This window comes from Anser anser (genome assembly GCF_964211835.1).
Source record: "Anser anser genome assembly, chromosome: 1".
Taxonomy (NCBI): domain Eukaryota; kingdom Metazoa; phylum Chordata; class Aves; order Anseriformes; family Anatidae; genus Anser; species Anser anser.
This window is the reverse complement of record NC_139720.1, coordinates 144,149,780-144,293,958: the sequence shown is the minus strand read 5'-3', so window position 1 is coordinate 144,293,958 and position 144,179 is coordinate 144,149,780. Positions and strand designations below refer to the sequence as shown.

Here is a 144,179-nt window from a genome sequence, read left to right as displayed (position 1 = left end):
GCAGGTGCTGAAGCAGAACTGTCCTTCCCCTCTTACCCCACCATCACCAGCCCTGGGCACGCTGACGCCATTTTCTGGGTGCCTGGCAGCAGCGCAGCAGAGGCCACAGGAAAACACTGTCCTGGGGCCCCTGGGGGATTAATAAACAACTCCACAGCCATTCATGAGTAACATATTACACTCGTCAGAGCATACATTCCAAACCCACAATGCTCCAGGTTGCTCCTCTGGTAGCAGCACCCAGGTTAATGGCACATGGTGCGAGCTGCTCTGCCCCCAGCCCTGCTTAGCCCCGCACGTATGCGGTGGCATGCAGCGCCTCGAGCAATTAAATCGCCCCAGTGTGCTGGCCACGGCCGCCCTCCCCTGCTAAGCGTTATTGACAGAGCCATCAGGGAGGGTGACACATTGGCGCCCACCTCAGCCCCAGATAGCTGGGCCGGGGGGTGACATGCAGTTGCCGTGGCAATGGCAGTGCTGGGCCGTCAAGGAGGGGCATGGCGGCTGCCTGGCAGCCATGTTGGTGGGGCCCAGTGGAGAGGCCTCGTGCCCTCCCATTGATCCGCCAGGCTTCAGCTCTATCGACCACTCCAATTTGCAGGAATTTATTGTATCGATGCGGGGCTGATTAACATTTTGCGCCAGAGCGGTTCAATACAGGCTAGTAACAGCTTTTAATGATTAATTGACTTTTATGATTCCGCCTCAGCACTGTCAGCGAGCTGTGAACAGTGGGCACGCGCCTCCCCGAGCTGCTCTCCAGTGGCACAGGGCAGTGATTGAGTGCCTGGGAAATTAGTGTCCTTGCTGTCTAGTTTTATGAAAGATAAATGCTATGACATTTAATGCAGACCTTAATTTAGAACAGAACGAAGCAGATCATTTTGCAATTTAATCGTAAACAGGTAAATATCAAAACTTGTTTAGCATTTCACGAGTTAGGTGGACAGACAGCAGAGGTAAAGCGAAATAGGCAGTGGGGGAAATGGCAGAGGTAAGGTAAGGTAATGAGACTTGCAACCAGCAGTATTTTAATAATAACGGCAGTACAAGTGTAGACAGTATCACATTCACAATTCAGGTATACTCTTCCCACATGGCCATCTTTCTCTCTTTCTTCTTTCTCTTATGATCTCATTCACTATTCCTATGGTATCTGTACAATGAGGGCTTCCGACACATGACATGAGATACAGAAAAAAATGAAAGTCACCTACAGTTAATCTGTTATCTAAAAGAAACATAAACATTGTGGAAAAATTGCAAAGGATAACAAAATTTTATTACACTCCAAAACAGCTGAAAAAAGATTGTCTGGAAGGCTGTATTCTGTCAACTCCTACCTTCCTGTGTTCATATTTATAACCTATTCCTTTGCATTCATTTTAATTAAAAAGATTGTAAGTTTCCTTTTAAATAACTGTCTAAACAAAATGTCATATTATGCATGTTTATACGTACGAAAGCTAAAATGTCATATTTTGATCCTCTTTGAAATTTTGTTCTCTGCCTTCTCACCATTCCATCATCTCCTGTTATATGAGCTGATTTACAGAGGAAATGAGGACACAACGGGCCAGATTCTTAAATCATTTTGACCCACTTTGGAAGAGCTGGAGAGGCGCCGAATCTCCCCATTCGAGGATTCCCTTGGCACGAGGGAGTTCCCAGCTCGTACAAATCTAACAGAGCCAATTCCTATGCCATCTGTTCCCACAGAACCAGTTTAAAGGAGTCTAGTGGGGGCAGAGTAAGGTTGTAATTGAGGTATTTTTGCATTTTCCGTGTTCCTTTCCAAGAGACCCCATAGGGACTATAACTAACCTGTTGAAGTACAGCGTGAATCCCAGAAACAGCCTTGCAATGCTTTCCATCCCTCTGAGCTGCACCCCGTGCTCCTTTTGTAAATTGTGTAGGATGCTGCAAGAACTGTGCAGAAGAGGCCAGCTTCAAAAGCCCTTCTCTTTCAACTTGGATCGCTTTATGGAAGTGGTTGTCAAGGAGCAATCTGACAATGAGTTAAATTGCAAAACTGATTGGGCAGTAAACTCTGGAGAAAGTGAGAGAGGGGACAAACCTCTGGAGATGGCTGAGTGCAGCCACATCTTAACCCCTATCAGCAGAATTCAGGAGAGCTCATCTAATAGCAGCCCTCAGTGCTATGATACCATCTACGTGATACCTGGAAGCCAGTGCTTAGCTCTTGAATCAAAATTCACAGTGTTGTGTAAGACACCTAAAGCTCTATGTACACTGGATATTTGCCTATGGATTTGTCCTGATGAGCTTTGTAGCCCCCCTGGGTGCTGTGATCAAAATGACACGTACTCAGGCATAAATCTCTGCTGGAAAGCACCAACTATCAGCTGAGAGGTAGTAAGGGATGGCTTTTTAAACCACTTCTTAATTGGCCCTGCTTCTTACGCTGCCACCTGACTGTCAGAGCACTCCTCCTCTTCAGGGCAAAGTCAGGCAGGCTGGCAGTAAAGTGTGGTACACTGTCCTCTGGAGTGAAGCAGGGACAGAGGATCCAAGCAGCCAGCCTGTCTCAGCAATGAGGTGCTGACTATATGCTGAGAAGAAGCCTTGAGATGGTATTATTATTATTATTATTATTATTTTTTTTTTTTATAACAACACTATTCAGGTATTTGGTTCTGTCTCCCAGCCTGAGCTTCTGTGCAACTGGTACATTCAGCACGTGACAGTATTCCACACTGTGCATGGGACAGACCCAGAGGTGCCTCGCAACATCCTAGAATCCAGTTTTGTTACCCCAAAGGAGAGAAAGCAGAGCAGGTCCCCATGGCTACTCTGGCCCTCAGAAGTGGGGGGATGCAGTGAAGTGTGGCAGAGAGACAGGCTTGGACATCGCTGGGTGACTGGGGGAAAGACTGCTGATCCTGGGAGGAGAATACTCCGACCTCTCACTCCATGTCATCAAACAGCCTGCCTTTCCAGGACACAGGACACTGGTTAAATGGCTGTTATAATAGCCCATTATAACCTGGGCAAAGGTCAGTCTAAGTCACCACTCTCACTTTGCTTGTGCTAACAGCCGGCCCTCAACAGAGCTTTAATGTGTCCACACAGACTGCCTCTCCACTGACCCAGCAATTTGAAGATTCAGGCTACAGTGCGCACTCTGGCTTTTGTGATCAGCAGTGAATAAAATCCTGAGTTAGGTCACAAGCTTGGGCTAAGGTTTTAGCAAAGTGTGCAAGTAGATAAAGCTCAAATTCCCTGCACATCGACTGAGGAGAGCTAGCACTTAGAAAGCAACCATGCATAGATAAACACAGTGAGACATATGCCTGCTCTTGTCACGTATGGTGACCCAACTCTGGTCCCTCAGCTATGTGCCTATACTACTACCTGAGCTAACACACCTTATCTCCTGGACCAGAGTGCCATATATTCCTGTGGTTTGGATCATGGACAGAGCAGACCATTCATACATGGGTATTACATTCATACCCATGAATGTAAACATACCTCAGAATGGGCTCAGCAAGCTAAATGCCATTTAAGCAAAGAGGAAATCCCAATGAGGGGAATTTTGCTCCCTGAATGAGCTACAGTTAAGGGTGTCTTTGAATGTCAGCTTCTGAACCAGGATGTCCTGGCTTTAGCTACCTTAGTCACACATTTTGAGACAAGTGGCTCATCTCTGTTCTCCCTTGGGATGGGGCTTGTCGTGACACTTTTTGTTAGTAGCCTATTGAACATGTGCCCCAGAAGTGGGACTCCAGACCTATCTCAGCAGACTCTACAGCAGTGTAAAGAAGGAGGTCTCATCAGAAGGATTTAGGTGAGAGTGGGAATGAGAGAGTGCTTCTGTTTTCTCTGCATCAACTGTGTCACTGTGAAGCAGCCCAGAAGTCACAGTTCATAGAGCCAGAGGGAGTAGAAAGGACTACCTTGAGTGGAGCAGGTAATGAGTATTCCCACTGAGAATGGGAAGCTCTGAACCTTGGTTTTCACTCCATGCCTGTCTACACGCGATGCAAAAGCAGTAGCTTGCCTTTGCTCTGTTTAGCTCCACGACTCCTGACTTCTCGTCACTAACTTCACTATGAAGCATGATGTGGTCCTCTCCCCTGCTACCTCTTGTCTCTCAATGAGAGTCCCCTTAACAGACTTGCAAACCTTAGGCTAAAGAGAACTGAAAACTTTTATTTCCCAGAGTGTTCCAGCTGCCAGGCAATCGCACAAAAGGTAGACAGCAGTAGTTGCTTTTGAAAGGAAGTGGCTGCAAATGCTGAAACCAAGAGTGTATGAGACTGTGCTAACATGGTCTTTTGCAGATGGAGGTGAGCCTGTTTCATCCTTTTTCCAAGCCAGCTGGGGAATTGCTTTACTGTAAGCTGATCCTGAGCTAACACAACTATGCAGCTTCAGGTTCAGAAGCTTTTAGTTAGCACGTACCTCAGAAAGCAAGCTGGGTGTCTGGGGTGGGGTGGGGGGTAAACTGTGAAAGGAAATAGGAAAAGGAGGCAGAAGTCTGGGTCTTGGGACAGTAACTGGTGCCTCTCTTTCGTTCTTTCCCTGTCAGGACTAATAGCTTTGTTCCCTGATCCCTCCTGTCCTCCCCTACACTCTGTCCAAGCCTTTTTCCTGTACCCTAGCACTTTCCACAGCAGGGAAAAACAGGCCCCAGCTCCTCTTCGCGCAGAAAAGCTGCACTTCTTTTCACTTCAGCTGGCTGTGGTAGCTGGCTGGCTAGACATGTACAGTGGGACTGTACTGGGCACCTAAGGAAGTCCCACCTAGCCGTGTACCTGCCTGGGAGATGCCTAATCAAGATTGGCAGGATTCTGTCTGTGACCCTCAGTATGCACCTACACTCTCCCTAAGCTGCATTTTAAGCACATGAAAGACCATGCCCAGTTTCATCACATGGTGTCTTGAAGCAATTCTGCCTGCTTACCTGCAAAAATGAGACTCCGTGCTTCCTGCTCCCTAGGTGGAGAAGCCAAGGAAGCAGGAAGCGTCCTGAGTTGTCTGAATAGGACTGCAGAACAAAAGTCAGAGAAGGAAAACACTGTGAGCAATATCTCAGCCCCACTGAAGCCCCTGGCACAATCTCCACTGACTTCAATAGCTTTCTATTGTGTGGCTGCGTGTCCTTGTGTCTGACTACACACCCCTTTCACTCGCACACTGTTAATAAGTTGTGTGACTGCTACAAAGGGCAGAGTGCAACCTTCTCCATTTTTATTAGGGCACAGTACGTGCACTCTGAGCAGAAAGCAGCATCTCTTTACATCAGGTCTTGTGCATCAGGTAATATAGGAAGAGTATTGTTGTTAAGAAAGTGGTTCTCTCACGATGTAGAATGACTGGCATTGTACCCTTTCCTTCTCTATTCTCATTTCTCTCTATTCTCTCGCATTTTGGACCATACATACTCTGCATTCACTGAATATTCTCCTATTCAGCCTCACTGACTTTTGTTTAGGTGCACGGCTAGGGATTCCGAGGGAGGAATCTGGTGGACTGTATTTATAATTACATCTTTGATATTTATCCATTCGAAAACAACAAAACAATTTTTGAGCAAAAATAATATTCAGCACTTTGCCAAGACTGAGCATTGTTTTCCTGCCTCCACATGCCAGCCGTTCCTCAACAAAATTCCACGCATTGTCTTTTTCATGAGTTCAAAGGGCAGTTACCAAGTGTAATTTCCACCTGTAGGCACTGTTTTTGCTTTGTTTTTATGATTCCTCTTCCAGATTTACAACAGAATTTAATTAGGTTTCTTATAGATTTCTTTGGCAATTTTTGAATATATATATATATTTCTCCTTCTTGATTACGATCCCCTTTAACTCACTGGATGTCCCAAATTATAAGCTTTGCATGGAATCAGTTGCCTTTGGCTATGTTTGGTATTATGTTACCTTCTGTTCAGTTAACGGTGTGGAGATAGGCCATAAGCACTGGAAAAACCTCAAAGCTCTTTTCTGCTGTTTTGAAATTGAGAAAGCAGAAACATAATTGCTTTTGTTGGATCACAATCCTGAATAGTGAAAGACTTTTTAAACATCTGCCCTTCCTTTGATTGGCTTTACATCTTCTCTCTTTTTTGTCTACTGTTCATTATTCTGCATTTTATTCACTAATGAAAAATTCTATCCATGACAATATTTTCATATGCCGTAAGAAGACTGGGATTCAGTGCATTTAATCTGATCTAGCCCTACAGAAAACCTTAATAGAATGTGACAATATATGTTAATTCTGTGAGGTTTGTATTTCCTTCTTGCTCATGTAGTATCTGATCTGTCCTGCCTACAATCTCAGTGCAATCTCTTGTAACCCTGACTTTTAACAGAGCCAGAGTCTAACTCCCAGAATGTATTTGCAGCACCCTATTGAAGTCCAACAACACTGCATAGCTGTATGGGAAATAAATTTTGTTTTCTTTGTCACTGGGACCCTGTTCCCATTCAGATCTGTGGCAAATGCAGCGTTGACTTACATTCCACCAAGATGAGGCATCAGAATTGTCCCATTTTACACAGGATTCCCTTTGATGGGAGGACTTGCATGTGTCTCCCTGTGTTGATCTCTCTCTCTCCCTCTTTATCACTAATCAAATGACTTGATATACCTCTTTTCTTTCTTTTCTTTTTTCTTCTTCTTTTTTTTTTTTTAATACCTCTGTCAAATACCTGTTATGATATTAGCATTCATTCCCAGGGAAATGTAGCAGCCAGGAAGAATGCAGATCCCCAAGCGGACCAGAATAATACATTCATTCTGCAGGGAATAGCTATCCTTATTCAATAATAATATTGAAATTAAGAAATAACATTCTGTCTTTTAACATGGGAAGACAATACAAATAATCGGGGAATTTTCTAATGAGTCTGTTATTAAAACAGCATCTAGAGGAAACCTGAGCATTCAGTCAACTGAAATGTGTCTTTTTCTTTTCCCTGGTTTGAGCACAATACTTGACATCAATACCACAAGTATTTTCAGTGCTACCTGGGAATAAGGGGGGATGAAGGCAGGAGGCTTTTGAAAAGTCACTTCTGATTTTGCTCATTTAAGAGCTAAGTATTTCAAAAGCAATGAGGGCCAAATTTTCAAGTGCTGATAGTCCCCAGTTGGATCCAGGTTTTCAGAAAGATTCCGTTCTCATTTACACTTCTCAATAGAGCATTTTTCCACAAGTGCTCAGCAGCCAGCAATTCTTTCTGGCCAGGAAGCCATTGAGAAATCTGGCTTCTTTTTTTTTTCTCAGAGACTAAAAGGGAATGGGGTGTTCTTTTGTGAATCTGGCTCTTCAGACAAGTTATGACTGATGAGCCCAGGTCTGAGGAAAGAAGTTTCCTCTCCGAAGCTCTAAAGGCAGCGGTCGCTAGAAAGACCTGGTGTAGCGCTGGGCAGCGATAGCTCCGAGAGAGCTCACTTGGAGACTGGGAGCAGTGGAGAAATACCCATAGTTCCTCCTGAAGCTTTGCAGTGTATGAGGGAACAAGTATTTCCATGAATACCGGAATTATTCCGGAAGCCTAGTTTCCAATGGAGTTAGTGTTTCGTGGCTGACTGACATTTTAAATGAATTATACTCTTGCTGCAGTGTGAATTCCACCCTTATCAGACACTAGGGAGCCCATGGGGGAGAGAAGCCTTGGCTGTGGAGTGGATTCCCAGATATCTAATAAGCTATAAGCTCTGACTGAAGCTTTCCTTCGCGTGCATCCCCTCTCTCTCCCAGGTGGATTGTCTCCATGTCAGACGAGAACCGAGCGTGGGCTGCAGCCTTTCTGCCAGTAGGAAAACTCTTCAGCTTTCTATTCGCACAAAAACTTACGAACTGGATTATCTCTGAAACCACCACCTTTCTGCCAGGTCTAGCTACAATTGGCCGATGAGTTCAGAAGTTGTTAGACAAACACACGCTCAAGCACATGCACGCCGTGCAATTATACGAGCTGCGCTTCCTTACAGAGCCGGGCTAAAAACACCCACTAAAAGCTCCGAATGACTGCAGCCTGCTGTGTCTACGAGCGAGCTGGGGAGGCTGTAATAAAGGACCGGGTGGAAAGAGAAATAAACGATTCTGCATCTCCTGCCCCGTAGAGCAATCAGCCGCATGCTTCCCCCCCGTCCCCAGCCACAGGGTCTCCCCGGCAGCGGCCACGGCTGCCGAGCCCCTTTGGCGTGGAGCGCGCCTGGGGGGCGGTCAGGGGAGCTGGAAGCGTTCCTGGCCGGTCTGCCAGTGTGAAGGATTGGCAGGGCTTCTTGCAGTTTCCTTTCCCATGAGCAGCTAGCAGCAATCAAACACAATCTAGCCCTCATTATTTGCCGTTCGTTTCTTTGATTGTGATTTGGAAATAACGTTGCTAAGGAAAGCAAAAACCGTGGTTAACTGATTGATAGAAAATAAGAGTCATAGAAAACATCTGGAGAGCCAGATGAGTACAAGCCATTGTTTAGTTTAATACCCTTATAATATTTGCTGCAAACAGCCAAGCTGAAGGGTGGATTCTTCATCATTTTTATTATGTGCTTATTCCAAAATATTAATGAATGGGCTTTGACAGCAACGTTTGATCCATGCCCTTTTGCCCAGACGTTACCATGCCTTGGCATCCTGAAGCTGCATAAGGCAAAATTATCAGAACATAATATCAAAATGGAAGAACGGTCATACTGGATCATACCAATGTCCCTCTAGACTCTTGCCTCTGATGGTGACTAATAACAGATGTTTAGGGAAAAATACACAGCCAAAAAATGCAGCCGCTGTTCCCTGGTGCGCCCTCCTCGCGCCTAGTGATTAGCAGCCCAAGAACAAGCTGAGCCAGAGGTGGTGTCTTTGTGTTTCACGTGCCCAGATGGATTTTGTTCTTCTCGGATTCTCCGTCTCAGCCTTTAAAGGTAGAAGCAATGAAGAGCTTATGTTTCACCTAGGGACAGAAAAATGCAGAGGAGGAAAATCCTACAACTGGAAACATTAGGGCTCATCCCTAGGAAATGGGCTCCATCAGGCTGCAGGGGCACGTCTAATCCTAATTTAGATAATAAGATAATCTGCCTCTGACTTCAACTTTTGGTGTTCACTCTTCAGTTTACCAGTCAGCAGCTGGTACTAGCTTACCCAGCTGCAGCCCTGGGAGGGAACTCCATGGTTGAAATCTGCACCTCAGCTTTAAGCAGGGTGGTGCCTGGGTGCATATGGACAGTAGACAGAAATAATGTTGATGGCCAGCTTGCCATCAACCCACTCCTGTGCTGATCATAGTTATTCAACAATGTGCTTTACACCTACATCAGTGTTGCAGCTTTGTTAAAGAACCCTCTATGGGCCCAGAGGGACAGATAAATGTGAGCATGTTTCCAATTCTACAGATACTGAAAATGAGAGAAAGAGTTGAAATCACATGCCTGAAGTCCACAGAGTGAATCAGGAACTGAACCAGGTGTAGAAACTACCACACACACTCCTAATACTGTTTTCAATGGCTAGCCAGCCAGCATTTCCTTTCACCTAATTTACTCTTAAACCTAGATGCATAACGCAGAAATATGTACAAGGGGGCTGTTCCTTCACAGAAGTTTATTATTTGATATTTATAGTATGTGCTTATGATGATCATCATCAACAAAATTACATTGTTTTAACTCCGTGAGTGATATGCCACCACCACCACCAACAAAGAATTTTTGCATTAAAAATGGGCTGGTGTTTCCAGAAATACCATATTTTTTTCCTAATTCACACATCAGTCTGAATTCATTACAATACAAAGCTGTTCCTAGTGCCAATACATTTTTGCATTTCATTCAATCAAATTTTACTGTGAGTTTAGATGAGACGTCATCTCACATTTCACAGAAATACGAGCTTTTAAGGCAAAAAGAAGGAGAGGAGAGAAGAAGAGAGGAGAGGAGAGGAGAGGAGAGGAGAGGAGAGGAGAGGAGAGGAGAGGAGAGGAGAGGAGAGGAGAGGAGAGGAGAGGAGAGGACAGGACAGGACAGGACAGGACAGGACAGGACAGGACAGGACAGGAGAAAGTGAACACTGGATGTATTTTGCCTGCCCAAGTGAAGTCATTACCATACATTTGCAAGTCTACTTGCAATTAAGTCTTCTTTTTTCTTAAGTATTTGCCAGTGTTCTGATGTCAGTCATATTCTAAGTGTTTGTTTGTATGTTTGTTTGTTTTTAATAGCTTAACATATTTAGAATATTAGCTTTCCAGAAGAGGCTGATGAACTTTTGTTAGCCCTCAGTTCAGAAATACTGACTCCTGAGGAAGTTTTGTGAGCAGAGGACATTCACTAGGGCATCCACCGTAGCCTTTTGCAATTCAACCGTGGGCTGTTCCTGCCCTTTCTCACATCACATTCATTTTCACCCCAAACTGGTGTGGTAGAACGGACACGGTGTAGTCCCTGCTGCCTGCTATTCCATTAGACTTTGTTTGCTACACGTGAAACGGCTTGCCAGCAAAGCTACACTAATAAAATACCAACAGAGTCACCTCAGTGGAACCGTTTTGATGAACAAAATAATATACCAGCAAAAAGACTTTTTTTTTTTTTTTCCACACGATATTGTTCTGTCTACCTCGGGCAATTGTTTTCATGCTTCTGACTGACACAGCAAGGATGGCAAAGCTCTCTGCGTAGACAAGAAGTCCTGAGGGGGGAACAGAATATTCACTGCTGGTTCCGGTTGCGTCTCCGTTGTCTCTCTGGGCTGGCTGCTTGCATGAGGGAGTTTGCTTTCAGAACTGTCTTGCTGGAGATTTGGGGCAGGTGTCATTTTTATTTTTCGAATTCTTTTTTAATATTGCTTACTTCAAAAGAGCGCTGGGGTCTAGCATTTCCCGATGCTGTAGGAAATAAAAATTGGGCCAAAAAAAAAAAAAAGTGCTTTGAGGAAGATCAACAGATAGCCAAAGGACTGTCAATGTTTGACCATTGGGATATATTTACTGAAAGAAGACCCTTTTTGAAGGACAGACTCCATCTGAGCAACTGTGGAAATAGCCTTCTGGAAGCAAGTCTGGCAGGACTGATAAGCAGAGCTTTGAACTGAGAAATGAAGGGTACAGAGTCAGAGACTTGAATAATCTCCACGTGCCCGTAGAACACCAGAGGAGAAAGCCCAGGTACATGAGGATATGCCAAAGGACAAAGAAATTTCAGTGATCAGAGTGATGGGGAATAAGAAGAAAGAAAGTGCAAAGTGTGATGAGAGCTCCTTCCAAATCAGCAATACAATGTCAGGAGCAGGTCTTAACAAAGCTGTGGTATGGGGCACAGAAATGTTTAACAACACTCTATGTACCAAAAAAGGGAAGAGCATGAACTAAGCTGACAGGGCATTAAGGAGGACAGGTATACACCGGGAGCACAACAGAATAGCAATCATGGCTGGAACACTGGTCTCGAAGCGCATGCATTATTCAGCAAGGCAGAGATAAAGGTGAAGGTGGTGGCAGCGAGCTGAGCGTTAATGATATGAAACACTGCAAAGAAGGACCTGCAGAAGGGATGGCATGGAAAAAGCAGGATTTTCTCCAGTTAAAATCACTTCAGGGAAAGATGGCAAAAGAGAGTGTTTGGAAAGTGCAAACCCCCTGATTTGGTCTGGTCATGGGTGAAGTCAGCAGTAATGCCATTAGAGAGAAAAGTTCTGTTGGGCAGAGAAAATTTTACCTTCCCAAGTACAGATCGAAGAATAAATGACACTAATCATGATAGGATCCAGATATTTCTGGATGTAGTAGCCAGCAAATTTCTTAATAAAACTCTCAGTAAAAAGTGATACTGTTTCAGACTTGGTTTTGGTAACCAATGATTACAGTGAAAAGAAAAAAAAAAATGGCTCAAGTGATCAGGGATTGACACTCCCTAATAAAATGGAATTAATAAATGAGCCTGTTAATAAGGTTTAATAAGGGCAGTGTTTGGTAAACTCATGGTATCGATTAGTAAACTCAGAGTCCAGGCATTAAAATGTGAAAGAGGCCTGAAACTTCTGCAGGTCTGCACAAATGAAAGTTTCAGCAATCTGAAGAAGAGGCAAAAGTGAAAGCTTGGTTATATAACCACTTCAAGAAAGGTACCAATACACTAGTTTATGCCTTTTAAAAGAAAGGCCAGGTGATAAACAGGGAATGGGATAAAACGTAACAGGAAAGGTCACACCAAAGTCTGTTGGACTTTTCTTGGACAAGATTTATTTAAAAATAAATAAATAAATACAAAGTTAGGACTAACAGTACAATTACTCCTAATTGCTCTGAGCTTGTAAGTAAGCAGAAAGACCTGTCCACACTATCCAAGGTGACTCTCATGCTACAGTGTGACCCAGCCTTCAAAACAGGTAACTAAAACCCAGTGACACAGATACAAAAGTGCTTTAACACACACAAGAAAATGATGAGACCTTGTGGGCAGCTCCGAGCACCTGTGGGCAGGAATGCTCAATACCATCTGGAAGCACTGTAGAAATATGGCTAACATGATCGTGAGGAAATAAGAAGAGTCCTGAATAACTTAGCTTGTAAAGTTTAACAAAGAGTGAGGACTGAGAATAAAGAAGCTCACCACAACACATCAAGGTTGCAAATCAGAAGATATTTTCTAGCTGTCAGAGTCGTCAGTCTTGCTGTGGGGAACAGCGAGCACCAAGAATCTGATGGCATTTCAGATTGAGTCTGATACGTTGGTGAAAGCAAATCTACGACAGTGTTTGACATAAGACGAGTTCTTGCTGGTCAGAGAAGTCTCTTCCAGTCTTGTGGTTCTAACTATAGCTGAATATCTGAGGGAGGGAATAAAGGGAGAGATACGCGTGATGAGAGAAGGCCTCCTTCAGTGTTTGATGGATCTTTTAGCTGTTTCTCAAATCCAAACTTTTGCTGGTTTGCCAAACTTAGATTGAAAGACACGAATCTTGTAAAAACCTTTTTGATTTTGCGTAATATTCAGTAACTTGAATGGTGAAAGAGGAAGAAAATAGGTTTTCTTGTAAAATTTAACACATTCTTTTCCTCAGCCATTTCTGAATACTCAGCTAAACTTTTTGATTTGAAATATGTGAGCTGGTAATGTCTCACATAGAAAATAAGCCCCATTCGTTGCCTGCCCGCCAGCCAAACAACAAAAGAGAAAACAAAGTGATCTAGTACATTTGTTTAAGAGTATCTTGTATATATGCGGTGATGTTTTTTCTCAGTCTGAGGCTAGATCTACTTGCAGAGAGCTAAGGGCTGGGGCATCCTCCTGTGAGAGGCAGTAGGAAATTACCTGTTGGATTCACTGAGATAATATGTATGGAGTTTTTACAGCTGCGCAGGTGGGTGTTTTCTCCTCTGCCTACAGGGTTCATCTGCTCCTGCTGCTTCTCCAGAAAGGTTCTTGGAGTGAAGTTTTCAATGAAGGTGGCAGGCTACCTTGAGATATGTTCTGAAGAAAATGGTGTTTGGTTATTCTGCTGCTTCAGATGGCCATTCCCAGCATCATCATGCTCTTCTCTTGAGACTCACCCGTCTTGTGCCATGGCTCTGTCAACTGGCTCATTTCCAGCCCAGTGCAGTAGGCTGTCTCGGGCTGCTGATCTCCCAGGTTTGGTGTTATTGATCCCACCGCCAGCTGACACATGAAACCTTGGAGCAAAATACTCAAAAAAGGCTTTGGAGTATAAACGTCTCTTCCACCACAGCCCAGCCCAGCAGCTCCCTTGCCTTCATAGCTTCCCAAACCATGGGGTCTCACTAACTGGGTAAAGAGAGAAAAATCTGAGAGTTTATTATAGTGTAAATTTAGCTCTGTACAATCTGTGTGTGCTAGCCCTGAGTAAAGCACCACCGTGCAACCACATGAGAAGGTATTCCTATACACAGTTCTGCCAAGTTTCAATTTGGTTTTTGGAGGTCTTTGTTTTGTTTTGTTTTTATGACCAGTCTCATGCTGCTTGGCATTTCCTTTAATGCCTGGCTCCTAGACTCATGTGATTATGCAGAAAATGTTTGAACAAAAGTGAGGGTCCAGTTTGCCCTGTCTTGGAGAAAAACTAGGAGACCTCATGCCTCAGAGAAGCACCACAAGATGGCAAGCAGAGCGGTGCCAAACTAAACCTTCACCTCAATCAGCATGACTATAAATTGATCAAATGAGCTGAGGGCTGGAGTCCGGTTTCTTGAGCATTGTGGCCACCAGCCACAGTATAAGTCAGACCCATTTTTAAAAGAAAGACCATCCAAGATATTTTGTTTGATATGGGCAAAATACAGTCACATTCAGTAGCAACAGTTCATCTTGACTAGTCCTGAGTCCCTGAGCATCTTCTCCTCGTCTGCTGTGCCCACAGAGAGGTAGGATAGGATCCATCTGCCCTAACTTCAGCCATCTGGTTAGGTGCTCTATAACCAAGCTAGCTGCTTGGGTTTCTACTATAATCGACAGAGCAATGCAGACAGCTTGAAAAGGTGACACATCGCTCCCTTTAATAGGTACCTAGGATGGTGGGCATTAATTGCCCTCCGTTTTTCTCCACTGAATACAGAGGCTGTCCAGACTTGGCCGATACATTACCGGAATGTGCCTAAAGTTAGTGAAGATAAATCCCATCTGCAGTCAGTGCTGGATCTGATAACTCAACTGCTGAAGCCACATTTGAAATGCAGACCTTGCTTTTAGAAAAAGGTATCACAAACTTATTGGTCTCAGATGTTCTCTATACATGGGCACTCCTAAATTGGAAGGGGGGAGGAGGGATAGTAACCCCTTGATTGTGAAATTACATGATTACTAAATGAATATGATTCTCCAGCAGGCTGTTTTTAATGTCTAGGTTGTGTTTCTAATGAAGGAAAACATGTTGTATCACTGATCCATATCGCAGCGCTCATGCTGTCTGCTATCAAGACTAGGCAAGCTCTAAACACAGGATCTCAGATTTTTATTCATACCTGCAGAAATAAAACCAGAAGGTTGTTCTTTTTTAAAATCAAAATAGTCTCTGTGCAGTGTATCTGATTCAAACCATATTGCTAGCAAGGTGGAACCTTGAAATCATTAAGATTTTTCTATGGTAAAAGTTAAAGATTAGAGGGCCCTGAGGAAACAGAACACGTGGGCCAAAAGTTTTAAACCCAAATATTAAAGATAGCCAGCCAAGTCAAAACATTGGCATCTACATGAAGGGGTCGTGAATTACAGAGGAACCGAGCACCCACTGAGTCTATTTATTCCCTAGCACTTCTGAAAACTACTGACTTTAAATATATACCTTCATGGGGATGAAGCCACTTCATTTTTGTACAAAGGAACTCATACACTCTTTGCTTTATTAGAGGAACCCCCAAAGGGTTGGGTCCCTTGTCTTTCTCCACCAGCAAGGGAGGAACTATGAGAGCAGTCTTCGGGGCTGACAGATTATTTTTTTTTCATCTGAATCAGAAGTAATCCACAGAGGAAAAAAATAATAATAATAATAAAGGAAAGTCCCATCACATAATTCACCAATGGTTCAGCAAAATGATTTTGGAGGAACAGATAACTCCCACCACAGCTTAGGGACATGGTTTAGTTGGCGACATTGGTAGTAGGGTGATGGTTGGACCAGATGGTCTTGAAGGTCTTTTCCAACCTTAATGATTCTGTGATTCTGTGACATCAGCAGGTTTGGGATCAAAAGCTGGGCTAGATGGGCTAACCCTTCTGAGTTGCACAGCTGAGTTTCCACAGCTGCTCCTGCCTATGGTCCTCCTGGGGCTGCAGACAGAAATGCGTTGCCTTGAGTTACCTCAAGGAGCTGTACTCACCTTTCAAGTATGAGAAAACTCACAACATTGAAATAATTTCAAAGCCAAAGTTTAACTTCTTTGAATGACAAAACCTTGAATTACTCTAGATTCTATGGTAAAAGAAAATAGCTGTCATATTTTAGCTTGAAATCCAGTCTTTATGTCCCACCTGACAGAAACAAATATCTGCTACTGCAGAGCTAAAAGTGGCTCTCCCTCGCCAAAGTCAGGGGAACCTTTCCTAATCTGAAAGCTGTGACAACAAAACGTGCCATCTGCTGTCCTTCTGGCCTCACACTCCTTGTGGGATGGCGGCATGGGGCAACTGAAGAAGCAGAGTGGAGAATCCTCCACCAAAAGACATCAGGGCAGCCGTCCTTCCACTGCTCTTCGGGTAAGAGTGGAGGAAAAACTTTTCCTTTCTCAGTTTAAAAGATTCTCTCAGCTGAAACCCATAATTCACATTTGCCAACGTAACCACAAGCCAGGGCTTTTCTGCTGTTCCTGTCCTTCACCGAGCAGCATGGCTTTGGACAAGGCACAAAAGATTTGTCTGTAGACACCTTCTCCACTCACAGCGCAGTGAGCCCTGGTGCCAAACACAACATCAGGGATGCCAGCCTCAGGGCAAGGCACTCGAAAGCTAAGTAGTGAGACAACTAACTTTTTAGACATGCAAATCCTTCATTGGATGTATTCAGAAACCTCGCTAGCCCAACTCTTCATAGGTGGTTAATGAACTGGAGTGTGACTGATTTCTTGTGCCTACTCTGAGACACCCCAGCCCGACTGTCAGAGGCTGTCTGTTTTATTGTCCATAGCCCTGAAAATACATTCTTGTTTCAGTGTAGACAGAAATTGCTCTTCCTCCCAATTAGAGAACCAGATGAGCATTCCCAGGCTCAAGAATGAAAATCTATTCCTGTCTGAGGACATACACATTATGAGTTTCCAATTTCTTGCCTATAAAACCAGTTCAGTGGCAGTGCTGTACTTCATTTTAGCCATGTGAAGTTTGGTTTGTTTTCACAACCTGGAATAAGTGTGAGGATGTTATTTTTTTAATTATTAGGCTCAGAAGATATCAGAAGTTTACAAGGGATGGGAATTATAAATCACACTTTCACCTCTGAAAATGCAGAATCCGATACAATCTGACCATGCAGCAGAAAATTGATCAGGCAGTCATTACCACCGCCTAATTGTCTTTTTTATGTAGTGGCCCGTGGCGCAGCACCATCAGAAGGAATACAGCCGTGGTCACCTTGCCCTTCAGATTCCTTCTGGTGTGTAGGATTTTTTTTTTTTTTGCTCTATGTGATAAATAAAGAGAGAGCACCTAAAAACTCTACTTCCAGTTGTCAAGGTACTTCAGAGATGAACTTAAGTTTTTTAGTTTTTTTCTGCATATTTGGTCATTCTTCTCCTCAGAAGGTGTAGGCAAACTAGGTAGCTGGATCCCATTTCCAAACAGTGTGATGCCCATCAAAGATGTTTTGGATATTACATCAAAATAAAAAGGGGGTTAGAAATTAAATATTTTAGGACTTTAAGACCAAGGTCCACATTCAACGAAAGATTTAGACTTATAACTCTTGTTTAGGCTTTTATCTCCCTACTGGAGTCTGGAAGCAGCTGGGACCACACAGGCATTTGTAGCCTAAACCCTTTGTTTGGGCTGGCCTTAAATGCCTTAGCAGGGCTAAACTTAGGAGCCATTGGGTGTCAGTGGCACTCAGGTGCCTCACCATCCAAAAATCTCTTTGGCAAATGTAACCCGTCCATCCAAGTCCCGTGGGATTTGCAGCATGCAGAAGTGATAGCCAAGGGCATTGGAGAACCTGGGCTGAAACATAAATACAGTTTGAGTGGCTGATGCAAATATACCTTTTGCTAGCCAAGGCTACGCTAATATTTTATGACCTGAGACACGGACAGAAAGATTTCTGTGCTGCTTTGGACCTGCCTGCCAACGTGGAAGACGTATGTAAATACAGCAAAACCGGTATGTGTCATTGAAGGTGTAGCTCAGACTCTGCATCTGTAGCAGTAATACAGAAGCAGAGTGAAAGTTAACGTTAAACCTGTTGGAAAACCTCTACCCTGGGTTAGCAGAAACGCCTGATTTTAACACAAGGCACTTAGAGGTGGCAAGAGCTGCAGAGAGGTGGCAGGCGCCTGTAGAAACTGCCTCCGACCTTATGTGAGCCCAGACGTGCCCTGGACAGACAGTCTCTGCTTCTTTTCGCTGCCTCTGCCACGGGACAGGGGTGAGCAAGCTGCTAATCTGGGCAACTCACTTGGGGCCTCAAATTCATTTTGGGAGGTCCGCTGCCTCCCAAAATAAGCATCGCTCTGGCTGTGAGCACAGGCATGGTCACAGTGCCTTGGCAAAAGGGCAGCATCGTAATTTAACCTTAAAAATGAGCATACGCTCCAAAGCTTTGGGATCACAGAGCTCACTGGGATGCCAAAGCAGCAGCAGAAACGGGGACCCTTGCCACTTGCAAGATGCAGCAGCCTGCTGGGGCCCTCCCAGAAGAGGGATATGTCGAATATCTCAAATGTGCTGGGCTGGGAGGGCTCCCTCCCACCCACCCTCTGCTCTGTCCAGCTTGGGATTTATTCATTCCTCTTTTCCCTCCTTTATCCCGCCCCCAAAAAGTACCTTTACCAACTCTTCGCATCTACAACGACACAGAAAAAGGCGAATAAATTAAAAACGCACAGGCTGGGGGTTGCTCGGGGGGGGGATAGCCCACCGGTCGGGTTACAAAGCACAGCCTGGGCAGGTTTTGCGCCCTTCCTCTTGCCACGGGCACCTTTCCACTGCCCCATACCGGGGGCGACGGGGTCCCAGGAGGAGCCGTGCCAACCCGAGCCAAGCCGTGCCGGGCTGCCCCCGCTGCTCCCTGCCCGGGGCGGCGCGGCACAGCTCGGAGCGGCCTCCGCCCCCCGTTAGATGGCGCTACAGACTTTACAACCACGTGTTTTTAAAAAATATAGGGGAAAACTATCAAAAAATAACCGCCTTATTGTCCGAAACGGGGACACCCGGCGGCGCGATGCCGCCTCCTCCTCGGGTCGCCAGGGCAAGGCGGGGACCGGGACCCCCCGGTGCCGGTGCTGCTCCCGGGGAAGTTCCCGCACCGGGTGGGACGGGGGGGGCCCGCGGGCCGGTCCCGGGAGGGGGGAGCTCGGGCAGAGCCGTGTGCGGGTCCCCGTCCCTCCCCAGCATCACTTCGCCTTTCCGAAAAGCCGCTCGGGCGACCTGCGCGGCGAGCCTGGGCTTTGGGGTTCGCTGGCTTCGTCGGTTCCGCGCGTGCCCCCGCTTTTTATTTTATTCTATTGATTTATTTTACTATTTATTGGGGAGTTTCGGGACGCGGCAGTGACAAAAAAATAAATAAAAAAAAAAATCAAGTTTCCAAGAATTCAGCCACCGCCGCGGGGAAGCTCCGGGGCGTTGCGCGCCGCAGCCGCGGGGGATCGGCGCCCGCCCCCCCCTTATCTCCCTGTCCCCCCCTTGTCCCCCTGTCCCCCGCCTTGTCCCCCCTGCCTTGCCCGGCCCCGTCCGGCGGGTGCCGCTCGGTGAAAGCCCCGCAGGCTGCGAGGCAGCCGGTGGCCGGAGTCCGACTTGGGGCCGCCGCTCTTGTGCCAGCGGTGTCCCGAGTGTCCCGGTCCCCGCTGCCTTAGGATGGGGTTAGGGCCGCCGAGGGGGAAAAGCAGAGCAAAGCCCTCCCGCCCCCCCCCCGCCCCCCCCCCCCGAGCTTGGCGCTTGGCTGTGAACTTTCCGCCGGGGTAAGTTCTCCTTTAAGAAAAGGAACTGCTCCTTATGCATATTTAACGCCGGGTGTCTGCAGTGCCCAGATGACGCGGGGCTGGAGGCTCGCAGGCAGGACCTGAGCTGTAGGGGAAGTAAAGGAGCCACCCTTCACCCGCACCCTCTCGCTGGGAGCCCCTTGCTCTGAGCCCATGTAAGTCAGAACCGCGGGGCTGGGGGTGGGGGGGGGGGGCTCCCTGCAGGGCGATAAGGGGGCTCTTTGGTCATCCCCATCGCAAACCTGACAGTGCGCTGGAAGGCAGGACACCTCGGACTTTATTATTATCATTTGTTAGCATCGTTATTCTTATTTTCCTGGGGGCGCGGAGCCGAGCGCAGGAGGGAGGAGCCCCCAGGAGCATCCCCCCCGGAGCATCCCCCCGGGACCGAGAGTGCGGGATGAGGCCGGGCAGCCTCCCCCCGGTGGCCCTGTGCACTCCTGTATCCGTCCGGAATGCCAAAATTGCAGGGGAAGGTCAGCCGGGAGCTCTTCCCCCGCAGATCGAGTGGGATGGTGAAAAACTTCGGGTGCTGCGCTCTCGGCGGTTTCCTGCCTTTTAAAGTGAACTTGTTCGAGTGTGTCGCTCCCAATGCGGTTCAGTAGTTGTGCCTTCAAATTAAGTTGCTTTCTCGGTCCTCACTGGGAAAAGCAGACATGTGTCCTCAATTGTATAGCATAAAAAAAAAAAAAAAAAAAAGCCCTACTAGGTACTTTATGATTCCATCTGGAGAAATTAAAAGCCCAGAGCTGTAATGTTTATTCTTACATAGTTTACAAAAAAAAAAAAAAGGGGGGGGGGGGGAAATGTGTGAGACACATGTCTCCAAATATAACCAAAGTGCTTTCCCTTCTGGTTAAAAAGTTGCATGCGAATGTTTTCATTTTAACACTCCCTGCCACCTGTACTTCGCAGGGAAACTTTTCCTGGCGTTAGCGGCGGAGCACCAATAGTACTTATTAATGGATTAATTATTATTATGGCTGCTGAATTGACTTAAAGTGCTTCGGAGGCCAAACTAATCCATGTTAATCAGTTACAATTAATTGTGTTTCAGCTGCTGTTTTAAACACAGTTTCCCAGAGAGGGGAGAGGAAGCTGCTCGTAGAAGGGGGGATGCTCCTGGGTTCCCCCCTACCCCCGGGGGTCTCTGAGACCGGCGCAGCCCATGCCCGGTGCCCGCATAGGGCTTGCGGGAAGGTGCGGGGACAGCTTTGGTGCCAGGCTCCGGGTGCCGAAATCCGCTCAGAGCAGAGGCTGTGGAGCGAGGGGCACCTCCCGGAGGAGATTCCCCCCACCACCACCCCCCACCCCCCCAAGAGCTCGCATTGTGCAGAGGGCAGCAGAGGTGGGGGCTTGTCGTGCTCTGTTTGCTTGGCCGCTTCGGCCCGGGGCTTTTGCTTTGTCCGCGGAGAAAAGGAGGCAGCGGTGGGCAGGAGAGTCAAGGGGGGGGGAGAGGAGGGAGGGAAAAAAAAAATCCCACAGGGAACAGCGGCGGCTGGGCTGGCCCAGCCGGGCAGGGAGCGAGCCGGGCCGGCTGGTGGCAGAGTTGGGCAAAGTTTGGGAAAGCCCCCCCCGAGGGTAGGGGGGCACGCACCGGTTTCCTGAACCCCGGGGGAACCGGCAAGTGGGGGGGGGCTTCCCCTCCGCTGCCAGGGAACGGGTTTTTCCCTAGGAATAACGCTTCCCCCCCCTCCAAGCTCGCTACCAAACTTTGGGACGGGGGAAGGAGGAGGGATGGAGAGGGGCCGGCGGCACCGGGGGGCCCAGCCCGTCCAGGGGGTACACGAGGGGTCACCGAGGCCAGCTCGCACTCCCTAAAGCAAAATCTGCCCCCCTCCCAGCCCTAGCCGTCAATACGATTGTTTTTTTCTTTCTTTTATGGGAGTCCACAAACTGAGAAACTACACTCCTCCCATCCCTCTCCATTCCCTCCGGAATTAGGTTGTTGGGATTCTTTTTTTTTTTTTTCGGTTTGATTTTTTTTTCATCTCCCACTCCGACTCTTTCTCAGGGATTCGCCCTCTTCTTCTTCTTCTTTTTTATTTTTTTTTTCCCCACCCCGTTGACTCTGCTCAGCTTTTGCATAACACGGGCAAGCAAAGCACCAGCCAGCCCTCCCCTTCTACGTGCAGACGGACCTTTCCTGGAGAGCAGCAGACCAAAGAAGCAAAACAACTTTTACCTGCAAGGGAAAACAGTGTGCACCGCCAGCCCCCGCAGCTGTAATTCAATGGAAATGTGGGGAAGGGATGCATTTCTCCCGGGGAAAGGGGACAGACGAGGTGGCAGCGGGCGGCCGGGTGGGCAGGGCACCTCTCCCCTGCTCGTCACGCGTGGAATCGTTTCGTCCAGCTGGAGCGGCTCTTGGTCTTCTCCCAGGGGTGCAGGAAGCACAAAAGCAGGCTGCTTTTGATGAAGCACGCGTCTTAAGCAACTTTCTCCCTCCCTGTTTTTATTTCTTTCCTTCGGCTGCGGGGACGTTGGCGGCCCGAAAAAAAAAAAAAAAAAAAAAAAAAACCACCCTTTTGCGTTTGTGCAGGCACTTTGTCGTCGGGGCAGCGCACCCGCATTAGATTATCGCCGGGGAATTTATTTGCATGCAGCTGCAAAGCCGCAACCCGGCTGCTGACCGCTGCGCATAAAGGGCTGCCGGGGCCGGCCCCTGCCCCGCCGCCGCGGCTCCCAGCGGGAGGGGGGCAGGATCCGGACCCCCCTCCCTTCACCTCGCCCCGTGCTTTTTTTTTACTCCTGGCACAGCCCCGAGGGGTCCCGAGGCTGCAGGTGCGTGCGCCCCAGGGCCAAAAGGGGAGCTCGGCGGCCTTTTTGGAGGGCACCCCGAGAAAAGCTCCCCCAACGCGTGTATCCCAGGGAAAAGGATCTCCGAGGGCTGTTTACGGTGTCTTGAGACCTCCAGTCGTCCTGCTGGTCTTTTTTCCCCCTTACCCCCTCTCTGATGCTCAGACAAGAAAGCTAGTAACCGTTGGAGCAAGGGCTTTAGGCTCCGGCCACCTCCGCTACCTCCAGCCCCCTGGGGCAGCGTGGCGAGCATCCAGCACCTCTGCGTGTCTCCTCGGGCCTCCATCCACCTCGGGCTAGGTCGCCAAGTCTCCTTCACCTCTTCCTGGAGAGCCAGGAGGTCCCCCGGGCTCGGACCCCAAGGGGGAAAAAAGCCCCGAGAGGGGTCGGGGGGTCCCCTCTCTGCGTTGCAGGATGGGGTCAGGGCAGCCCCCTCTCCATCCCCCTGCCCCGACCACAAGCAGGGGGCTCCAGGGGCGGAGACCCCACTGTCACAGTGGTTTCGGCGGCCGGGAGGCAGCCTCCGGGGCTCGCCCCGTCCCGCAAGGCTCCCGTCCTCGCGTGGGAGCTGCGCGGAGCCCCCCGCGTGGGGCGGCCGCGGCGAGCCCCGGGGGCTGAAGCCGTGGGAGCTGGCAGGGGGGCAGAGAGCAGAGAAATGCGAGCAGGAGTGCGGGAGCGAAGCCTTTTGGCAGCCTCCGTGCGGAGAGGGGTGCGTGGGCATCTCCGCGGAGGGTGCCTGGGTTTGTTTGCCAGGGGGTTTGGGACAGCTGCCGGAGGGGATCGTTCCTTCCCAGGAGATGCTTCCCTGTAGGGGCGTCGGGATGCAGCTGGAGGCCGAGGAACAAAGCGGGCATCTCCCGTCAAGGTGACTGACTGGTCCCCTTCCTTTGTTCCTGCCATTGTTAATGACGGGGCTCGCTCGGCTCCGGCCTCGGCCCTGCTGTACGCGGCGTTAACATCGCCTTGGCAGGGCAATTGAAAACCCCAAACCAAACCCCACCGCAACATCAAGGGCGTCAAGCCCAAGCCTAGCTCTTCAGGTAAAAGCTGCCTCTTCTGGGCCGCTGAGGATGGTGCTGTCACCTCGCCTGGGAGCCACAGAAATCCACCTACCATTCGTAAGATTAGGCACATCCATATCCATCGGTAACACCTACGGGAGACACTAACGCCGTCCTTTAGCCCAAAAGAGCATTATTTGCAAATGCGCACTGCTAGAGCACGAGGAAACTCTCACCACGTTTAAAAAAAAAAAAAAAAAAAAAAAAAACTAACAAAATTATTCCTTTAATTTCGGTCATCTAAACGTAGCAGTAAACCTGAGCGTTTATTGACTCATTTTCTTCTTCTCGAGGTAGCGGATGGTATTTAAAGTTCAACATTTCACACAGCTCCTTGTTTAGTTTAATTTCCCCGACAATCTAGGCGATTTCGGCAAACTGAGTTAAGAATTTTTGTACACATTTGGGTATGGATCTGCATAAAATAGAGAAGGCAGCAGAACTGGGGAGTGGATAATTTATTATTTTAGGAAGAGAAGGAAATGCATGTTTGCATGTGTGTGGGTGTGTGTGTGAGAGAGAGAGGGAGGGAGAAACAAATGGAGAGCCTTGCACCTTACATTTGGTCTGTGGCTTTAGCGTGGTCTCTGGAGCAAATATCTATTATATTTCTTTGAGAAATGTCCCACTCGGGCAGATGGGCCCCTGTTTTGAATGAGAGATCTAGAAGATGAAAGAAATGTATGTTACTCCAGCACAATTCTTCACCGAGCCATTTTTTCCCCCCCTCTTAGAAAGATTAGTTTCAGCTCTGCTTTCCTGGGCCCATTTTCTGTCGGGGCAGGGACATAATAATGATCAATGCCCAGCAGTTCTCATTTCTTTTGTACTTGGTAAATATTCAGGATGCCTTGAGCTTGGCGGGGAGGTGGAGAAGTGGACCCAAACTCAACCTCTGGTGTCCCCATCACCTGGCTTTCACCTGCAGCCACACAGAGGGGGAAAACCCCAAGGAAACAGAGAAAAACAGCCAAAAGAAACCCCAATCTGAAGCCTCCTACCACCAGGCACTTGCTTTTGGTATTTCAGCCTTGTGCTGGGCGAAGTGCTCTACCTGGCTTTATACGAGTAGCCCCGAGTGTACAGCAGCAGTGCTCCAGTTGGAAATGGAGCCTGGAGTTGTTGAGCAAACAGCCCCTGCTCGGCTGTAGCGCGCGCGCTCAATGCTCTACAGTCAGCTCGATGGAGCACTGGCAGGGAAGCATCACCAAGCATTTCCAAAACTAATAACAAAAAGGTTACTATATATAAAACGTTTCTACATCCCACACTGCCTCAAGTTGTTTAAATTTCGGTTTTCTGCACATAAATATAGCAGCCATGCGGTTCCCCATTAGCCAGCCCCTGCTTTTTTAAATCAATTCATTTCAATTTGAAAGGATGGCCCCTAACGCAAGACAGTCAACAATCCTTTGGCTTTCTACACTCAGCATGGACCTGGGGAAGAAATAGCGTCTGTCTTTGTCATTTCACACGCCTATTGCGGTGCCTTGACTTTGGGTTTTAGAGCAGGCCTACTCCCGAGGAGGGCAGCAATCCCCAGCTGTTTTCGCCTTTCTAATCCATTTCCCCCCATCTCATCTTAGGCTCCCTCTGAGGAAAGACCAATTCTGCTGGCATCCCGCGTCTGGACTTTGGAGGGCATGGCAGAGCAGCTGGATCTGAAAGCACCATCCCCATAGGTAGAAATCCTCCTCCACACCACACACCTTTCAAGGAAGGCAACGAGGGGACACGTGGAGAGCCCAAACGTCTGGCATCGAGGAACTGAGATCCACCTTGCACTGCCCTGAAGGGAAGTTTGTTCCCAAACCGATTACGTTGTGGCGTTCAGTGCCGGTGTCAAATCGGTTCAAGCCATCCCAAGTGTAAAATAAAGATCTCCGCCCGGGTACGCCCGTCGTGCCAGTGAGCGTGTCTTGCTAACCTTCCTCTGTTTCCTCTGCCTTGAAGGTATCGAGCTGATGTAGCACTATCTTTTCACCCCACTGATGTACGCAATAGGAACAATTCAGGAAAGTTATGTTTAGCTTTTTTTTTTTTTTTTTTTCCCTTGCAGCTGAAGAAATGCAAGCTATCAGAAACAAGCCTATGTTTGAAGGTACAGTTTTCAACACGTGAGTGGGAAACATATGTACTGGCACAATCCTGCTGCTCTGCAAGGGCTGCGTTCGGATTTTGGCTTTTAATCTCAACTCTGTTAGGGAGAGAGAGATGCAAAATGGAAGGGAGCATGATTATTTGTGCTGTAGCCTCGTGATAGTCATCCTATAACCGTTGGGAAGAGAAGCAAAACACTCTGCTAGAGCTCTGGATGAGCCTGAGGTTCAGGGGGACTCGAGTCTTCGCAGGTTCTCACTTTGCCTTTCTTCCCTGAGTGTTTGTTATATGGGGTTCTTTTTTTTTGTCTGCTGTTCTACGTTTTAAACTGAGTAGAGGCTAAACCCTGCTGAGAGAGCAAGCTCCCTCCATCACAAACTCACGTTTGAAAACCTCTACCCCCCTTGACCACCCCCCTTCAAGCCATCCTCCCCTTTCAGGGGAGAAAAGAAAACCTCAAAAGAGAGCGAGAGAGAAGGGGGTTGGGAGGGGAGAGGGAGGGGAGACCCCCTGATTCCTCGGTGACCTGCACAGCTCGGACAGCCCTCCGAGTTCCCCTTCCCCTCCTGTGGACAAACCCCGTTAGAAAAACACATGCCTGCACCTAAGCAACTTTTAATGTGGTTTGGGTTTTTACAATTCAGGTTATGTTTTAGCACTTTCAAGGGGTAAAAAAAAATATAAAATAAAGGTGGGGATGGGCATGGGGAGGGGAGGGGAGGGGAGAAAGTTTGGATTTAGCCTTTTGCTGCTGAAAAAGCACCATAAAATAAAAGAACACAGCCAAGAAGAAACTAAGCAAGCCCATCCCGAAGCCAGCCTTCGCCACGAGGGAGCTGAAGGCACACAATAGCACACAAAAAACAGCAGCTCCAACTCTTAATACCAGCACCCTGCGCTCACCGCCGTGCCGAAACGCCCCGGCCTGTTCTTGGTGGTGCCCTTCAGAGCGGCCACCTTCCGTCTCCGCGGTGCGGCCTCCGTCCCCCCTGCCTGGGGACTTGAGGCTTGGCAGGAAAGTTTCTGCGCTGCTGCAGGCGTATATACACACACAGGGATCTATGTTATCCACACACATGCACACACAGCTTTATATATAGATACGCATGTAGGTGTAGAGTCTATGTTTAAATACTCCTATATATACACACACAGTCCTCCTAGGATGAGGTCATTCCACAAGATCTGGCTGCATCGAACGCCAAGATCTTATCTCCGCCGATCTAAGGAGCAACACAGACGACACGCTAGCAGAAGTGGAAAGAAATTTGGGAGACAAACATTCAACAAGGTGCCCCCGGAGGCCCCTCTGCCGCCCTCCCCAGCCCAAGCACCCACTCGCTCCTTGCATGAGCTGCACCCCGCAGCGTGGGGCTGAGCCCTCCTGCTGCACCTTGAAGTTTTTCCCCCCCTTTTTCTTTCTTTTTGCACCGATGCTCGCCTCCCTAACGCGCTGGTGGGCTGCAGCTTAATACATATATGCATTTTTTCCCCCGTGGCTCCGAAAGTCTTGATGTTTTTTTGATTTCAGCAAACCGAAAACGGAAGGTGGGGGGAGAGATGATGCTCGGCTGCGGGACTCCGAAAGGTTTCGCTTTCCAGCTATCAGCAGCGCCAGGAGACAGCTCCATTAAAAAAAAAAGTAGTTTTCCACCGCTCTTGAAAAGCCGTTATTTTTTACATCGCTTTTAGGGAGATAGATTAACAAAACATCACATTTCAAGCCACTCTGATCTGTAATTAAACGGGGGAGCCGGTTTGTATTCTCCTATGGCTTTTACAGAAGTTGCAGTGATCCAAAGTCAGGTTGCTGTGTCAGAGTGGCATTTTTATTAATGAGAATACAAAAAGCTTGCATATTCTTAGCCCGGCTTGAATTTAGTTGCTAAGCAACCGCTGTATGGTAATTCATCCGCGAAATTTAAATCGGGGAGAAAGGATCGTGCGGTTTTTTGCTCAATGGGCGCCACGAGGAACACAACTTGTGGGACCCGCAGCAGCCGCCGCCGCCACCGAGCCGCCCGCCCGCCGCACCCCGGCACGGCCCCGGACCCACCGGGGCCTCCCCAGGGTCCTCAGGGGACGAGGACGGGGTTTGGGGTCGGGGTTGGGGTCGGGGCTGGGGCCGGGGAAGGGAGCGGCGGCCGCCCCGTCGGGGCTGCCCACGCGTGGGGCGCCCGCGAGCGGCCCCGGCCCCGAGGGGTCCCGGAGCGCCCCGGTGCCGCTGCTCGTTTGGCGGCGGGGAGGCCGGGAGGGAGGCTAGCCTCCCCTCGCTCAGGCCTTAACCCCTCCGCTTTTTGTCTCGCCAAAGCCTCTGTCGGGCAAAGGAGAAGGAAAAAAAAAAAAATAAAGGAGGAAAAAAAAAAAGAAAAAAGCAAAGCTCCCTACTGCTGTGTCATTGATACCACGGGGTCGCTCGCTCCCTTTCTTTTCGCCTTTCTCAAGCCTCCCATTGAAGGCTGCACCCGCTCAATTATCGCAAACTGCAACTGAAAATCCTGGTGGGCTCGCTGGCCATGTGCCTCCGCTGCCCTGAGCCATCCTCCTCGCCCCAGAAAGAGCGCTCCCCTCGCCCTACCTGGGCTCCTGGGGGCCTCGCCACCGCCTCCTCGCCTTAAATCCTTCCTTCCTCGCCCGCATCCGAGGCCAGGACTTGTTGCATCCCTTTTAGAGTTTGATTAATTACCCTGGAACTTAAGCAAACTACACTGCATGTGGCGAAGGAGCTCATGCCTACAGTGCTGTCCTGCAGCTGCCAGCCCCAGACGTGATTTTACGCTCTCGTGCGAGCTGGAACAAATAGGACTGTGCCTCTAAAGGGCTACCTGTGTAAATATATACAAGTAGCAGCTTGAAGGCGTCGATCATTTATTACAAAAATAAACGAATAAATACTACAACATGTTGTTGCTTTCAACAGGATAAATATTTTACAAATATATAATTAAAAAAATCGAATTGTTAGGATTATTTAAAATGTTACACTCATTGATAATGAAATTATCAGAACCGATTATTCCCTAAGCGTTCCATTTAAACCCGGCCGTACAAAACGAGTTGGGAGCATTGCAATGTGCAAACACGAGTCACTACATTAAAGCAGGAGGATTCTTTAGAGATCACTTCCGAGAGGAACCGCTGCGTTTTTCAACCAAGGCAGAGCTCTTGGCTGAATCCCGGGAAACACGCGGCCCGGCAGCGGTGAGATGACTATTTAAATACACCTGAAAATGATTTATTGTACACAGACGAGACGGGGGAAGGATGGGATGGGAGCGAGAAGACCAGGGCGTAGCAGAGGACCGCAGGAGATGAGAATGTAAACTATAAATAATCACATCTCGGGATTACCCAGACCGAGCAAATATAACTTTGTAAAAGCATTTGGCTTTCCTTTAGGCAGGAAGAAAAAGATAAAAATAAAAAAAGGAAGGAGAAGAAGGAAAATGATGCCGACTCAGTCACCAAGCACAGAACACTGATATTATAAATGAACACAATTACGAAATTCATTAGGAGATCTGGCGATCTATAACAATATTTTCATTATTTACACGTGTAACAATATCACCCTGAACGCCAAACCTCCCCGTGATTATCTACCCCTGGTCATCTCGCAGGCTCACAACCCTGAAATGCCCAAATACATTCAGAGGATTCAGTTTCGAGGGGGGGGGAGGAGGAGGATGGGGGGGTGATGGGGGGGGGAGCGGAGGGGGGACACGAGCGCGGCCTCACTTTTTTTGAGCATGATGAGCAGACGGAACCGGGCACATTTTACAAGTCCCTACAACCGCAAGCTACCAAACCCTTTAAATCCCAGCTCCTCGTACGCAGCAGCAAAACCGCAAAGGTTGCCTTCTAATGGCAACCAGCGCCAAGCCTTGGATGTTAGCTCTTTGTTGCCATCCAAATCCCAGGAACCGAACCCCGCCGAGAAATGCCACCAGCCCTTCGCAGCGCCCCACGGCCCCCTGTGTCCCCCCCACAAGGTGCCAGCACCGAGTCCCTCCTCGCGTGTCCCGAGCGCCCGCAGCCGGGGCCCCGGGGCCGCTCCCCGTAAGCGCGACACCGGCCGGGCTCCTGCTACAGCGAACAAAGAAGCAGCGTCCTTTACCCTTTCAAGCTTTTTTTTTTTTTTTTCCCCTTTGTGTTTTATTTTTTTTTTTTAATCACCATTATCACCGTTATTATTTTTCCTTCCGTGTTAGCAGGGCCTTTCGGGTCTCACGGGCTGAACCGGCGGTGCCGTTCGAGCGGCGTTTGCATACCGCATCCCGGCACGCTCGGCTCGCCCGTGATTTATGGACTGACACCGGGCCTATCTGCGAGGAATAAATGTTTTGTTGTTTCTACGGCGGTTTTCTGGGGTTTTAACCCCTGCGTCCGTAGCACGTAGAGAAGCGAGGGATAAGGGGGGGGAGGGAGGGAGGTGGGGGAGCGGTCGAGGGGGAGGGAGAGGAAGGCGAGGAAGGAGCCACGGACTGGATGGATCATAAAAGCAAACCTTATTCTCCCGTACAGCGTTAGTGGGGGCGGGCTGAGGCGTTAGATGCAGCAGCTATCTGCTTCCCACCACGTCCCCGGCTCAGAATGAAGCGAGCCGAAACGGTCAGTCACTTGTCCGCACATTGCCATAAATTCAGCGGATAAATTTGACAGGCTTACCCACCGCATCCAGCGGCAGCTTCAACGCCACTAACACGCACGCTTGCTCGCGAAGAAGGTACGGCAGCACTACCGCAGAGAGAAAAACAAAAAAAAACCCTCTTGCTACACCACTTCACACCCCATTGAAAAAGCCTAAACCAACCACAAACAACAGCAGCAGCAGCAGCAACAGAAACGGTGAACCGTGCGGAGGATGCTGGAAGCATTATTCTGTATATCCTTCTGGGGAAAAATAATTAAAAAAAGCACCTTCTCCTTCGATAAATTAAATCCCAGTCTTTGCACGGACACGAAATGCGTCAAAGTAATAGATAGCTCGCCCCCCTCCCCTCCCCGAGCCTTAGTTTGAGAAGAGAGAAAACAAGAGTGAACTTTTGGAAACATCCCTGCTTTCAGCATCGGCCATTGATTATCGGCGGATACACTCGGGCATCCCCTGCCCCTGAAGTGCGATCCTAAATCCAAAAGCTACCATCCCCTCTCGGAGAAACGTGGCCCTTTATCACCTCTAATCTCGCCTCACTTTCCCATGCCACGGGGTCCCTGTGCGGGTGGAGGACGATATTAATAATTTTGACTGAGAAAGAGCGAGGATTGTGCTGAGCACCCGGCGGGGATGCTGCCAGGCTGCAGCCCCAGGGACCCCGAGCGGTGTGCGGAGAGCAGGTTGGGCTTGGGGGAGCACCTCACATCAGCTTTTGCAGCATTTGCCTTCCGAGAACTTTTTTTTTTTTTCTTTTTTTTTTCGACACAGTGGTTTATGCATCAGACACAGACTCTTTCATTCTAACAAATTTATTTTCTCAATCAGCTCTTACGGAATCACTACTCAAATTAAATTACAATCAAATTATCACATCAAAAGATACCCTTATTACCTAACAACTGTCCATATTTTCATTTCATTTTGATTTGTGCTCGTCTGAAAAAAACACGTAATACAAGATCTGGGGAAAAAATAAATTACCGTTTTGCAGCAGTTCATAGGTATTCTGAATAAAATATTAAAAGAAGTCATTTAATGAAAATATAAAGCAAATTTTTTTTTTTTAGATCAACAACGGATCTAACAATTCTATATTGCCGTCTTTTTGAAAAGTCTGTTTATTAAAACCTACCAAAAACACTGCTTGGAAATGGCAGTATTATATAATCACATCCACAGCACCCATTCAATCAAAGTTGGCAACGGATTTAGGAGAGGAGAAGTTCAGATAAGTGCAGCTGCAGATGCTCAGTCCTTCTAAATCCCTTTATCTGAATCAGTCCAGAAATAAAAAATAAAAATATTAATAAAAAAAATATTAGCAGTGGATTTTTTTTTTTTTATGACTCTTCCATGGTGATTGGCAGCCGTCAGGAGCAGGACTTTGACAGCCCTGAATTATTTCCCTTTCTCTCGCTGGTTCCCTTAATTCATGCAAAGTCCTTCTACAGAGCTCGAACTTTAGGGACCAACAACCTCTCCTTCTCCCACCCTCCCCCCGGTGTCTGTCCCTCCCCCCTCTCTCCTCGGGGTCAGTTTTCGGTGTGCGGGCATTTATTTCCATATTTTTGTTCTATAGCTATACCTATATATATAGATAAATATATATATATGTATTTGCTTCCCTATGCAGTCTGCTTGTTTTTAGTGCTGTGTGCATATTTTTTTTTTTCCTGGAAAAAGTGGCCCTTTTCATTTTTGCAGAATATATAGCTATATAGATATATATGTTTTCAGAGTGGATGTCTGCCTTGCACCAAAATTCTCCGGTTTGGCCAAGAAAAACAGGGTGCTGGAATGCAGCAGGCCCCCTCTGATTAATCAGATTATTTTGCTTCTGCTTCCCTTTTTTTTTTTTTGGATTGCTCCCATTTAAGAAAAAAAATAAAGGAAAGAAAAGGAAAAAAAAAGGAAAGAAAAAAAAAGGGGGAAGAAAAATAAAGGAGAAAGAAAAATAAAGGGAAAAAAAAAAGAGAGAGGGAGAAAGGGGGGAAAAAAGTTTCTGTGATTCAGAGAAGAGAGCCCTTTTGGGGATAGGGGGGAGAGTGCGGGGGGGAGGAGGGGAGAGAAGAGGTGCAGACATCAGTGGCATTCCTCGCTGCGAGAGAGGGGTAACTGGGGGAGTAAAAAAGCAAAACCCTAAAGAAACCAAACGAAAACCCACCCGGCCAACCCCTGTTCCCACAAGCAACCCCCCGACACATCTGCAGTTTTGGTGCATTACCGCATCTCCGCCCCGTTTTACCCAGCACAGTCTAAACGCTCTCGCTCGGATCCTTCCTCCACCGCTCCCTCTTGGTCTCGCTCTCACATATATATATATATATATAGATGCACGCCTCTATCCATATATATATAAACACAAGCAGTCTGAACGAGCCTGGACCGTGTGTGTGTGTGTGTGTGTACGTGTGTGTGAGTGCGTGCGTGCGGGTGTGAGTGTGTGTGAGTGTGTGTGTGTGTGTGTGAGCGAGCGGGTGTGCGCGGCGCTGCCGCTGCCGGTACCGCTGCCGGGGCCGGTGCCGGTGCTGGGGCCGGGGCCGGTGCGGCGGTGCCCGGCCCGGCCCGGCCCGCGGTGCCCCGAGCTCCCCCCCCCGTCCCCCTCCCCGGCCCTGTCGGTGCCCCTCACTGCACGCTCGTCTGCAGTCCGTGGTGAGGGGGCGGCGTGTCGGAGTTGACGGTGCCGACCTGCGAGTAGACATCGTCGGGGGTCTGCTGCTGGATCCCCGGGGGGGTCATCCGTTTCTCTTTCTGCCTCCGATTGCAAAACCAAACCCTGACCACCTCCTTCTCCAGCTGCAGGCTGTCCGCTAGGTTCGTAATCTCCTGGGCGGAGGGCTTGGGGCATTTCAGAAAGTGGCTCTCCAAGGCCCCCTTGACACTCACCTCGATGGAGGTCCGCTTCTTCCTCTTCCTGCCCTGCGCCGCGATCTTGTCGATGCTGGTGGGGCTGCCCGTGGAGGAGTCGGCTTCCTCCAGCCACTTGTTCAACAAAGGCTTCAGCTTGCACATGTTCTTGAAGCTGAGCTGCAGGGCCTCGAAGCGGCAGATGGTGGTCTGCGAGAAGACGTTGCCGTAGAGGGTGCCCAGCGCCAGCCCCACGTCGGCCTGCGTGAAGCCCAGCTTTATCCGCCGCTGCTTGAACTGCTTGGCGAACTGCTCCAGGTCGTCGGAGGTCGGCGTGTCCTCGTCCGAGTGCGGGTCGTGGCTGTTGACGCCGCCGTGGTGCGCCGGGTGGTGCCCGGGGTGCTGGTGGTGGTGGTGGTGGTGGTGCCCGGGGTGCTCGCCCAGCTCCGGCGTCTCGCCGCGCACCAGCCCGGGGTGCACCAGGCTCTGCCCGCCGGGGGGGGGGCTCAGCATGCCGTTCACCGTGAAGCCCCCGGGCTGCGAGTAGAGGAGCGACTGCTGCTGCTGCTGCCCGCCGGCCATGGAGGGCAGGTGGGCGGCCGCCGCCGCCGCGCCCCAGGCCGCCGGGTGCCCCTGGTGCGGGGGGCCCAGGTGGGGCGCCCGGTGGTGCAGCGCCGCGCCCGAGTGCAGGTCGTCGCGCCCGCCGCCGCCCTTCACGTCGGGCGGCGGCGGCGGCTGCTGGGGGCTGCCCGTCATGCCCACGGGGCTGCCGGACCACGGCGAGCCGGCCTCGGCGGCGGCGGCGGCGGCGGCGGCGGCGGCGGCGGCGGCGTGGGGCAGGGCTGTCACCCACTGGTGGGCATGGCTCAGCATATGGCCGCCGTTGCTGGCGGCCATGGCGCCCGGCATGAAGTCGCTCTGGACCATCTTGGCCGCCGGGTCGCCGCGGTAGCCGCCCGCCGCCACCGAGGTGACGGCCACGCCGCCCGGCTGCATGCCGCCGCCGCCGCCGCCGCCGCCCGAGTCCGCGTGGACGATGGAGCCGGCCGCCAGGATGCCGGTGCCGGGGAGGTAGGGGTTAGACGTGGCCGCGGCCATCCCGCGCCCGCCGCCGCCGCCCGCCGCTCGCCCCCGCCGCGCCGCCGCCGCGCCGCCGGCTGCCGGCCGAGCGCCCTTGCCCGCCGCTGCCGGGGCCGCTGCCGGGGCCGCCGCCCGCGCCGCCGCCGCCGCCGCCGCCGCCGCCTTCCCAGCCTCGCCGGGGCGCCGGGGCGCGGGGTTCACCTGCTAGCGCTCCGCGGCGCGCTGCCGGCCGCCCGTCCGCCGCCCGTCCTGCCTCGGCTCCGCTCTGCCTTCGCCTTGCCTTCTTCTCCTCCTTCCCCTTCTGTGGTCGTGGTTTTTTTTTTTTTTTGGCTTTTTTCTCTCTCTCTCTCTCTTTTTTTTTTTTCTCTCCGGGAAAAAAAGAAAAAAAAAAAAAAACAACACAAATTGTATACAGAACGTGGAGGGGGGGGGGGGTTGTCCTCCGCCGCCTGCTCGCTGCTCGCTGGGAGGAAACCAAACAAAGGCTAAAAAGCGAAAAAGAAGCGGGGGGGGGGGATCGAAAAGCCCCCGTGCCTTCTCCCCTCCGCTCCCCTAGGAGTACATCTCCACCTCGCAGCCTTCCCCTCTCCGAGCGAAACTTTTCCTTTTCTTCTTTCCTTGAAGGCTCGGGGCGGCGGGGGGCTCTTTTCCTCCTCTGTCTCTCTGGCTCTCTCTCCGCCTCTCGCCTCGGCTCCTCGGTCTCCTCTTTGCTCTTTTATCTGCAAGTTTTTGCTCGGTGTCCTACGAAAACTTCCCGTGACGATGATGATGGTGGCGGTGGCGGCGATGATGCATTGCTCAAAGTTGTGCTGCCGCCGGAGCACTTTGTCCCCTTTGAAACAAGAGTCCTGCCGGAGCCTTCTTGCTAGAGTCACAGGCTGGATAAGACATCTTTTTGTTTTATATATATATATTTATATATATATTTCTCTCTACCTTTCCTTTAGGCGGTTGGAAAAAAAAAGAAAAAAGAAGAAGAAAAAGTGGAAAAAAAAATCAGAAAAAGTTGAATTTTCTCGGTACCTCGCGGATTGTTTCTCTCTCTCTCTCTCCCTCTCTCTCTCCTCTCTCTCTCTCTCTCTCCTCTTTTTTTTTTTTTTTTCTGGTGTTTGTTTTGCTTTTTTATTTTAATTCCAGCGGCCGCTCGAGGGAGGAGGCGGAGGAGGAGTGCCTTGCCGGAGAGGTGTGCGTTATGTGCGTGTGCATATATGGTATCCTTTATACACTAACTCCGGCGGGCAACTTGGGCTGCCGGGCTCGCGGCGCGCACTGGCGGGGCCGGAGTCCCGCCGCTCGCCTCTCCCCGCCTCCCTCCCTCCCTCCTCCCTTCCCTCCCTCCCTCCCTCCCTCCCTTCCCTTCCCCTCCCCTCCCTTCCCTCCCTCTCCCGGGCCGTGCCCGCGCCGCCCCCTCCCCTCCGCCCTCCCCGTCCCCTCGCCCGCCGCCGTCTGCCCGCCGCCCCCCCCCCTCCGGACCCCCCCCCCAAGCCCCCCGGTCCCCGTCCCCTCGCCCGCCGCCGCCCCCCATTGGCCGCCGGGCCCCCTTCCGGCCGTTCCGATTGGCTGCCCGTTAATTTAGGCAAAGCGCAGTCGGGGCTGGAAGTCGCCCCCCCCCCCCCCTCCCCGGCCTCCCTCCGCCGGCCTCTTCCCCCCCCCTTCCTCCTCCTCCTCCTCCTCCCCGCCTCCTTCCCTCCAGCCGGCCCTCCCCTCCTCCCCTTAACTCTTCGTGCACAGAGAGAGAGGGGAGGGGGGGGGCGCACACACACCGGGGGGGGGGGATTTTTTTTTTTGGGGGGGGGTCCTCATTAACAACGAGCAGCGCCGAGAACGGCCTCCGCGCAGCCTCCCCTCCCGTCTCTCTACCTCCCCCCCTCCTCCTTTTGTCCTCCCCCCGTGTCCTGAGCCCCCCCCCCTCCAGCCGCCGTCCCGCCGTCGGGGGGGGCGGGGGGGGGAGCCCGGGGGGGCCTCGTTCTCCCGGCGAGCAGCCTCGCTCCGCCGCAGGCAGCCGGCCCGAACCCCCCGGGCCCGCACCCCCCGCGGTTATTTCTCTTTTCCCATCCAGCGGAAAGAGTTAAGGGGGGCGGGGGGAACGGAGATGGGGGGGGGGGGGGGGAGATGCGACCGAGCGGAAATGCTGCCGCACACGGGCAACCTCAGTGAACCGAGGGGGAAAAGAAAAAAAAAAAAAAAAAAAAAAGAGAAAGTGGCAACAAAAACAAGGGCGAATTGAACGCTCCTCGGGGATTTCCAGCGCAATAACACAAGTCGGACGTTCAGGGGACGCGCCGCCGCGCACACGCTCCCGAGGTGCGGGGCATCCCCCCCCCCCCCGACCCCCGCCGTCGTCCCCCCCCCCCCCCCCCCCCCGAGCTCTTGGGGCCGAGCTCCGGGCCCCCCCCGCAGCGCCCCCCCGGCGCGGCGAGCCCCGACGGGCGCCCGCTGGGCTGAGCCCGGCCCCGGCTGGCGAGATCCCATCTTAGGTAGGTCTCGGAAAAGAAAAAAATCCCCATCAGAGCCAAGCTCCGAAGGGCTCTGGGAACTAAAACCCTAAGCAGACCCTTTTTTAAAATTATTTTTTTTTATTATTATTTTTTTTGTTCCCATGCGTCCTCCAAAGGTTTCTTTTTTATATATATATAAAAGATCCAACACAGATTTCATTGAATAAATCTGAGATCTCCAGGTGCAGACGTTTGAATAGTCGGTGCCAGAACCCCATGTTTTCCTTTCCAGCCGATTTTGCTTGGATCAGGCTCAAAAACCGAGCGAGTCTCGTGGTTTTGTTTACACTGAATGGGGAGGATAGGAACGGTGCCATGGGGCCGTCTTTCATTAATATACAGTGAGGATTTTGTCTAAATTACTGCTATGAATTTCACAGTACACGCTTTCAAAAGCCGTCTCAGGTGGCCTGATGAAACGTGATAGCGCCTCTGCAAACAGATCTACTTTCTTAATAAAAAAGGAAGGGGGGGGGGCGAGAAATCCCCCCCCCCAAATAATAATAATAAAAAAATGTACACCCTCATAACAGCGGCAACAACAACAAAAAAATAAAGCTTGAACCGGAGTAATGTCTTTTATTTTAAAAAAACAAAACAAAACACACAAAAAAACTTAGTTCCCCAACTCTTCCCACCCCCTCCCTTGCCGAGTGTGATTGTTTTGTCTGGAAAAAAATCCAAAGTATAACAAGGGGAGAACAGTTAGTGCTGATTTTCATTTGCATAAATTTTCATATATTTTGGTGAAAATAATAGACTAGTGGAGAGCGGGGCTTAGTGGAGTCAGTGCAAAGGAAAATCTTAACATGGATCGTTTCGCTGGAGTTGAGAACATGATTTTCCCCCCTGTCACCTTATTAAAATCAAAAATTAAAAAAAAATCTCTAAATCCTCGAAGTATGATCGGTAAGTGTTTTACATTTTTTTTTTTCTTCTACTTTTGTTTGCTTTAAAGTCTTCTGGATATGGGGTTTCAAAAGCCTAGGACAAGACAGGGAAACCCATGGCAACTGCCTGGAAGGAAACAGGCTTAGGGAAAGGGAAAGGAAAAAGAAAAAGAAAATCCCACCAGCAACAAAAACCACCTTAGTGAAATATTACATAAAAAGCGTGGATTCATTCCAAAGCTCGAGGCAGCAAAGCAATTCTTCAGACTTTTCTGGGTCCCTGCTTCACTTTCCTGGGCACTCTTAATTATCGTAACGCCGGGGCTCGGGGCAGGGGGTGGGTGGGATGGAGGGGGGGGGAGTGGGGGGGGGGGGGGGGAGAAGGCTCTCGAAAACCTTTCGGGGATGGAAAGGGGGCTCGGGGGCAGGGGAGGGGGCCGCTCCTGGAGGGGGGGAGCCGGGTGCGGGGAGCCGGGCACCTGCTGGCGGCGGCGGCGCGGGGGGGGCCGGGCGCGGTGCGGAGCGGTGCGGAGCGGTGCGGAGCGGTGCGGAGCGCGCACAGGGTTAACGCTGTAGCTAGGGAACAGCCGGCTGGGCTCAATATCCCGGGCTGGAGCGGCGCAGGTCCGTCGGAAAGAGGATAATCAATCAAAACTAAGCAGGGCATCCCTCCGGCTTCTCCTCCGAGGGGAGAGGGGCCGGAGGATTTACAGGGCAGGTTGCACTTTGTTTCTCCCTCCTGCCCCCTCGCTCCGCTTTTCCCTCCCCGATTCCGGCTAATTGAGAGGTGGAGGCTAACGAGCCGCAACTCTTTTTTTTTTTTTTCCTTTTTTTTTTCTAGCGGTGGGGTCAGCGCGATAAATAACGTGATAAATAATGTAGGCTGAAATTAGTAGGCCAGCTCCCTCTCCTGCAAAGTTTACCGAGGCTTCAATATCCCATGCCGCGACTTTCATTTATTTTCATTTCGCCGTCCCATTTGCATAATATACATATATATATATATATTTCCCCCCCCCCCCCCCCCCGTCGCTGCTCTTTTGGGCACACAATAGCTGGCGATCATTGTGATTTCCTAGAATTAGTTACTTCTTTGCAAACGGTCGATCGTCGAATCAATAAAACGGCTTGTAAAACTAGGGAGGGATAGGTTTCAATTTGGGGGGGGGAGAAGAATCGCTCATTTTCCACTTCTTGTTGACGTGCCCGGCGTCTCTTTTGACTGGGGTTAACTCTGTGTGCTCCATTGGAACAGATGCCGTATAGAGCTGCTCCCTCAAGATCATTTGTTTCCTTGATGGGGGAACATTTCTGAGCAGAACATATTGGTTGCCATAGAGAAAGAAATAAAAGGAAGAACACTAGTCACATTAAGCTATATGTTTGTGCACTGGGCTTTAGATAAAAGGGCCCTAGTTCAGCCAAAGAGAGCGCGGCCAAAGCCGAGCTCCTTAGCCTCACCAAAACTAGCTTTATTTTGTTTTGGACTTTTACAGTTGAAACATGTAAGCTAATTTTATTGGCTCTCGTTAATTTTATACGAGGCGGCTTGCTGAACAAAATAAACTTTTCAGAGGCTGCCGGAGGACGGCAGGGGGCGCCCGGGTGCCCTTCCCGGCACGGCTCGGCCCGGCACGGCCCGGCGGGGGATGCTCGGGACCCCCGGGCACCGCCGCCCCCTCCCGCAGCGGGCACAGCCCCGTGGCCGGGAACCCCGGGCCGGGGGAGCCCCAGATCTTCAGGGGGGGATGCTGGAGGCTGGAGGGCAGGGGTCCGACGGGGCGGGAGGGGGGCGGCGGGGAAAGGGGTGCGGGCTCCCGGGCCGCCCCCAAAGTGTCCCGGGCGGTGCGGTGCCTCCAGCGGAGCCGAGGCCTGCGGGGGAGCCAAATCAGCTAATTAAACTCAGGGCATCCTGAGGTACCACGCAGGTTTTTTTTTATTATTTTCTTTTATTTTCTTTCCTCTTTTTTTTTTTTTTTTTCCAAACAACGCGCTTAAGCCTCTGGAGGTGCAATAAAACGACTCTTTTATTTTATTTTTTTTAGATCATTTAATATTTAATTGCTGTGTTAAAGCTGGAAAAGTAGCTTTTTTTTTTCCTTTTTTTTTTCTTTCTTTTTTTTTTTTTTTTTTTCCCCCGCTGGCCCCTCCCTCCCTCCCCTCACGCCTTTTCCCCACTGGCGAAGCCCCCGCAGCCCCCCTTCTATCTAGCCCCCCCATCCCGGCCACAAGTTGTCGCCAGCCGGGACGGGACACTGGCAGGAGTTAACCCGAGCTAAAACCAAGCACATCGACGGCCGGCACGGCTTAGCCCAGCACAGCTCGGCCCTCCGGCCCTTTGCAAAGGCGCAGTGTCAGCTTTCTGCCCCAAATCCCCTCCGTCTCCCCCCACGCCCCCCCAGCTGTCGCGATAGGGGACAGCAGCGACAACCGCGTCGCTGTCGCTCCCCCCCCGTCGGGGAGCAGCCTGGCCAGCGGGGCTGCAGCAGCAGCAGAGACACCTGCGAGGGGATGTCCCCACGGTCCCGGGGGGGGACACACACGAGGGCACTTTGTTCCCCCCCTCCGGGCTGCAGCCCCAGCGGTTTCCGTGTGGCTGGGAAAGTTTGATTCCTCGCCTCCATAAAGGAAAGACCAATTGGAGCCCTGGAAATCACACAGCCCATAAATATGATAGATGCTGGCAAGATGAACTCCCCGCCTAAAAACCTAACGCATACCCAAACAGAAAAAAGAAAAAAAAAAAAAAGCAGAGAGAAAGAAAAGTAGGCAAAGAGGGAAAACGACCTACGAGAATACATCCACTTTTGATTTAAAGTGGTGCTGGGTCTTCCTTGGGAAAACGGAGTCAAGCCTCGGCGTGCGTTGACCGTGCGGGAAAATGCTCGAGATATTTGCGTGGACAAAACTTTCCACCTACCGCATTTGGCCAAACAAGCAAGAGCAATATTCCAGCCCAGCGAAACACATTTCCAGAGCGCAATTCCCACCAGAAAGGCGGTCGCTTGCTGGAGCTTTGCCGCACTTTTAGTGAACATTTCCCTCGCCTCCGAGCGGGACGGTTGGAGTTTGAGGAGCCCAGCAAAGTTCAGAGCCCCGGGCTCGGGGTTCAGAGGCTTCCCCCTCCCAAAAATCTCCTCTTCCTCCCGCTTGCCCCAAACCTTCCCTGTGTACGAAGCAAACCCCGAGTTAGCAGCCGAGCTCCTCTGTTTTCTGCCCGCGGTGGGCAGCAGCAGCAAGACTTCGGGGCAATGCAAGCAGCAAAGCCACCGCTAAAACGAGCAACAAGTTAGCTCGGCGACAACTTGCTGTCCCGACTGCGATTCTGGGGCTTGTGCCACAAGTGGCCCCGATAAGCGCCTATTCGGGACTCCTTTGTAAAGTGGGTGTGTAAACGGAACGGGCACCGAAGTGGGGAAAAGAAAGTGCGTGGCGACTGTCTTGAGTAGTCATTTACTCAGAGTGGGAAACGCTTAGGTATCTCCTAATGTAACGGCGGAGACCGACTGCCTCATTAGCATTTACAAATGAAAATGTTAAACATCGAGACATATTCCGTATACAGCGTGCTATATGTAAAACACAGCCGTGCATAATCCAGCAGTCAGCTGAAAACGCCGAGTTGACTGGGTTCCAGCTATGTGGCATTCTTGGCTAATGTGATTTGCTCTGTGTTTTTCAAGCTTACCCATGCTGTAGTTCAGAGTTCTTATGACCACGTTGATAGCTGCACTAGGGATATTAGACTAACCAATCTGGAGAAAACAGGAAAATACACATATTACTTTTAAAGGCTTACAATAATAACGATAAACACAATAGGCAGGCGGCTCATTTATCCATACCTTTTATTATGAAGGCTTCGCTCCCAACCCTATTTATTGTTTTGAGCATAACAAAGCGTTTCTGGTTCTGTAATAAATTAGAACAATAACACAGGACCGCACATGCAAAGCTGGATAGGTTTTAAAATAGAGGTCCTTTCTCTCCCAGCTGCATAATTCCGATATTACCCAATGTGTCGTGCTTAGGGCTCACCTCGCACGCACTGTAATGAAAGTTGCCAAATGAATGGAACAATCTATCTGTTGACTTGAGCTCAACGCAGACGCATTACATATGATAGAAACCTAATGCTCCCACCGACGTTAAAATCATAGGGATGTATAGTTACAATCCGGCTCCTTGAACATGTAGATTTTTATTTATAAGAATAATCGTGCATGTAGCAACATAAAAAGGGGATTTACAAGTTGGAGTCCTTTGTAAAAGACTGTGAAAACCTTAGCCCCGCTTTTATTAGACATGATATCATTCTGATTTGCGTGCTTGCCATCTCAATAGCGTTTCACACGTGAAAAAAAAAAGAGAATGAAAGAAAGAAAGAAAAAAGAAAGAAAGAAAGATCCATATGCATTACATAGATTTTCTTTTACGCGCATAAGGACTGGCAGTCTCTTAGTGGATAAGAGGGTGAATAATTGTGCTACACCAGAAAACAGTTCGTGCAGTTTGGCAGCTCTGTTTTTTATTATTAGATTTTTTGACATTTGAACTTGTCTATTGTCTGAGGAGCTCAGTGCAGATTGCAGCAGGTCAACCTTAAGGCTGCTCTTTTTGGCATTGCACACAAACATGCACTCGCTGTCTGTTCTCCTTGCGTGAATGCAGCAGCTACAGTTTTACCGTGCATTTGTTTTTTTTTTAATGCACATGTATTTATATTTATATTTATTTAATCGGCTTGGGGTTTTCACGGTCGTGCGGTTAGTTTGTCCATGCGATCATTTTACACCAGTTCCTCCCCATCTATGAGTTTTTTCCCCGGTGCTGGATACTTTTAAGCACTCAGCCGCTTTTACAGCAGGGTAATTCCAGCATCACGATGCTTGATAAAAGGGACTTCAGTAGCCTCGGGATTAAATGACATATTTCCCCGCAGCTTCGCTCAACTCTATCATGACTCCTACAGTCAAAAGTTAACATTATTCATCATGTCCTCGCCTTTCTTCCCTCCTCCCCCCTCCGCATCCAGCCCCGGTCCGGCTCCCCGAGCCTTTGCGAGGGCTGGGGGCGGCCGGGGGAAGGGGGGGGGGGGGGGGGATGCAGAGGAGGGGACCTGGTGGGGCGAGGGAGATGCGAAATGGGGGTCGTTGCCCCCCGAGGCCGCAGGGGGAAAGGGAAAGGGAGTGGGATGGGGGTGGAAATAACTTTTCCCGGCAGCGATTTGCGCCCCGGTGTGCTGGGGGTCGGGCTGGTTTTAAAGCGGGACTCTTCCCTGGGTGCGGGAGGGGGGGGTCAGGCCGAAGAGCCGACCTCTTCCTCTAGCAGGCTTTCACTGGAGCATATACCTTCAGACATATAGACGTGGACACGCTGTGCGCCCACCGGCAGGGGCACGAACCCCCGGGCACGGCCACGCACCGCGAGGCTGGGTTCGCCCCCCCCTTATCTTCACCCCCCCACCCCCCCTCCATCCTTCCCCTTAACAAGCGCCTGATAACGCGTTTAAGGCTTGTTATTTGAACTCTCCCGACCAGCATGCAGAAAAGTAATTGCATCGTTTTTCATCAGGAGAGAAAAGAGGGGAGGAAGGGGGGGACCCCCCCCCAGCTCTCCGTAACCGCTGAGTCACCGCACCGGGGGGCAGCGGGGACGCGCAGGAGGCAGCGGCATCTCATTGCCCACCCCGGCTCAAAACGCATCCCTCCTCATCTCCAGCCCCGCAGGTCCCTCCCTCCTCCTGGATTTAGCAAGACAGACTTGGAAGAAAGTGGCCCAAGTGCGGCCAGGGCCCTCCTTTGTCACTGGGTGTCCTCCTCCGGTGCACTGGGACCTGCATCATTGAGGCGGGGAAGAAAATAAGCCTTAAAATAGTGTTTTGGGGGGATTTGGGGAGGAGGAGGGATGGATAAGCACCGGCCACTTCACCTGGTGGACAGAGGACAGGCAAAGCATCTGGGCACCTTTATCCCTACAGACTCCTTTAAAGGTTACTCTTGCTGCCAGGCTTTGGCACAAGCAAAAATGGGGGTGCTGGTGGTTGGGAACAAAGCTGGTGGCAACCAAGCGACCCCCCAAAAGGGGGAGGAATAGTCCCTTCAATTCCCTGTCGAAAAGCATACGGCATTGCTTTCTGCTGGGGGCTGTTTCCCGGGGTCCCTGCACCCCCAGGGTACTGAGCGGGGTGTCTGTCCAGCACCCCCTTACCGGGCCCACTCAGGGAGGGGTGCGGACCCCCAGGTACATGCCAAAGGGCCTCATGGACAGCTTCTGGGAGTTGGTGGGTTGCACGAGCAGCCTTGAAATCAGTTTGCAGCAAGGCCTGCAGTGGGAAACAAAGAGGCAGAAAATGTTGGGAGCCCAAGAAGAGCCTGAAATACAGAGAGAGGCATTGAGCTTCCCGGAGATGCTTCAGCTCCTCAGTGGGGAACAGAGCGGTATCCTTTTTGGGCTGGCTCCGTGCAGCTGAGGGCTGGACTGTACAGCCCACACTGAATCAGAGGCATTGTGTGCAAATGAATAAGCGCACATTGTTTTGAAATGCTGCTATTGTGTTTGGGCTAGGGGGAGGAGGTGGCTGCATTTTGCGTGCGTGCGTGTCTATGGGCTTTCTAAAGGTGAGTGCAGATTGCAAGAGTTGCGGCTCTGTTTTTGTTTGTCAAACAGGGCCCTTCTCTTGGGAGAGGGGCATGTGGCGGATCCCAGCCCAGGATTACATTAATCAAAGCATTATTTCCCCAGGGATGCGCAGCACAAATGATAGTAAATCCTAATAAAATTGGATCGCTGAGAAATTGAACGCTTAAAGTAATCTGCTCTGCCTGATAAAAACTTCAAATTTATAAGATATTATGCATCCCCACCCCCAAACACCTCAGGTATCACCACTGTGTGTGTGCATTACGCATCTATCTGGAGGAGAGACAACACTGCTCGGCTTAACAGGCCCCCCACTATTGAATATATATATATACACAGATGTGTGCACGTGTGCTTGCGTGCACACATTTCACGCATGCACACACACGTGCAGAGCTGTAAGCTAAGCTAAAACCTATACGCACGTAGCAGTAATGAGGATGGTCAATATTTGGCTATTCCACCCTCGCTGTGTACGAGGCTGGGACATGGTACTGTGCCGGTGCCGTAACACGGCCTGGGCACTCCTTGCTCTTGCTCTTTAGCGATGCTCACCACGGGCCTCCATAACAGCACCTGCGATCTCAGCCCTGCTCAGAGCAGCTTGGCTTCTCACGGGGGTGGTGGGGAAATAAATAATAATAAAATAAAACACTACATGGACATGAATGTCCAAAGCTGACCTTAGAAAGCCTGTGGGAGGATGAGTGTCAGAGCGAAACTGCCTTGGACCAGGGGCACAGGTGAAAGAAGGGGAGAGGTTGCCCGTTTTTCCCTGGGGTGCGCAGCACGCGGCACCCGCAGCCCCCGCGCCCACGGCCGTGCCACCACGGCCCCTGTCCTTCGGCGAGGGTCAGCTGAGGCCTGGGTAGCCGCTGGCAACTCGCTCAGCTTCAGATCCTCAGTCTCAGCTACTTCCTCTCTGCAGAAGGAAAGTTTGTTTGTAATTGCGGGACATTACAGTACGCTCAAAGAGCCCCACTGTCCGGCATGGAAAAAAAAAAAAAAAAGGGAAAAAGAAGGAAAAAATCTGTTTTTTTCCCCCTCCTCCCCCTTACTGAGCTTCCAAACGTGGAAGGGGCAGAAGGCGTTGCCACTCGCCCAGCTGAAACTCTTTGAAGGGCTGCGCGTTTCAGACATGCCGATCATTCCTCCTCGCCCCTACCCTCCCGGGGACCCCTGAAATGTGGCACTGCGACCCCCCCTCCCCCCCCGTGAAATGCCCCCACGCGTGACCGTGGCCGCTCCTGCTCCCTGCCCTGCGCCCCCCGTGCGCCCCCCGCTGCCCCTTCCTCCCCTGGCACCGCTCGGCACCGGTCCTGCCCCTTGCGGGGGGGTTTCCTGCCCCGTCCCGGCTCCGGGGGCTTGCAGGGGGGTGTGCGTGTAAGTGTGTGTGTGGGGGGGGGGCGGCCTCGCAGCGCCCCGCCGGAGCGGGGGGGGCTCGCCCTCTCCCAGCCCCGAAATGACGCAGCCCCTGCTCCAGCATCGGCTCCCGTTCGGGCTGGCTCCATTTCAGGAGCTCCGTCTCCCCCCCACCCTCTTCTTCCCAGCCTTCCTCCTTCCTCCTCCTCCTCGCCCCACCGTCACTCTCAAACACCCCCCTCCCCCCCCAAGCCCCCAACCCCCCCAACCTTCCCCCCCCCCCCCCCCCGCCTCCCCGCCGCCCCAAACTCCTTCCTCAGGACCGTGGGATGCTGGCGAGCCCTGGCGAGAGTTGCCGGTCTCCATTTCCAAGCGGGGAGCCGCCGGGAGCGGTGAGGCAGCCGGCAGGGCTTGGGGCGGGGGAGGACGCGGAGGGGCTGCGCGGGCCCGGGGAGGGATGTTGGGGGGGGGGGGGAATGAAGGATGGGGGGGCAGCACCCCGAAACAACCCCCTCGCTCCCGGGATAGGGGCAGCGCCTTCCCCTGCCCGCCGCCGGCACCGCACAGTGGCCCCTCCGCGCCCCTCCAGGGCTGTCCGGTGCCCCCACAACCCCCCCCCCCCCTTTTTTTTTTGGAGGGGGGATTGGGCTCCCCTCCGCCCTCCTCCGCGCCAGCAGCAGGGGGACCCGCTCACCCCGCCGCTGCCTCCCCTCCCTCTCCCCTTCCCTAAAAAATAGTAATAATAAAAAAATCACCGTTCCCTTGCGCACCACGAGGCACCCTCTCTCGATCCCCCCTCCCTCCCCCTTTTCATTCCGCCCCCTCCCGGACCGACCCTCTGCCACCCCCCACGCCCCCCGCCGCCCCGCATCCCGGGTGCAAGCGGATCACCAAAATCCAAGCTGGTTCCAATTTCCCCCAGTTGCCTGCCTTTGAAACACTCAGAAGGTAGGGATGGCTCATCGTGGGATAATGCGCTCCCACTCCCCATGTGTTCAGGAAGGTGGCTGCCTCCCCACCCTCCCCTCCCCGCTTTCTTCGCCTTAATTGGCTCTATCTTGATGTGCACTTGTTTTGTTTAGCCTATTTTAACATTGCGGACGAGATAGGCAGAAAAAGGAGCGTTTGACTCGGTATGTCTCTCTGATTTTTTTTTTTTCTCCCCCTTCGGAGGTTAATTTGCATTTGAGGTCTAATTCATATTGCAAAATCCTGGCGTTTGAGGACTGCAGAGGAACAGGGCATTCTTTTCTGCTTCTGAGCAGGAGGCTCTCCTGTCGTTCACTCTTCTGAGTATAATTTCATTGTATTCACAAGTGACAAGGATTTGCATCAGTCATTTTTCAAGCTATTTTTTAAAGAGTTGGGTTAATTTTGTTTTTTTTTTTTTTAAATTGCAAAGGGAACAAATATCAGCATGAAAACAGAGGATGCCTTACTAACAACGTTACAAACTTAAAGTTTAAGGCACAGGCTATATATTAATATAAGTATTAATCTGCATTCCTTGGAGTTGGATTTCTAACTCCTGAACATCTGATTTTGATGGAAGTCAGGGAAAGTCGACTATACAAATATCGAAGTATATTTATAGCTTCTTACATCTATTCACAGGTGATTTTACTGCTGTTTGCCACTCTTGCTCCAGCGTTTTGTAATTATTTCACTCCTGAAAAGCATTTCATAGGATTATATGCTGCTTTACTTATTAAAGGTTTTCAGCCTGTCCAGCTATAACTTCCATTCACATCTCTGGAAATAGTTAAGTAGCCATGTGGACTTTATGGAGAGATTATAAAAGATACATGGTCATATAAAAAGATTCTGTTTTATATCCCCGGTCTTTTCGTTCTTTGGATGTGATGAAGAATCCACCTACATTTAGGCCTTTATAGCTCCTTTAAGGAATACCTTCACATATTTTATTTATGTATATAAAATGAATTTTATTTATATATATATAAATATAAAGTGATTACATGAATGGCATATGTTGTATAATATGCATATGAGACATTTCAAGCATCTCTACGCGCACACCAATTTATTTTTCATAAATGTATATGTGTGTGTATGTGCGTGTATATACACGTGTGTGATGATACACATGCTGGAAGATAAAACTACACAAAGTAAAAAAATATTCATAAAGGAAAAACCTGTAAAGGTTGTTCACTGGGAGTTCGCATTTAGTCCCTCGTAAAAAATCACCTAAGTTACAGACTTTACTGTAAATACCTACTTACACCCCCACCTCAGCATAAAAATATTTGTGCATATATATTTGTCATAGAACAAACTAAACAGGGCTATGAATTATACCTAAAAGACAATACTGAGATTAAAAAAAAAAAAAGCAAAAAACAAAAACAAACATAAAATAATAATGGAAAATGGAATTTTATATAATGCCAACAACTTTAGCTTGATTCTTGGCATAAGCAATTTAGTGCAATTTCATTTGTCTGAACTAGAGTGATATTACAAAGTGAATTAATAGAACATTAGTACTGAAAAAAAAAAGAAACAGTTCTTCCTTTGAAATATGAAGTGCCTCTAACTTGAGATGAAACCTGAAAGTCAGTGAATAATATATGGGAAATATTAATATTTTAAATGTATCATATTTAAAATTGCTATGAACTTAAACAAGGTTTCATAGCAAGAAAAAACAAGTAATTCATTTTAGATTCCAATTTTATATGCACCATTTTACAAATGAAGCAATTCACTAAAGAAGTGAAGTCAGGTATGTAAGCATATTTTGTTATTTTGCACATGAAATACAGTCATTATGGAATATAAATTTAATTTGGGAAATGATAAAAAAGAACATTTGTTTCATTTTCTACTGCACTGCAAGGAAAACATTTTTAAGTAGCTGATTAATGAGATGAAATGAAGTGATACAGCCCATAATACCTGCATGTGTTTTTATACGTAGTGAAACTGTACCACAACGGGACATTTATGAAAAGTATGAACTCAAGTAATGCAGTAAGACTTTAAATTTAGAATGGGAGTTTATACAATTCAGCCTGATGTTGTAAAAAGTGAGCCCTGTGGCATTTGACTTTGCATTACTGAAAAATTACTCCTGCAAGAGAAGTTAGTAGAGTGTAGCAGAGTTGAATCCTGCACTTCAGCGCGGGCAAAACTGAGGTGCCACTGGCTGCCTTGCCGCTGGTTTTAGTGGGAAGAAGGTGCAGCCCTCAGTCCTTTCCCTAATACGAGGTCTATCGACTCCCAAATTTCATTGCCCTGCTCCAACCCAAGCGAGGAGGTACAGCTCAGCCTCTGGGAGCCAGCCCTGTGTTCCTTCAGTTGGGCCAAATCCTACTTGCCCTGTTCACTGAGGACACCTGGTGCTTTGTCTTACTGAAAAGAGCAGAATCTGGCCCTCAGTCTTCCCCCTGGTGTAACTCCTTTGGACCTTAGTAGAAACAGAGGGATTATTTTCGCATGTTTCCAATGTCAATGGGAATTCTGCTGGGGTTAGTTCTCAGGGCTAGGTTGACCTTGTACTTACTCCTAAGAAACCTACAGTTTACACCCTACCTGCTTTGGCTCGGGCTTCAGTGAACCAAGCCAGCAATAATTCGAGTTGATACATACAATACATAGGATACATATGAGTGGGCATTTGGAACAGCTAGGCAAAAAAAAAAAAAAAAGTGTCTTTGCACCAGTGGAAAGCACTGGATGTGTATGAGCTTAGTGAAGAGGGAAATGACACCTTCTGGCAAGTGCTACGGCTGTCATGAGGACTATAAGCACCTAGGAACTGTCTTGTTGAAGGAGAGCAAAAGTCTGGGTAGTCTGTAGCTTGGTTCCCAGCAGGAGTTAGTCACAGGTGCCACAGAAGAGGGCAAAAGTTGGTGACCGAGGGGGAGGTAACACGCTTGTCACCCTCCACACGGCAGATCTCTTTCTCACCACTTTTGCCTGAAGCCCTGGGGCATTTGATATACTTCTCCAAATGACTTCCCATTAGTTTCAGTAGCTTCCATTTTTGTTATAAATGGCCAATTCACTTCTGAAACTCACTATAGTTATTTTAAATTCAGAATAATAGTGACAAGAAAAAAAAAATCCTTTTAAAACAGTTTTACCACTCTTTGTTTAAATATACATTTCTCTGCTGTGAAATACCCTTTCTTTCCACATCTATACCTATATGAACAATGCTAACTCATACCAGGAACAACATTTTAAAACTGTGTCATGCTTATGGGATAATTATTAATCTTGTCAGAATAAAAAGCATACTAAAAGTACTCCATACAAAGGTTTGTGCCTTAATGTTTTTGAAAGTTTTTTTTTTTAAAGTAATCAGACATGTCATAACAGAGGAAGAAACTATACAATATATAGCACATAGTAAAAGTATATGACTCCTACAGGACTATTTAGAAATACACAAAGATTAATTTTTCTCCTTTTGCTTAGAAGAATACTTGATGAGCAGGTATGTTTTTATTTGTATTCCTGCTTGTGTCTTACAGTTCTGTGAAGACGGTGTGGAGCTACAAATCCAAAATTTTAGTGGCTATAAATGATATAAAAATAAGCAAGAGAAATGCTCATGTTACGTATCTGGAGGGATAAATACACAATAATCATGCAATTTGGTAGCAGAAAGAATAACTATTTGACAATAAAACCAATGCTAAATACAAAGAGGATAATATTGTTCTAGTGAAAAATATAGCAAATAAAAATATACAACTAAAAGATGATATTGAAATTCTCTCTGTTGTTTTCTATCTCTGTTGTTTTCTCTCTCTCTGATTAGATCCTTTTCAGTTGAATGTAGATTTTGAATGTTTTGTGACCGCCGAGACCCTGTTAGTGAACAAGTTAGTCAAAACTTTTCCATTTTGGTTATCCTATCCCATGTCTACAAATCCAAAATGTAACCGGTATCAACCCCACTGAACACTAGGAAGGTGTTTTTGCTGCTCATTGCTTGGGATTTGCTGGAGGTCTGATTTTGCATATGCTTACTCGTGTGCTAAAATTGCTGGGAGGTATTTGTGCTGGGAGGTATTTGTGAGAGGTATTTGTAGGTTCATCTACTTATTTTGTGCAGGAAGGCCGGCACTTTCAAACTGGGAGTTTGTGCATGCACAAACCTAGATACCTACTATCTACCTAGTAGATACCTACTGCAGGAGAGGGGCCTTTTTTTCAATAGGCATGGGGCATTTTCAGCTTCGTTTGACTTCAGTGAGAATTGTGAAAACTCAATATTTTCTAAAAAGACGGGCCACTTTTCTTGAGAAAGTCAAATATGGATATAAAAATCTGACTTCCTGTATCTCTGACTGAAAAAAAAATGGTAAAATGTTGGTGTTTTATCTTCATATAGGTTTAGCATCAGCCCTACGGATATAAATCACAAACTTACCTTTTCCCATGTGATAACTGTTTGCTTTGCCTTTCGTTTCACAGAGGTAGGAGAAACGATTAAACCACAACCACCCTGAAAAAAAAAAGACATCAATAATAGAAATTATTGTTCATTACTCGATTAAGAAAATAAGAAGACTGGAGTCTGCATTGGGGGAATTATGATTTTACGTGCTGATGTTTTGACTTTTGGAAATTAGGATGTTATTACTAAACATTGCCACGTATTTCTTGCTAGCAATAGGAAATAATCACGTGCAAATTTTAAAGGTCTGTTCGAGGGACAGCTTCCTGCACTGTGGCACACTGAAACTTGAGGAAAATATTTCTAACGTTTGGAGGGGCTGCCAACAGCTGGAGAGGTTACAATATGCCACCGGCCCCTCCTTGTTGGTAAAGCAGGCAGCGGGCGTCCTTACCTGGCTTTACGGGCCCGTATTCAGAAGAGGAGAATTAGGAGAACTGAAACAAATGAGCAAATATTGGCGCAAGTCCCCTCGGTACAGCATGACCATTTTTGTGGTCAGTTTTGGCTGGAGGGTGTTGAGCAGAAAGCAGGAAACGGGCCCAGTCCAAAGCCTCCTCTGCACACACCCAGTGCTGGGCCTCTGGGCACTCCTGCTTTGTCTGCAAGTTGGGGCTGAAACAATGCAAATGAGTCTCCCGTCCCAGCAAAATCCCTAAAATTAGTAAAATTAGTAAAATCATGTCCCCTGTTTGTGAGCCGTGCCCTTCTTTGTCCTGCTCCTGGGCAAAGGCCTTTGCTGGTCGAACCTGTCAGGGCCGGGCCCCCTTCCAAACTGTGGCCCGAACTTTGCTCTTTGGTTTCATCCCAAACCAAGCTTTGAGATTTTTTTTTTTCTTTTTTCTTTTTTTTTTCAAATCTTTGCTTTGTCTAGAAATGATTGGGCTTTGCTGAGAACCGACTGTCTTGATAGGCTCGAAGTCCCTGGGAAACCTCAACACTCGCATTTTATAAAAAACAGTAAGAAAAGCACACTAGCATATTAATAGGTGAAGGGCATTTTAAAGGGACACTCTCGCTTGGTAATTCAGTCCGGTAAAATATATAAGCTGAGAGCAGTTTGCGGGAGTTGTAGCAAGCCACAAGTGTTCTTCTCAATGTAAGGCTTCTGCATTTTAATTATTATTTCTTTTTCTGCCACTGTGGCTGTGTAAAAGATCCCTGGAGACAATGGGGACTGTGACACTGAGGGACAGGTTGCACTGACGCCACACAGAGAGCTATAAAAAGCACAAAATGGGCACACAGAATAACATACAGAAAGAGAAAAGAACAGTTTCTCTAATTTCTCGCGTTTGTAGTAGCTATGTTACATCAGGGGTGGGTAAAAAGAAAAAAAACAGACAGAAATGCGATCCCTAAACTGACAGAGCCTCTTTAAATTTGCTTGAAGAACCATCTCAGGAAGGAAAAAAAAAAAAGAAAAAAAAAAAGACATACTACACTGTTCTGGATTTTATTTGTTTAAATGCAAATTTATGGAGCTGGCTACACACCAAAAATTGAAGAGTTTGGTACTGCAGTTGCTTTGGTGTATTTTTCAGCATTGTAATGGGCTACAGGGAGACAAAGGAGAATATGAATATATGGCAGTTGATATTGAGATTTGGGTGACATTTTTGCTTGTTGTAACTGTCATTTTAAAAAATCCATTTTCATTCTATCACGTTATTGAATCGCAGCAGACGTTGATATATAAAAGCTGGAATTATTTAATAACCAAAATTAGGAGTGATTTTTGTACTATATTTCTCATTACCAACCCCACGATTGATCACAAATCCTAAGGTCCAGGATCACGAATCCTAAACTTGCCCATAGGGTAGAGTAGACTGTTCAAGAAGGAGATGATAGAAAAAGTAGTTTCTTTTTAAAGCTGTTCAAAGCACACTGTTTCATAGGGCATCAAAAAGCAAGCTCAAGTGTGACATTACTATCACACCTTTCACAGTATTTTTTTTCAGGAGTCGGTCCCCAAAATTAGTCCGAAAGAACTGCTTTGGGGAATTGCGTTTGCAGTCCTGGTGTTGGCCTGCTAAGGAAGAGGTGTGCCCTTTGTCCTTACCTGCAGATGGTTTGGATGATTTTACTCTTCAGAGGCAAGCACTTCCAGGGGGCTGCGTTCAGAAACTGCTTTTCATAGCATTAGTACAGAACCAAGTTACAAAAGAATATTAATCTAATACATTCCAAAATTCAAATATGTGTGATTAATAAGCATTATTATCTATAAATAAGGCTCTAATGATACTTTGGCAGTGTTGTAAACACAAGAATCAGAAGCAATTATTGTCATTATTGTTCTGCAAGTACTTTCCATGAATACCAAATGGATATTACTGTCCAGCTCCTTGGCACATAGAAATCCTGTAAAGAAACAGTTGTCAGTCAGTAAGGTCTGGCCGGCTGCTGTTAACTACATTTGTCTAAAATGCAGCGTACCTAAAGACAAAGCGGGCGAGGTATTGAAAGCAAGACAATAGTTGATTTAAAAATTATTCTTTGTCTTTTTCAACCCACCAAATTATGTTAAATAAAGCCTATGAGAAAGTTTTCACATCCTGTGAGATGAACTGTTTGTGTGATGGCTGTGATTAAAAATGGAAACGGGTTCTCTGCCAAAAAAGCTACCCTTCCTTGTGTGAAACCTACAAAGGTGAGAAAATTCCAGATGAAAGGTGGTGTGAAAATAATTACAAAGACCCCCCTCCCCAGTCATTAGAGGTAACCCACAGATTGTTTTCAAGGACACGGGATAAAAGGGACATTTATCTCCGTCATGTTTACCTATCTCCAGTTTTCACAGGTCCCATAGACTAGAGTCATGCTGGTGGCCGGGTCCCACTCACTGTGACACCCCCACTTGCCTTCCTTTGGCAGTCTCACCTCCCTCACGAAACCTCACCACTTTAGACAGCGCCAGCCAACAGCAGCATTTTGTGGTGGGTGTCATGTTGTTCTTCGGATGCCAGGGTGTCATCGCGAGCGGGAACAGTGTGGGTCTGACTCTCCGAATCTGCAGAAAGAAAAAGGAAAAAAAAAAGAAAAAAATAAAACCAAAACAGTAAGCTTTACTTTCCAAATGTGTTCAATTCTTCTTTCCTCTCCTTGATATTTGGGGTGTGCAGCACCCTATACCATGTGGTTTAACATTTTGTTCTCTATTTGTAGGTCAACATTTCCATGATTAAACTTCATCCTTTATTCAGCCTGTTCTGGCTAGGCTTTGCAGCACATGTGATATAAGCTGTTTTCACAGCTAGTAGGCCAAATCTTACTCTGGATAAGTGAGCCAAACATATGTGACTGAGTCAGACACTTAAATCAGCTCACTGGTAAATGGGAGATAACTCCAGGTGCAGTGTTGAACACTGAGAACCAAAAAAGTGGGAAGGGTGGCCAACGTTCCTCCGTGTGGGAAAGGAGACATCCTATGCACACAGACAGTGAAATCATAGCCCTGCCCAAATCTCTCTCTCTCACATTTGCCTGAGTATATGGAGCCTTCTTCACTGAAGTCACTAGGCATCTTTCCATTGACTTTGGTGGGCTCAGGACCAGGCCAGGTTTGGGTAGTCTTGGTGGCAGCTGGATGTGGTACGGGAGAAAGGAAGACTCTTCTCACTTTCCCAATATGAAAAGCCATCACTCTTTGAGAACCCACCTTGTACTTGCAATACACACCGGGTGGTTTCTTGGGTGACATGGAGCACCACACCTATGGAACCCCATTTCTTTCAGTCAGTTTCTCTTCATTGCCCTTAGATATCAGGCTATCAGTCTCATTTGCTGACAGAGGCTGATGAATCTTTCACGTTGTGACAGACATCAGTTGCTCTAATGTGTGGTTGGACTGGGTGACCTCTCCTCATAAATCAGTGGAACAATTCCTGGAAGTGCTCAAAGCCTTGAGTGAGCATTACCCAACCCCGTCATCTTCAGTGCTGAGGATTTGCATTAAAGGACTCTTTCTGGCTGTGTGGCCAGCAGTCCTCCTTCTCTTGTCCTTCTTTTCCACTGCCTGGTAATTCTGGTAAGCCTGTGCAGCTAGTTAAGTGAAAATAGAAGAGCCAGATCAGCAGGCAGGTGTCATATGTATGATTCAGAGCTGCCCTATCATTGCTGTGTGACATTCTCACTTTCATCAGGGCTGGACCAGTCTTGATTGTTGGACTGCTAGAGGACTTTGACCCTTTTCCTCACATTTACGCAGAAAATGCCACGGTTGACTAGCTAGAGCAGCAAAGGAGAGCTCCTGCATCAAGGCCAGGGAGGACACATTTTCCTAAAGCAGGCAGGGCTGTACCTGTAATGCTGCAGAGAGAGGAGTGCCCTTCATCTATGCTTTGGTGATGACTTGCGTCATTGCACAAAGGAGCTGGCAGAGAGCATTTTCCCTCAGGAATGAGTCCCTCCAGAGCTTTGCTTGGGCTGTCTCCCTTAGCTAAGGGAAGTACTGGGAATGTAGATAGCAGGACTTCCAGTGATTTTTGCTTTTATCTTTTTTTTTTTTTTAATGACACGTCTTTCAGCTTTTGTACATTTGCTTTGAGTATTTCAACAGCTTTTTTCATTTAGAAAACAAACAAACAAACAAACAAACAATAAAACATCTCCTGCTCCAAACTAAATCTACTTGTTAGATCTTCAGTGGATGAGCTCAAATAATAAATGGTGGTTACCCGTTGCTTTCAAAGTCCTGTCCTGATAATGCACTGTGACATGTTGGATGAAGTGCCTGTACTACTCTGAGGACCAGCCCCATAGTTGGGCAGATCCCTTGGCATGCACGTGGGCGTCTGATTGACTTCCCTGCTGTTGTGTTGGGAAGGAAAGCCTGCTGGGAACAGCAAGAAAGTTGCTGAGGAATTAATGGAGGGCAGGTGCCATCAGCTCTTGGCATGTGAGTGAATAGCGGGCCAGGAAGTGATTAGGGCATGCTGTCCTGAAGTGAGGCACAGAAGTAGATGATCTGGTCTGGTGTGCCTGGGGACATGAAACGGCACAAGACAGAGGGAGAATTTCCTGTACACTTCCAGAAAGCAACAGGGAGAGTACCACATTTCTGCTCTCACTGGTGTGAGAGTTAATCAAGGATATGCTGGAATAAATCCATTTGTGCTTCAAAGACATGTTGGTGTCAAATTAGTGGAAAGGAGCGGGGAATTCAGGCCAGTAAGATCTGCCGATAGGGTCAAGTGGCCTCCCTGGCCCTGGTTCTGCCTTTTGGAAACACAAACTGCACTTTGGATTCACTTTTAAAAGTGTGAGCCAAATTGTGATGCTTACAGAAAGCAAGAGGAGAGGAAGAAGGTGGGGAAGTTGTGTGCTCAGAGTACGAGAGGAACATAGCATGCTTCAGTGAAGTAAAGTTGAGGAAAAGCAAATTAAGCTTTTTTCTTAGTGGTTATTTAGACAAAGGAAATTAACTCACCATTTTCTTATGCTTAAATAACAGTCTCCTTCTTCCACAGCATAAAAGATCTCAGGATCACACTGGAATGAATTAAGACTATGGTACCAGATGTAATTTCAAGTTAATGAAGAGACAGCGTATTTTGTGTTATCTTTTCTCTTGTTTCTGAGTGTCTTTTTTGGGGTTGATATTACTGTAAGTAAATACATTTGTCTTTTGTTTCATTTTCCCCTTGTGACCTATTTCATTTAATTAGAAGGAAATGTGTAATAGGAAATGAGTAGCATCACACTGGGCTCCATCCAAAGCCTGTGAAATCACCGGGAATCTTTCCCGTGGTTTTCACCGGCACCGAATCAGGCCCAGCAGAAATGAGAGGATATTTCCACCTTATCTGGAACAGGAGGAAGAATGCACTTTGCCAGTGTAAAAATATTACAGTCGTCATTTTAAGATCTGGCCCAGATCCTAGGGAAGGATTTTGCTACTGCATCTGCCTCTCTGTGCCACATGTTTCACATCTGCGGCAGCACGTTAAGGATAAAGGTTCCTAAAACCTTAACTCTGGCTATAAATATAAAAAGAAGATACAAATTAAGTAAAAGATAAAAGATATTGATGGAAGTACATGAGATGCTCTTTAACATGCATATTATTGACTCAGTAGATTGTTACGGCTTCAGAGCTATTAGGGTCTGCTGTGTCAATGTGTACTTAGGGACTGTTTAATATGCAGATGGTTGACATGACAGACCGAAGCCATTACAGTCTATCATGTCAGGGGGGATACATGAATACGCACTTTGCCAAACACTGTAAAAAGTCCCTTTAAAATACAGTTGCTGTGCATACTTAGCTGCTTTTTAAAATCCTTTAGTAGGTTTGGTTATTCTGATACCCAAAGACTATGGAGTCTTGATTTATCAGCAACAAATTTTATTTCCAAATTAAGCCATTTTCCATGTGGAATGTGCAGTCAGGAGGACAGGGTGTAATCTCAGATCCGCAGCTCCTATCAAATCTTGTAAAATTAGCAATTGCACTTGTGAGTGTGTATAAGAGATCAGAATCTATCTGCTGGCATGTGTCTTTTTGAAGAATATAGTTTTGTCTTTTTGAGGGGTAAGGGAGAGTGTCGTCTCTTTTTCATTCAAATAATCTTCAGTAGCAATTAAATAGCTTATGCTACCTAAGAGATCAGTTATTACAAGATAAGCAGCATGACAGTTTGGAAAAACTGAATAAGTCTTTGATTATTTACTAAGTTTTGATATCTGCTATTTGCCTCAAAATGCTAAAAAGTGAAGTATAAGATACAAACATGAAAGGCTCATTTGATCATCATAAGGAAAGGAATCAGTAGTTTTGCTTTTCTTTTCCTCAACAACTTATTTTTTATTAAAATAGCAAAGCCAAGTGTTGTGTTTAATAAGATATATTTTTTTCATTTGAATATCAAATGGAAAAATACAATTAAAATATTTCTGCTTTTACATTAGTTGTAGGCTATATTTCAGCAATGCATATATCTAAGAAGCTCAGCATACACATTTGGTATATATTAGATGCTTCTAACAGATGCCCAGACCTCTTCCCCTGATTTTTAATGTTCTTTTTTATGGCAGTGATCCAGGGACATTTTAATTTGCAAGCCTGTGAACTTGGAAATAATACTTGTAGTGGGGCATTACAGCTAGTCCATTCCCTCTAAGTTTATTGTCATGTGTCACCTAGCTCTGATTTTTAGCTTATTTGCTGGACCGAGGTGTGTGGCGCAAATCCAGCACGAAATTCACCGAGGAAAAAGCACTCTGCCTTTCTAATAATGGGAACCATGCAACACTGTAAAGGCCTTCCTTCTTATTTGTGGTACAGCTGGGGTGCAAATCTTGCAAAGGAGAGAAGTGGGTTTTCAGACAAATGTGCTGGTTTCTTTTCTGATGGCTCTTTTTACCGCCTGGTGCTGTCAGGGAGGCCATGGCTGCAGTCGGGATGTGGCGATGGGTAGGTCAAGTGCCGGGAGGTAGAAATGGAGCAGTGGATGTTTCCCATTACCTGCCACACACCTGCTCCCGGATCTCCTACTAGATTTCTGCAGCAACACAGGAAAGGCAGGAAGAGTTCGGGGGAGTGAAAGGGTCTAGAAAAGCCCACAAGATGAATGCTTCTTACAGCCAAATGAAGGTAACCTGTGCTCCATCTCCCACGGGAGATGTCTCTCTTTGTGCTGAGGACCAAGCAGCAGGAGCCTGAGCCACAGAAAATCGTATTGTAGCCTCATACACAGCACCAGCACTAGCAGGAAAGATGTGCTGATGACCAAAGACCCTGGGATCAGCAGCCCCTGCAGCCCTTCCCACCTCACCTTGGGCTGTCTGTCGTGGACACAGGGGCACCTCCAGGTCTCCAGGTCTCTGCCCTCCTCCTTCCCCATTGCGTGCCCCTACAGATCCAGTTCCAGGTCCCTCTGTGCACCCACGTGCACAGAAACATCATCTGAAAATGGCCCATATAAGCATGCAATGCAGAGCACTGCATTACCTGGTGCTAATCAATAAAGCGAAAATGTCGCTTTTGACAGCGCTTGTAATTTTGACTATTGCAATGGTGTGCCATTTCTTTGAATGCAGCACGCTTCTGTGCCCCATTAAAGCATGGCTGGCATAGCTTTCAACTATTCACAAATGCTGAGATGTTGAAAAATGTAACATTTACAAAAGATACATCTGGTGTATATTTACAAGGCTCAGGAATCATTTAAATAGTGCCTGTGCCATCACCATATTAGGAGAAAAGTTAGTCCCAGCCCCATATGTGAAATCAGTAGTCAAATGTGTGCTGGTTTAAATTCCTCTGATATGATATGGCATTTTGGGGTATTAAACTCAAATGTACCATACTGGGTGTAGCACCCAAACAAGGTAACACAGAGCAAAGTATAGACCTGAATAACACACGTGATAATTGCCAATATGCATCAGTTTCAGTCAGTGTGGTTGGAAGATGGTTATGAGTTTTGAGGGACAAATGCTAAATTTTTTAATTAAAGAAGAATCTTTGGCTACTAATTGTGAATTTTATTTTATTTTATTTTATTATTTTATTTTAATTTATTTTTATTTTATTTTATTTTATTTTATTTTATTTTATTTTATTTTATTTTATTTTATTTTATTTTATTTTATTTTATTTTATTTTATTTTATTTTATTTTATTTTATTTTATTTTATTTTATTTATTTATTTCGATTCCACAATGGGAATTGTGAGATATACCCGGGAATCAAGGGGAAAGATGTTGAGCAGCTTCCCTTATATCATATAACAGGCTGAGGACAAAAAGTGTTTGTCTTTTCCTGCCAGTGTGATATGACTTAAGCTACGTTTGAAAACTATTTTTTAATTAATGTAATGGGTCATGTTTTCACCACACTAGGGCAGGAAATTCAAGGTAAACCAGATACTCTCTTTCTCAGTCACACAAACATGAATTAAGCATGTAGCATCAGACTTAATTTCAATTTCTAGGTCTGTAATTGAATCTAGCTAAATGTGAACTTTTTTTTTTTTTTTTTTTTTCACCATCACATTGATATCTGGATGTTAGTGACATTATTTAAAGCAACAAATCAACCTATAGGACTGTGTTCAGCTATACTTTCTTTATGTCATTTGACAGTAAATGGAATAAAAAAAAATGCTACTTTTCTCTAGGGGAAGATTTGTTAAAGGGTTTTCGTCTTTTGTCAAGATATTTAATCTTACAGTGTTACCAAAAAGAAAAAAAAAAAAAAAGGCACGGTTTGTACAAGTGCAGATTTTTGCATGCACAGTTTGCCTGATTGCTAATTTGGATGAATGCTTTTAGGCTTAACACAGGCAAATGAGAGAGGAAAGATAATTTTTGCATATATCCTCTGAGTCAAGTGTGAGTCCCTGGACTCTAAGGGAAGTAGGTATCCACTTTTTGGGCTGAAGGCTGTCACTCTGGATCGCCTGATACATCAGTCTTAGTTCATGCATGCCAATGAGAACAAATCCTAACAATGAGCTGTTGAGTGATGCCAACAGAAATGAATGTTTCTGAAAGCTTCAGGGCTTTGGAGAAAGCAGCTGAAGCTAACTACGCAGCACTCTCACCCCCGCTAACTGGCCGAAGCAGGGTGAGATTTTGGCTAAACCCTCCCACATAATGGACAATTTTGAACACACCTTTGTTTTGCAGTGGGCTGAGTAAAGCTGATATGGGACCGTATAATTAAGCCAAAATACCCAACCATGTTATTTCCTCGGAGGGGTTCACTATAGAATGGCCTATCCAAAATTATTAGCAGTCCTAGTAATTATTATTATTAATTCCTGTTTGTGAGCCTGTCGCTCCATCACGGCAGCGATCACATGCTGGGATATCCACTGCTCAGGACATAACACGCCTTTGGAAGTGGGTGATTGTTTAATTGATAGATTGTAAAGATGGGCTGACCTATTGCCTTTCCATGTTTTGCTTTGCTTCAGCTGCCCGGACTCTTGCAGTTCCTTAGTGCCTTTTCTGATCCATCATGTCAGCCTGGCAGCTGTGCCTCTGCGCTCTGCCTGCCTGCCCACAGCAAGCCAGATTTCAGTCTCCAATGCCTGGTACACACTCCTCCCTGGCTGTCCTCTCACCGGAGAGCTGATTTTGCCTGCACCTCTGTCAAATGGCTTTCTTTTAACCAGCAATACTGCTTTTCCCTTGGGTCCTCTCAGCCCAGGGCACCAGGTACACCAGGACGGAGGAGTTCACGTTACCAGATAGATGTCCCTACGCGTGTGCTGTGCGTCAGAGATCGGGCTCCTGCCTGACACCTGTGGGCTGAACCTCCCCACCCCAGTGAAATGTGAACCATTTTTACTTGGAGGTGTTTCCCATACACCTGGTAACTTCTGCCCTTGTTGTGGACTGACTCTCTGCTTTTCTCAAATTTAATTTCTCGGGGGCATGCAGACCTGCAAAAGATAGTGTCTCACACTGATAAACTCTTTTTGACAACAGTACACCTAGAAAATTGCCCTAGGACGTCTCCACCCCCCTTCCCAAAACTGGGGAAAAAATGATTGGAAAATGGTTGAAATTTGATGAGCAAATTTTCAAGTAGGAACAGATTTTTTTTTTTTTTTTCTGCCAAGATATATAATAGGTGTTTTTGAGAGGTCGTTAACTTCAACAGCATAGTCAAAAACAGTGTTACACCCCACACTGCATCATTCGTTAAGCAATTAAGTTACTGATAGGCTTTTACATTTATTTACCTTGATGGAAAGATATGTTTACTCAACCTGAGTACAAATCAACATGAGGAGGCGGAAGTTCAGAGTAAATTTGACTAATGATGTTATGTTTTCATCCTTAAAAGAAAGAAGAAAAAACCCTCCCTGCTTTTGATGCTATTTTATCTTCATTGGAAGGGATCCGAAATGATCCCAACTGTCATGTGAGTGCTCAGGGAGGCTCAGATCCTCTTTGATTGCCTCTGAATGTCTCTCTCCGTTGGCTCATACCTTCCTGTACATGAATACAGCGTGCAGCTCTTCAGGTTGTTTGCTGAGCAGTGCTTTAACTCTTCCCAGTGAAGGCTCTCATGTCTCGCGCACAACAGGGGCTGTGGCTACCTTTGCCTGGGGGGACGTTAGGGCAGCCTCGTGCCTGCTATGAAAGGATCATTTCCTCTCACTTTCAGAAAACTCCTGACTGACTGGTGCAAGTCACATTTCTTTCAGTGAACTTTAATTATCTCTCATTTTCTTTCAGGCCCACTCTGTTCTCCAGCCTTATTACATGGGGTTTTTGTCTCTCCAAGTCATTCCTCAGCATCGCCTTGAATGGCATCTACTGCACGTGAGCATCCTCCACCGTCTCTAAGATACTTTTGTTGTTTTTCTTTTTTAAGCGTTTGTTTTTTAAGATGACATTGATAGACATGAGGCCTAAGTCTGGAGATGTTCTGTGGGTAGAGCTCACATTTATTTCAGTGTGTAGAGCAGTTTTAGGATCTGATCCATGTGGAAGACTAGCACTGCGTAATGAGGTCCGGGCATATAAAAAATATGTATTCTAACACAGCTCACTCAAAACAAATATGTTCCCTTCTCTTCAGCTGGTGTAAACAAACAATCCCCATTGTGCTCAGCGTGGCTCTGCTGTGCTGCCTTACAGGAGACCAGAGCTTGGCTTCCCAGGTCTTGTGAGCTTAGTTCATGACAGTGTATTGCTGTTCACAATCCTATGATTTAGGATGCCAGTTCTAAAAGCCATCCTCAAGTGTGGTATTGTTGCAAGTGCTTTCTGGGAAGACCTTTTCACACTACAGATGTATTTACATGGGGTCTCACTTCTGAGTAGTGGTCTCCTCAGTCGAACTCAACAGGCTCCGAGTTCCAGGAGAGTTTTACACTGTGCAAAAGCAGAGAATTGGTGCAATAGTTGTAGCAAGATACCCTCATGCTGACCTGCACAATGTTGTGCACCGATATCTAAATTTTCTTTTGATGAAAATCGGCAGCTGCACGAAAAATCTGTGATGACTCGAGGCAGAAGCATTAGCAGGGACTAGTTCAAAACTCCCATGTGATATCCACTGTCCGTGTGGACTAAAGTGAGTTTGAACCCAGGTGTTTGTTCTTCAGCTGAGCTCAGATTTTTTGCTGTTCTGCAGAACCATTATACTGCTCTGTAACTTGTGCTGGAAGCAGAGTGAGCTGCTTTGGCGCTGAAATGATTTCATTGTTAGGCTAAGTGTTACACAGATGGCATTCTTAAATGTAAAATTCTTTTTATGATTCTTTCAATTTCATATTTATTTCATTAGATCATTATTTATGTTAAAGAGACACCATTAATATGAAACGTGCTCAGCTTAAAAGAAAATGTTGAGAGGAGTTTCAGGTATCTGATCCCCAATCCTTTAGTTTTTGTGTTTCACATTTTCCTGCTTAAAATGTTTTTTTTTGTGTCTCTAGGTGCTATGTGACAGATCCACACAAACAACAGAGGGGAAAGAGCCTCACTTAACTGATTAGAGGAGAGAAGCAGTGAAAGGGAATATGCACAAAGCGCTGCCAAGTTCACAGAGCAAAGGAAAAGATAAAAAATAGAATAATTTCAACAATCTTTTTTATTATTATTTAGAGTAATGTGAGGTATTGCTTATAACAGCAGCAGGAAAACAATTTTCAGACAAAAATGTGATTTCTTAATCAAGGGTCTCTAATTCAAAATATATTTATTTAATAAACAGTAATTATGATAGCTGCAACTACTCATTCATATCAATAATTCATTCAGAAGTAAACCATATCAACATATTAGCATTTATTTTTCCATTTAATAGGCTGTGATTTAAAATAAATGTAAATCGTCATAATCATTCAGCTCCATATGCTGGGAAAGGAAAAGTCACCTTAAACCAGATGCATACCGTGAAAAAAAAGGGAAGACAAGTTGTTCGAAAGAAACAGCATATGCGGGCAGATTTTAAGCTGGGGTAGAAATGCTCTGCTTCCTAGATATCAGTATAACTGTGCTGATATACACCAGCTGAGACTGGTCAGTAATTTTTAAGAACTGGAAGTTTTAGATGATGTTCCATGGAGATATCTAATGATTTATTTCTGTAAGAAAATAGATAATTGCTTTCAGTTTTCTTTTGAGTATAATTTCTTTCAGTTTTCTTTTCTTTTAGGAAAAGGCAGCGCACGTGATCAAGTAAATTCTAGTTTGAAGATTTTTATATGCGGAAACAATAGACTCTTTGCCTGAGTCGTAGGCTGGCACTGCACATATATGAGTGTGTGTGTGCTTGTGTGTGTGGAGCTGCATTTATTATTTCCTGTCCCTATTTGGTTCGCCAACCCCTCTCCTAACTTGTATCCCTCCCTACCTAACTACCCACCTTATTTTGACAGCTCTTTTTTTCCTAATCCTTTAGCCTTCCTTCAGCAGGCTCTGTTGAAAATATTTTTCTCAACCTGGTTTAAGGTCCAGAGAGCATTGTTTGGAGGCTATGGAGCAGGGTTTCATGTTAGATTTTTATTTTATTTTATTTTATTTTATTTTATTTTATTTTATTTTATTTTATTTTATTTTATTATTTTATTTTATTTCATTTCATTTCATTTCATTTCATTTTATTTTATTTTATTTTGCTTTGGGCACAGGGAAAAAGTGGTCTAGGGCTAGACCCTCAGCCAGTGTGTGTTACTGCTGTTAGAGCATCTCCGGCGCTCAATGCATATCTTGTCTTACAATGACAGCTCTTTCTCTTTTGCTTTCAGTAGGTGAGGCCAGAGATTGTGGCTGGGAGATACACGTGATAGGGATGAGCCTGGAAAGCCTTTGGTACTCCCTGTGTGAGCCCACCCTGCTCGCACACACAAGCAAGAGACGGCAGCATGCCTGCCAGGCCCTGCTGCAGCCTTGGGGTCCTCTTGTACTGCGATGAGCTAAGCTGAGCCCTTTTCCTCCTCCACACAGAGTGCCCTGTGTTCTTGCTGAGGAAATAAGACCACAAACTCCTTCCCCCCAAGTCCTGCAGTGATGCTTTCAGGGGATGGCTCAGGGCAGTGCCTGCAGCACAGCTGAACCAGAGAGCAGGCAGGCAGCAGCATGGCATGGGACAGCCACAGCACGGGTTAGCCTGGCAAAAAAGGTGTTTTCACAGCCTCCCAGGTGAGTTTTGTCACCCAAAGGACTGTGGCACCCAGCTAGCTATTATCCCATTCTTCTTTCAAGGCTGGCCCTGCCGTGATGCTGTCCTTCACCCACAGCTTGCAACTGCAATGGGCATATAGCTATAGGGCAGCCAAGTTAAGGTGTTACTCAACTTTTTTTTTTTTTTTTTTTTCCCCCAGTCTCTGCAATGTTTTACATTATTACATTCCTCCAACAGTTTCTGAGGAGAAAAGTGAGTCACATTATTTAATTTTCCCCATCTTAATAGAAAGGAGCCATGCTTTTTCCACAAGTTATTGCATTATTCCTCTTTACGGTGTGGCTCTGATTTAGTGCTGGATGAAGCTCAAAAGGAGGATTAGCGTAGATATACTCCCATATGCTTGGATGCATTTCTGAACCCTGTCTGTACCATCCTCACTGCTTTTGATGGAAAAAGCTGGGCTATAAACCTGATGAGAACAGGCTTCCATGCAAGATGTTTAGTATTTCCTGCTTCCATTCGGGCTAGCAATATGGCACATCCAGCCCCTTTTGGCCCTGCAGCTCTTGGTCATGGTCTTGTCTGAAATTCAGAAAATCACAGTGGCAGAAAATGAATAGGGGAATAAAGGGAAGTTGATTTTTCTCAACTTTAATAATGTCTAGATTTGGGTTTAGTTCCACCTGTGGCTGAAACTTTGCTGGGGGTTGGGCACAGGTAGAGTGTTTTTATTATTTTAAGTGGAATTGGTTCATCTATCTCTTAGATGGTGGCATTGAAGTGTGAGCCCTGAGAGGAAGAACCTGTGCTTCTCTGTAAGAGCTGTGCCTTCTGGGAAAATCAGGGCTGGCTGTAAAAACCCTGACTGTATTGTATTCAAGCAAACCAGGAGCACAGGAAGAGGGAAAGGGGAGCAGAAAGAGTGAAAGAAGGAGACAAAGGAGGCTTTTCCAAAGATTTGTTGCTACAGGGAGTCGTGCTGTGATTTGGTAGCGCAAGCTTCACCATTCCTAATTCTTGCCTGGCATTTTCTGGCTGGTAATCTAGTTGTTTAATAGCTGAACACCAAGCCACATTGAACTTGATCCTAAAACTGCTGTTCTATTGTAATTCGGGGGCTTTCTTCTTTAGCTGACTTTTTCTAAAAGAGTTTCTCAATAGCACTGTAACCAGTCTTTTTTTTTTCTTTCTTTTTTTTTTTTTTTCCAATCCTCCTCTCTCCAAGAGTTTCCGAATTTGTGAAAGAGAGTCTGTGTTTTCTCAACCAAATCCTCCACTCTTAGGTCTACTAACAAACTAAGATTAATTTACAAGATATGACTGAAAATGCAGGATCTTTACATACCTGCGTAGCCAGCTGGAGGCGTGAGGCGTCCAAGCCAGCTAGGCAGACAGACACCTTTTTCACATGCCCCAGGCTGGCTCCTGCGTTGCTCCATGACTTTCTATCAATCCGTACAATGGCTGACATTGTCTGCAAGCAGCAACTCAGATTATGGCCCCTTCCAGCTGCGCTGTCCCTGACCCTGAGCCTGCCCCAGGCTGCCCACGCTCTGCCCTCCCCACCAGCACCGAGACTTCAGCTACAGCCTGCTGCTGCCTGCGAATGTTGATCCTGGTCTTGAGGGTGGCCTTGGATGCTTTTCCACAGCCAGCACAGGCACTCTGTGGGGATAACACAGAATGATTATTTTAGGGTGGATTTTCCCCTAAAAAAAATATAGTTCTACATGCACACAGTTTGATCTTCACACAAAGGATTTATATAAGAACTCACTTCCCTCTGTCGGTTATGAGAAAAAAAAAAAGTGTGCTGGTGGGATTTAGGGAAGTGTGCAAGCTAGAGGATAGCTGCAGACAAAAGAGAATTTTTCTTCTAAAAACAACTGCACAGCTGGAGCTCTGGCAGCGCTGCAGTCAGAAAGCCTAGGTGTTACCTGGCTGAGACAAGGGACAATGTCTGCTCAGCACCCTCCTGACACACAGATTTGGCCAGCACTTCTCATATCCCTGTCCACTGCCATGTACATACGTACACATACTCACTGTCTTGTCATCCAATGCCCATTTTTTGGTAATCTTCCACCCTGAATGTGTAGTGTAAACAACTGGCCTGAAGGGAGTAAGGGTGAAGGAGGAAAATCTTTGTGACTCCCTTACATGCTAAATTAGATGTAAAAGAGGCCCAAAGCTCACCTGATCTTGTAGGAATAGTGTTGTTGCAGTGGCTATAACAGCCCCAAACAAACATCCCAACTCTTAAACGTCATACAACAGTATACCTTTAACTCACACTGGAGAGACTTAATGACAGATCTGCTGTAAAAAAAAAAAAAAAAAAAAAAAAAGACCCAACAGGATGAGAATAATGCTTCCTTTTGGTGCTTGCACCCACCAAAGTTTTTCTAAGGCCAGGCCACCACCTACAAGTGTAACACCAGCTGACTGTGTCCACTCTGCTTTGTGGTGAGAGGGAGATATGCACATCAGTCTGAAGTTGCTCAAGTTTTGTCCATCTTGGGCTGGCCCTGTTCAGATATCTCTGCTCTCCCATGGAGTGAGTCCCAAATGCAAAAACAGAGTCTAACAATCAACGTGTGTGCTTGCCCTTAATGTAGCATGATGCTTGAAACGGAATATAAACAGGGATGAGGCTTTAGATCTTACTCAATTCTCAGTGTAACTTTGAGGTTGTCAGGCAGTACTGAAGTGAGAGATCTGGAGTAGGAAAATTAGTGAACACAAAAGTCATGATATTTACTCAGTTTATGCGAAACCTGCATAACTGGCATGTAATTGTTTTGCTAAGTGAGCCTTGAAAGCAAAAGTCTTGATAGCTGTCAAATATCTTCTTTGTAGTAGTGTGTTGTCCTCAGAAGCTAATCAGTAGAACTTGCTCAGAAGAACTTAATCAGCAGAACTGAGCACATTGTCAGTGCTTAACAAATAATAAATTATAATAATAACAACAGTTCCTTTTGACACAACCTATCAAACTTTTGCTTTATTTCTGGGAGTGCCGCCTTTGCCTCTAGTTAAGATATGATACCTACTGCTGCTCTGCTTACTTTGGTTGAGAGGATCGGTGATACAACCTAACAGGGTGGAAGTATTGATCGAAATGAAATTTTGACAAATGGCTGAAAAAGAATCCTGAGAAAGTTCCTAGACCATTCCTTTTCACTTATTGATGTTACTCCTAAGACTCTAAAAGAGAACGTAAGAGTATATTTGATCAGTTCAATTGTTAAAATGTAACATGCTATGCTTACATGTTAATAGAATCACTTTTGAATTTCCTGATAAAAAAAAGAGAGAGAGAGAGATTCATTAGGCTTTCCTTACAGAAAGGTGAATGTATCCAGCAGCACATCTATTATTATTAATTATTATTATTATAAGGGGATTGGATAGCTCAGAGGGCTGTTAACAGATCTGAGGCTATCACTTCTTTGTCACCATTGTAATTTGGCCCAGGCTGGGAGTTACTGACAATCATTTCATTTTCTGATTGTTTGGTGGCTTATATGCAATTAGTTGGTGGGTTTTGTTCACTTCCAACAAGACACATATCCACATTATAAAGAAAACCACCGGGTCAGCTCTAAGCTGCCGCTAATTGTCGCAGGCTTAAATGGAGCCGTGTCAATTTATCCCAGTTGAGGATCTGACCGAGGATCACAACTGGCATTAATTAGCAGATGTGTTATCAGACGCCGTGGAGATGCCCTGGGTAGAGTGACAGTGGGCAAGCGCCGTGCCATCGCAGCCGGTGGAGCAGTGCCCAGTGCTGGCAGGTGGGAGCTCCAGGTCACCCCTGACTGGGGCACCTTGGTGGCTTCTGCTGCCGTACAGCCATCGCTGTGCCACCAGCCCTTGGGCAGAAGGAGCCCCAGAGCTGGGGGTGGCCAGTTTTTAGAGCCGAAGCAATGCAAGACAGCTACTTAAAATCTGGGAGGGGGTAAGCATGCAAGGAGAAAGGGAGGAAGTACTAGGGCTGAGCTGACTCCTCCTGGAGCTGGATGTGTATGAGACTGTGCTGCTAGAGCTAAATGAAAGCCCCTGGCTCTGGTTTTCTGGAGGTATGTATGCACCATCTGAGCTAACACTGTAATGCTGGCTGCATGTATGTGACAGAAGGGTGGAGAGATGCCACTGAAAATACAGGTACACAAAGTCCACAGGACAAATCTGGACTTCACATAGCTCAGGGAGTAATCTTACCAACCTTCACCAGCTACTAACAGTCTTTAAAAATTAGCTCCAGTTCATAGCCCCCATGGTTTTTGGTGTACTTGGAAAATTTTCCTTTTCATTCTGAGACCTTTTCGTAACTCACAAAAGGGAAGAAACAGGAGAGTGGGAGTTCAATATTAGTGGAAATGAAGACGTTATTACACTGATCTAGTTGATGGGAAGATACAGAATATCTGAGGAAGGTGCAGTAGTAACTGCCACCTGCAAACTCTCCATCTACCTTTCTGCAAACTCTTTATTCCTATTTTAAACAAGATATGAAAAGATGTTCAGGTACCTATTTTCTGTGGCAAATCTGGGTCCCAACTCTGAATAGGCATCTCTGGGCCTAAAGACACAAAAGGAGATGACAGAGACTCGGGTGGGATAGAGATATTTAGCTTAAAGATACCAGTCCACACATCTGCAAAGTTCATCACCCATATTTTTGTTAATAAAAATATCAACATCTAAAATCCTTCTCCTGCTCGTGCCTGTTGGCCCGGCAGTCACCAGCTTAGCTGGGCTGAACTTCTCAGCAGCTAACCCCTGATTTGCTTCCTCAAACTATGCATTACTTTGCCCACAGCTCTTAAAAAAATGACCTGGCAAATCATGTGTAACACACAATCAGGATTGAGCAGCATACAAAACACAGCAGCTGTCTTCGCTTCAGAATAAATACCTTCGATGTCTACCTGAGCTTCAGGAGTTTCAAGCCCTTGTCTGCAAATCTGTATCTCCAGGAAGCTACGAACCAAATATTCTCGGGGGTAGTTATTTTCCATACTTCCTGCAGAAGTGGCGCTGGCACACATATGGTTCTCTAGGAGGAGTTTAAGGCAATGAGGTGGAGAATAAGATGCCTTTTCCAGCCCTCCTCTGCTGACTTAGCTTGCTCTACACTTAGTTTGGATTGGCACAAGATAGAGGATTTCATTCAGTATACTCATTGCCGTGTAAGGCATTTCAAGAGTATTGGCTTCACAGACTAATAAAAATACAATGATTTTTCAGAAAAATCAGTAGAATATATCCTCAAAGGATATACAGATGTGATGATTATTGGAGTTTTAATTAAAATAGCAGGTAAAATAAGTATTATGGTGTGTTATTATTTCTAAGATAACAACAGAATAAAGGTGCCCATTTCTTTCTCGAGTGCAATTTCCTAAATGAAAAAGTAAACATTAATATCTTCAGAGATCTTACTGATCTTGTACGATAATTTAGAAAAATATCTCTATTAGGGATAGTTATATATGCTTTTTGTTGGAAATGCAATCACAGAATATGCACATAGCTGCAATCTGTAGACAGATTAAGTAAATTAAATCACTCAATGTCTTTTTTCAATAGCTCTAAAGTTAAAAGTAATTTGCAAAGAAAATACTCAGTTTCAATTGGTTTGTAATATCTGTTAATGATCTTTGGAAAAATTTCTGATAACACACGGGAATTCCCTCAGGGACAGGGTTGTGAATAAGTGGATTTTTTTAAGTTTCAGATGTCATTAGCTAGTGATTTCTTTGAAGTAAAAAGCTGTTACAGAATAAATTGCAGAGGTATACAAGTGAACAGGACAATCATTTTTATGAATAATACACATTTTTCTTTTCCACCGTGCTTTCTGCCCCCAAAAGAAAAAAAAATCCAACTTGTCATTACAAACATACTGGAATCACAACTGCATGGAGATTTTGTTCTTATTTTATGTGTATACTCTGTCTTTACATGAATGTACAGAATGCTGGTGCAAAAATCCTAGTGGAAGGATCTTTTTTGCTCTTTTTGATGTGGTATTTATTTATTTATTTTTTCCCTGGCAGATAACTTTTTCAGCCCACAAGGCTGAAACACTTCCTGTGACTGAAATGGCTCCAACACAGCTATTTCCTAGAAGACATTCTCCCTGATTTCTTGTGGTGCCTGTAAGATAACTGGAGATGCAGGTAAGTGCAAACATGGAGAAAAAGGGCCTCTATTCTCATGATACCTTGTTAGCATGAAGTCTCTACCACCTTATTGACAGTTCAGTGATAAACCAGATATCCAGATACCAGACACCAGAATAAGGTAACATTTCTCAGAAAGGTCAATGAGAGATCTCCTGACCTCTGCCCCTATCCCAGAGGATGTCTGGAGTAGAAAAGAGCAACAGAGGCATACTACACCTGCTATGACTACACCTGCCTGTGGGGAACATTGCCCTGCCTCAAGGTTCAGCTGTACAATTCAGCCATGTGCAGATGAGGATGAGCCTTATGTCTCCATGAGTTCCTTGTGTGTGGGTGAGGTGTGTGTGGGTTTAGACAGAGACTGGAGACACTTTGAGGGGATGCTGTTCTGGGTGATGGGGGACTAGGACTCCTGGGTATACTGTCACACAGATAAGCCTAGTTTCAGCCTTTGAGCTTTTGGTTTCCTCACCTTCCTTCTAACCTCTTTTCCCAAGGCTTTATTTGACTTTCTGTGCTTTTTCCTGATCTACACACAGGGCTATAAAGCATACCATGCTACAATGAATATGGTTATTCCCTTCACACAGGGCTGGGGGAGAAAGATTTGCCCAGCTTTAGTAAGAGAGGTGAACAGCTACAAGTTTGGAAAGTCTCCTAGCCTTCCCTGGGTCTCTGAAAGCCCAGCATAAGAGTCCACACTAATCCTGATTATCCATAAGTAGGTCAGACAACCTCCCATTTCCCAGACACCGGTGTTCAGTGATGCTCTGTAGTTACTCAAAGAATAATGAAATTTCCTCCGGCATGCTCCGATGCCAGTCACTGGCATTGGTAAACACTAAGATGCCTTAACTGTGACAGAGGCCAATACCAGATGATATGGAAAGGGACTACTCCTCCTTCCTGCCTATTTAAGTGTATAACAGTTTACCAGGGAGACGATACCATTCTGACTCCATCTATTATCTAACATATATCTAGAACTACTGACATTATTGCATAATACCTGGTAGTAAAATTCTCTTTTTTTTTTTCTTCTCAAGACTAGGAGCAACCATTATTATCATCTAGTCTGATCTTCTGCATAATATATGCTACTGAACTTAACCCAATCTGAACTTTGTGTGAAGATTTGCTTTTATGCCTAAAAATGCCTGCTCATTTACAAATACGACGCTGTTTCTCTGAGTACTATCTATGCAGCAGCAAGTTCCATTAATTAACTGTACATTGTTTGGAAAAGCAATACCTCTTATCCGTTTGAAATTTGAAACCTCTTCATTTCACCTTGCAGGATAGGAAAGGGTTTTTATTCCTTTGCTGCTAATTAGGTTGGAGGATCATGAGGACAAAATGTTATTTATATTACAGTCATGCTTAAGTAGAGCTCTGACGAAGCCTGGGGATCCCACTGCACAAACTGAGGGAGACTGTGCAATTCCTTTGGGGCTGAGACTATTTGAGTAGACAAATGGCACATTTCTGAAAGAGCTGAATGATTTCACAGAAAAGAATGTTAGACGAGTCAATGGATTCATACTTCTGAATCACCTGTGCATTTCTGAAAAATGAATCCAAAGTTTGAAGGAAAGAAAGGTATGGAAAAATGAAGTTTCTGAAACTGAGACTTAAAAATGAGTATGGAAGTAGTTGATGAAAATAAAAAGGTGTTGCTAATATGCAGCACTGCCCATAGGTCACTTTGGCTTCCAGAGGCTCATGCTCTGAAAGTCCTCCCTTTAAGAGAGCAGAATGCACTGAGGAAAGAATTTGCAATATCTGTTTCATGCAAGGTCCCTAAACCTTCCAGACAGAGGACAAGGGCATCTTCTAGGTTAACTCAGGCAACAGAGTTTGTTCCAAGTTAATGGAAAGGTTTCATGTAAAATCTGCAGTCCCATGAGGGTGAATCAACCCTGAGAGACAGGCTGGGGCTTCTGTTCTTTATCTTTTCTCAAGAAATTCCACATCCTTTTGGCTTTTATCATTTTTATTGCCATTCTCTGGACTTGTTCTATTTCTACTTTCTTTTTTTCAGGGATGAGGTGACCAAATTTGAAGACAGTATTCAAAGTGAGGATGTGCCACTGATTTATATAATGGCATTATAATATTTTCTGTATTATTCTCTAAAACTCTTTTCTTCGTACAAACCCCATAAGATTCTTTTTAATTCTTTGAACTATAGTGCCTTTTAACATCTGTAGTTTACTCTGATCAGATTTTGACAAAGGAATAAAAGGCTCCATTTTTCACATAGAATTTTATTTATTGTTTGAACTTTAGAGGAGAAATTGGTTAACTTACAATTTAAAATTCTTGGCAATGTAGACCATTGGGCAAGGATTTCATTATTAGTCCTTCTATACTTTCTAGTAAGAAAGTGCAAGGCTGAAAGTTGGTGTACAAGGTCTTGGTTCAAAAGACTTGAATTTCGTACTATAAACACAGCCAAAGACTTATTTGGAGCTGCGAGATTGCCCAAAGATATCAGACGTCATTCTTCTGTACCCCCTTCCTGATGCAGGATGCTGAGGCTGTGCACTTACATGGCATCCAGGCAGTGCCATGCATGTATGCAAGCAATACCTGAGCACTGCGGTCTCCTGTTTACTGTACCTCATACCTCCACACTAGGTCAGGGGAAGACCCCTTTGAAAATTTGGTGCTTGATGACTGCGGAGGGTGAAGATCTTGCTGTCATGTCACAGCTGGGCATGATGCCTTCATCAACGTATTAGAAAAGGCTCAAGGAAAACAGCTACATCCATTCTGTTGCCTAAGACACTTCCCGCAGCTACCGGCTTGCCTTAGAGTTACCAATCCAAGTGCTGACCCTGCCTGACCCTACTTATCTTGTAAAAGCTGACAAGATCACAGCCTGAAGCAGTATAGCCACAGGCTCAATACTGGCTACCAAAATGTCTGTTTAGTGTTTTCAGGAAACACTGCTCTTAAGATTTACAATACCGGCTGCTAGAAATATAGACAACACCAAAACACAGCCCTGACCCCTGAATGTTCAGCCTCACTTAGACAGATATTTGTGCCTCTCAAGGGGCCAGCACTGAGTTGCCACAAAATAGTTATTCCCTACCTTTGAGTGAGCTGGAATTGAAGCATCTTATGAATGTATACATGCAGATACTGGGGAGAAATATTTGAAGACTACAGTCCTGAGTTCAGAATTCATTGTTAGCTTCTTTCATCTGTTGCATTACTACTTTTACAGTAGAAAGAGCTCTGCCATTTATGTGTAATATCTTTTATTTATTTATTTATTTATTTATTTATTTATTTATTGGTTTAGTATAGAAAATTGTCTTAATTCTTCCATGACCAAAGCGATTTTTCATCAGAATTTATTTTAAGATGAACTGTAAGTTTCTTCCCTAGCAAACATTTTAGCTTCTCTGTATGAAAGCAAACACATATTTTCCTGAATATCTTAAAGGATAAACACATGTTTAAATACCCAAGAAATATTAAGGGACCAATCTGGTTTAGTTGTTTGTACATTCATACACAATATAAATTCATAGTTCTTGCAGGGTGGGGTTTTGTTGTTATTGGGCTTTGTTTTTGTTTTTTAAGAAAACCAAAGACATGGAAAAGACACTGAGGTCTTATTGCTCCTATCGGAAACTTTTGCTGACTACAGCAAGAGTTGGATTGGGCCCAGAGAAACCAAATACACACAAGGAAGAATGAGTTGGCCATGCAAGCAAGGAAAATCACAGATAACGGATGCACACAAATTAGCAATGTACCTTTTAGGTCACCCAGGACAGCTTGCTGACACCGTGGGGTTGTTTCCTATGGCATATTTTTTGGTTGTTTTCTGTGCCTAGATTAAATGTCCTAAGTGAGGCCATGTCCCTAGGGAGAGATTGTGCTGTCTAGTGCATCTTGTTAGATTTTTTTTTTCTTCCCCTTTCTCCACATCCTAATTATGTTCCTTTGCAAACCCCCTTCTTTTCCTTCATGGATGCTATTTACCTCCAGTGTCTTTAGATTACAATGATGTTGCATTTAGTTAACATTAAGTCAGCCCACACCTATTTAGCTCGTTTAATTTTCTCTGATAAATCACTCCTTTCAGTCCCCTGATTCTTCTTCTTCTCCTCTTGTCCCATTCCTGCCTGTCAATATCTTTTGTGGTTATGAGATTTTAAAGATGTGATGTATTTCTCTTAACTAACGACAGACCTGGTATAGATCTGAGCACCCTCAATGTCTTCTCAATGAAAAACACTCCTGATGCATCCAGGGGAAGTCATTGGTTCTTTGAGCAGACACACAGGTATAGTATCCTGTTCAAACCATTTCCTTGGTACCACTTCTTCTACTGATCAAAACAAACAAACAAACAAAAAACTATAAAAAGAGTTAATATAGTGGTTCAAAATCCAAATACTTGAATACTTGTCACTATGGATTTATTTTATTTTTCACAACCTTAGGAGATAGATTAGTATGGATGAAAAGATATTTGTTGCTGTTGTTGATGTTTTCAAACCCTTGGTCATGGACATCACAATCTAAAATTATGGAAGATATTGTCTTGTCTGGTAACTATATTTAAGTGCCACTAGAGTACATTGTAGAAAGTAATTATATATATAGTCACAAGCTTAGCTGTTCACTTCAAGCAATAAATTCTGATCAACAAACAACACTCCTTTAGTTCTAAATGAGATCTTGGTTGTAATTGAATGTCTTTACCTTTGTGTTCTGTTGGATTGGAGGAATATCATTTTAATCTGCTCTCTTTAAATTTTCATTAAGGAACGTTTCAGCTACCTGCAGCCTCATCTGATGATGTTTAATGATATCAGCTAGCTCATTCTTCCATGCACCAGCAGGGGCTTCTTTAAATTGGTCAACTGTACAGAACATTGTTTTTGAGTTTAATATACTTGGAATCAACCTTTAAAAATAATGACATCTCTACAGACAGTTTATATACACAGTGCACACACATATGTGCGTGTATTTATGTGTGCATGTGTGTGTATGCATATATATGCATAACTGCACACTTTCATACAGAAACATTGATCCTATTCACCTTCTCGAAAACATTTCAGCTAGTATTAACATAAATGTGCTGTTAAATTGGCAGTGTTATACATTTTTGTTAGAGTTTACTTCTGTAACCTAAAATAAGAAAGATAAGCTGTGAAACTCATGCAGCTGATGACATAATCCTAGGATCTCGTGATGCTGAATCTCATATTTCTAGGAGTGTAGGATGGATGTTCCTTGCTGGATAATTATGCTGCCTATTGCAATATATGTTTCCTTGTTTTCATGTGGGCACTGAGATGTTCAAACCATTAAACATATATGGTATAATGAGTCCTGTGTTCCTTATTTATTCTAAAGAAGGCATTAACTTTCTATGGTTGTTTTATTGTATAATAAAGCCAACTATTCTAAGAATCTGTGATGAACATAGCAATAAGCTGTGACAATATGCATATTTACATTTAATACTGATGTCCAAATGTACATATGCGCATATAAATATGCATATATATATGTACAAACAGTCAAAGAGAGACATATACACAAATTAAATACAACCAATTAGGATGTGGCATAAATAGATTCAAAGCTTACCTGTTATGGCTATGTAAAGGGAAAATCTGAGCCACAAAGACTCACAAGAAAGTAAAGCTCAATACACTCCATTGGCTCGTTACCATTATGCTCAACAGTGACAGGCTGTATGCTAAGACGGGGTACCAGCAGACATTCGCAATGACAGCTGGTTCAAAACAGAGCTTTCAAAATAGTGCAACACCCCTAACTTCCTTCCAAATCCTGGTGTTTGCCAGCACTTAACTGAGGCTGGCTCTTAAGGTCAGATGTTCAGATAGAAGTTATTTGGAAAGAATCTACTTCTTTGGATTTGAACTGTTTATATGTTCAACATACAGGCTCTTCATTGCCCAGGAGTTTGTATTTGAGCTAACACCTGGGTTGTGCTTGGCTGTTACCTGAAAAAATGATGGACGTTTCTCCCTGGTACCATGACTTATTTGCCTGAGATTGTCCTCTATCAAATTCTTCACTCTTTTGTGGGGTACAGAAAGTGATAGTCATACACTAGCTTTTTGTTTTTACTGGGGAAAAAAGAAAAAAAAAGAAAAAGAAAAAAATCTGTTGAGAAATAGAGGAAAAGTGCCTTCTTTTTAATATCACCTATATTACATGCACTGTGTTCAGTCAATTAGGGACACAAGAAACAAACAAACAAACAAACTCCCAAATTTGGTTTGTCCTGGGTGACTTTTCCCGGTGGATGCATATAGAATCTGGAAATAAACACACTCATCCTTTGGAAAGAAATGCAAACAGCGTTTATCTATTTGCATTTGAACTCAGTGAAAAATAACCAGGCACAAAAAGCAAGCTTGAAGACAAAGACATGAATATAAGCAAAGCAAAATTTCACCAAGCTAAATTCTGACACACTGTTATAATTGCTACACAGAACATGAGCTAATTCATTGTTATATTGTGCTGGTGAAATAGGTGTGTATTACACAGGGGGCAAGCAAAGGAGCTTACACTGGGATGTTATTGACTTTGCTGAGCAGCCAGTATGTGGGGAGCATGCCACGAACAACCTTGTGAAAATGAGGCTGGTAAACCAACTTGGTCTTGGAAATGACTTCAGGGTGGGTAGAATAATATTTTAAAATTATGATAAATTGCAGCTGCAGAAGAGGAATATTAATTGTGTGCAGTTTACCATTTACCATATCACCTGGGGACCCCAAGCCCTAAGCGTCAGATCTTCAGGGGAATTCAGACAGCTAAACATGCTGCTCTTTGGGGATCTTCAGTACTGCCCAGACACGCCTCCTAACAAAATTAAGGAGACCCAGCTATCGGGGCTCTTCAGAAAAACATTGTTCACTCCTGGGGAGCTTTCTACATTCCCAGACTATTGACACTGCTTCAACTGGAGATGCCTCTGAGGAGACGCTGAGGGGAATAGGATGAGTCTGTGCTCATTTTTGGGGGAGGTATGGCTCTCTTGCAAACCAGAGGCATATGCAGCACTGCTTCCCCGCAGCACGTGTGCTTGGCTTACCAACATCCATCCCACCAGCTCCAGAGCAGCATGCAGTGTGGGCTGCACACTCTGGCTGGTGATGCTCCTGTTTGCCATCAGCCTTCCCTCCTGGATCGGAGCTGCTACCAATTGCTGAGGGGTCGCCAGGAGCAGCTCCCTCTGGTGAACCTCTTTTGTGCTTTTATCTCCCTCTTCTTGGCAGTAAGCTGCCACTGGCTCCCAGCCATGGCCCTCTCGCCCTCCCCAGTGCCCAGACTGCATGCTCAGCCAGTGCCTACTTCTCTTCCAGCAGCTGGCCCTTCTTTTCCTCCACAGCTGGCTGCTGCCCCCTACTGTGGTAATTATTATTTATTATGGATATTCAGTGTACATTATGTGTCTAGAGTCCAGTATTGTCTGAATCAGTACCAGGGTCCCACTGTGTGGGCAGAAGCACGCAGCAATACACTGTTGTTCCACTCGACTCTCACGCAGGGACAGACTGAGGGGGAGGGAGTCAAGGTGACTGTTGGCACCTATTAGCACTATCTGATGTGACACGTACTCTGTGTCCTGTTACATGACTCTGGCGACAGCACAGCTGAGTGCAGAACTGCTTTTTCTCCACCTTGCTATCAATAGCAGGTCTCCTGCTATTTTTGCTATCTAGGAGGAAACACTTGAGGTGTTTTCCAAGAGTCATGGTTGCTGCTCAGCCACAGCTTAGCTCCGTGTAGCTGTGAATGCAGATATTGTTTGGTGCTCGGTTGCTGTCAAGAAGTGATGCCCTTAGACCCCAGCATGGCTTAGTTGGGCATCATTTCCTTTCCTGTTTCTCTCCCCCACCCGCTTCTCCAGGAGTCTCTGTTCATTCCAGACCCTTTCTGCATTTGTTTTAATTCTTGCACTTCAACCGTCCTCCACACCTTGCCTCCCTGAACATATCACCCTAAGGTAAATACAGAACAGCTTTAGTTCTCACAACTTAGCGTACAAGCAAAAGCACCTGGAAGAAGCAGCAGCTTACGTACATTCAGAAAAATACAGAATCCTAAACATATTTCAAACGCATGTACATGCGTGAGAACTAGGTTCTCGGCTGTAGTGGTTAGGTTTAGCTCTGTTCAAGATGATGGAGTAATACTGTTTTGTGGCAGTTGAGGATCTGTCCCAGTATGTAAATGTAAATATCTATTTTTACAAGCCCTCCTACAGTTTGCTTTAAAAGAAAGCTTTCTTTTTAGACACTGAGAGCGTACAAGCCAGTCAGAAATGTCCCAGTTTCTATATTTTGTTTAATTCCTACCTCTGACTTCCTTTGAAATCTAATGAATTCAAAAGAGACAGAATGAATTAAAACTGAAGTAGTTTTGCCTCCAGTGCACTGGGCCTGCAGGAACTGAAAAACAAAACAAAACAAGCAACAAACAACAACAAACAAAAAAACAGGAGAGAAACTGAAAGAGTACATGGTCATGTAAATCCATATAATTTAAAATGTTTAATGGTAAGCAAGCTCACCAAACCTAACAAAATTCACGCTGTCCTATTGCTTGTGGTCTTCTTCCCTTTCAACTAGCTGCAGCAGGTTAATGTCAAGAGCAAATACTCATTTATGCAATCTCAGTATCAGAGCACTATCTGCCATGAATCACTTTTAAAATTGTTTTGAGTTTACATCAGATTTCTTCCTCTGCATGCTATCCACACAGATACCCACACCCTTTATTTCATATGTATCTATCAAGTGGGCTGGAGCTACAGTCCTTGGATACGGAGTATTCAAACCTCAGAGCTTTACAAGTTTGAATCCAGGAACTGATTTGTCCTTTTTTATGATAGGAACCACATGTGCGACTTGGATTCAGATCTGGAGTAGACTCTAGATATGCTAATTTAAATACATTAGGATTTGGGATCTAGACTTGTTTATTCATAATAAAACTAGTCCGAATAACCCACTTCTCGGTGCTCAAGTTTCCCCTTACCAGAAAGAGGAATATTCATATATTTACTTCCTCTGGATTGATTTGTAATTAATTCCAGGAACACCTCATCTTCAAGATCTTTTTCCCATATTTATTTCTACTATCCTCTATAACAATTGCTTATTAGTGACCTCTGCAAAACCTTTTGAATATTTGGATCACTTGCACATGGTCACCCTCCTCTGACAAGTCCCTGTTTTCCCACCATCCCTCTGAAGGCCTTTCCAATGGTTCCTCAAAATATTCTGGTCATACGGAGAGGTACTTGTCCCCTGGTACCAGCCTCAGTCATTTGAAAGACTGAGGAACACCCTCATGGGGTGTTCCTGTCCAACAAACTGTCTCTTTAGCTACTGTTCGGAACTGGTTTCTTGGGCTCCCTAAAACTGTGGTAAACTTCAAAGCTCTGCAATTCCCAGGATTTTCCTCGTCTCCTTTTGAAGACAGGCAACATAATAGGCCTTCCCAGCTTTCTTGTGCTGCTACATTTTTCAAGGGAAGAAGGCTTCCCCTTGTCAGTATCTTGGCTTTTTCTCACTTTATTTCCCCTCAGAACTCCCAGATGAACACCATCCGGTTGTGGTGATTTACTGCACTTGAGTTTCTCAAGTTACTCTACAACTTCCTCCTCAGAGACTTCAATCTGTATAAAGGCCGCACTCTGATTTTCTTTGCAAAGTGCCTTTGGCACAGGAATTTCTGTGCGACTCTCAGCAGCAGACATGATGCAAGAGATTCATTTAACTCCTCTGTTAGCTTGTTGCACTTGTCTCCTGACCCACTTTACACGGATTTGTGGGGATCTCTGGGGCATTTCGGTGCATAACCCAGCGTAAGATTTATATTCACCTACAGGTGAGGCCTAGCTCTCAGCTGGTATTCTCTAGCTGCTCCCCTGAAGGATGTTTCTGCACATTGCTGCAGCCACTCTCATCAAACCTTATTCAGCTGCCTTATTAAACCCAGTATCACTGCTCTGCACCGCATCTGTCACAGGTGGGTTAAATGCTCGCTGGTGCAAACCAGTGGTCCCCCTGGGAAGATGCTGTGAAGAGGAGCAGCTCCCTGTAGGAGCTCTCTTCTCCAGCGACATGGCAAGTGGCCCCCCGGCATGCAGCAGCAGAGGGACAGGCTGGGTGTTCAGCACCACAGAACAGGAAGAGCAAGACAGGATCCTAGCCCACGGGCTGACCATCAGCAAAGCAAAGGACCATTTGGTCTTTTACCTTTGGTGAAGCAAAGTCAGAGTGCTGTGGCAATCTTTTCTCTTTCTCATTTTCCCTCTTTCTCTTGTGTATATTTATTTCTGTTTCTTCCCACTCCTTTTCTGTTTTAAGAAAGACAGAAGCTGCCTTACGGCCTATCCAATCTTTAATGATTATGAAGGACAGAACTAGAACATTAGAAATGGGGCAAATATTCTCCAAGTCCTCATTTATTCTCTGGTCATTGTAGGCTGGCCTTAAGTCCAGACATTTCAAAAGAAGGTCAGTTTTATAATGTCAGCCAGAAAACATGGGTTTGCAAACACTACTGAGCTTTGCGACATAAAACTTATTTCACTGAACTTTGATGAACATTACTTGGTCTGTTTACAGAATTAGACTCCTGATTACTTTTTTAATTTGTATTACAAACAGTAAAGATATATCTACCTTATTTGAAATACATGAAAAATTATGTTGCCCTTTGGTATGCGATGTATAGACGTCAACTATAATAGCCTAAGGCACTGGTATGGAAACTGCCTAAAAACAATTCCTTGGCTTCATCTGTCAAATGAGAAAAGTATTTCTGCTATGACTGGGGTTGTCCCCACTTTCAAACTGGTGGGGATTATTCTTGTTTCACTCACTTTCTTATCTCAAGTGAAGGAGAAGGAAAATCTGACACAAGACAGCTCTGTTTCTTCATTGGCTTTTGGGAGTAGATAAAAGACACTGAACTTCCTAACCCTTTTATGTTGATGTTAAATATGTCTCAGAATCCACAGTTCTAGAGATGTCAAAGTCCAGTCCAAGAAATCCATATCAAGATATCAACAGGCATGTTTATCCCTAGTACATCTGTTGAAATGAATGAAAAAAAAGGCTTAGAAATTTATTTGTGTCCTTAATTTCCTAAAGTATGGGAATTTACATACAGTGCAGGATTCACTACAACTTTCTTTAGTTGTCTTAGAATTAGCTATCTAGTTTCAGGGGACTTTTTTCTTTCTCTGTCCTCTACACGTCACTTCCAGATCTTACTCAGTTCAACTAGCTCATGTGGCCACTTTAGGGTGGTATCTCAGATTGCTATAATAAAAATAGTTCTCCATTACTGGTAGAGTCTCTCTTTCTTTCTCTCTTTCTCTCTCTCTCAGCTACAGAAGGAGTGCAGGTGATTGCCTTAGACCAAATCACCAAGGTGACATTATACCACTGTCAATGTCTTGGTTCATTACCATCTTTAATTTAAATCAATTTAGTGTGATACTGGTTTGATATATATATATATATATATATATATATATATATAGTCTTATGCAGTAGTCTGCAATAATAATGATGCCCCCTAAACATCCCAGTCTTAATCTCTTTTCATTGAAATGATTTTCAGATTTTCTACTTTATATGATGTAAAGAGAAATGTTACTTTCTTGATCTCATTTTCATCAGTGAAGATGTTTTCATTTTATCTTTCAATACTGTCTGCATATCTTTGTCTGATATACCAGTATCCCACTTAACAGTGCATGAGCAAAATCTCAGCAAATGGCCTTGTACTCCTTACAGAAGTTAGGATGCAGAGAATGAACTGATGAGATGCATCTTTTTAAGATGTTTCATCTGATATTACCAATTTTGTACAGTTATGATATTACATTGACATAACACAGTAGATTTTCAGATCAGTTTGAAAGCATCATTTCAATGACCAGAACAAATATAATGTTTGGATATGGCATTTATAAAATGTGCTTAGGAATAACTAAGTGAAGTAATTGAAATCTTATTATACAGTACTTAAGGCCATTCCTATTTCTCCATTCTTGTACCCTGCCTTCACACAAAATAAGTGGGTTACACAACTCCCTAAACAGTAAGTTTCTGTAATGTCAGAAATCTTTCAGAGGCCTTTGGGAAGGGACATCCAAAGGTGCACAAAAAACAGATGGAAAAGTATCTCTTCATGTTAGTAAAAGAAAGACAAATTTCCTAATAATAAAGCAAGGCCCTTTGTTTTTTACCATGTTTCCAGAGTTTAAAAAGCCACTTACATGGGCCTGCTGGTGACAGAAGAGGATGACTTATCGTTAATGCTATTGGCATGGTGTGAAAAGCAGTAGGGCTTAGCATTGGGTTTTGTGTTACTTTTGATGACTGCTTAACCCGTGCAATGTGCACACTGTCAGGACTCAGGCTGATAATTTTTCTCATTAAAATCTGTACACTATTCTCTTTCTCTGCCGCCTTCCTCCTTCTTTAAGAGACTGAGGTTATTCTTTCTGTTTTGGGTTCTGTTTCACCTGTTGACGGTCTGATCATTCTCAAAAGAAGCTTTCTGAATGCCATTGTAACACCTCACTTTCTACCTATACTTGCTACTTACTATGTGCACCACCTACTTCATGAGATTTTTGTTGGGACTTTGCAAAGCCTTGCCTGCCTACAGGACAAGACAAATGGAAGCACTGCCTTATGTGTTAACCAAACTTGTACCATTCTCTGTCTCTAAGGAAGCTAGACAGAATATCTTGTGTGCCTTCTTTGTGCCTTCTTTGCACTGCTTTCTCTGCACATATCTTATAGTCCCATGTAGTGACCTGTATTTCTGTTTGGGATTTATAAGAACTATTCATAAACAAATAACAACTATCACCATCTTCTTTGTGGCTATCAAACAGTGTTTTTCAGGTGAATCAATACAGATGGCATATTGTAAAGTGATAGGGGTTCTGTCAAAAGGAGTAAAAACTATGTAGAAACATCCCACAACTGATAACATCTGCAGAGGTGAATACCTCTTCACTTCACGGTAATCAATGTGCTACTCACTTCTGTCAGTAGTAGCTACTTTCTGGGGGAATACTACGAAGTGGAGGAAGTCTCCCGTGACATAAGCTCTACTGTTGATGCATTCTGTTGAAGCAAAATGGGTGATAAGTAAATATCTTTCAGAGATAAAGAGAGGTAAAGAGAGTGTTGAAAACAGAGATGTGCAAGAAATGAACCTTAAACATATACGAAATTAGGTTTGGTTAACAATCATCCTTCCAATGGAGTGATTCATGTTTTTCTTGTGTCTGTGGAATTTTCATCAACAGAAGAAAATTTTGCCAAAACTATGATGATGTCAAGACCTTGACAGAAATCTGTTATTTACTCATGCATTTGAGTGTGGACAACAGTTTCTCCTTTAGTCACACACACACACACAAAAATCTTATTTATCTATTAACTCTAGCCTCCTACAGGTTTTAGGAATGTTCTGACACGAATTTGGATGAAGAAATGAGGTCTTAATGGCAGACGTGCATAACTCTGTAAAGAGTTACGAAGCAAACTTTTGGATTTCAGTTCTCTGTTCTAGGAGGAATTTTGATTGAACTTCAGATGTGAATGTCACAGTTCAGGTCCATTTATAAAATATGAGTCTTGCAACTGGCTCTGAACATTAGTGTACTTGGGGGAACCTGTGACACTGTGTGTGATCTCAAGGTGGAATCTTGGAAGAGCAGTTTTTGTTCTTTTTCTCCCTGCAGATCCTTAAAAAATATGCAAATCTATGTGATCTGCTTCTCATACAAAGAGTTGCAAATTCAGCTATGGATCAAAGATTAGAGCATATGCTTGTTATTGCGGCTGCCAGTTAACCAGTCCAAATGTTTAACTCTTAAAAGAAGTAGAGGGTCAGCAGCTTTCTGAATAATTGTTTCCAGACTGTCTTCTGTTGGTTGTATTTCTATATCCCATTCAACTTCAATTGGTGCTGTAATTTATCTCCACTCTGCACACTCTAACTTTACTAAATTCACATGTTAGTATTTGAGTTACTTGGGCTTAGACAAATCCAGAGCATGCTCTATGATATCATTGATTGCTTTTATTGCTTTTTTTTTTTTTTTAATGGTGCCTCATAGATTAAAGGGGAAAAAACAGTGCCATCCAGACACCTGCCTCTGGCCTTGATGTACTTAAGTGCAGAGAGGAAGAAACCGGGCCAAAAAAGACTCAAAAATAAATCAAGTCAGGATGTGTACTAACTTTTTGGTAAGTTTATCTTCACTTTGGTATTGACAGTCTAAAGAGGGGGTGTTTTGCTGACAGCCATGGTTGCCAGGGTAGTGCAACATTGTGAGAATATATTTCTTCACCGTATTTTACTGTGTTTTCCTTTCTCTCAGTCTTTCATTGTCTTTGTGAAGAAAAACATTTTATGGTGCTCTAATTGTGTCCTTTGTCCCATTCCAGTGGGTACCACCTCACCTTTGAAAAGGAATCTTGTGTTACTGTCAGCAGAACCAGACATACCTTCAGTGCTTCCTCCTAGAGAGATATTGACTGTGGTCTACTGCATGCTCTCACACAGTCTCAGTCCACTTCACCATCTTTTTGCTGTCTCATGAAGTCACATACCAACCAGCTATTGTCCAAAATGGTGGTGAAGATAATGCAAGGATTTTACTTTTAGCTGATGTTAAGCTGAAAAATAAAACACATTCAAGCTTGGTTCATATTCTAGTTTTGGTCTGGGCTATTCAATGTCAGTCAGTCCTACTTCATCAAATAACCACACCTTAAGGTAAATATTTTCCTCAACCGACACTGGGTTTTGACTAATAGAGCAAAGTGTGAGTCTAAACTGAAAAGGGCCAAGGAGATGAAATAGTTAAGGACATGCTGTAGACCCTTAGCCTCTCCTCAGAAGGAATGATAAACACCTCTCCTTAAACAGGTCTACCTTCCTACACCTTTCTGAGGAGACTTAATGGAGAGTGCTATTTATTATGTGTTGGGATGTAGGTAGGGAATGTTTTCCACCATTTAAAAAAATAAAATCCAGAATTTATGGGAGTTTGAAAAGCAATTTCCTTTTAAGGTGCAAATTCCTAATTTGCCACATAAAAGTACAGGAATTAAGTGCTAAATCCTTCTTTGCCAGTGAGACCTGTGAAAGGAGGTATGAAAAAAGAGTTACTGTTAGGTTTCTATTCATGTCTTCTGAAAGCCAATGTATGCAAACGTGCACTGAAACAGCTCTGATTTTTTCAAAGCCTTCCTGCCGTTTTGACTGACTTAAAAAATGAACCCTTGTCCGGTTTTATTTGTGTGGTGGGTTCGGATTTTGTTCTGCTCGTACTGTATCACTTTTCTCTCCTCACCATTAATCTTCCATGAATGTTCCCCAGGGCACAGTTCTCCCTTTTCTGCATGGAGAGTTTCTATTGAAATTAATGGACATTCTTCTTGTGGGTGGAGGGAAGAATACACACTTATATCTGCCTTGCTGCAAGAGAAGATTATTCATTGAAAGGAAGTATTAGTCTAACTCCTGAAAGTCCAGGGTCTACTCAGGCAGATTATAGTGTGAGATCCCAACAGAAGGTCTAGTAGAGAAGAGAGAACTGCTCATGCAAAATCAAAACAAAAGCCAAAAGGCTTTTTAAATATTGAAACAAAATGCAGGGAAACTCAGTGGCTGTACTCTCCAATGAAGTGTACTGTCCCAAGCCTTGTTTTAAGGCAGGTCCAAACATTGGAATATGGTACAGTGAAGAACTAAGCTACCTGTAGAACCAGGCACAGTCAGGAGAACAGAATGGTGCCCAGGCTAATTTGATCTGCAAAGAAGTGTTGCAGATTGACCAGGATGCTGGACCACACAAATAAGGGTATATTGTGTTGTGCAGATGTATCACCTCATTTGGAATATGGGTTTGGGAGCTTGGGCATCTTTAACACAGTTGTGGATTGCACAGTGTAGACAAGCTAATAATCTCATTCCCTTTAGAGGCTTAAATGGAAAAGTCTTATGTTCCTTCACAGAGAAGCCTTTAATGAATTAAAGAGGGTGTTGACAACCTTCAAGAGGAACTGCATAAATTCTCATAAGAAAGATAGTAGCTGCAATGTGAGGTCTTGAAGCAGGCGGATGACCTTATAAATGTACTGCAGTATCTAAGTTTAGTAAAACAAACATGCTATGTTTAAGTAGGCTATGGAAAGGTAAATATGCTCCAGGAATGGCCCTAAGAAGTTCATCTTACAGTAATGTTACTGTCATATTTTGGACATATCATTACTGTAGATACTATAATCTAAGGATAGGAGACAGAATTTAATATGCACAAGAGAAAGCTAAATTGAGGATAGGAATCCCTCTTTCCTCAAATGTATTTTCAGGAATAGACCTCCACCTTGTAACCCAAAAAGAGATCTTGTCTAAGCAAGCATTGTATGGATGTGCTAGGCTACTCTAATTTTTTTTTTTTAATTCTTTGGGTTATTTCACAGGGGAGACCTACTTGCAAAGATAATTCCTTCCACCGTGCCTGTTTGCTTCCCATGATACCTCATTCTGTACAATGATGGAAGGGATGTTAAAAGTTGGAGAACAACAGTGCTGGACAAAAAAGGATTTCTTGTGTGTTTGTGGTTTGTGAAGCCTTGATTGTTTAATTAATGTGCCAGTTACACTTGGATTTTCAGCTTTAGCAATCAATGTGTTTTTATATTTATATTTGATTTGAGTGTCCCTGACAAAGCTCTGCTCTTCGTTTTTTGTGTATTTATATTTTGGTTGAAGATTACGTAAATATCTATCATGATGATTACTTTAAACAGTGCTCTATCTGCTCCTTCCACCAAACCTGGAACACTTGCTTTAAGATTAGCCTTGTAAAATTTGCTTAAAGTGACCAGGCAAATATATACAACTAATTTTGTTATAGGCAAAATTAACTAATGCTCTTTTTCATGGTGAGATGCTGTAATGATTTTATATAGCAGTCAAACTATTTAGATACTAATGCTGCCTTCATGCTGTAATCACCATTCCAGTCAGATGTCAGTTTTAGTAGCCTATAGGGAATTCCATCCCTTAATTATTCTTCAATACACAAACCAAGCATTCTTTAATTGGTGTAAATTGAACAGTGTTCCAATGCAAACAAGGAGAGGACAAACTAATCAATGATTCTGTGCATGTCTATTGGAAAGCTATTGCCATTAGATCAAGTAACAAATCCTTGACTCCATTAGCTTCAGAGAGAGGAATGGTGGGGGAAAAATACTGTTAATGCTACTCCTTGTTATCAATCCGTACTGGGAAGCATGAAGCAAATCATATAGCGAAACTCCAGCTTTTCTTGAAAGTACTCATGGAAATTTAAAATATGACGATATTCTGACTTCAGAATCCCCAGTCATATGTCTTTGGTGGGGGTTTGTCTGGAAACAATGTGTTTTTATCCTCTGCTGCCTCTAGTCATGTGGCCTGTTTTTTATTTTTCTCTTTTAAATAAACAACTCTTGAATGATAACATAACTTTTTCAACTTGTCAGGAATTTTTTTTTGGTGAATTTTCTTGCTCTCTCAGGCTACGCTCCATATATTCATATGTATTCACTACTGCAGCACAACATAAATTGGGTGGCTCTCCTGTCTCTTTTTTTAATATGATCTGAAATAAAGGTGCTATATTTAAGAAACAGATGAAAAATCCGTCTCATAAACGTGTCACACTCACTTTTCATTCTTGTCTCTTTTTATCAATTCTCTAAAACTGATTATTTATCACTGGAGAGGGAAGAAAAAAAAGCAAAAGGCCCATTACAAACCTCTGGCCCAGATCTGCCAGTCTTACAGTTTTAGTTACTGTGGAAAGCGAAACTCTTCTGGAAAGAAATATACTGGCTATGGATGTTCACTTTTTAATCTATTTGTTTTTGATATAATATGCTATTTACTGTTTAAGGACCTTTCATGTTGGTTTAAATTGAAGTTTTTAAAACCAGTCTAGCATAAAAAGCTCTAAGTGACATAGACTTGCTGGAGAAATAAAGCATCTTCTACAGACAGCCTTTGTTCAGTACATTATAGTTGAAAGAAGCATAGAACAGGCTCAGTAGATAACCTACCTTCTTAAAACAAGAGGGCTTCTAATTTCCACATGTCGTAATCACAGTCACATTACTTTGCTTTCTGTGCTAGACCCCTCAGGGCTGGCTCTAGGTTTTGCTGTGAAGTCACACGTGTGGGGCCTGAGGCACTTTTCCATGATGCCTGCAGCTGGGGAGCAAAGGATCTTTCTTTCTTTTTCTTTCTTTATCTTTCTTTCTTTATTTCTTGCTTTCTCACTTTCTTGCTTTCTCACTTTCTTGCTTTTTTCCTTCCTTTTTCCTTCCTTCCTTCCTTCCTTCCTTCCTTCCTTCCTTCCTTCCTTCCTTCCTTCCTTCCTTCCTTCCTTCCTTCCTTCCTTCCTTCCTTCCTTCCTTCCTTCCTTCCTTCCTTCCTTCTTTAGCATAACAAGGTTACCTGAAGTTGGAAAGAACCATTTGCAGTCATATCCTAAATATGGTTTATGCCATAAGAAAAGGCTAAGGTTTGTCATCTTATATTTCTGAAAAAACGAGCAAGGCATTTTTATTTTGGTTTCTTGTTCAAAGAAAAGGCCCAGATTGCCAGGAGAGTTTCAGTAGAATAATTATTTAGACACCTGTATATTCTAGGCATAACTGGTCTTCAAAGCCCATATTCAAACTCCACACAGATCATGCCCTTCAAAACAGATGACGGGAAGAACAAACACTTACCAGGCCTATGCCATTGCTTGGCACTCCTAAAGAAAATACCCTTCTGATCCCCACAAGGAAATACATCATCACCATTTTGCAGGATAAGGAAAATCTCTTGGTTCCCAAGAATGACAGAAAGAGAAAAAGGGAAAAATACAGGATATGGTGATGCAGGATGTGTTGTTCCCTGTTTTAGACAAAGAGAATTATAGTATACAAGTAGTCAAGAGGAGTGAAGCTAGCAGAAGGCTTTTGTAAAACAGCTAGATTATTTAGTATTCTCACATCAGTGTAAATAGATACAAAAGATAACATCTTTAAATATCTTAATTTTAGCATGCGACAATATTTTAAAATCTTTTGTAACTTACTATGTACTTTAACACTTATGTAAACTCTTCCAGAGGTCATTTAGGTTTGAAAGATTTATTTTAAACAATATGACCTATGAAATTTGTTATTATTATTATTTAATTTAAAAGTGAATTGATTTATTAATATATATATATTTCATATAACTAACAGATACTATCTGGAAAAAAGTAATCATTCCCACTTAAGGTTGCATTAATCCAATTGCACTGTGTGTATCTTTCTGTAATTGCCATTACACTAATGCTGGGACAGAGTCTGAGATTGCTTTGCCTTGTACCTCTCTGGTTGGTCACAGTTGTTGTGACTCTAATCCTAAAAGCTGATGAATAAATCTCAACTTCCAGGAAGAAGTTCTGGCATATTGACTTCCTTTCTTTTATAATATTTAATGCCTGCCTACTAATCACTGAAATTGTTTATTAATCTCTCCCCTCCAACCCCTGCAATTTTAATGAGATAACCTTTGAACATACAGACCATTCTGTCTCACTGTTGTTGAGCTGTCCTGTAGACAAACCACATTTCCAATTGCTCCCATTCATAATGGAAGCTGTGGTGGGCATTCATAATATGTTTCTTGCTGTAGATTCATTCAAAAGTTTATTTTATACTTCCACACAAGTAGGAGTTGCATCATCTTCTTCAAGTCAATTAAAAATATCAGAGTAATAACTAGGGTAATAACTGATAAAGAATTGTTTTCAGCCAGAATCTATATTTATGTTACTTTGGACAGTAGTTTGTTTAACTCATTTTCAAAGATCTTTAGTGAGAGGGGCTCCAAACTCTCTACAGACAATCCCTGCCACAGCTTCAACGTCTTCACAATTAAAAAGATTTTAGGAGTGTCTGACCTTTCAATATAGGTTTGCTACCTTCTGTTGCTTCTTTATAGACCTCAAACACAAACTCGTCCTTGACTCTGCAGAATGTTTTTCTTCAGATTTGAAGTCTTTGTTTATATCCACTCTCATTCGTTTCTTCTTGAGATGAAATCATCCCAGTCCAGATTTTCTTGCAGGTCACATTTTCCAGACTTCTGATTAGTGCTACTCCAAACCTTTGGACAGTCTCTGTAAGCTGCATCTTTCTTAAAATGTGGTGCTTTAACTGGGCCCATGATAGTGCCCAGCTGAGCAGTTTGAACATTGTCTATGTCTTACAAGGAAACTTCTGTCTGCAGAGCTCCCAACAGCTTTGCTCTCTTTTATCCAGTTACATTTCCAATTTTCTTTACCACAGCTCTGGAGAGAAAGAGATTCTCTCTCATTCAGAATGAAACTTCTGCCTTGTGCCATTCTCTCACCTGGTGAAACTTTAAAAGTTCTTCAGACTCTGCTTAAGATGGAAAGAGGGTTCTGGGGTTAATCCTCCTGGAAAGATTGGAAAAAAAGCTTTGTTTGCATAAGCGGAACAGATAATATTGACTCCATATAATTTTTTCTCTTGCTTTTCTTTCCAGAATGGAAATATCCTAAAAATGCAATGTTTAGTTTTATTTTTTTTGTCTGAAACTTTTTTCATGTAGTTATTGGCATTCGTAATTTAAGCAAGAGTGATGTAAAGATATAATTTGAATGAAAAATCAAATATAAAAAATGAAATACGGGGCTTTCCATCTTTTTTAAATATTATTTTGTCCAAAACTACTTACACAATTAAGCAGAAAAAAAAAAAGCAGATTTTCATGGGCAGTTTAAGATTTAATTTTAAAATGAGTAAAAATTTTGTAAGGAAAAACCTCACTTGATTCCACAGTGGATGCTCTCCTTCTTGACTTAAATCAATCAAGCAAATAAACCATTAGCAAATTTTAATATAAGTTCATTACCTACATAAATTCATTTAGATTTTATATCAGGTTAGGTACTTGGGTTTGTTTACAACTGCATATTTGGAATATTTTCTAAAAAATTGTGTGATTTTAATCACAGAAAACTTAAGACTTAAAGGCCTCACTCCCTTAAAGTCAACAGAAAACTCCCATGAGCTTCTCCTGGGAAGGACTGAGCCTTTAATCTGTGTTTGTTTAATATTAAAGTCCCTGAGATAGGCTGGTAGATAGGTTTCTTTGAACCACACTTGTAGCAATATTAAGCATGTTTTTCTTTCTGATATACCCTGTTTTTTTAGACTACTTAAGCACGTACTAATGACTTTGCTACCACAGTCTGCTCCTGACCCTCTGGTTTGTCTTTCTGTTCCGAATCCATGAAGATCGATAAACATTTTGCAGCAGAAGTGTGAAAATATATATATTTTTAAATGAGTGGTTCATCATTACTCTTCTGTTTTCTTATTCCATTAAATTCCATCACACACGATCATTTCTGAACAAACATTTGCAGTCAATATTTGCTAAAAAAGTCCAACTCAGCCTAGTAAATAAAGCATTAGAAAACATAATTTTGTTCCTTCACCCAGCTAAATCCATTAAGACTTTAACATAAGTAAAAACTAAAGACAAAGGGAATTTCTTAAAACATGAAGGCCTGTAGCACATTTGCATTTTGAAATTAATTGCTGACCTAATTATTTGTCAGTAGAAGGATAAGTTAATCAAATATAATGTTCACTAAAGCTTCTAAACACCCACAGGATTTTCTCCCCCGGAGTAAAGTGTCATAGTGGTCCAGTTTGACAATCCTTTCTCACTGTCATCTTGTGACCAAAGAAGGACTATCTGGGAAATGGTACCCTATGGAGACACAAGAGAAAATGAAATACTTAGATCTCCTGTACAAAGGCACGATAAGCTAACAATCACCAGAGGAAGTCAGGAATGACAAAGCTTTGAAAAAATAAATACTCTGTCTTTCAAATCCATTTAGATTTACTTTTATACTCTCTCCAATTTGGACTAAAATACTCTGATATTAAATATGCATTTGTAATAGAAAGCAAACATATTGTGTAATGTTTCATTTCTAGCATAACTCTAGATCTACTTAGCATCAAATTGATGGAAAGGCCCATATTTATAGACAAGATTGGGACCTTTTCTTCTTCATCCTAGAGAAACCGACCGTTATCCACAAATAATATGTGGCAACAAACCACTTCATGACCTGAGGCAAAGGATGTACAGTTTTATTTCAAAACACACTCAGAAACATAATCTGATGAAACTATCAGGTAATGTGACCAATGTATTATTTTCATAAGGCATACCTACATATTTGAGTTAGAAATACCTCATCAGTAGTAGTATGAACTACTTCATTGCTTCTCTTATTACAGTACTGCCTCTCTCCTGTCATCTGCTGGCAATGGCAACCCACAGTAAAGGATGTTTTTCTGATCATTTTGCACTCATTAAATACAGCTGTCACAATAGCGGATGCGAGAATGCATACAAAACTTTTATGCCACGTCAAAATAAAGCAGAAACATTTTAAAAAGATCTGAAACCTTTGAAGCCTTTTCTTGAGAAATATTGAAATATTGCTTTTTGTTGTTGTTTTCGACAATTGAAATTGTTCCACAGCAGCACACATTAAAACTCACTGCAGAACAAAACATCATCCATCAAAATTAAAGAAAAACTAAAACAAAGATAAAAAAAAATCAACAAACCCAACCTCTAAGAAGCACAAAGTGTTTGGTTTCTGAGAGTCTGAAGTTGTGGTTCATCACCTGACTTCTGGGGCTGAACACACATCAAATTCCAAAATCTCAAGGGAGCTGACATTTACTTCTGGACCATGGATGAAATCTGCCCCATAAAGCTTCCAGCTGAGCAAAAACATCTTACCCAAATTCTACATTCTGAGAAACAGCTCCCTTTCAGGCTAAGAAGCAGTACATTCTGTAGTTGTTTGACATTAGTTCCATTAAAAAAAAAAAAGAAAAAAAAAAAGAAAAAAAAAGGCTACAAGAACGACCTCAAAGCCTTTATGTAATCTGTGTGAACAGAAAATCCCATACGAGTACCATTAATTAATACTTATTCTTATCTGTATGCAAGTGTATTCTGGCTGTAAGATTTAAGTTGACCCATTGAAGACTTTGGTCACTCTGAGCTGGAAGAAAGCAGTGATTTGAACCTATCTTGCACAGTCCTGTTTTAGGATTACTTGACAATTTTTTAAAATAGTGCATTTTTTTTTTCACAAAACTTTGAAGCATCTCCTTGAGTTGATTACTACCCTGAAACTGGAAAACAGAACCCACAAACAAAGATACGGATTTTTAAATGACACCCACATTTTTGGTGAAGTAGTTACCTGCAAGAACAAACTCAAGATATCCTGAATGGCTAATCTTAAGATTTATTAATGAAGGTTCTTCAAAGGCTGGCCTACATAGGTATAACACTATAGCATTTATTACTGCAGTTACTCATTTAGCATGAATGACATTAGCTCTAGTTCTTTGTTGTAAGGCCTACTGTTGACCTTGCTTGAATGTACAGTTTGGGGCCAGTTAGGTGATTTATGTGTCATGTGTTTTCAATTCCCTCTTAATTTTTAATTTACAATTTTTGCATGTGTAAACAATGATGGAAAAATTGTGCAAGTGTGTGCATGTATATGCATGCACATGTGTGTAAATATGCCCTGGAAAATGCCTGGAAACATGCCTAAAAAATGCTTACTGCTCACAGTCCGATCAGCAGTGAGATGCTTTGGAGCTACTGGGAAAGAAGTCCCCTGAAAATAGTGGCTAGACCAGAGCAGCCCCACGCTGTTTCATTTCCTCTGAAAGGCACAAATGTGATGGCCAATGGGAGACAACTTCAAGCATCCACATACTTGGCATCCATACAATGCAGGCTGCTTTCATTATGGGAACCTAAGCGTGTCTCTATGAGATACAGTGACTCTACAATTATTGTGTGGAGATAGACTCAGCTGCAGTTCTCTCTCTGGCTTGCTTCTCTTCATGCAACTCTTTCCTACTCTGTCTACTTTTCTTTTTTATTATCTTGTGTATTACTTTACCTGTGTTGAAGACACTTTCCTGAGATAAAAGAAAGAAAACTGTGATGCCCTTGGCTTTGGGAAAAATAGAAAAATGACATGGGTCTTTCACCATTAGTGTATCCACCTACAGAAGTGGTTATTGTGAATAGGCATAGTCAAAGCTCGGCAGAATTTGTAATTGAGAATATTAACATAGAGAACACTGCTGAACTCTTAGTTACCCCTATGTGCCACTACCATCCCTTGCTTGGCTTGTCCCAAGCTGTCCAAGTTCCTAACTAGCTTGTGTTTACTGGATTTTAGAAAATGTTTGCGGTTGGCACTAGGAGCCATAAATCTGAATCATGGTACACTGTGTAATCCCAGCTATGGTTGTAGGATCAAATCCTGATGGACTTAACCATGTGGGGAGAAATCGCAAGGGAGTGACTACTGGGAGAAAATACAGCCAGAGGAAATCTCAGCATGTAGGTTCTGGATGAGTGTGAACAGGAATAAAGGTAAAGATGAAGAATATGTCATGCCATAAAGGAAAGCAAGAAGTCAGAGAGAATTCAATTAAAGGGCACAGGCTGTGAAAGGGAGACAGAAGAGCAGAAGAAAAAGGGAAGCTTGAAGAATATGACAAAGAGGGAAGAACGTGGCAGAGGGTAAGAGAGAAGTTCTTATGGCAGAATGGAAGGGAAGGATATAAGAGGGAGAGGAAAAAGAGCAGTAGAGTGGCAGAAGGGAAAGACAAGGCTGCTGGCCTTCTGACTTCCCTTATAAAGTGGGAAAAACTTTATGGGAAAAGTTGTTATGAAGGGGAGACAAAAAGCATGAGACATCCATAAGCAACATCCATCTCCCCTTGCATGTATCCATGCCTTCTCACTGGCTTGCAGAGAGTGATTTTTCTCTCAACATCAGAGCCCTCCAGGATGCCCTGCTGTTGCCCTGGTTGCTCCCAGCCCTCCCCACTAGGACTCGTCTTCACAGCTTCCATCCCATGCCAGGACAGTGCCCTCGAGTTTGTGGCCAGCTCCTGTCCTTTGGGTTTCAGAAGTCATTTTCGGACTGGACCACATTCTTGAAATCTGCCCTTCAGAGCAAATATAATCCCAGATCTATCTTAAAGGTCAAGTCCTCCAGGTTTTACACGGTTTTGACTCATCCGCACCTTCCAGAGATTTCAAAAAGCCTTCAGCCTAGATAAGGAAGGGCAGGACTGGGTCCACAGATTTCCAATATGAAAAGTGACTTCACTTCCAGATAGCTTTACTGTACCTGTTTTAAGGTTTCACTGTTCTATTTCTCTCATTGAAATACATGGAAGGATCTGTACATCAAATACATAAAAGATTTGACTTTTAATTCCTACCATGTATTTTGGTAAGAGGAATTAAATGTCAAAACACAAAAGCAATTATACACTTAATGGTAAAAAACATATAATCAAGTCATTTTTTTATTTTCAAATTGCGGGGATTGAAATAAAAGGGCAAGAGGGTCTTACTTTGACATTATATGAGATGGAAAGGCACATTTGTATCCTTTTGTACCTTTTACAAAATGAATACGCCTGTAATCAGACCCATTCATTTTGAAAAGGAGATTGTGCTTTAGATCTATGGCATATTTGCGAGGGTGTTGAGAAAGTATCTAAGTAAAATGTGCCATAGGAAATCAACTCTGGGCAAATGCAGTTATTCTTCATGATGATATACAACTAGTTTGGCATAACGCTTGGGGTGAAACAAAGCCTGCTGGTACGGGAGAGTCATCGCTGCATATTTTACCCACCATTACTCCAGCAAACTTGGCAACATTTTCTAGCTCAGGAAGTCCCTGAGCTACGAACTTCTGGGGGCTGGGAGAGTGATGTGGGGCACTCAGTTGTGAGACTTCATTCTTCTCTTCTCTAGCCAGCTGAGGCTGGCCACTGTTGGGGTTAAGACACATGTTCTTATATCTACCTTCGTCTGAACATTTTTTAAGTTCCTTTGTTCTATGTACCCAGCAAATTTAAAGGGGGAAAAAAGGCATCCAGTCATGTTGTTGCCTCTATATTCTGTGCTATTAGAAACACTAATCCCTAGTGCAGCGAACCACTGCTCCTACAGTGAGCCTTTTAGGCACCTCTACTTTATATATTGGCAACAGTATAGCACAGTGCATATGGCTGTTTGTCCCACAGACCTAGCAAATCAGTCATCCAGACTAGGTGCAGGAGACAGTGTGTCACAGCTCTCCCTGGCCTGAGCAGGTAGGTGAGTTTCCTTCCCAGATGTAAGGAAAGCAGCCTGGTCTAACATTTCTTTTTTGCAAGTCCTTATATAGATGGAAAATAGGCTGAAGGGACAGAAGTGGACTGCTATGAGCTTAGTGACAACACAGCCCTGGGATGATGCTTTTCCACTTCTGCAACAGTTTATAAGGGTATAGAAGTCTTATTAGCAATAGACTTTGCTACATTAATTCCATATGACAATTGTTTACACTCAGCATCAATCTCTGTGAACCACTGGATCAAATTCCTTTTTATTGCTGCAAAATCTATGAACATTTCTACCAGAAGCATACTAGATGCAAGGTGTGGGGCCATTTTTGCATCCAATGGATTAGTTTACCCAGATGACCACAGATTCTTGTGTCTGATTCCTACTCACAATGAGATTGCATTCCTGAATCTGTGAAAGAAAACCAAAAATTAATATGAAGGTACCTACTATCTAAGTAAAGATACGCAGCTGAGTGCCTTTAACATAAGCTAGAAGACAGCTCCCAAAATACAAATCTGAAAACACAACCTAAAATGCCCCAGAAAAGAAATTGAACCTGAATTACCTATCAGCCTACAGTTTTGTAATTCTAAAAGGGAAATATTTCTGTGGAGTGCGGTGATTCTGTGTGTACACAGAGAGATGGCACCCTGCTTAAAGCTTATCCAGGTAGGCAAGTTACAGGAAGGGTGCTTCTTCAATGGAAATACACAAGTAACCTCTTCCAGACTAAAAGTAAATTATATACTATGGAGTTGGGCCAGCTAGGGTGCTATATTATTATAAGCTCTAATTCTTGACTTTTGATATTCAGTTTGACATATATATATATATTTTTTATAAATACTTTTGTGCTTTCACTCTGTCTTTTGTGTAATGGCAATATAACAATCTAAAAACCTAATAAATGAAAACATACAAACAAGTAAAAATAATCAGTTGAAGAAAGATGAGAACATTATTCAGTTCACTTTTCGGAGATCTTGGAGCACTTCAGAGGCAAATGTGTCTATAGAGTTCTTAAAAAATAATAGAAGATTTTTAGCGAATATTTTGTATGTATATTTTATGCCTAAGAAATGATAAAACATCTATTTTGCATGCCAATGCACTATTACATATCTATATTTAGCTTTCACTTTTAGTGGGTGTTATCTGCTAATGTGTATTTCAGGGAAGTTTGGAAATCTAATGTTAAAACATGGTATTTTTCACCTTCTGAAAAGAATGGGATTTTGATAACAAAAGAAGCAAAAAAGACAACCTGCTAAATGGTACTTACTGATAAAGAGGATTCTCTCTACCAGGGAGAAAGAGCCATCAAACTTTTAAATCCTACTTGCACTACTTGCAGGCTTACATTTCTTAAAAAAAAAAATCAAACACCCCCCCCCCCAAAAAAAGGCCTTTTTTTTTTTTTTGTACAAAATTTCATTTCTCTCAGATTCAGAGAACTGAGTTGAATCTCATCATGCTGAGTTTCTTCACAAGAGGAATGTAATGCTTAGTGTAGGAAGTCCCTGAAAACATATTTTATGATCGACATTTTCTGTCACCCTTTGCCATCGTGGCATACATTTTCCTGTCACATAATATACGGTAATTATATGGATTTTCCTCTTTCCAAATCAGAGGAATGTTTCCTTACTTGAACGGAGGGGCCATAGACTACTAGTCAACCTAAAAATCCTGTTAGCATTACATCTCCGCACAAATAAAGAATTTGGATCAGTGCCTTGTTAGATCACCTCTATTTCTAGCTCGCTGAGTAAAAAGAGCATTTTTTACAGCCTAGTTTGATAAGTAAAAGGTGTCTTTCTCACCTGCTTGCACTCTGAATTGTCACTATCATGCTTTGTTCCTTTGCATGCAGCTGTTGTCAGCTTCCGAGTCACAGAACCACTTGCAGGAACGGCTCGGGAGAGTTTTGGAAGAAAGGAGAGGGAAAAAAGGAGCTGCATTTTTATTTAACAGAAGAATGAGAACATAAAGAAAAGAAAGGTGTTCTCAAGAATGTAGCCCGCAGCCTTGTCAGGTAGCATTTCTTCAGATGTTTTTTTTTCTCCCCTTTCCCACCCCAAGATCTCTCTTCATCATTTTTTTAAACATCTCTTCTGGGACAGGGACATGAAAGTGAATTGTGGGTCAAAGGCAAGAATTAGGGGTTGCCGAGGCTGCTTTCTGATGGCTTTACTTTATCTTTGTGTCCAAGCTTTTGCCAGTCAGCAGGTACCACGGGTTATCCATTCCAGTCACATCATTTTCTGCTTGATGACAAGCATCACACCTTCATCCATCACATTTACATTTCAAACTGCCATGCTGCTCTATTGATTAATTATTTAGCAGCTCTTGGCCACTTGTGAGTGTTTCTGTGCTCACGTTTCACAGAGAAGGTCCATTCTTTTTATTTGTGTGCAGTTTTGTAAAACAGAAAAAGTATGTAAAGCCTTTAACATACATACCCCCATGTGTGCATGCTAATATGTGCACATGCATATGTGTGTGCATATTTACGTGTGTGCATGTGTGCACACCAGTACAGTTAAGTACACACAAGGAGCAGGAGCAGGTAAGCTGATCAATAAGCACATGCTCACACTGATAATAGATTTCTGAGTTTTCAGAGCCCCAAACAGCCGATCAATGAGACCTTGCAGGTGTGCTGAAGCTGGGAATTGTATCAGCTACATCATGCTCCCTGCAGACCAGTGGGAAGCTCACACATCATCCTCTGGGCTCTGTCACTCAGAACAAAAACAGGTGAAAGGCTTTTGCAGGTGCTTGATAATATTTACATTACTTCCACATCACAGACAGGAAAGGGTAGCCTCTAAGCAGGAATCAGGGGGATCTGGTTCTTCCTAGGTCTCTGCTTGCCCAAGCAAATCACTTCATCCTTCTTTTCCTCAGTTCTTTTCTTTTTTTGTGAAATGGAAATCCAGTATCTGGAAAATAAATCCACTACTCTGATGAGAAAGCTGGCTACCCTAAGAGGTAAATGGTTTTGTGACCATGTGGATAGATGGCTATCTGCTAACCCTCATTATTTATTTCTCTGCATTAATTTCTTCCAATTTAATAATATAAATATATATATATGTATATATTTAAGTGGGTATTTATAAGGTAAGATTCTAGGGTGAAGAAAAGAATCTGTGAGATAATCTGTTCCTGGAGTAGTGTTATCATTATCACTTGGTGATACTGTCTCTTTGTCTCTCACAGCTAGTTCTCCACACGTCTCTTTGATATTCATAACTGCTTGCACAAAGATAGAAGTTTTTGGAAGGAACGCCTTCAAAAAAGATACAAGATGAAGTAGGCACTCATGTTTTCAATAAGGATCTTGAAAAATATCTTGACCGAAAAAATCTTGAAAAAATGGCCACAAGTTGCACCTGGAGAGATTTAGATTAGCTATCAGGAAAATCTTCTCTCAAAATGTGGTCAGGTACTGGAATGGCCTGCCCAGGGAAGTGGAGGAGTCACCGTCCCTGGCAGTGTTCAAGAAGTGCCTGGACAAGAGGCACACAATGAGACACGATTTAATAGCTTAGTGGGTAGTATCGGTGATAGGATGGTTGAACTAGATGATCTTGTAGGTCTTTTCCAACCTTGTGTTTCTATAATTTTTTCTATGATTTTCTATCTTCTGATGTTCATGACTTCGTGTATTTACATTGGAGCTGGAAGAGAGGTCCTCTTGCATTTTAATATAAAGACAAGCATTTGGATCTGTTTTTAAATTTTCTACTGTTTTTATTTGTTACGAATTTGTTATGGATATAAACCAACAAATATAAACAGGGTGATTCTTTTCTTCAGCTATTCATTTTCAATAATTTCTGAGTTATGCAAAGCCTATTAAAATCAAAGGGAGTATGTACGTTAACTTAATAGGCTCTGTATGAGACCCTTGAAGAGGAGGGACCACATGGTCCTTATTGCTACATCTCTTGCATTTCTGTCATTGTCCTTCAAATTATAAAAGAAAATGTAATACTACTGACTTTTTTTAATGGATGGGATTTGTGCCAGTGCTGAGCTCATTGTTTGAATCTTGTTAGGTTGGGGTTGGTCAACATTTTTTTTCCTGTCAAAATTACTTGGTTTATTATAAAGTACATTGGGAACTTGTACAAGACAAATGAATATTCTATTTATATGTTTACAACAAAATATTACAGTGTTCACAGAATCACAGATAATACACTAAGCAAATGGTTTTATTAATGATGTTAATACAATATTTAACACAAAGGGAAAAACTGGCTCAATTCTATGGAGAGAACTGGAGGAAAAAATGTCAGTTGTGTCTCAGCCCTCACCTGTGGTGGAGGATTTGGGTGTTTGGTCAAATAAAATCTCCACCTCTGACCTCAGTTAAAGGAAATATTAAATAAATAAATAAATATATATGTCACTTTTTCCCCTGTTTACTTCTCCTCCTTCCTCTTTTAGTCCGTGTCTGTCTCTATTATTATTTGTTTAGAGAAACAAACTTACGTGAAATGCAAATTCATCTTTCTCTCTTTTTTTTTTTTTTTCCTCCCAATGCTTTCCAAGCCTCTCCCACTTCTAGCATTTAATACCAGCACTTAGCACTGACAAAGTCCATTTTATGATGACGGACTTGATATCACTCTGATGATACAACTCATGTCTATATCAGTCCATCACAGTCAGGCCTGAAGAAAGGTAAGATATGTTGCTGGCTCCTGGATCGAGTGCTTTCCCTTGCCTTGAGTAAACAAAGGACTGGAAGACAGAGCAGCTATTCCAGACATTGCTCGTATCTTCTACAAAGTAGCAGTCTTGTACTCCACCTAAGTGAGTGGAAAATTAAGCATAATAAAGAAGGCCAATGAATCCCAGCTAGTGAAGGAATCACTGTACTCTAGTGTGTAAGGAAGGAAACGTAGCATGGACATCCATGGAGAGGAATTGCAGCAATGGATGGTCCTGTCTGTAACAAGTCCTGGCCTCTCAATTTCCAGTATCGTATAAAAATACGGAGACAAAGCTATTTATTTCTGCCTGTTATCCCAAGTTGTTTACACTGAAGTAACTTCTGCATGTGAAATGTCATGGAGACTGTACTGAATTATAATCACAATAATTAAAACTTCAAGTAATCTGAAAATCAGCACTTTCATGGTTAAGCAAAGGTGATGATATCTTTTATCTCTACAATTAGCGAAATGGTTTTTAATGTAAACCTCATAACTCAGAAAGATGCTGCAATTCGCATCAGCATTCTAATGCCCAAATCCGTTTTAAGTTCAAAAGTGAAGGACAGAAGGTGTACCTATAACTTTTACAACACAGTGGTTTCTCTCATACAAGTAACTTCAATAGAAAAATATCAATGCTAATACTGAGGCAATACATGATAAGATCAAGAACGTTATTATCTGGACCTGTCCACAACACTGTTCCACTGTAAAGATCTGAAATTAAAAGACGACCAAATTAAGCTCCTTCTTTAGTATCATCATCATGTGGTGTCTGAGAAGGTATTTTACATGACTTTTCCTTAAAAAAAATCCTTTGAAATACCCTTTCTTTGTAGAATAATGGTGTTTTTCTCTTACATACCTATTCACTCATTGATCCTAAACTGGGACCTAATACAGTGTCATAGACAATAATGGCAGCAAAGCTGTTCACACTTCTCTTTGTTTTTGCTTGCTTCATCTCTCCACATTCACAGTTAACAAGCTTGTTCTGTAGAAAGAACATAAACACAGTAATTAGTTCACCATAGGTGTATTTAATTTGTATTGTCACAAATAAAAAGAAAAAAATAACACTTCATTTTTTTGGGGGCTTAATGAGATCAGGAAAGTATTTTCATAATTGAAAATAAAAATTCTTTTAAATAAGATCTTTTATTAGGAAGTGAGAACATTATAAAGTAGGCACCTTCCAGAGAACTGTTCTTTAAAATAGCAAACATGATAATAAACAAAACAAATTATGAGTAGACTCCTTACCATATAAAGCTTAAAATATATAAACATAATAATTGTGAGTACTTGACAGAGTTACACAAGCTCTAATTCTAAGCCATGCTATTTCTGACTGCATAAATACTAGCCAGCACATCCTCTACTGCCAGTAATAAGAAAAGTCCTTATAAATCAATGACATAAGAGAGAAAAAAAGAAAAAACAGAAAACCCACAGCCAGAGCAACAGGTGGTTCTTCACCTTATCTATGGATACAGCATTCCTTTGCCATTTCAACAAGGAGTGGATGCTGAGAGGGTGGTCAGTCACACCATCAAAATTAGCTGTTTGTCACTTGGTAACTAGAGTTCTTTGAAGATGAACATCCACATCTGATTTTGCAGTCTTTTTCTGCAATAAAATTATTGTTAGTTGTTGCAAAATAAACATCAGAGAAGAAGAATGCTATATCTTCTGCCCAAGCCTGGTTGTTTAGTCAACAGTGAGAGCCAGTACTGTGTTTTCCAGAGGAATTCAAAAGGCAAATAAATAAACAAATAACCAAACCATGAAATGGCAAGTAATAGATCAAGCTAGCAGTATAGTGTTATTGTCCATGGAGAACATTCTTTTCTAACTTGCCAGCACATGGAGCACTTGCACTTTATTAGCCGAGCAGGACTCACTTCTGCATTCCCAGTGCACTCAGAAGTCCCAGGAGTACAGGACTGGTCCCATCAATTATGGTAATCGTGTTAACAACTACTTTTCCCAGCCAAGTAACACTATTTGTTAGGTGGTCACCTGCACCAGCAAATCCCACTGGTTGACTGTATGCAACACAAACCATTTCCTTTTATTGCCTCTATGTTTACTGTCCTATATCTCTTAACTTCACTGACTGTCCTCTTGTTTATAAGGGATGTGACAGGAAAAAAAGGAGGTCATGACTCATGATTTAATTAATCACACCTAATTAATCACACTTTCAGGAGCTTTAAGTAGGTACAGTGTTAAGAAACAGACTTCCTTACTGTGCCTTTCACATGGTAACATTGATCCAGAGAGAAAGAAGAGTGCTCATATCCCTCAGGGGTCTAACTTCTGAGACATCACTTTGCTGGAGAATCACTCCAAAGGTGTATGGAACACACAAATTTGGGAAGCAACCATCCCACAGGACTGCACTTTTCTAGTGTACTCCTGCCCTTTCTAGAGAAACGTTTAGAAAACATGCACAAGTTGATCTAGAGGTGCAGAAAACCATAAGGACTGCTTGCATAGTCTATATTAATAGTAATCTGACTAAAATATACGAGCAATAATATGTCTTGGCTTGTAGGATGACTTCCTCTGAGGTAAATATTATCTATTTACAGGTGGGGTTCTTTTTCATTTTGTCCAGAGTTTAACTGTGTCTTAAAGTGTGATGTCTATATGTCCCCAACAGAGAGGGAGCATCCTGATTCAGATAGTGTGGTTAAAGGGTGGGATGGCAATGATAAGGTTGATTTTCCTGGGACTGGAGAGAGACTTGACCTGGATCATCCTCACAGTGTCCTCATATGTGAGGTTGTTAGATGAAGATTACTTTACAGCACAACTGCTATGACTGTGCTAATGCTGCAAAACACAAGAACTGGATTTTTAATTTCTTTTGATCAAATACTGTCAGCTTCACATTGACGAGAGAATTCCAGAGTATTAGTCTCTCTTTCAATAGCCCCTTTTGGAGATTAGGAGTTAGAAAGACTGGCACAACAGTTAACAGGGGTTTAAGGCACTTGGACCCAAGTTTCTCTTAGCTCTGGTTTACCTATTTCAAGAAAATTAGAGCTCTTCAAGGAGGAAAGTACTTAAAACCCTGCTGGCTGAGGCAAATCACCTGTGGCATACAGGGTTGATTGGTTTGAAGTGAAAGCTCCTACACACCCATGGACAACACCTCAACCATCACACTACTGCCTTTTTTTGGGAAAACCTCTAGATGTAATTGCTTCATCTTGATGCAGAAGGGGAACATGTTGGAGTCTAGTGTTCTAGTGGGGTGGGAGAACTTTTTTCCTCCTCAACTGGAGCTGGGACTGAGCTTGAGCTGAATTTTACTTTCAAAGCAGTGATCAGTAAGATAGTGACTTGATGTCTGGTGGTTATCTTGATTTGGTAGTACAGTGGAAAATAATTTGTACTTCAAGTAAATTAATAACACAGATACAGCTAAGCAAAAAAATCCTACAGAAGTAACTGCATACAACTTTTAGTCTAAGGATTATCTGCCATTAAAGAAGGTTACCCTTGCTAGATTGAGAACTGATTGCAAGACCTTTTTGTCTCTTCTTTACTTCAATCAATAATTTTTAGGGTTCAAAATAATCAGACTGCAATAATTCCTCCACAGGCACAGTCATACAGTGATGAATTACATAGCCCAGTCTGCACGTGTGAAAGAATAAAGACAAATTTTGAGCAAAGCTTACTAAATTAAAGCAAAATATGTCTCTGCAACTGACAGATATGTGTCTTTGGTGTTTTGCAAAGCTTAATACTTAATGGGAATAAACTTTGGTAGCAAAACAGACTTGAAAAAAACAAAAAAACAAACTATCCCCAAACTCAGTGGAGTGTGTTGTATGTTTCTTTAAATAGTATGAAAATTGAATTTGACTAGACTTGCTCAAATCAGACCTGTTATCAACAACACATTGTCTCAGGAGACCAACGTTTGTCCAGTTAGGGCTTCCTTCATTAATCGTCCAGCATCAAGCAAGCCAAATCCAAATCTGTGGAGAAAAAGCAATTAGATATTTTAAGCAGTGATAAGAACACCACAAATAATCAATTTCTATGGCATTAGCAGCTACCTGGCCCAGCAAAAGTCTATAAAAGCTAGAATTTATTGCAGAACACCAGACAGCTTACAGAGCATTGATTCGTAGTAGTATGCATAGATTGCTGGATTTAAAGAGAAATCCCTAATGGTTCTTTTTTTTTTTTTTTTCCTTTTTTTTTTTTTTTTCCCTTTAAAGGGAAAACAAGGATAAGGTGTTCATAAGGCCAAACTATAGCAAAACAAATATCTAACAACTGCTGGACGGCAATCATATGCAATCTAATGCATAAAGCTCATAAAAGAGGAATAGCTAAATATTATAGATTTAGACAAATATTAATGTTACTTATTTTTAAGATATCTATTGCACCTTAAAAAACAACAGACTAGAAATAAGTTTTGCATTTGTTCAGGGCGGAGATCTTTAGGCTTTAAGGCCTTCTATTCTACCACAACATTCTCATACTAGAGTATCTTAACTGTATTGTCCTTTGCGATTTTTAACTACTTAAAACAGGCAATGCAAAATGTAACAAACAAAACCTTATTGTCTGTAGCTGACAACACACAATTTGGAAAACCAATATTTCACAGTATTCCCAAAAGGCAGTTCCTGTGTGTAGACATTGTAACTTATCTTTCCATCTGAACTGAAATACATCCAAACTCAGATTTCTAGCCCGACATTGAAAGAGATTTCTTGTTTGACCTCCCATGCACATACACTAGAATGTTTCCCCAGAAGCTGGATTAAATCTTGTCTTTCAGAAAGGTGTCTAATCTCATTTTAAAGACTCCAAGCTATGGTAAGTCCACCTCCTCCCTGGGTAAGCTCTTCCAATGTTTAATTACCCTTACTGCTAGGAAATGGTGTCTTATTTCAAGGTTGAATTTGTCTAACTTAGCATTCAAATACTGAAAAAGCAGTGTTTGAGAGAGAGCAAATATAAGTGACATGATACATTTTATACTAATCCTAAATCAAAAGATTATGGAAATACAGAAAACATGACAACTAAAGCTCTAGTCTGGCAAACATTTATGCAAGGGAGTAGCTTTCTGCATAGGAGATACTTTCTTTCAGTTCAGCAAGCCTACACATGTGTAAAGTTACACCAGGGCTTCAAATAGAATTTTAAAAAAGGCATTCGGAATGACTTTTACTGAGAAAAATATTACGGATTAATTAATAAAGACAACCTTCCTCCACTTCTGTCCCCACTCTGAGAAGCCTTTGAGGTGGGATACCTTAAATTACTACTAGGAGAAGAAAAAGTGAGAAAACCTTCTATTGCAGAAATCTGATTGCTGCCATAGGGGGACGATTGCTGAAATCCCAACACTACCCGAGGGGGAAGAAAAAAAAAAAAAAGGAAACGAAGGAAAAAAGGAGAGTTGTCAAGATAATTAAAACTTTGCAACAATTCAGTAGTGGTGCTGATAAAAACAGCACTGCTGGCTGAATGCAAATAAGATGGTAAAGGCCCTGTTTGGATTATGGTAATTACTCAGTCTGAAGTTAGCTCCAGCCACACGCACATATGAGCACACACATACACACGCAGCAGTGGAGTGGAACCTGACAACTTGGCTTGGCATGTGATCACAAAATTCCCTGGCACACTCTCAGGATGCCATGTGGAGCTATTTGTACAGTGAGGTGCGGGACTCAGCGGCGCAGGAAATACCAGCGGAAGCACCGCTGACCTGCCTGGCCTTCAGCAAGAGGCTGCTCCCATACTTATCACTGGCCTGGATTCAAAAGTGATCTCTGGAGAAGGCAAATCAATTGAACACATGTTTGGTCTAAAAATGTCATTTTGGAATATACGGAGATATTTCCTTACATTAGACCACTTTGTTTGCCCCAAAGATTTGTCAAGTGCAATTGAATGCATACACATCACAATGCGCACTGGTGCCAGAACAAAATAATTTCAATGTGTCCTTTAGTACTCCGATAAAATGCAGGCAGTCAGTGTTGAAACGAGATGCCCTGTGAAAGTCTTGTGCACGCTGGCATTCTGTGTTTCTTCCAGGAACTTGTTTCTTTAAAATTTGGGATCAGTCCAAATGAGCAGATTTTGTGTAAGAATGAAGAAAGGGACCAGCTCAACCTCTCCCCGTGCCTTCTAGACGGAGGAGTTGCGGCAGGCTAATTTATGTGATGAAAAATCATTAAAGAAATTACAATTTCAAACTCTGATTCCTAAATAATAAAGCCTTTATGAGGACAATATCATTACAAATAACCCTATTAATCTGTTGATTCAGCTTTAGAGCCAATTCTGATATATGACAAAGATGTGTTTCTTCAACAATTTTCACAAGTTAATATTAAATAATATTGGCACACACATCACTTTTATAGCTAAGTTCTTTGATTTGCTCACCCTGTACAATCTCTACAGCTGTGTGTTTTATGACCTACCCATCATGGGAGAAGCTCCCATTAGCACCGGCACATGGTGGAAGAGATGTGAACTTTGCAATAAGCCCTCCCATCCTCATTCTGGTTTTGGTTAGTGCTCAAAAGGCTGTTTTGAGCAGATCAGAATACGCACAGCCTGATCAGCACAGCTGAAAGTGCACCTGTACTGTGAAGGGCAAGCTTCCCTGCCTGGCATGTTCAAAGTCTGCAAAGACTATATCAAATCCAGATTTATATATGGCTGCGGATGCTGAGATGCAGTCCTCTGACCAGCGGGTTCCTTAGGGAAGGCACCCACGGCCCTCCAGTCCCTCACCCAACCACCACCCTCGTCCGCCACCCTTTTCCTCTTTCTCTCTCCCTTCATCGACCCAGCATGGTTGCTATAACACACACACGCACTCACAAGTGCATCAGCCTTGAAGCTCTGTGAGGTACTTGGGTTGCTGTACTTCAGCTGAGACACAAATTAGGTGTGTTTTGACTAGCTGTATGATCCTTTTTTTTTTTTTTTTCCCCCAAGGAACGCTACCTTAAAAAATTACCCTGACAGGTCAAAAATCAAAATTACGTGATGTGTCTTCTGAACTTATCCTGGTGATGTTTACACAATATTTTCTCTGAGATTTTATCCTGATGAAAACAAAAAAAGTATAAAAGGAAAAAAAAAAAGACTATTAAAATTCACCAAGATCTCAACTCTTACAATTCACCTGACACTATCATCCAAGACTAGTGATTGTATAACAGAGCAGAAACAACTGGATGCAAATAAGTAATTTCAGCCTAGAGATTCAGTTTGATGGGGTTATCATGGAAAGGGCAGTCAATACAAATTTCACACATGACCTTAGCATCATCCTTTTCACTTTCCTGTACTTTACATATTTAATCGCTTGAGGTTATAGTTGAAAAGATGCAAAAGTTGGGATATGATCCTAAAGGAATCAAGAATATTAAACAGTTCAGAAATGGAACAGTGTTACTTTGCTGCAAAATATGAACATTTATGAAGTATATAATAATACATTATAAAGGGAATTGAAAAAATCCATAAAAGATTACTAGATGTAAAAGAAAGTCTGATGAAAATGCACATTTATTAGTTCATATTAGACAAAAAAAATCACTTTATAGCTGTATAGCATTACTATTGTGATAAATACAGTATTTGTACCAAAATGCTCAGTTCTTCTCACTACTGAGAGATATGGGATTATGTGACTTAAAATTGAGGAATAGCGATAAGACTTAAAAGAAGAATTGAGGACCCACAAGATCTTGAATTTTTGTATTATATATACATTTTAAGAATGAATAATAAGTTTCTGGACCCTTTAGTGTTTTGTACTGCATGGATTTTTTTTTTATTAGTGTGGACAAGTAAATTTTATTTGATAGCTTGTTGTATTTAAAGACAGTGTAAAACTCTCATTGCAAACAGTTGTTTACAGTGCGCTTTTCAGCACAAAGCTGTTTTAAAGCTCAATTGTGCATTTTGCAGATAAAGTGGGAAAACTAACTGAAGGCTGTATTGTAAGCAGTGGTTGCCGTGGAAACCCCAGTTTCAAGAGCTGGTTCTCCATTACCACTTAATTTAGGCTTCCTAATTGCATTCCACTAAATCGGTAGCGACAATATCTGCAGAGCAAAACTGCATGCCCAGTCTAGCGCAAACCTCTTTGAAACAGGCTTTTTGAAAGCCAGGAGCTATAAAAACTCAGCATGACGTGGAGCATATGAGAAACCTGTAGTTCAAATGTACTGCTGCTTGCTTTCTCATCCTTAGTAACTTCAGTGCGCTCCACACCAATCTATTAGTTCAGTCTACCTTAAAGATCATAAAGCTCTGCCATGTGGAAACTCATCTGTCCACCAACACATTGGTGCAAAATAGATTTAATTGTACTCCCGACCCAGTATCATGTCCATCTTATTTTACTACACACCAGCAGGTAGCCGGTGCAGAGCCTTACTTTCCTTGAACTGCCCTTGCTCCATAATACGAGGAGAACAATACTTTCTCAGTTTAAATCATTTGCCACTGTTCAGCTGTGCAGTGAGCTAGACCGCCCATATGTGACCTAAAGAGAGCCTTGTCAGAACCACTAGACATAAAAGCATTCCAATTATCGACCACACTGCTTTAATAGAGGAGGCAACTAATATGATAGTGTAAGTGATTCTGCCACTGAGAAGCTCTTCGTCACTGTCAGATTAACACTTGAGTTAAACTCTTGTAAATCAGTCACATTATGCCGTCGGTTGAGAAATAAACACAGACCTATTATGCTTAGAATTCCAGAGGGCTCTCCCCGCAATAGGAGTTATGCAGGATGCCCTATTAATCTGAATTTTGTCATGTTTATTATTTTGCAATTACTAATGTGGGTAATGTTGGAAAGATTTAAGTTGGCTATGATTAGATTCTGAAATGGATGTACATGCCTAGAAAAACCTTCTGCGGGGGAAAAGGAGCGAGAGGGAGAGAAGAGGAGAGGAAACAGCTTACATGTAACTTCTGACTGAAAAAAGCCAGCAGACCACCAATTTAATTAAATCCCATAACTCTTTTTTTTTTTTTTTTTTAAAGCAAAGAGCGTTTAAAAGCAAAATACTTCAGTGTCTTCAAGCACAAGACCTCCCACAAGCTCGCAGCGAAGTGCACCTCCTAACCACTAATGTGGTTGCATTTCAGCCTTCTAATATGTATCAAATGAATGCTGAAGTTGAAAATAATAAGTAAACAACTACTCTTTCAACATTTCCTTCCCTCCACAGTATTATTAAATGGTGGCAAAATACCTTTATGTCATGTATTATCAGCTCATCATCAGCTTTTTTTTTTTTTTTCCTTTTTTTCCCCCCCCAATTTCAGCAGATTTTCTCACATTTTTGAATTGTTTTCTGCACTCCCCAAGCTGGCTTGAAACCAAAACGAACACACCTTTATTTTTGATATTTGGGTTTTGGACGTGAGAGAATGGACAGATGAAGGTTGTTAACACAGGCTGTGGCTTCATTTTTAGTGTCTCAGCTCTGTGTGTTTAACAGAGCCCTTTCAGATAGTTACTGATGCTGTGAGAGAAGGAGACAGGGCCAATGACTAGAAGACCGTCTGTTGAGTTTCCTTGGTCCCACGTTGCTTTAGCTGGACAGATAACTCCACAAGTTTACCAGATGGCTCCTTTTTCAGTTTATATTTAGATTTAGATTCAGAATTTAGGAGCCTTATGTAGAACCAAGGTAGAGTCTCCAGGCAAAAATAAATACAGATCTTTCTAATAACTTTGGTCTGAGATGATATGCCAGTGTGTCCCAGTGCAGAAGCAGCAGCTACAAGGAGATTTGGGGCTAAACAACCTTCTCACATCTTTCATCATCATCTTTCTCCAGAAAAGTAGGGAAACAAGACTTTGTATCACTTTTCTTCTGTCTATGTTTCTGAAAAGCTCTTCTGGGAAGACAGGGAGAGGAGATAAAGTATTGGGATAGATGGGGACAATTATGCTAAAATTCTGCAGAAGAAGAGGTGTAAAGTTAATGGGGTTGGAAACCACATTAATTTTCATATCTCACTCTGCTTTTCCAAAGACCTTTAAAAAGGGGCAGTGGCAGAAGCCAAGGAAAGGCCAGTAAAATCATATTGTAACCTGAGGAAAGCCAGAAAGGACATTTTTTTCTGCTTTGTCTATTTTCTAGGGCAGTCTGTCTTTTAGTCACTACATGAGGCCCTGTTAAGCCTTTGTGGGAATTTGAGGGAGGAAGCCCTTCACCCCGTGCCTCAGATGAAATGATTTGGGACAGAACTTGATCAAAAGTTACCCTGGGCATTTGCATCAGGTGGCTTCTTTCATAGAGTAGATTTATAAGAAGAGACTGTAGGCATGCACTGTCCTTTCACCAGTTTCTACAGTTGGGGGTAAAATGTTCATTTATTTATTTTAAAATAAATAAATAAATAATTGCCCATAAGAGACACATAACATCGGAGAAAAATTATGTTTTCCAGTTTATGTAATTCATGTCCTAGAAAACAACAAAGAAAATTTAAAAAGCTCTCAAGAGACAATGGCCTCTATTCTGTCCTCACATGCATGGCTTAGTTATAAGTGGGCTTAGAGCCAGCTGCTGTGCTCAGCCACACACGTGCAATTTCCTCTGACTTAAACAGAGCATATATTTTTATGGGCAGAATCTGGCCTTTTTGTGTATGGGAATTAATTATTATGATTTATTTATTATTTGTATGGTATTATACGGACCAGGGCTCCATTGTTTTGCATCTTGGGAAACAATGCTCTGTATTCTGTCCACTGCAGAGATTATGGTTCAGGAGAGCCAGCAGCATGTCTTTGGTGTGAGCAGTCTAACTATTGGTCCTGCACACAGTTATCTTTTCCAATGTTAAAGAAGCATACATAAATTTTAGCAACCTAGAAAATAGTTGACTTTCTTAATGTGAATTATCCATCATCTGCAGTTCTCCCTGGGCTCTGACTCAGACTTAGGAGAAGGCTTAGATAGCTGACAAATCCCCTGTGTCCTTTTCCCATTCCTCCTTGCCCCCATCCTGACAGTACTTGCCACCCGAGATTCACCAAACAGTACAGTCTTCATCCTTAAAACTGATTTACTCTGGGCAGGTATTTGATCTTGTTTCAAGCACCCGCTTTTAACAGGATATACACACAGCTGGATCCAGCTTCTACCCATATGCAGTTTTCTTTGACTTGAATATATATTTTTGTGGGCACAGCCTGTCCTTTTGGGGTATGGCTCTAGACAGGCACGGGAGCCCAGCTGGCTCACTTTGCTCAGGGCTTGTACGTATCTTTGTAGAGGGAGGAAAGGGGGCGGAACTTGAAGGATCGGAAGCCAGTGGCCTTTCTGTTCTGTTGAGGGAACATATGCAACATCTGACACAGCATTGAAAACAGTAGGAGGGTGTTGTTATGTAGGAACTGCACAAATAATCTCTTCCTTTGAATGAATCTCTGTATCAACCATTAAGTTGGACAGGGCTTGAGCAACCTGCTCTAGTGAAAGTTGTCCTTGCCCATGCCAGGGGGGCTGTAATAGATGGTCTTTAAAGGTCTCTTCCAACACCAATCAGTCTATGATTCTAGATTCTATGCAGTGCTTTGTTATTAGGGATTGGAATAGTGCAAGCAGCCCTATGGCACGTATGAAACCACAGGGACTTAGGGACTTACCCACGCTCCTGGATGGGGATGGAAGACTGGGGGCAAGGCAGAGGGCTTTTAGTCATCAGAAAAGATCCAAAACAGCATGTTCAGTCTCCTCTGTATGTTGCATGGCTGTCTGCACACCAGCAAAGTGTGGCTAGGGTTCTGCAGGTCTGGGAGGAAAGGGTTTCAGGGCAGGGAGCAGAGCCAGATTGGCTGCTCTCTGTTCCTTGCCACCTCTGGCACCTTTCCCAGTGGAAGTCAGAGAAGGAATAAACACACAGAGAAGTGGTGCAGCTCCAACTCCCCAAGAGGAAATCAACATTTTTTCAAGCTATATGATTCTTGTTTGTAGCTACGTGACACATTATTTAATGACTGTGAAATACTGCATTGTTCTGATTTTGAAGATGCATACATCTTTGGAGGACCACTCTCATTTTTCTAAATGCTTTTTAAATGCAACATTTACAAACACCTTCATTTTCTTGTTGTTGCTGACTCGTTCATTGACATTTTAAGCTAAACAGCATATGGCTTATAGCTTTGTACAAGCAATTGTACACAATTCATACATTTTCTGGAATTAAAAATCCTTGAAAACATGATGACAATTTTCAGAACTATAGATTTATTCTTAAACCTAGGGTTTAAGAACCCGTGAGGTCTATTCTTCATTTTTACAGATTTTTCCAAGTGATCTAAAACAAGTTGCTCAGGGCATCCCAATTTCCTAGCTGCAAAATAACAGTAACAACACAGGTGGATATTTAGATGTTTAATTCCCAGATGTGTTCAATGTACTTTGTGGTCTTTGGATCTAGGGTATTACTGGAATGTAAGGTATTAATTATTGTTATCAACATCTAAAACATCTCTTGCTGAAGATTTAAATCAGCTTCCCCTGGAAAAGTAGGAAATAGGATTTAAAAGGACCTCCTGAATCAAGTTCAAGGCCCAGCTTTTGCTGTCATCCACACATCACATAATTGGTTTCATGAAGTGCTCAAGTTTCACATTGGGACCAGCTAAGTTTCTTGCTCCCCCTGCTTCTGTTGGAGGGCTGCTCCAGGATTTTCTTCCAGTACTTCCTCCTAATTTCCTGTTTAAGTTTATTCATGGCCATCTTATAACCATTTACTCTTATGTCAACATTACCCTTTAAATAGCTCTTCTGCCTCCTTGTATATTTATAGACAACAATTATGTTCTCTCTCAGCCTTGGTTTTGTTCATGTGAATAAGTGAAATACTTCTACTCTTCCTTATTAGATATTGTTTCCTCCTCATCCCAATACACCTTCTTTGAGCTTGTCCCACTTTGATTTTATTTTCTCACACATTGGTGACTGAAGTTGTACATTGTTTGCCTGTACTTTGCTTAGAAAAATAACATTCAATGAAACAAAAAAAAAATAAACAAAAAAAAGAACCTAGCACAATAATATTGCTAGATAACTCTTCCTCATCACACTTTTGTTTTATCTAAGGCTCATAGCCATATTTCATTAACAGAAAGTGTTAAATATGGAAAAATCTATATTTTTCATAGGGGTTGGTGTTGGAGCCCATCCTCTTTAATATCTTTATTGATGATTTGGATGTGGGAATTGAGTGCACCTTCAGTAAGTTTGCTGATGACTCCAAGCTGAGGGGAAGTGTTGATCTGCCAGAGGGTAGGAAGGCCCTGCAGATGAACATGGACAGGTTGGATTGATGGGCAGAGGCCAATGGGATGAGGTTCAACATGGCTAAGTGCAGGGTCCTGTACTTTGGCCACAACAACCCATGCTTGGGGGAAAGTGGACGGAAAGCTGTGCAGAGGAAAAGGATCTGGGGGAGCTGACTGATGCTCACCTGAACATGAGCTGGCAATGTGCCTAGGAGGCGAAGAAGGCCAACAGCATCCTGGCTTGTATCAGGAATAATGTAGCCAGCAGGATCAGGGAGGTGATCATCCCGCTGTACTCTGCTCTGGTGAGGCCGCACCTCGAGTACTGTGTGCAGCTTTGGGCCCCTCGCTACAAGAAAAAACATCGAGGCCCTGGAGCATGTCCAGAGAAGGGCTACAAAGCTGGTGAAGGGCCTGGAAGACAAGTCCTGTGAGGAGTGGCTGAGGGAACTGGGGTTGTTTGGAGAAGAGAAGGCTCAGGGGAGACATTATTGCTCTCTCCAGCTCCCTGAAAGGAAGGTGTGGGGAGCTGGGGGTTGTCTTCTTCTTGCAGTTAACTAGTGATAGGACTAGAGGGAATGGCCTCAAGTTGCACCAGGGGAGGTTCAGGTTGGAAATGAGGAGACATTTCTTCTCGGAAAGAATCTCAGGCATTGGAACGGGTTTCCCAGGGAAGTGGTGGCATCACCGTCCCTGGGGGTGTTTAAGGAAAGGTTGGACGTGGTGCTTAGGAACATGGTTTAGTGGGTGACATTGGTTATACCAGATGGTTGGACCAGATGATCTTGGAGGTCTTTTCCAACTTTAATAATTCTATGATTCTATGACTCTATGACATTGTTTAAATACATAAATTGTACCTCTTCTTTTAGTCAACCATCTAAACTAGGTGTTTAAAACACCACTTCATTTTTTTTTTCTTGGACCTGAAGCTGAACTTCTGGCCCGTCGCCCTTCCCTTCCCTTCCCTTCCCTTCCCTTCCCTTCCCTTCCCTTCCCTTCCCTTCCCTTCCCTTCCCTTCCCTTCCCTTCCCTTCCCTTCCCTTCCCTTCCCTTCCCTTCCCTTCCCTTCCCTTCCCTTCCCTTCCCTTCCCTTCCCTTCCCTTCCCTTCCCTTCCCTTCCCTTCCCTTCCCTTCCCTTCCCTTCCCTTCCCTTCCCTTCCCTTCCCTTCCCTTCCCTTCCCTTCCCTTCCCTTCCCTTCCCTTCCCTTCCCTTCCCTTCCCTTCCCTTCCCTTCCCTTCCCTTCCCTTCCCTTCCCTTCCCTTCCCTTCCAATATTGTTAGTTCTTCTTAGCTTTGTGTAATCAGCAAATTTAATTAATGCATAGTTTCTTTCCTGTACCATGGTTATTAATAAAAATATGACTATACAAAAAGACCAGTCCTGTGTAGGACTCCACTACTAATCTTGGTCCATCTTGGTAGGTCCTTTTTCAGCACAACCCCGTGGTCACCTCTTTTTCAGTCAGTTCCTTACAGTTCTTCTAACTGATCTCTGTTTTCTCAGGTTTAAATAATACCCCTCCTCCCTGCAACTCACTATAACATGATTTATGGATACCCAGAGAGTTGAGATCTATTGTATTTCCTTTCTTAAGAAACAAACCACACCATTATTTATGAAAGAAAGTTATCTGGGCAGTATGACATGATCTATTTTTGGTACAAAACTGATGTATTTCACCACACCTCTCATTTCTTTCAAAATTCATTTTAAAATGTAGCTCGCAATGAGACAGTATTATGAATCTGAATACATGCTGCAACAATCGTACTTGGTACTATAATGGGTTAATCATTGCAGTGCAGGAGGCTGATAGGGAGCCACAAGAAGGTGCATGCCTTAATGAGGAGCTGGTAAGAAGCCCTGGGGCATGGAATAGGGGCTAATATAAAGGGAAAAAGAAAAAAAATACAAAAAAACCCACCACCAAAAAAAAACAACAAAAAACACAGAGTAGTATAGAAAGCTGAATAACACAAATAAAGATACATTTACTCTTTACCCATTTATGCTGCAATTACTGTCTTGCATGAACAACAGGCCTTGCACAATAACCATCTAGAAAAAACTCTGAAACACTCAAGTAACTCCATGATATTACCGTGTGCATGGGATATTTCTGTCCTAGACTTAATTTTCCATGTTTTAAGGTTTCACTGGCTGTCCCTACTATGTTTCTAAGAACAATGGTGAGCTCTCAATTAAACTGAAAATACAGACTAAAAATTACACAGTGGAGCATTACTTAGATTGGTGGACATAGTGTTCTTTTAGTCAATACTTTTGATTTCTGGGGATGCATTTTGTTTCCAGGCTCCATTATTTTAAAATAGTAATTTCTGAAATATATCAAGTTCATTTGAACTGAAGAGAGTCCAGAACTATTTGAAAGAACTATCTCTAACATGTGGTTCAGAATAGATCCCCTGCAAATGTGCATTATGCAATGACACTGATCAACTTCACAAGATGTTCAGGTTTTCAGGTAAGACTACATTCGGTTACAATCTCAGAAGGGTCAGTAACATCTCAAATGTATTATTTGTCTTAGTATTTTGGATAAATCAGGTTGTTCTTCCTTTCTTTCTTTTGTGTGTGTGTTTGCGAGGTTGGGAGAGCAAAGATAGAGCTGTAAAATCCTTGAAAGACATGAGAAGAAAAAGACAAAGCAAAACCAAACCAAAGCTGTTAAACCTCAACAAATGTTTGGCTTTGTGTCCTGTACAAAATAGTTCATCAATTTCTTGCTATCCCTACTACTTTATGCATCAACTATTTACCATTCAATTATATTTTATCCAACAGTCTTTTTTAATAAGTTAATATTTTGCTTTTAAAACTGACACAGAAGAGTGTGTTTTTAATACATATGTTATTGGACATTCCTTTCTAGGATTGATTAATTGTAATAATAAATCAATATTACTGTACATAGAACTAGGAACAAAATCAGACTTACCGGTATTTTGATATCCACCTAAGTAAACCATGGAGGTAGCTTCCATGTCAAAGAATATGATCCTCAAAAACCTATTTCTGTAAAACAAAGGTAATTACATAGTCTTTAAGTAAAAAAAGCAAAACAAAAGTGGAGTCTCACTGAGATATGAAACTAGAACAATGAAAAGAGAGTTTACCTAAACACCAGCTCTATGCTTTTCCTTTCCGTATATTTATTCTCTTTTTATTCTGCTATTTTTTTTCCCCACTACCAGTTTTTTCCTCTTGACCCTCCAGCCTTCTGTTTCCTCCTTGCTCTCTTTCAGAAAGAGAAGAACCTCAGAAACTTTGGTGACAGCGAGTAGCATCAATGATACAACTGGAAAAATGTCTGTTATTATTTTCTGTTGTTTTGCTCTGTCTTGTGCTCTTTCTCTTCTTTCCCTTAGAAAATGCTGTACAGGATCATACACAGGTCTCACAGGTCTAATATTCAATCTCTCTGAAAGTACCAGCATATCAGGTCTCCTCCTGTTCTTTAACAGAGACTGACCTAAAGCTTGAAGTGTGGGATTAATATCCCTCTTACAAAATAGATAACTACAAGTATTTTGTACTGTCTGTATAACTATCTTACAGAGCCCTTGGCCTCAGTGTCACACAAGGGCAATTATTGCCACAGGCTAATTACATGCTGTGGCTGGGGAGGGGAAGTATTTTCTTTTCATGAGTTTCCAAAGCCCAGCTTTTACTTTCAGGCAGTATTTCCTTACCCTCATATAATGATAGGACAGGGAAGATGCAAGTTCCTGATACACCCCTGCTAATTGTTTTGGAAAAAAAAAAATGCAAGCTTCTATTTTGTCTCCTTCTTTTATTTTCAAAGTCTCCCATTCACTATCTGTTACTAAAGTTTTTATTGCTGAATAGCCTTAGCTTTGCAGAGTCTCTGCACTAGGTATTGTATAAACATTTAAGAAAGCAATATCTTGCTCTGAGCAGCTATAGCCAACATACTCATTAGGGAGCTGTTGACTATAAATGTGGCACGCACACGTGTGGCTGTGTACCCTACAGTGGTATGTCCTCCCAGAAAAGCAACATCAGTTTTACACTGCTGCTGCTGACATACATCCCGCTGCATGGACTCCTTGACGTGCAGCATGTTGTAGTGTGCTGCATCCTGTGACTCGAGACTGTGGGTGGCAGGGAGTGACAAGGAGTCAGCAGAGCTTCAAGGTTGGCCACCACAGTGGGTTGGGAATCTCTCATAGCCCAAAGGCAGGATGCCACATGAACCCCAGGGGCAGCAAGCCTGGGGCAAGACACCCCCTCTCTGGGGGAAGCAAGTCTTCAAGAAAAGGAGAGAGAGTGCTGCCATGAGCAAAGTCCTGGGGGAGGAAGAGGCAGGAGAATATTGCTGTGCAGTTCACCAACTATAAGGGAAGTGTGGGAGGGGAGGATCTGGTAGTAAATATAAACAGATGGGCAAGTTCACAGGAGAAGAGGTGGAAGAAGAAAAAATGGCTTTCTTTGGGAGGATGGTGGGAATTAAGGCTGGGAAGCTCAGAGAAGGTGAAGTATCCTCCTGCTTAAGTTTTGTCCCTAATACTAAAATTCAGGAAAGATGGGTCTTCCATCAGCCCCTTGAAGAACTTACATACTAATGAAGTAAGAAAAGCTTGATTTTCCAATAAGCTGATAATAGGTACATTAACATATGTACGAATAGCTTATATATATGCATATGATCTCAATGCTTTTTTTATGGTATTTTTTCACCATTTCATCCCATACTCAGCCACATTATGCCACATCCTCAAGAAACAAAACACCACTTGTTTCCCAACAACAAGGAATGGTCTAGATGCAGTAGCCTAAGTAATGATGAGCTACAGGTGAATGAATTTTAGGAAGCTCCAAGTGAACAGCCTACATAAAGTAGTAACAACAGTAACTCTGAATATTATTGAATGGAGAATCAATTAACAGAATCATTTTCTATTAAAAAAAAAAACACAAAACAACAAAACCAAACCACTACATCAAAAATCTTATCAAAATTATTCTTAAAATTTAATTCAGCTAGGGCAGATCTCCATATAAACTTCTATGAAAGTGATTAAATTGGTGCTCATCTGTATTCTTGCTATGTTGTTGAATATCTGTGTATGGACAGTTATTGTGGCATATAACTCTCTTCTATTGATTTTTCTTAAATTATCATTATTTTTATTTATTTATTTATTTTAGTATAATCTGTTACGTTTACTGTATAAAAGGAACCAAAGAGGGACTTGAATGAAATTAATAAAGAAAATGCTAAAATAAAAGCCTATATCACTAATTGTGGTCATTGTGGCATGTAGAAAAGTTTCTGCAATTTAACTCCCAAACTCACTGTTTCTGTCCATCTGCAGTTGCTATAGGACTGATGCTGCTGATGCAGAGAAGTCCTCCAAATGATTGAATCATCTGTTCTTCAAAACTACTAGTCTACCACAAGTTAATTGCTTATTTTGCGGGCTCTCCTAATCTCTGTATGAGTGAAGAGAGAAAAAAAGAGATGTAGCTGGATATGCTATTAGGGGTAATGTTCAAACAAGAATGTAATATACAAATATTACTTTAAACCCCATCCCATCAAGAAACCGCTGAGACCTCTAATTCTTGTGATGATACCTTCGGGAGCAGTAGGGCATCTTGAAAACATTTCTGCATGTAACAGTAAGTCTTTAACAGCATGTGAATGAAAGTACTGTATTGCAGGAATATCACAAGAAATAATCCATGTAGTTGATCATTTCCATTTCCATTTAACAAACAATTTGTTACCCAGATACAATTGTTACTGTGGAGATTCCATAAGCTTAAATTTGGGATGATATAGTAATTTGAGAGATGCATTTCAAACATCAGCTAAGGGAACTCACTGGAATGCTGAGACATAAATATATCTGCATGGAAATCAGGGGAAATAGGGAATTACTGCCACTGTATTTAAAAACACAGAAAAAATTATAAAACTTTATATAAATATAGACACTTTTACCCAGGATACAGGAGACTAATCAAGTTTCTTGTGATGAAAATTTCTTTTTTATTATCATTATTGTCTATTATTTGCATTGTGATATGCCTTCAGGCCCTGCACTAGAAGCCAGGTTCCATTATAATGGATATCGAGCATGTAATGAAAAGACAGCCTCCCCCTCTGTAGCATTCTTGAGCTAAATTTATGTCTGTATTGCAGGCAGAAGACAGAAGTGACTGCATGCAGCAAGGAGATACTGGAGTCAGTTTTAAGTTAGGCAGTTTGGTAACCTAGCCCCAGGAATGGGGGCTCAGCAAGGGCTAATTACCCTTCCTTCTTGGCAGATTTTGCAAAGGTGGCTGGGAAAAAAGCAAAAAGTGAATCTGGAGGGGAAGAGAAAAGACTAAAGCGCAAGGATAGCTGGCACTGTTATCAGATTTTGCATGTAAACAAATGGCTCAGGAGCACATAAGGTGTAGAGGGAAGGGAAGGTTAGAGGTAAATATAGAGTTTGCAGTTAGACCCTGTCTAATGGCAAAATCCCTGCTGGAGGGTACCTGTGCAAATTAGCCTGCCATCTTCGCTGTACACAGGATGCTCCTGGTGGAAGAACATGCAGCTAGCATCCCTCGATGCCACTAGGGATTAATTGAGCATAATGTCTTTTGGAAAGTAACAGCATTTTCTTGGAAGGCAACAAGGGAAAACTGATAGTTTTGCTGTGTAACTGAGTTTCATAATGAAATGTTGCCATACGGTGAATCCTCGTTGCCTCATTACTCTTAAACCTTTATTAAAAAAAAAAGCTTTTTAATTGTATTACTTAATTGTTTAATTTGGGGATCTTACTGCACAATTCCATACCAGATATATATTTGGCCTCTCCTGGATGTGACAGAATAGTACTCAGAAGTTGGGAATATGAAAATTAAGGTCAAAATAAACTGTTTTCTCTACTTTCCACATACACATTGTGGCACAGTCTAATTTTATTGCCTGTTACTCTTACTCTGTTTTGACATTTTGCAAATCCTCAGATGAAGTGTTTAACCTGGAAATGTGATATGTCCATAACATTTATGTTATTCTGTAGTGTTTGGTTCTTTGAGATCCAAATATCAGGGGATGCTTAAACAAAACTTAGGAAATTTTTAAAGTAAAGAGTTTCAATCTTACATAGTCTTAGGAAAAAGTGTGTGGATAGAAGGCTAAAAAAGAGGATTCTCCATTCAGCATGAATGGAAACTCATTTTCTAATGGTTATAAGTGGCTTATTTAACAATTGGTAGTTTTAAATTAAGCACAAGCAGACATTATTATTAAACTTAAGTGGTCAGCCTTTTGTGTTAGACTACAGGAAAAAAGTTTTAAGATATTTTAATTGTGCTTGAAAGGATCTGCCTATTACGTTCAGCACTTTCTTTTCTACTAGATTTCCTTGTGACTTCTGTTGTGATTTTGATTTATGCAGCTTTCACTGGACTGCACACTCCAAGCTGTTACACACTTCAAGGTGAAAAAAATGTATGGGTAACAGGAACAAAAATGATAGTGCAACATGCAGGAAAATTCTGGGCGAACACAAGGGGTGAAATCTTAGTGCTACTGACATAGATGCAAATCTTGTTTTGCAATTTGTGAGCCCAGAAATGTATATGGGAATGCCACAATATTGTCTGAGAAATGACAACAAATGGCAAGGTAAGGGTCAGCATCTCCTTCGCTACTGACAGATACCATTACCAACTTTGAAATCCATTCATTCAGCATTTGTTCTCACGCTATTTCTGTAATTCAATGTAAAGTAGGAAAATTGCTGGCTTGAGTCCCTTAGTGCTTTGGTGAAGCAAAGGGGCCAGGAGAGAAGGGGAAACAAAGTGAAGGTAGTTTTCTTAAAAAAAGAAATCTACTATATCCATATCTTCTTCTGCATCCCAGTAAAATCTGAAATTTTTCTTCATACTCAGTTGAACCAATTTACTTTTCTTGGATATCTGTTACAATTAATGAAGGTTTTTATAGGTTAGCTTGACCAGTCTTGTTACTAGCATGGTACTAATGCCTTGGTTTTCCATGGACTGCTGCCACCTTTCATTAAATGAATAGCTTTCTTCATCAAAAGAAATGTTAATGTAGTTATATTAAGAGACTGTAGAAATCAACCTGATCTAGAACAATAGGTCTTCTCAAAGAAGTTTCTTTCTTTATATGTAAATAAATGGTAGGTTGAGGAGCATATCTTTCTGATATATTTACCAATACATAACATAGAAGTTGATAATAACAAGGAACTTTTCAAGTCTGTTTACTGTATTAATGTTTCTGAGTGGCTTACAACAAGTAATTAAACCATTGGCCTTACAACATCCTTTTATATGAAGTATGCTCAGTGAACAAAATTACACATTACATTTTTAGTGTTCTTCAGATATCTTAATTCTGAGCTATCACTCTTGTTTAATATTAGCATTGTTGTACTGCCTTGTATTCCCATTCATGGACATCACTGAGATAGCTGGGGTAGAAAACAGAAAAAAATACAGAAACTGACTCTCTAAAAGCTTGAAAGAAATATAGAAATTCACTTTCATTTAGCTTGAAAGCTAGGCATAAGTTAGGAGGCAACAGTTGAAGAAACAGATAATTAAGGGTATATCAGAAACAGGCAATACAGGTCGATATGGTAGGCAGTGTGCACAACGGACTAAAGAGTAATTATAAATTGCATTATATGTACTAAGTGACTGCTCAAGGTAAACAAATATGGTTTCAGTAACTAATTGATATTCAAATAGAAAATAAATAACAAGCAACTGAGCATCATAAGGCTCTAATTCCATTAAGGGTTCAGGTGATCTCATAATGGACAGCTCAGCTTTGCACAGATAGCCACCCTGATGGACACCGGCACCCTTGCTGAACCTAATGGAAATTACCTGGAATCTGTCCAGGCATCCTCAGTGCTGGCCTGTGTGAATAAAGTGTTTTTTTTTTTTTTTTTTTTTTTCTGTTACTAGAGCTGCTCAATGGAATTATAGCCTTTTGTACTCATACACTTTCCTCTTATTTATGTGTAGTACCAACTCCACTCCACTACCTACTACACATGCTTCCTTTGACACCACTTTTTTTCTGTGCCTCAGGCTCTTAAAAACTTCCTGATAGTAAGCTCATATCTCCCAAGCCTTGATGTTTCAGACAAAGAGTCTATTATGACTCCTCTCTTCTGCCTTTGGTGGACTTGCTATGCTATATGAAGTCATACCTAAACTACAGAGCTTTTTCATAGGGGTTGGATGTTGAACAGAGTATCCCATAAATTATGCAGTATCTCTTTTTGGAAACTTGGAGAGCTCTGTGAAACATTTATAAGGCAACCTTGTATCATAGAAAACTGGCATTATATGAGATTTCAGGAAACTGAGATTTGTGAGCATCTCTGAGAAGTTTACACATTAGTATGCAAGGTTCAGACAAACTTTCAGCAGTGTGTAAGAAGGTTCCTCACTGCCCAGCAAGCCATAGGAAACCTCAGCCCCCAGTGGGCCTCTCTGAAGCAACACACAAGTAAGTTTCTCTACTTCTTTGGCTGTCTCTTGTCAAGAAAGGGTTTCAAGCATAGTTATCAAGCTGGTTTCTTGCAGAATGATAGAAATGGAAGTCCTGAGGTGTGTTAATGCAGTCTAACTTTTAGCACCTGACTTAGTTGATGTACTGAGACCGTCTCTCCTCAGGGATGTTCTGAAGAAGTAGCCATTAACAAAAACAGCCAATGTGCTGAATGAGTGTGTGGCTAAATCTGGATAGTTTTAATACTGCATACTGTGTGTTTCAGACTTCCTGCTTCATGGAAATAGTCATAAATAAACTGCCACCCTCTGTTCCTCATGGAAGTGACATGAAATGTTAAAATACTAGGTGGGGGGCAGCAGAGAATGAGAGAGAGCTCCAATTTCATTAACTTGCATGTCTACGAGGGCTGTGCCTGGAGGCCATTGCTGGGTCTGGTAACTCCATGTGCAAAGCACTGAACAAACATAGGAAAAAATAGCTGTCAGCCCAAAGAATCTGCAGACCAAATAGAGAAGAAAGGTAAGAAGAACAGAGAAACACAGAAGGGTACACTGTATACGAGATTTGTTTTAGTCATGTAGTCCCACACTCAGTAAATTCTGAGGGGGGTATGGGGGAAGGGGAGAGAGGAAGAAAAAAACCAAACCATAACAACAACAACAAAACCTGGCCAGAAGTCTTCAGCAAATACCCTTCAATGCCACATTACATTTTTTTTTTTTTCCCCAGTAACTGGCAGGCAGCAAGCCCTTTTTATGAGAGGATATTGACGACCTCATCTATGTTTCTAAGTTCCCAGTTATCAGTTTGCCTGGCAGAAATTGTAATTCTGGCATCAATGTTACTGCTGATTACCATTTCACAGGTAGCAAAGAAGTCTAAATTGCCAATAATAGTTGTGAAAGAGTTAGTGAATGAAGAGTAGAAGGCTGGCAGAGAGATACAGTAAGGAATTACACAAACTATAAATTGCCTAATTTTGTCATTTGACATATTCCTTTTCCTCTAAAAGTGGGATATTATACAAAACAGACCAAAATGAGATACCTAAATTGACTTAATCTGTGATAGAATGTTAGGTGCACAGGAATTAATAATATAGTAATCAAAATAAAACATCTTAAAAGAAAAAATATGAATTAAAATGCTTTTAGCTTTTCAGAAAGGGAATCCCATTGTAATTAGATCATGAACTAAGGCCTTTCACCGCTGCAGATTCATACTGTGCACTATTTAAGTGCCACCTCTTGATTCTCATACTGCAGCTTCTAATAGCAAAACCTGTTCTGCTTTTCTTTGTGCAAACCCAATCACATCACATCAAATTATACAACTAATTAACACAAACTCCTTAAAAAATTGCATATTATTTTGGCAAGCCAAATTAACGTCAGTCCCCTGAAACCATGTTTAGTAATTCCCACTGACTGTAGTAACGCCTACTACTGAGAGAAGGGCTAATCAACTACAGGCTCTCCTGCTGATGAGCTGAACCAAGTAACCAGATGTTTCTGCCTCCTAGGCTAATGAAAATGTCATGCATGTTTTTCTCTCCACCTAGATGAGGAACTAATTTCACCATGGCCATGACCTAGGTAGTTCTTGTTTGTCCAGTGCTGCATCGTCAGGTCCTGCTAGTGAAGTCTGAGCAGGTATAGCCTTACTAAAGGCACTCTGGCTTGAACCTAGCTAACACAGCCTGCTGAGACAGCCTACGTCTAGGGCTTCCTCACACAGGATATGGTGAGCAGAGGGAAAGCTGATGAACGTCACTACGGAAAAAAATATTTTTAGCATATTGTACTGTATACAAAAGCTGGGCAAAGTATGTTTTTTTGTGTATTGGTAAGAGGTCCCACCGGCATTAAATTACTTAATGAGATGTCTATTGCAATTAAAAGAGGCATAACATTTGTATTAACATTTTAAAGCTTGCTTATTTCAGGAGTGTCAGTTTACATGAGTCTAAATAGGCAATAATGAACATGATGAAGTATTCCATATTAAAACTGAGTACTGTGTAACTGTCTAGTAAAATCTTAATATTAAACTATATTGTAGAACTTACAGGGCAGTATAAAAGCTTCATATTTAGATTTATCCCATCTAGAATCTCAAATAATGGAGTTACGATTAAATATGAATACAAATGAAAAAAAAGCATTTGCGTGTAATCTTACAAAATACATTCACACGATACATTTACTTAAAAAGCTTACAGCATACTTTGATGGACGATAAAGTCATTTTCAGAAACATTAAGCCATAATTTAAAGATACTCTGTAATTATTTAACACCAATATTTTCTAACTTCAGCTGACTTGTACCTCTCATGCTAGATGTTAGTGATAGATTAATAAACAGTGTATCAGTAAGCATCACTATACAAGCAGCTTATCTGGTGTAGAAAACAAGATATGTGGTACATTTAAAATCCTACATAGTGAGGAAGGGAGTTAGGTCTGTCAATGCAGCTTTGGTTTGAGAAGTGCAATGAATGTGTTAATTTCAGAACCCCACCCCACATCAGCTAAGTATATTCTTTATTTTGTTTTTCAATCAATCTGAAGTAGTATATATAGACTGTAAGCAGAAGTTAGTCTTTTTATATTTTAAATTTCCCTAACATGCTCATTGCTGTATTAACATCTGTTCTGAAACTCCCACCACCACAGCAAGGAGGCATCAATTAACATCAGTTTGGAAGTGACAGATATTCAGTCAGGGAGGAATAAAACTCTATAACAATTTTTGCCAGCAAAATCTCATCATGTGTGCAAAGATGTAGTCTACTGGTAGCACCAGTTCAATATTTGAGGAGATGGATCACTGAAAGAGTGAGGTTTGCCTCTCATGAAAGGAGACATGCATGAGCCCTTAATTCTAAATTCAAAGGTAAGGCCACTGAACTGAGAGTGACCTGGCTCTGGTCCCAGAAAGTTGTGTTTCACTGGATTTAGTTTCGACAGCAGAAAAATCTTGCAGGGTGAGAGGCAGTCTTTCAGACAACCAGGCTCACTTACCAGTGAAAAAAATACAAGAATATTGAAATTTACCCAGAATACTGTGGCTTGCTAGGGCAGACTGTGGACTACCTGACACCTGGTAATCCTGCATCTCTTAATGTGCAAGGTAGTAGTTACTGAAACACTGGAGATTTCTGGCTGGGTTACAGGACCAGCTCCAATAACAGTGGTGTTGAAAAAAACTTGTGTTTGATCATCAAAAAAAGTACGGTGTTTTGCAAAGGTCAATGTCCAAGAAGTGAGAGAACAGCCTTGGGCCATCTTGGCAACTGTACAGGTCTTCCAGCAACTTCCTTTGTTTTCACATGCTATGACTTTACATAGTAGGGTAACACTGACAAATTAATGGAAAATAAAAAGTGAAAAAATAATCTATACATTGTAATTATATTGCCTTCCTTCGCAAACAAGAAATAAATTCTTAAGAAGCAAAGAAAGAGAGAGAGAGAGAGAGAGAGGAGAGAGGGGTGAAATAGACAAAAAGAAGTTTGTTTATTTATTTATTTATTTTTCTGGAAAGCAAAGTGATTATTTCCATTGATAACTAACTAAAGATTTTAGGAGCGTAGAAATTTTCAAAAAAAATGTTTATTTTTTAAAAAGGAAACAGTCTTGTTTTCAGTGAGGAAAAAATTACTTTTATAAAGTATTTTCTATTGATTTTATTAATGTCTTTGTGATGGAATGACAACTATTGAACAAACATGGCTGAACTGTGAAGAACTTTGGCTTAGGTCCAATAATTTCAGGGTCAAAAGCCACTGTGATAGATAGTGGATGTCATTTATAGGGGAGCCAATAGTTTCATGAAATACATTAATAGTAGTTATTCCAGTCGTGAAGGTAATTTTTCAATATAAAAGAAACACTCAGAGTAAAAGAAAAAAAATACATATATACATACACGCAGATAGACAATGAGAGGGAGGAACATTTTAATATTATCAGACAGTTTTGGAAACATGGGAAATTAAATATGTATTTGGAGAGGGTATAATTGAATATTCTTCATTGTCTTGTGGATTCCAGAAAATGAAGGAGATTTTGTTGTCTTACAGAATTATTTCCCTATACACTTGTTTGTGCCAAAAAGAAAGAGACAAAAATCACTTTGAACAGTTAAAATTAAAAGCAATAATCCCGGACAAAGAGCTGCAATGAAAATCACAGGATCTCACCAAGGTAACTTTGACCCACGCACTTTTTAGTCAGTCAAGGGTCTTGGGAGGCCCATGTATCCTGCTCTGCTGTTCTTGCTTTTCAGCTTATGTAAAATTGGAGAAGGAAGACAAATTCTAGTCCTAAACACTTTGGTCCATAATAACCACGTTTAACCTTGAACTGCTGTGTTCTGAATAAAACTTTCAATTACCACAGTCTGTAACATGTTCACATTGGGTCTGGGGGTAAAATCTGGAGAAAAGATGTAGGGGTAATTCTTCCTGCTGCTAGTTTCTCTCTGACCAACTTTTTGTCATTGCTGTTTTCACCAGTTTCATAAACTTTTCAGTGAGGCTACTTGCCTGGGCAGTAAAAATAGATAAAGGTGTATTCACATCAAAAATAATATAAAGGACAACAGTTGAGAAAAACAGTTCTCAGAGAAAGAGCAAAATGATCTAGGATATCTATCACTTCCTGAAAGCTCACAAGTTTATCCATCATGCTGAATGTCTTGCAGCATGAAGGAATCCTGCAGCATTTGGGATCACAGGAATGTTAACTTGTATCACACTGAAAGTCCAGTTGGTCCACTGTCCTGTGAAGAGTGATCAAAGCTGCACACTTCAAAGGAAGGTGCAATGAAGTACGAACAAGACACTTACGGAAATATCCAGCTTTTGATTCTTCTTTCTTATTCCAGACAACCAGTGAATGGCTTATGCTTTGTAGCTTGAGAATTTTTGCCTCCTATGCTTTTTAAATTATTGTTTTTTTAAGTGTCATTGTATACTTTCTTTTCATATCAAAAATCTCTCCATTTCCTTTCAATAAAATTAAGATAAAGTGTAATCTTATTGCATGATTTTCCCCATTTTTATCAATATTGTGTGATTAACTTTTCATATTCACATTCATCTATCCAAGCAGATAAAATATTTTTGGAAGTCCAGTAGCCTTTGAGAGACTTAGGTGAGCAAGTAATAACAATCTGTTCAAAGAATTTAGTTCCCTTTGCCCTTCGCAATGCAAAAACTTCAAAGGTCAGTTCAGATGGACTTTGCATGCCACAGAGATGTTCATTCAACTTATTGATATACTTCTTATGCAGACAAATTTTAGAATATGAACAGTTTTTAAGATATATTTGCTGTGTATGTATGTTTGTTCCTTAATAATGGAGCAAGACAATGAAAACTGTTAGAGAAGGTAGTTGCTAGGAAAGGATTATCAGTACCCTGAGAGAACCAAAAAGTATTTTGACAGACTTGATATGGCACAGTAAGGTAATTCCTTCCTTTTCTCCAGTTATTCCAAAGATAATGTGTTGGATTTCTTCAAGGAGGAAGAAAATTCTGCTTTGGGCACACATGCTTCACTAAATTTTTGGAGGAAAATGTTTCTTCCTTCTGTGCTCACACTGCATCTAAGAATAAAAAAGAAACAAAATTTCCCTGACAAAGCCTTCAGACAATCCTTCCAGAGAGTTCTTTTTTGACTGTAAAGATAAAAGAAAGTCTAATTGTGAAGTCTACTTGGATTTCAATTTTTGCTTTCAGTTTTAATTGCGTAGATAACACTGACAGACATTCAGTGCTTTTCTGACATTGGGATAAGACCAAATAGTGTTCTGACTTGTGCACTGGAATGTTGAATTGTTTGAGCAAACCTGGATAAGGTTTGTTAGGAGGTTGCACTTTTCTTTTTTTTTTCTTTTTTTTTTTTTTAAGGAGAAATTTGTAATCTGACAATGATTACTGATTTTTTTTGTGGCCTATGATTAGGGCTTGAAAAAGAGCTATATTCACTACTTTGAGTTTAGCAAATATATCGAATATGAAGAAGGATGCAAACAAAAAGCCATGGAAGAAGTCAGATTTTGGACTGGGGAGTATTCCGTAAAAAATAATAACAAAGAGAACTGAAAAAACACTGAAATAAAAGACTGATCCAGCTTAGGTCCGTACATGGTAATGCATTATTGAACAGTCATTTCTCCCAGTTAATCATTAAATGCACTCCTACACTCTTAAAAACCAATGTGAGGAACACTTTTGGGACAGAGAGGAAAAGTATACACAATGGATATTTGAGTAAGAAGCATGCAAACCAACAAAATAACAGTCCTCTGTTCTGTATAGCTCTATATTCCTTTACAGCTAGGTTGTTTCATTACTAATTCCAGAGCATTAGTATGTATTGTGTTATTCTGTACAGCTTGTTGTACAGAAACAATTCAATAAATGAAAAGTCTGAATTCTAAGTATTATTATTATTTTTGTTCAGATTTGCTTTGTGATGCAAGATTCTTTTGATTGCCTCAGACCTACAACAATCCCCTGTTGTTTATCATAAATAACAAGTTGTTTTATTTCTCTGGGCTTGCAAGTTTCATTTTCTTCTGTTGCTATAATTTCTATTCATTTTTAACATGAACACATTTTCCTACAGAAGTGGTCTTATATCTAACTGTACCTTGTGATTTGTTGGCTGTGAAAAGCATTCTAGTTGATGGGAAAAGGGTGAAAATCATTCCACCCCCTCACCAGAATGAACTGAACTTTCTAAGGGTATATTTTGGTTCTTTTTTGAAAGGGGATAGGTAATGGCCTCCTTCTGACTGCCCATTTGCTAGACATCTTTCTGCATTAAATTAGGAAATAAGTTAGTGGTGGTGCCATTAACTTTATTTCTTATGAAATTCTTATTGTACCAACTTGATCCAGCACTGCCAGAAAGGAATGTTTTCTTTGCACAACAAGAGCTATTTGAAACAGCAGAGTTGGTGCTGATTTGCCCAGGATTGCCACTTTTGCAAAATCTTTGAAAACTGTGCAACCTTTCCCTTGAACTGATCTTTTTTATTGTGGGAAAGTAGAGGGAATTATGAAATGCATGATAACTCGTCTCATTTTGATACCTGTCTTTCATCCTTAGTGAAAGCATTGCATATTTTCCATACTGAAGGTTGAACAACAGTGTTTTCTGACATCAATACTGTAATTTCTAACTATGGTATTTTAGCCACCTTTTTCACAAAGTCCTTTAGAGCTCTGATTCTACAGTCAAGGATTCCCTGGTTTTATGAAAACAGACAAGCTGAATCATGCTGGTTGTCTGTCCACTCTGCCTTTCTGCACTAGCTCATCAGAGTACATGTGATTTATTGTAATGAACTCCTACTTCTAGAGTTTCCCAGTATTCCGCACTAGAATCTTTAACAAAGATGTGTTCAGTCTTTCTGGTTTTGATTCAAGGGGAAAAATATGCTCTGAGATGCTATAAGATGACCAGAGCTTGGCTTGCTGTCTAGAAAGCTGATAAATCTGCATAACCAATTTATACAGTTTTGTAACTGTACAGGAAAATGAGGCACAGCTAATAGCATGCCTCTGATAAGAGCCTATTGACATTTTAACTGCTAAATATCCATTTTAAACCTGAAGAATCTAAATCTGCTGTTGTGGGGGTGGAAGCACTTTATCTACCATTTCTTGTGGTTGGGAATTCCTCTCCCACAACTGAAGAGGTAGCTACATCGGATGGGCAAGAAAGTCCCACTGATAGGGTGAATCTGCTATGCTTCTCTCTCTCTCTCTCTTTCTTCCTTTTTCTTTCTTTCTCTTTCTTTCTTTCTCTTTCTTTCTTTCTTTCTTTCTTTCTTTCTTTCTTTCTTTCTTTCTTTCTTTCTTTCTTTCTTTCTCTTCCTTCTTTCCTTCCTTCCTTCCTTCCTTCCTTCCTTCCTTCCTTCCTTCCTTCCTTCCTTCCTTCCTTCCTTCCTTCCTTCCTTCCTTCCTTCCTTCCGTCCTTCCTTCCTTCCGTCCTTCCTTCCCTCCCTCCCTCCCTTCCCTCCCTTCTCTCCCTCCCTCCTTCCCTCCTTCCTTCTTTCCTCCCTTCCCTTCCCTTCCCTTCCCTTCCCTTCCCTTCCCTTCCCTTCCCTTCCCTTCCCTTCCCTTCCCTTCCCTTCCCTTCCCTTCCCTTCCCTTCCCTTCCCTTCCCTTCCCTTCCCTTCCCTTCCCTTCCCTTCCCTTCCCTTCCCTTCCCTTCCCTTCCCTTCCCTTCCCTTCCCTTCCCTTCCCTTCCCTTCCCTTCCCTTCCCTTCCCTTCCCTTCCCTTCCCTTCCCTTCCCTTCCCTTCCCTTCCCTTCCCTTCCCTTCCCTTCCCTTCCCTTCCCTTCCCTTCCCTTCCCTTCCCTTCCCTTCCCTTCCCTTCCCTTTTTTTTTTCTTTTTTTTTCTTTTGGTCTCCTATAACACAAACATGTTTTAGTCTCTCCCACAGTCTGAACAAGCAAGCAAGGAGGCAAGCAAATACTACGGATGTTCGTGCATACTCCCACACTCGACAACCTCATTTTTTGACCATACCCCTTTGAACCATATGTAATGGCTGTCTGGGATTTCTCTTCCAATTTCTTCTTCATCCCTTCTACAGCCCAACAGTCTACACTGAGATGACTCTCAGCAAAATCTCTCAGACTCCCTCTATGCTTCCAATGCAGAATTCATTCATATCTAACTTCACATGCCCATTTTATTTTATTTAGTTTTCTATGTCCTTTCTCCTTTGAGCTGTCTGAACACTCTAATATCTTTTCATTATATGCTCTGTTAGATCCTCTACACTCTCTCCATCTTTGTGTTTGAAGGCCCTCTGACTCCTTTCCTGATTTTCCTCTCTTTATGCACCCTTTCTGCCCTATGTTTGAATAGTTTTGTCTATAAACATAAATGTAGCTATCAGTCCTGTTTTGGGCCACATATATATCTCATTTTCCCAAACTGGCCATCTGTCTCAACAAAACCCTCATCTTTTAATGCTAACATATTCTTGTGGGTGTCCAGCCATGGGTTCAAGTTCAGCAGAACCAGAACATACCAGCCAAAAAGTCCTTCAACACCTTTATTTATTTTCCCCATCTTTCCTTGTTTTTCCTGTTTTCATGGACTGGCACAAATGTTATTTGTGATTTGTGACTCACACCCGCTTCTGATCTATCATATACAGACCATATCTGAGTTTTGCTGACTGTCTGCAATGTATGTCTAAGATGCATCCTGTCTCTCTGTCTCCATGAGTTCTCTACAATTCACCTTAACTTTTATTTGGAGAAATGCGTTTTTTTTTTTTTTTCCCCCTCTCAAACACTGACAGCTGCTGTTGGTTCCTGCTTATATCTATCAATTCAAAAGACAACAATAATAACCATTTTCCAGGCTCATGGGTTCACTGTCTCAAGTCCCTCTACTGGTTCCCTTTGCCCATAACTCTGAGCATTATGTTTCTTATCTTTTTGACTTAGATTATCAATACTTAATGGTGAAATCAGAGTATCTTGCAGGTAACCACCATCTATTGGTTAAAGTTCAGACAGGATATTGATGGTGTCCTTTAGGAAATCACTCCCATCAACAATTCTAAACACTTTCATAAACCATTACCTTCTTCTAAATCTTTAAATCTCTCCAGCTCCCAGTGACTGCTTGATACCTGAGGAGAGATTTGTCCTAATTGTGTAGATGTCTTCATCTGAACTAGTGTTCTGTTATATTCAGTGGAATATAATACATGTTCTGTGGTGCAAATCATCCTACCTACAAGTGATTATGCTTCCTTACTAACTACCAAAGAAATACAGAAAAACTGCTTAGATGCAGATATACATTTTGCAGCTATTCTGACTAACTTATCTAGTTACCTGAATAAGGGTAGAAATCTGCTATACACTCAAACACTTAAATTTAGGCAGCTACAGTGTAGGTGTCTACATGTACAGTAGGTGTTGAAGCTCTTATTATATCAACAGAGCTCTAGTTAGTAGAGTCAGTGGAACCTGAAGAACAATTCAGATGATCAGATGCCTGCAGCAGAATGAAATGATTCACCCTCTAACCTCTTCTAACTGGAGATCTAGCCTAACAATCAACATCTGTATGTGTTCTCGGATATATTTAACTTAAACTGAACCCCACTCTGGCATCTGAACCTGATACAAATCCTTCCCCAGGTGGTGTGTTCAGGTTGGGTTAACTCTAGCTGACTAACTCATAGGTTACTGGCCTACATTGGTTGTCTAGGTTTTTTTTGCTTGTTTGTTTTTATAGGAAACAGAGTGAGAAAGCCATCTTCATTAGACAGTTCAGAGGACTCCCATCTTAGACAAATGTACCAAGTTTGGTAGATTTTCCTTCTGAGGATGATCTCCTACCCCTCAATGATGCTATAGAGAGTATTCCACATCACTGAAATAATCATTAAAGTAGAAGCTGAACTTACAGATAACTGCAGTTAAGTAAAATTAACCTCCATCATAAACGAACACAAATTGTCAACATTTTTTTTTTCACATTGCTGGCAAATGAAACCGCAACCATCACCTCAGTTTACTGTAACATTGGCTCAGCAGACTCTCTTAATGGAACTGTCTCTACTAAATCATCACATTTCTTTCATCTTTGTGAATTTGGAACAATGTGCAGTATAAAAATCTTAAAAATATCAGCTTTGATGCATACAGAATACAATGGCAATACTTTTACTGACTTGTGAGAGCTAATGGAACACAACTGGGGGATGCTACAGACAATGACTTGTCTTCCCGGAGCAGCATCTCAATCAAATGTTACCATCGTGAAACTGAAACACTGATTTTTTCTCTAAGAGAAAAGAAATGGTCTTTAAACTGAATGGTGCACCACTTTTCTCCCTTGTGTAAAGTAAAAGAAACAAACTTCCCTCTAAGAAAAACATATTAAACCCTAATGCTAGTTAATCCAACTTCCCCTGTTGCACACACAAGAAATGGTATTGCCACCCACGCTTCTGCAGAATATTTTATAAAGAATCTCCTCTCTTAAAACAAGGGTCATTTTAATATTTTTTTTCATGATTCCCCTGCTTATATCTGGCATGATCCCCCATAATTTCCAGGATCTAGCTGGCTAATGATATCTAAAAAAGAACTATTTAGAAAGAATTACATTGAAGGATCTTTTCCTTTGGAAAGACCATATCTTTAAAGCAACCATTGAAAAAGTTACAACCTCTTTCCTGCATCACGTGCAATAAGATTTCAGCCTCATATTCATTTATTTTCCCAAACATGATACCCAGCTGAGGCTGAAAATTACAGTCCTTAAATTATGTGTTCCTTCCTTTAAGTAAACTATTTTTTTTTCTTTCACCCTGCTAGATTTCAGGGGCCACCACTAATATTCTTTTGATAAAAGAAGACTTTTTTTTTTTGGCCTCTGGGCTTCTCTGCTTCAGTCTTTGGATGAGGAGCTTTCAGACTAGAAAACTCATCTTGCTTAAAACAGAAAGCTGCCACTTGGCAGTGGCAAATACATCTTCTTTGGTGGTGGAGGGAAGGGGTTGGCTGTGGAGTGGGGTGTACCTGTGTGCTCAGCAGTCAGCAAGGTTTAGCTTTATCTGTGCTAGTGCTGTTTTTCTGGAGAGGCAAAAGTTTGAAAAGTTATCACAATACCTTTACAATGGGTCTTTTGTGAATTCAAAAGTAGCATGCACACACCGGAGGCTAGTAGGGATACTGTATGCTTTACTACAGCTGGTGAGGCTTACTCCGCCTATAAGCTTCGCTGGTTTTAGCAGCATTCCAAGACAGTATAATTCCTTAGAAATGTGACCTTAAGAATAGACTAATAGAAAAATAGGGTGGTGAGTTACAAATAGCGCAGGTTTAGAGCTTCATTTCAGCTGACATTAGAAACACTTTTAATATTTTAATATAATAATTAATATAATAATATTTTAATATTTTTACTAGATACTGTTAATGAGGCCTGTGTAATATTTCAGCTATATATTTTTGATGGACCCTGTACATCAGATATCAGACATGATCTGCTTTGTTTTGGATCTGTTCTAGCTCCTTTGAGATCAATGGAAAAAGTCCTACTAAATTAGGTGATGCATGTTCATAGGAAGAGGAAGTTGTATAGGCATTCTGCAAATATATATATACGTTCTACATTGTAAAATGTCACTTAAATACTCTCTACTTCATCACTTGAAGCAATTTTCTTCACAAATCTGGAGAAATTCCTCCTCATAAGTTAAAAATAAAACTGGTGTGAATTGTACTTTTCTAAAGAAAAAAAAAAAGAGAAGTTAAAAAGCACCCCCTTACAAGGGTGTATGTGTGTGTGTTTGTTCTTATCTTTAAAAGATCTTTATTTTTATGCCTCCTTTATCTCAGCAGACTGTCCAGCGTGGGATGAAAACATTGTCATATGCACATAAGACATGGGGAAAATGCATCCAACTGGCCTGCATTTTCTCATCTGTTACAGATTTAAGATCTTTATCTCCACAACATTTCAAATTCCTAAAAAACTGAAAACCAGAGAGCAAGAACTGCGCACAGAAGAAAATCTCTTTTCATCACACTGGGATTATTTTTCTATCCCAGGTGCTCAAGCCTGGGCTTTCTCTTAGTCTAATTGATAACTGTCGGGCTCCTCCCCTTAACCCACTGACTTTTGTGCGTTCCCTTCCCGGGTGACTACTGTTTCACTGTTCTACCTCATTCACTTATGGTTGACCTGGAGCTCCTGGGTTAAGCTTCCCCACTGGTATTCAACCTTGGACCTTATTATTGTTCTACTCGTCTGACCTCCGATACACTAAATTCTAACAAGGTGATTTGAAAAAAAATCACTCATTTTTTTCTGTGTGGTTTCATGGCTTGTCTTTTTACCACTCTCGGCTGATGTTCTTTTCTCCACTTCAGACCACCAAGTGCTTTGCTTTAGTTTGTCAATTTATAGTGCTGTCATGGCTTCAAATGCTGCAACTATTGTGTAGAATATACTCTCCTGACCTCTGAAGCAACTTTCTGTATTTCAATTGTTAACTCATTAGGGTTTGGAAGAACAGCTGAAAAGAGAATGGCCATTTTCCCACAATTGCTTCCAATGACCTGCTTGAAAAGTCATCACAATCCAGGATTAAGAGAAATCAAGAGGATGCTGCTAAAAATTAGATCTGGTTATTTTGCATCCTTGCCCAAAGGAAACAAACAAAACCCCTCAATACAAAATGACACCAATGCTTTTTATCACTACTTTGACACCAAAACTTGAGAGAGTAACGCATTAATAAAGCTAGTAATGAAAAGAAAAACGTCTGATTTGGATTTTGTATTTCAGTACTATTGCTATCCACAGGCAATCAGGCCATACTCTTTTCATACTCTTTTTTTTTTTTTTTTCAATGGCCCTTTGTTTTTGGATTCTAGACCTTGAATTAACTTCTCCCAATCCAGTTTTTCTAATAAATGCTATTCTAACTGTTCCCTTTCCAAAATGCCTTGGAAAGGGGGAGGGAGAGGAATAGAGAAGTGAATGGAAAGTACCAACACATTTTATCCTGAAGCCAGTTCCCTCTTGAGAGGATATGAGTTCAGTCATAACCATGTTTATTAAAAAATTAAAATCATCCCTTTCCATTTAAGTGGAGAAATCATCTTGCTCATTGAGCAAATAAAGAGAGGTGCTTCTGTCATTTAGGGATAGATTTATAGCATTAGCAAAAAGTTCATAATTTTCATAGTTTGAATTTTCATATTAATGCACAACGACTTATTTATGAGGTTTCTCTCTGTAGTGAAGACTGAACCACAAGTTTCTGAATAATAAAAAATAGTTGTCTTATAGTTTTGCCACTTAAAATAATTTAGTGTGGTTCAGAATGGTTCTAAACAAATATGTTCTAGTTACAAATGCACGTTTCTAAAAAACAAAAATGTTTTGCATAATTTTTCTACCTTTTCTCCATCATTATCAGTGTTTAGCTCTACCACACATTTTGATAACTTCAATAGAAACAAGCAAACAAACAAAATGTTTTGGACCTCACTGGAAATATGTTGAGCTTATAAGAAAATACTTTGAGAGATTATTTTCTATAGCATTCTACCAGGTAATGTATGCACATTTTTCTGATAACATGAAATATCTAAATACATCCTTCATTTTTGTGTCAAAGGGAAGTAATAACAACAGTTTACAGTCATAGGTCTCATCATCAAGAGTTTCTGAATACTTTGCAAACACTAATTTAAGTACCACAGTATCACTGAAGAAATTGACTTGCGTGTATACCTACTGATTTAAATTAGCATAATATGGGAATGACATTTTTCCTCTTGATGCATACAATGACCTTTTTTTACAGGTGAGTAAACTGAGGCATGGACCAGCGAGTGCATTAACCAAAGCCATAGACTGAGCCAGTAAAAACAATGCAAGTTGTAACTGGTATCTATTCTTCTGCCCTCTAAATCACTTTTTAACTCTTTCATTGTTTCTGTTAATTTAACATTTAACAGTTTTATTCAGTACAAGTCTACTGACTACAAAAACTCTCCTTCAAGGTGTGTATATAAAAGATATAAACATAAGGTTTAAAGAGTTTAAAAAACAACAACACAGAAGTTAGTGACTATTTTAACAGAATTAAAATGGTGATGTAAAGTGGAAGGAATATAATAATTGCGGAGTTTGATATTGGCTAAAAACAATGGATGAATTTGATTCCCTATATCAAACACCATTAGACTCTTGGCTTTAATAAAACAGTAAACCAATACTATACAGCTTAAATCAATTTTCCTAGAATGATATTATAGCTGCCAGATCTTCCAAAGTTGCAGAATATTTCTTTTCCAAAGAGGTAAAGAGTTCTTAAATCCTACTGTTCCATTTAAAAAAATATATATTTGCATGGATGATAAAATAGTATCAGAAAGCAATTTGTATTAGTGTTTGTACAAGCAATTGAAAAAAAAACAAAAAAAAAAAACCAAAAAACTAGCTGGTTTTGTTTCTGTGCTTCTTCTGCATCATTGTTTCTGACAGATGGTTTGCTATTATGGCTGCCTGTACTTCAACAAGACTTTATAACCTTGGAAGATTTTTGTTTGAATGTTTGTTTGCTTTTTTTTTTTTTTGCTTAGGATTTTTGCAGTTCACCATTTATATTTTAAAAGTTCATGTGGATTACTCTCTCAGTGCTTTGAATCTCAGTTAAATTCTGATCTCTTATGGTACTGGCATAGTAAATCTGTGCTTGATCTGGACCCCGAAGTATTTTGATTGTAAATAGAAAGTCTTCTTTTATGAGGATGCTCACTTCACAGCTTGAGCAGTGTAATTTTTATACAGGTCTCAACAATCAATAAAAAAGCCACAGGAGGAATGATTTATCTTGTTGGTTACAGAGACTGTCACCGAGAGAAATTGTAAAAGATCAATTTACACAACCTGGTGTGAGAACGTTATTGATATAACATGGCTGATCAGTTTCTGGTAGTCTATGGGCAGATACTGAGGAGAGAGCCCTGCCCTCAGATAGGGCCACTCACCAAGATCTTAATTGACTCACTGGTCCATAAAACGGACATGAAACCAATGGAAGGCGAGATGCCGCATGCTCATGGTACACTGGCTGGACTCCAGGAAAATGGATTGGCTGAGCTCCGATTAGCTAGTTAAGCAGTGTCATGTATCCTCCTCTTTTTCTTTCTTCCTCCCCCCCCCCCCCCTTTTTTTTTCTTCTTTTTTTCCTCCTACTGTGAGAACTGTTCACTTGGAGACTCACTGCCTTAATTACAAAGGGCCCTTTTAACTACAGGTCACAGGAGTTGGCTCACTTGACAGGAAATAAGGAAACAAGCTACCTTCCTGAAAAAAAAATAAAAAAAATCCAACTTCCACTCCTCAAATTAGTTAAATGAAGCTTATCAGCACTTGTTAGTTGATCCTTTGACAGTCTGTTAATTGCAGCTGGTACATTAAGTTATGTTATAACCAGCAGGACATATGATTAAAAAATAAATAAATCTACAGATATGCCACATGGCATGTGTTGGTGGAGAAAACAAAGTAAGAACATTGTTAATCTTTGCTGCAAATATTGCAGCACAAAAGACATTTATAGGACATTTTCCTCTTTCCTCGTTATTTTGTGGGATTAAATTGTATTCTAACTGAAGGTGGTTCTTTGGATCAGAAAACAGCTTCTCTATAAAATGAGATTTGAAATAGTCTTTTTTTTTTTTTTAATAAAAAGCAACATAAGCTACTCTGTAAATATAAGCAGCCTGTACCTATGGATGTTATATGTATAGCTTTTAACATACTGTTCATGACATATACTCTCAGTTGTATTATTTTATTTAGAGACAGTAATTTCTCACTGTTATTACTGAAGGCAAAGAAAAGAACATTAGCAGCATTAAGAAACCCCACAGCAGTTGTTTCTCCTTTGTAGGAAGTGACTCTACTGTATAACTGCTAGCAAAATAAAGGATCCAAAGGCACATCAAGGGGAAAAAACTGTTTTCATGTGTTTAACCTGTTAATTATAGTAATCTACACTACAGTGTAAGTATAGTAACCTGGAATGGGAAACGGGTGTTTGAAAGAATGAGCTGACTAAGACAAAAATGATTAAATCCACACTTTGAATGGATGATTTTCATATGTAATTTGAGCTACACATTCTTATGTTGTTTCATTTTCACATTTCCATACTCATCGGCATGTATCAAAGTGAAAGACTAGCTGAAACGGATGTTTTCTTACCTTCATCTGCTGGAGTATTTTAAATACTTCTCAAAGTCTAAAAGACATGTTCATCTGGACCCATAGCATGTGTTTTAAGAGACATTTCATGCTCAGTACAAAGGCAGGGTTTGAAAGTTTGGACATCCCAAAAATATTGCTTCTTTTTTATCTACAGAAGAACACACATAAATGCAATGTTACTTTCATGCTCCTGAATATTCAAAGTTCCTATTAATTATCATTGTCTTTCCATGAGATAAAAATAGTCAACAGGCTTCTCAGTGTACTCATAAGTGTCCTGAACACTGACAAATGTATCACACAAATCCCCTCCAGTTCCTTCAGGTCTGAAGGCCAAATTCTTTGTTCTGAAATGTATATAATGCAAGCGCTGTCCCTCTTCCTATGTCACCCTTTGCTCAGAACAGAAAATAAATAAAGGCTATGAAAATATTACACCTGACCAGAGTGAAGAAATGGAGCTTGTGTGTCCCAGCAAAAAGGGTGGATGGTGAGAGAAGATGGAAGTGGCCAGATGGGAATGATGAGAGCTAGAAGAAGCCAGGACTGGGGCAGAAGGAAGGACGGGAGAGAACTTCCTCTCAATATGTTCTTCACGTGCTGAAATGTCTTGATTTGATGGTACACATGAGCGTGCTAGCAATCTCCCAAGAACATGAACTTCTGGAGTGAGACCACAGCCTGGTCCAGCTGTGAGGTTTGCTATTTTTTAACTCCTGAAAGGATAAGCTCCCATGTCTAGGGATAAATGCAAGAATGCAAGAATGTTCACAGCACCTGTTGCTCTTTTCCAGGCGTCCCCACTTACTCTTCTTTGATCAGATTCCAAGGCAACCTTTGGTCACAAATAGATGCTTGAGCCATGTTTTCAAGTGGGGGGTGGGTAGAAGAAGTGTCACTCTCTCTGCAGCTGCCAGGCCATTCACTGCCTCTGGCAGTCAGCAATCATTAACCAGCCACGCTCCTCCCATACCTTTTTCATAACTAGCTTGGGCTCTTCCCACCATCCAGACCAGTGCCATTTCCTGTGCTCCATACATGGATGCTACCTGTGCAGGATGAGCATGGGCTCACTGCCACCCAGCCATCTCCGGTATGGTGGCAGCCTCCCTTTCTACTTGGATTCCCTTCTTGTTTCCCTTCTCTGTTTTCAGGGCTGCTACCAGATGTACACCACACTCCGTGACTCAAAGTCAGACAATTCCAGTTACTATCCCCAAATTAATGACTACTCAAAATAGCAGACAAATATTCTGAGTGAGCTCCTCACCAAGATATTCACTGATTCATTGTAGAGGCAGCTGGTCACAACACCCTGTATTCAGGCCGCTAAAGCCTTTCTGTTATAGAAAATCCCTGTGACCTTTTCTTTTGAGAGTCTCTCACACTTCTGTTGTTTGTAGAAGGTGTTTTATATTCAGCAGAGGAAATCCCCTCGGGCCACAGAAGTGTCTTCTCTTTGTCCCATGAAATTCCATTTCGGATGCAAAATGACAAAAACTGCCATTAGCCTTCTCTTATTTTTATCTCTTGGGAAAACCCTGGTGGGCTCCAGGCTGCAGGCCAGGCTGAGCACTGCCACGACTGTGAGCATTGGTACTGCCATGACCAAGAGATACACCGGCACACTGGGTCACCAGAACCAACGAAAATGAAAAGGCAAGTGAAAAAGAGAACAAGTATGGCCTTGCTCCATTTAGACACTTGCATTAAGAAAAGTTCCCAATGAGCAACTTCCATCCCCAAACCACCCCCTTAAATCCTTAGCTCAGGAAATAAGAGTAAGGCAAGCTGAGATAATGTGTATAGTTCTTGGTAGCTTTTGCAATAGCAATGTGACCTGCACCACAGAAGGTTCAGGACTCACATGTAACTTATGATACTGGAAATACAGAAAAAGGAGTGCTAAAATAATTTACAACAGAGCCAACTTTAAATCAGCTTTTCTGAGGCTGCAATAGATGGTACTTGAGAGTTATGAAATGCCTCTGAACCTTAATTCATCCCCCTTTATGTGAATGCACTCTGGTGCAAATGTGTTACATATGATCATACTGAATTTTCCCATTTG

At 42.7% G+C, this 144,179-nt stretch overlaps 1 protein-coding gene and 3 long non-coding RNA genes across 12 annotated transcripts; 2 read left to right on the top strand and 2 right to left on the bottom strand.

Moving 5' to 3' along the window:
• The first annotated feature begins 19,543 nt into the window (after nucleotides 1–19,543).
• LOC310890242 lies at nucleotides 19,544–27,223 on the top strand. 3 transcript variants are annotated; one of them, XR_014577126.1, is made up of 4 exons: nucleotides 19,613–19,765; nucleotides 25,057–25,423; nucleotides 25,530–25,571; nucleotides 27,102–27,223. It is a non-coding gene; the product is annotated as an uncharacterized lncRNA (long non-coding RNA). The 3 variants fall into 3 exon arrangements; XR_014577127.1 differs by having other exon boundaries at nucleotides 25,530–27,223; XR_014577125.1 differs by having other exon boundaries at nucleotides 19,544–19,765; nucleotides 25,057–27,223.
• A 3,797-nt stretch (nucleotides 27,224–31,020) lies between these two features.
• Nucleotides 31,021–34,172, bottom strand: POU3F3 (POU class 3 homeobox 3; the record flags this gene model as incomplete). The annotated part of the gene is made up of 1 exon (XM_083818947.1): nucleotides 31,021–34,172. The coding sequence occupies one exon, from the start codon at nucleotides 34,170–34,172 to the stop codon at nucleotides 32,853–32,855; it is 1,320 nt and encodes a 439-aa protein (XP_083675073.1). The 3' UTR covers nucleotides 31,021–32,852.
• A 2,366-nt stretch (nucleotides 34,173–36,538) lies between these two features.
• Nucleotides 36,539–88,874, top strand: LOC310883436. 7 transcript variants are annotated; one of them, XR_014573536.1, is made up of 8 exons: nucleotides 45,829–45,938; nucleotides 62,187–62,273; nucleotides 71,154–71,276; nucleotides 73,324–73,358; nucleotides 75,493–75,588; nucleotides 85,468–85,597; nucleotides 85,799–86,129; nucleotides 87,842–88,874. It is a non-coding gene; the product is annotated as an uncharacterized lncRNA (long non-coding RNA). The 7 variants fall into 7 exon arrangements; XR_014573535.1 differs by lacking the exon at nucleotides 73,324–73,358; XR_014573537.1 differs by having other exon boundaries at nucleotides 73,324–75,588.
• A 10,497-nt stretch (nucleotides 88,875–99,371) lies between these two features.
• On the bottom strand, nucleotides 99,372–119,596 carry LOC310883451. Its single transcript, XR_014573544.1, has 4 exons — nucleotides 118,724–119,596; nucleotides 106,325–106,419; nucleotides 103,901–104,050; nucleotides 99,372–103,415 (listed from the first exon to the last, which is right to left on the bottom strand). It is a non-coding gene; the product is annotated as an uncharacterized lncRNA (long non-coding RNA).
• Nucleotides 119,597–144,179: the final 24,583 nt, after the last annotated feature.